General features: G+C 41.5%; 2 protein-coding genes across 2 annotated transcripts; one reads left to right on the top strand and one right to left on the bottom strand.

Moving 5' to 3' along the window:
* Positions 1–37,271: 37,271 nt before the first annotated feature.
* On the bottom strand, positions 37,272–79,070 carry LOC149289493 (tyrosine-protein kinase JAK3-like). Its single transcript, XM_089490545.1, has 23 exons — positions 78,878–79,070; positions 77,189–77,312; positions 70,066–70,183; positions 62,113–62,258; positions 61,619–61,904; positions 60,962–61,084; positions 60,593–60,750; positions 59,947–60,058; positions 55,759–55,942; positions 52,966–53,087; positions 52,726–52,857; positions 52,330–52,414; positions 51,982–52,115; positions 51,683–51,815; positions 49,639–49,790; positions 48,145–48,295; positions 47,775–47,908; positions 47,056–47,245; positions 46,511–46,635; positions 42,814–42,986; positions 42,575–42,692; positions 41,556–41,666; positions 37,272–37,427 (listed from the first exon to the last, which is right to left on the bottom strand). The coding sequence occupies exons 1-23, from the start codon at positions 79,068–79,070 to the stop codon at positions 37,272–37,274; spliced, it is 3,360 nt and encodes a 1,119-aa protein (XP_089346671.1).
* Positions 79,071–124,831: 45,761 nt separating this feature from the next.
* Positions 124,832–135,819, top strand: LOC149289494 (sodium/iodide cotransporter-like). The gene is made up of 16 exons (XM_089490547.1): positions 124,832–124,857; positions 126,106–126,430; positions 126,564–126,629; positions 126,713–126,764; positions 126,846–126,913; positions 127,307–127,461; positions 128,110–128,250; positions 129,141–129,270; positions 130,827–130,915; positions 131,008–131,120; positions 132,476–132,546; positions 132,641–132,727; positions 134,189–134,382; positions 134,611–134,714; positions 134,805–134,917; positions 135,628–135,819. The coding sequence occupies exons 2-16, from the start codon at positions 126,140–126,142 to the stop codon at positions 135,817–135,819; spliced, it is 1,866 nt and encodes a 621-aa protein (XP_089346673.1). The 5' UTR covers positions 124,832–124,857; positions 126,106–126,139.
* Positions 135,820–142,428: the final 6,609 nt, after the last annotated feature.

The following is a 142,428-nucleotide window of genomic DNA, read 5'->3' on the forward strand; positions in this document are numbered from 1 at the left end:
GTTGTCCCACCACGTCGTTTTGGGCTTATAGTATGCTCATGGTGGGCAACACTCGGAGGTGGTTACGGAGAGGGAGCTCGTTTGGGAACCCTGGTTTTATTATCTTTAGGACCACGATTTACCCAGTGGTGTGTGAGCGGAGGGAGTGATTGCATGCTGGGGAGCGTGGAGCGGGGTCCAAGGAAATGCTTGCCTAGGGTCCCATTTTTTGCAATATTTAAAAAAAAAATTTATTATAAAGATTGCACTTTTTTACTATATTTAGTGTATTTTGTGTACATTATGGTTACCAGTGTTTCCAGTTATATATTATTGTACTTATTTGGACTTTCGCATAGATAATCTATAACTTAAACTGGTTGTTTGTTACAAGATGTTTTTCCTTAGTTTTTTGTTGGGGGGGGCACCAGCAGAGTAGTCCTCACATCGTTGAGTTGCGCAAGAGTGATTTAAAAACAAATCAATAAAAATTTACCTATTTAACATTTTGAAATGTTGGGAGGTATGCAGTAGCCTAGTTGGATTTCTGGAGTCTCTGGTCTAAATTTAGGTCTAAAATGTGGTGAAAGAGTGCAGTTTGTTTTCTTTTTGCCTTATCGTATTTAGGTCGAATTCATTACAGTTCATTTCAAGATGAACCAAGACATCTGTGCAGCAACCATGCCCCTTGAGACCTCAACAGCTGAGTGCCAGTTGTATGGTGACAGACGCCCCCGGTCATGTCCCCGGATGCAGGGCTGGATTAAAGTAGCGGTTGATGGAGCTTCAGCTCCAGGCCCCTACTTGAAAATAGGCCCAACCAGGGAAGTAGCTGATACGGCCACATGACTGCCAGAGCCGTCTTTAATGTGGGGCAAAAGCCTGCAGCGACCACGATCGTTTTGCACAGGCCTGCTGCTTACCTGTGCGTCGCTCACACACACTGTGCGACTTACATCTCTTGTACCACCCAGGGGAAGCACCAACCCAGCAGAGTCATATCAATTTACGTCACGTTATATGACCCTGCTGTGGTCCTGCTTCCCCTGGGCAGTACAAGAGAAGTTGCTTGCACAGAGTACAAGGAACACAGAGGGAAGCAGCCACCCCTGCGGATGTCTGTAAGCGGCACAGAGAGATCTGCATTTCGGGTAAGGGTGTATGAAGTTGTAGCTGTGAATAAGTGAATGAATGAGTATTTGTAATGAATGAGTGAATGAACCTTTGTGAATGAGTAAATGAATTAATATGTGTGTGATAGCATGGATGTGTAAGTAGGGGAGCAGGGCACTGGGAGGCTATGTGTGGCTAGGATGCCACATGGAGGCTCTTTGTGGCTAGGATGCCACATGGAGGCTGCTTGAGGGGAAAGATGGTGTCATGGAAAGGGATATCGGCCGAGCTGTGACGTGAGAGTGTGGGTGTAACAAGGGTTAAATGCCAACCAGACTTCCGTTGTGTTTGGTCACTTTCCCCACAGGGCACAAAGCAGATACCACCAACGCCAGCCAGTCACTCCAAAACTCCCAGTGTAAAACAAGCTGCCACCACCAAGAACTTTAAAACACAATCCTCTAACTGATATCTATATAGTAAACCCATTGGTAACGTGATATATATATGTATATAAAAGGCTATCTCTGTTTAATCTAAATATACATTAAGTCACAGTGCTGTTACACAAAAAAATGCATATAAAAAGAGACAGACATAGTTGGTACAAGCAGTAGTGTACCTAAAGTGGGGTGGTCCGCCCTGGGTGTCACTCATTAGGGGGGTGCCCGGGCAGCCGCTTTACACGGGCCAGCAGGTTACTGCTGTGGTGCTCGTTCGTTGTATGAGGGAACTCAGCAGTAAGCTGCGGGCCCGCGTTAGGCGGCCATTGGGCTGCATATACGTCTGCACGGCCGCCCCCCGGACCAGGGAAATCAGCAAGAGAGGTAAGGGGGTGCGAGAGAGTAAATGTGTGAGTGGATCAATGAGTGAATGAAGGTAGTAAGTGTTTAAGGGGGCAGAAATGGCACAAGCAGGCTGATTGGGGCAGAGGTGGCACAGGCAGGCTGATTAGAGGGGCGCCCGCTGATCAGGGCTAGTTGGGGAGATCACGATCTTGCACCGACCTCGGCGCGGCCCTGAAGACCGGCCCAGGGGAGGCGGCTTCTCCGCTTGCCCCTCCCCTAGAGATACGTGGCTTCGTGGGAAATCGTGATTCTCCGGCTCGGTAAGTACCCGGCGTATTATACGACCCCCGACTTTTGAGAAGATTTTCACGGGTTAAAAAGTTGTCTTATACGCCGGAAAATACGGTACATTTAACCCCCCCAGTAATTTTCATTTTTAGAAAACTTACTATGCATCCATGCTGCCTTCTCCTACTGCTGGATTCCCAACACAGGCTGTCCAAACAGCAGTTCTGACAACCTGTGAGAGAAAGCCAGAGAATGATTTGTTTTAGCATTGACTGGTTAATGTGCATTGTTACTACTGGTATTAGGAGGATACCTATGTAGGTTGTTGCGCTGCCAGTCTCTCTGGTGTTGTGAAGTAGAATTTTACATATAATTTCTTTAAAATTAGAGTTAATACTGGACAATGAGTCACACTGCCAGAAGACAAGGAATCAGTGCATGATTTGGTGTCTGACAAGGATGTACCACACTCCATTTCTCAACACATTGGCAATCTATACACAAACCATAAACATTTGTGTTAATAAGTATTGTGATTGACAATGGCTGAATTATAGGACTTAGGATATAGGATATATATATATATATATATATATATATATATATATATATATCCTATCAGCTTTTACTGATAAAAAGCGTAAGCCAATGTGTTACCCTACTCCCTCTGCTTTTGTATCAAGTGAACAATAATCACAATGATTTGAAGTATCTATTACAGTACCTGTTATGAACATGCTTGCTAATCTATGGCCCTACAAATTTATGCTGGGCTACAATTTATAGGTCATAGTGTCAAACTATAGGGAGTAGTGTTGATGGGTGGATCTATGGAGGGGGAGTCAGCAGAATCCTTTGGTTGTAGGCATAAAGAAGAGGATGTGGAGTTGAGCGAGGTGAGGTCGATTTGCATGACTATGTGGCACCAAAAGCTGAGGCTTCACGATGGTAAGTATGACGGGACGCCCTGTGCCTGGACTGGGTACACCCACCAAACATTGCTTCCTTCTGCCCATAGTTACCAGGAATACAAGACTTGGATAATCAGCTGGAAATAGCGTTAAAGAAAGCAGGAAACACAGCCTCTTTGGTACCTCGGTGGCACTGTCACTGACAAAGACAACACTGAGGCTTACCCCAATAACAAGATAGAACTCGCATTGAGGTAAAAGAGGAATTGACTTTATTGGAAACAGCACAGGTATTTATACAGACAACATAATTGGATCAAGACTATAATCTAGAGATGCACCGGTATATCGGATGCAGAAATATATCGGCCGAATAGGGCATTATCGGCAAAATGCTGAAAACAATCGTCCGCGGGGGCTGGGCTGCTTATCTGCGCGTTGTGCGAGCAGCATCTCGTCCAGGAAAAGTAGGAACCCAGCGGATTCACGTGAATGCACATCACGTGACTCTGCTCCGTTCCTTCTTACCCTGGGGGCGTGGCCAGAGAAGTTGTTCGAGAGGAAGCAGCAGGGTCCCTGCAAGTCTGCCCAACCTCTGAGTACTTTCCTTAGTACCTGCCCTTATCCTATATCTAGCTTGGCCTTATGCCTATGCCATGCCCATGCTTGCTTTAATGTCTTTACTGTATTAACATCTACTACTTCTGCTGGAAGGCTATTCCATGTGTCCACTACCCTTTCCATGAAGTAATATTTCCTGATGTTACCATTAAACCTTTGCCCCTCAAGCTTATGACTATGTCCTCTTGCTGTGGTAGTATTTGTCCTTTTAAATAAACTCTCTTCCTTTATCTTGTTGATTCAAGTATTTAAATGTTTCTATCACGTCACGTCTTTCTTCCAGACTATATATATGTTAAGATCCTTTATTTATTTTAGTAGCCCTTCTCTGAACTTTCTCCAACATATCTATATCCTTCTCCAGTACTGTACATAATACTCCAAGTGAGGTCTCACCAGTGATCTGTACAACAACATGAGCACTTCCCTCTTTCTACTGCCTCTCACTATACAACCAAGCATTCTGCTAGTGTTACCTGCTGTTCTACTGCATTGTCTACCTACCTATCAAAATATTCTATTCTCTGTCCTTGGGTTTTTATGCCCTAGATCAGTGATGGCGACCCCGTGGCACGCGTGCCGCTGTTGGCACGCCGAGCCGTCTCTGTGGGCACGCCGTGACTACAGTAATATACTATAGTCACGGCGTCCCCCGGACTACATCTCCCACAGTTCTCAGTGCTGAGCGCCGGGCGACTGGATATGACGCTTATATCCAGCCCCGGCGCCCAGCATAAACAGCTGTGCGCGGCTGCACTGCACAGTTAGAACGGAAGAAGCAGAAAGGAAAAAGCAGAAAGGAGGAAAAGGAAGCAGAAAGGAGGAAAAGGAAGCAGAAAGGAGGAAAAGGAAGCAGAAAGGAGGAAGAAAAAGCAGAAAGGATTAAGAAAAGGTAAGATTTGTGGAGAACCAAGGTGGGTGGGTGGTTGATTATTGGGGGGGTCTGATGTGGAGAACGAAGGTGGGTTAGGGGGGTCTGATGTGGAGAATGAAGGTGGGTGGGGGCATCTGATGTGGAGAATGAAGGTGGGTTAGGGGGGTCTGATGTGGAGAATGAAGGTGGGTTAGGGGGGTCTGATGTGGAGAATGAAGGTGGGTTAGGGGGGTCTGATGTGGAGAATGAAGGTGGGTGGGAGGGGGTCTGATGTGGAGAACAAAGGTTGTGGGGGGGTCTGATGTGGAGAACAAAGGTGGGTTGGGGGGGGTCTGATGTGGAGAATGAAGGTGGGTGGGGGGGTCTGATGGTGGAGAATGATGTGTGTGCATATACATATGGTAAGGCATATGTATGGGCACTTGGGCAGGCATATGTGTGTGTGTATAGGGCAGCTGTGTATATGTGCGTGTATGTGCATACGTTTATGGGCAGTGTATATGTGCCCACAAAAGGTGTCTTTAAAAAAATACATGCACGTGTACAGTTGTTTTTTTTTTGTTTTTTTTCAATACAAAAAATGTTTAATGGAAAGCTCTGTTATTGTGTTTTTCTTTTTAAACAAAAGCTGTTAATTAGTTTGAAAAACTGTACGAATTGTTTTTTCTAAACTAAAACCTCGTTATTCAGGTTTAATGGCAGTGTTGGCACTTTGAAAAAAATAAGTCGTTTTGGTTTGCAGTTTGGGCACTTGGGCTCAAAAAGGTTTGCCATCACTGCCCTAGATGCATTACTTTGCATTTATCCACATTAAATGCCAGTTGCCACAGCTCTGACCATTTTTCCAGTTTACTTAAATCATTTGCCATTGGCTTCTCCCTCCAGGAATATCAACCCTGCTGCAAATTTTTGTGTTGTCAGCAGAAAGTTTCCTTTCCATCAAGACATTCTGCAATATCACTTATAAAAATATTAAAGAGAATGGGTCCAAGTACAGATCCCTGAGGTACCCCACTGGTAACAAGACCTTGCTCTGAATATAAACCATCGACTATAACCCTCTGTTTTCTGTCACTCAGCCACTGCCTAATCAATTTAACAGCATTGGGATCTAAACTCAAAGATTGCAGTTTATTTATAATTCTTCTACGTGGCACAGTGTCAAAGGCCTTACTGAAATCCAGATACGCAATGTCTACTGCACCACCTTGATCGATTACTTTAGTCACCCAATCAGAAAAATCAATAAGATTTGTTTGGCATGATCTTCCTGAAGTAAACCCATGTTTTTCTCTTGAAACCCATGTGACTTCACATGTTCAACAATCCTGTCCTTTAACATAGTTTCCATTAATTTCCCCACTACAGATGTAAGGCTTACTGGCCTAGTTGCCAGAAATATTCATTGAGGCAGTCAGCTAGACCTTTATCCTCTTCTACATACATTCCTTCATTTGTTTGTAATCTAACTAATCCTTGTTTTAATTTCCTTTTCTCATTTATATATCTAAAAAATGTTTTATCTCCCTTTTTTATTAACAGGGCAATTGTCTCTTCTGCGTGTGATTTGGCAGCTCTTATAACTTTCTTTGCTTCTTTCTGCCTATCTTCCTCACTTTGGGTATTTTTAAATTTACTAAAGGCTACCTTCTTCTCTTTTACAATTTTTACCACTTCTGCAGAGTACCACAGCGGTTTCTTTAATTTTTTACTCTTACTGACCAGCCTAATACAATTTTCTGTTATCTTCAATAATACAACCCCAAGCATCAGGCAACACTCATGTTGAGGTGAAAACAGGACTTCTTTATTTAAAGCAGATACAGAGCTTCACAAGTAAGAAAAGGGTCAAGACAAATATCACAGGATCTAATTACTAGACTTGGGCACCAGGGGGCTCTTCGTGTTCGTCTTCGTGCTCGTCTTCGTCAAAAAAAAAATCTTCGTATTCCGCGAATATTCGCCCGTTCCTGTCTTCTCTTCGGGCGAATATTCGTTTTTTCTTCGTTTTTTCCGGTTAAGGGGTTAATACAGGGTTAACGCGTACCGCAGCAGCTCTGGCGCCAGTAGTTTAAATGTGCGTATCAGCAACTCTATTGGTCGCCAGCAGGGGGCCTCCTGCTGGGGACCAATGAGCTCAGTACCATATATATAGCTAATATATTCTCGGGCAGAATATTATGCTACTCAGTGTAAAACCAACAGAGGGCAGCATTCTGTCCGAAGATATACTAGCCATATGTGGCAGTGTGTTTATTTTCATTTATTAATTATTTAAATAAAATATATCCCCATGATCCGCTGGTCTCCCCGCTGCAACAGTTAAATGTCCGCACTCGCAGACATTAATTCTGTCGAACTTGCAAACTCTTTTTTTCTATTTATTTTGGGGGTTTTTTTGTATTAAACCATTACACGAAAGGATCATGGGAATATATTTAATTTGAATAAATGCAAATGAGCACACTGCCACATATGGCTAATATATGTTCGGACAGAATGCTGCCCTCTGTTGGTTTTATATTAAGTAGCCTAATAACTGGATTTCTTTCAAGCATATGGAACAATGCTACTTAATGTAAAACCAACAGAGGGCAGCATTCTGTCCGAACATATATTAGCCATATATGTTCGGACAGAATGCTGCCCTCTGTTTGTTTTACATTAAGTAGCATTGTTCCATATGCTTGAAATCCAGTTATTTATTATGCTACTTAATGTAAAACCAACAGAGGGCAGCATTCTGTCCGAAGACATATGGCTAATATATGTTCGGACAGAATGCTCCATATGCTTGAAAGAAATCCAAAGTTATTATGCTACTTAATGTAAAACCAACAGAGGGCAGCATTCTGTCCGAACATATATTAGCCATATATGCTAGTATGCTGTTGCAGAGGGGAGACCAGCGGATCATGGGGATATATTTTATTTAAATAATTAATAAATGAAAATGAACACACTGCCACATATGGCTAATATATCTTCGGACAGAATGCTGCCCTCTGTTGGTTTTACATTAAGTAGCATAATAACTGGATTTCTTTCAAGCATATGGAACAATGCTACTTAATGTAAAACCAACAGAGGGCAGCATTCTGTCCGAACATATATTAGCCATATGTCTTCGGACAGAATGCTGCCCTCTGTTGGTTTTACATTAAGTAGCATAATAAATAACTGGATTTCAAGCATATGGAACAATGCTACTTAATGTAAAACCAACAGAGGGCAGCATTCTGTCCGAACATATATTAGCCATATGTCTTCGGACAGAATGCTGCCCTCTGTTGGTTTTACATTAAGTAGCATACTAAATAACTGGATTTCAAGCATATGGAACAATGCTACTTAATGTAAAACCAACAGAGGGCAGCATTCTGTCCGAACATATATTAGCCATATGTGGTAGTGTGCTCATTTGCATTTATTCAAATAAAATATATTCCCATGATCCTTTCGTGTAATGGTTTAATACAAAAAAACCCCAAAAGAAATAGAAAAAAAGAGTTTGCAAGTTCGACAGAATTAATGTCCGTGAGTGCGGACATTTAACTGTTGCAGCCGGGAGACCAGCGGATCATGGGGATATATTTTATTTAAATAATTAATAAATGAAAATGAACACACTGCCACATATGGCTAATATATCTTCGGATTGAATGCTGCCCTCTGTTGGTTTTACACTGAGTAGCATAATAACTTTGGATTTCAAGCATATGCTACTTAATGTAAAACCAACAGAGGGCAGCATTGTGTCCAGAGTTATAGTAAGTTATTTATGCTAAGTTAAATGTCCGTACCGGCGACTTTGTTGGTCGCTGGCACCGACATTTAACTGACACAGCGGGGAGACCACTGGTGTCCCTGCTGTGTCAGTTAAATGTCCGTACCGGCGACTTTGTTGGTGGCTGGCACGGACTTTTAACTGTTGCAGCAGGGTCCCAGGTTGATTTTTTTTTTCTGCCTAGCAACTAGTGGTAAGGGGCCGTGCGAGTGAGCCTATTGGTCGCTTGCACAGCCCTTTACCCTACGGATTTCTGCTCCCGTTATCCAACGCAGCATCGCAGGGGTTAACGGGAGCGGAAATCAGGAGTTAAAAAGGCAGTGCAAGTGAGCCCTATTGGTCACCTGCAGGGTCTTCCTCTGGCATCAACCAATTGGTTGATCCCAGAGGAAGACCCTGCAGGTGACCAATAGGCTCACTCACACTGCCCTGTAACCCCTGACGACGAACCTGCGGATTTCCACTTCAGTCAACTCCCGCGATGCTGTGAAGATAAGGTAAGTTAGATGGGGAAGGGACCGGGGAGAATAGTAGACGAAGGCGAAGATTCTTTGTGTGTGAGTCTTCGTCTTCACCTACGTTTTACCGGCACTGTCTTCTCTTCTTCATGTCTTCGGAACGAACACGAAAACGCACTCTTCGTGTTCGTTTTCATGTTCGCCCGAAGACGAATGCACAAGTCTACTAATTACCATGTCAGGAAGGAAGTAATTAGAGACATAAATAAATACATAAATACATTAGTGGGGGACGTAGACATGATAGACATAATTGGCTTGAGACAGACAATGGCTAGGACACAGAGATAACAGAAGCTCACAGGATTAACAGCTACCTGTTGTGTAATTGATAATTAGGTATGCAGCAGTGACACCTAGTCATACCTACAAGGGGTCTTAAGACAAGGGCTAACTCACACAATAACAGGGGACTGAGTAGTAAAACATGGGGAAAATCAGTAGAAACCGACCCCCTGTGTCCACACACAGAAGTCTCTACAAGGCCTGGGCCCATAGTCTGTAAGGAGGAGGCTGGCTCTCAGGCCTCTCCAGGGGCCCCAGTGATGGAGGGTTCTGTCACAGTTTAGGGATCTTATTCCTTAAACTGCGAGCATTTGTAGACATGACCTTTAGCTTGTCATTTAACACTAAAGTTGCAATCACTTTCTGTCCTTATTTTGGGGGGCAAAATATATGCTTCTCCCTATTATCTGTATAGACCAAGCCCCCAGATCCACCCACCTGGTTACTAAGTAAATCGCCTTCACTTTCTATACTGTCTAGCCCGGTATTTGCCCCCTCCCATTCCTAGTTTAAAATCTCCTCCAACAATCCAACCATTCTCTCCCCAAGCACATTGGACCCTCTTGCATTTAGGTGTAATCCATCATGACTATAGAGATCGTACCCCAAAGCAAAATCAGCCCAGTGCTCTCAAAACCCAAATCCCTCCTTACACCAAGACTTCAGCCATGCATTTAGCTGCCTAATCTCCAGCTGCCTTTCTAGTGTAGCGCATGGCACAAGTAGTATGTCTGAGACACTGATACTACCTTGGAGGTCCTTTTTTAATATTACTCCCTAAATCCCTAAAATTACCTTTTAGGACACTCCATCTTCCTTTTATTATGTCATTGGTGCCAATGTGCACCAAGACAGCTGGATCCTCACCAGCCCCTCCCAATAATCTATCCACTCTGTCTGCAACATGCCGAACCCGGGAGACAGCAAACCTGTTTTCCTAGTTATAGAATCCCCTACTACCACAATCTGCCTGGGCTTCCTTTCCTTCCGGATTCCCTACACACTGGATGAGCTGCTCTCCCGGCTCTGAGTCTGCCTCCCCAACATTCTCACTTAAATGGGCAAATTTGTTGAGATGGAGAAACTCTGGCCTGGCTTCCTTCTTCCTCTTCCCTCTCCCACTGTCACCTAGCTATGTGCCTGACTTCCTTCTGACTGATCTCCTCCCTCATTGTTTGGGGCCCCATCTAAACTCTGCTCAGTGAGCAAGAGACTCCTCTCAAGATTGCCAAGCTATCTCAGTGTTTTAATGTGCCTCTTCAGAGCACCGACCTCAGCTTCCAGAGAGACCAATTGTTCACACTTGCCACAGCGATATGGACCCAAGAACTGATGTTCCAAGCATGCATACATCTGGCAGGAGATCTCCAAGCATCCTCTTACTCTAGGGAGGGACTTACAGAATTTAAACATTATCTAGCTTACCTTACTTTCTCTTTACAACTCCTTTGTTGCACTAACTGCTGCGGTGCACAAACTGGCCACTTACAGAAAGCAAGTCACTTGGAGAAATGCAAGTCCCTTACTCTGAGCGTTAACAGACAATGACTTCACCAAAACCAACCTAGCTTGCCAGGTTATCCATGTACCATACCACACACCAATTTTGGCAGGATGCCCCAACCCAGATCTGAGGTTCCAAGCACCACTCCCTGCAAGGAACCTCCCACCAGTTATGACCACCAATGATCATATCACCACATTAACCCCTTGGATACCTGGCAAGCTACCGCCCGTGACTGTGACTAATGCAGTAACACCACTCCACAAACTCAACCATATAAGGGATGGGACACACAACACGAGGTAAGGTTAAACAAAATAGATCCTTACCCCTGCAATCACCAAACTTAAATATCCTCCTACCAAAACTCCTCCCCTAAATTCCGCAATTCCTGCCTTAGCCTAGCCCTGCTCAGCACTCTTGCCCACTCTAGTCCATTCTGGCCCCCGTGGGCTTCAGGATTCTGGGGCAAATCCTCTGGCTGCAATCTGGGTGCTGGGGCATATCCTGTATATGCAATGTGGGAGCTGGGACAAGTTTATATGTACATATTACAAAGTTGAAATGGGATGTCCAAAGCAGATAGACTTGGTTGCATATTTCACAGGTTGTCATTAATGTTTTGCAAATATTTTTCCTTATGTATGTACAGTACTGTATATATAGTTTCTGTCCCTGTCCCCTCATGTGTCCCCCTAAATATGATTGCTGGAGATGCCACATGGTAGGCCTGCATTGCAAAAGCTAGTCTGTATGTCTTTCTAAGACCTATGATACTGCTGTAACGGAAAGTTAAATCTAGAAGGTACCAAGTCTAATGCCCAAGTCTAAGATTTAACAATACAACGTAGGGATGCACCGTTATAGGGGTGGCTGAAATATATCGGCCGAAAAGGGCATTATCGCCAAAATGCCGAAAAAAAACGGCTGAAAATAATCGTCTGCAGGGGCTGGGCTGCTTACCTGCACGTTGGTCGCACAGTGTGCGAGCAGCATCTCGACCAGGAAAAGCAGGAACCCAGCGGATTCATGTGAATGCATATCACGTGACTCTGCTCCGTTCCTTCTTCCACTGGGGGCGTGGCCAGAGAAGTTATTAGAGAGGAAGCAGCAGGGCCCCTGCGAGTGAGATCTGCAGTTCAGGTAAGGCATAGGTGGCATAAGGTAAGGTGGCATAGGGAGCCTGTAATAACACTCCTATCATGCCCAGGTTCTAGCATGCGCTGGCTGTCTGGGCATGATAGGAGTGTGATTGCTGTTAGACATTATATATATAATATTGTTATAGATTTTTTTGTGTGTTAGCCATTTTTAATAAAACCAGATGTTAACCATTTTTAATAAAAGTAAGTAACACACCCAAATTGGACAAAAAAATGTAGTGCGTCAGAATGATTCAACTATTCAACAGCAAGAATAGAGGACTCTATGCCGATTTGGGTTTCCTGTCCCACTACACAGGTTTTACATAACCCCCCCACCTGCTATATGTACTGTATTTTTAAGTGCACCGTGTTCATCTATATTTACCTGTATATATGACAACATGTGAAGACATATACATTCCCATCGCTATATTCATCACTGCATTCCTGTTCCCTGTATGAGCACTAGCATCTTAATTTTTCTTTTTGTCAATTTATCTTCAGCAGTGCTAAACCCCCCCTCAAAATTCCCTACTCAGAACATTTATGACCCTCTGGAGGGACACATACTTTTACAAAGTCTCACCCTCCCTTATCAGATCTGGGTAGTAAGCCCCATCTCCTCCCCCTGCCACACAACATTGAATTCTATGTGTCATTTTGCTCAGAAATGTTTTAGACTTGAGAAAGGGAGAAGAGCTCCCGAGAGCTTTTCATTCCAAAATTCTGTTAGTCCAATAAAAAAGGTATTATCACAAGATACTTATTCCTTTTGGTATTTGAGATATATATATATATATATATGATTGTTAACGGCAATCACACTCCTATCATGCCCAGGCATATGTAGATTCCAGCATGTACTGGCTGACTTTGCATAATAGGAGTGTGATTGCTGCTAACAATCATATAAGTAAAATTGTTATTGAAATCACACTCCTATCATGCCCATGTTCCAGCATGTTATAGGTTATAGGTATATTAAACAAAGCAAAGCAGACATCTCACCGTAAGCAGCAGAGTAGGATGCATATCATGCATACAGACTGCTGGGGAGTATGAAGGTAGAAAAGTTCAGGTATCCAAAAGAGTCTTGGACAGGTAGCAAGCAAAAGGGGAAATCCAGTAGGCAGTCCAGGTCAAACAGGCAACAGGCTGGCAAAAGGGTAAATCCATAAGGTCAAAAAGGAGGCAGGAAGGCAGGAAGGCAGGCAAATCCAATAGACAGATCCAGAGTCTGGCATGAACTGTAGCTCCAAAGAACTTAATGAACTCACAACGTTATTAGTGGGAGGCAGGGATATAAAGCCTGTTCATTAGGTCAGGTGTGAGTGATCTAGGCTTCAGGTGAGGGAGGCAGCTGAACAGAAATACACAGCTGAACAGAAATACACAGCACATTCATTATAGCAAACAAAGGGTAAAACTTTAACAATCCTGCAGTCAGGATAGAATCCTGACAGCATCATAGCAGTATGATTGCTGTTAACAATATATATATATTTTGATGTAACACATTTTGGTGTGTTACATACTTTTAATAAAAGTGTGTTTTTTGGGGTGGGGGTTTAAAGGAGGGGAGGGTCATTTTCAGTTTCGGCCAAGTGAATTTGATCCCATCCTGTCGACGGCCGAACCGCCAGACGCTGGCGGAACTGCTCGTCATACTTCCACCAGCCCAGACCCCCATACGTTCTACAAGCGCTCCAGATGAGATCCTGATACGCAAAAAGCGCCGTACACTTTTCAGGGCACTTTTCGCCTATCACACTCGCTAGGATGGAAAAAGCGCGAATCCAGTTACCAAAAGTCTTCGGAATCCGCCGGTACCGGTACTTCTCCTTATCCTTATCCTTTTCCTTATCTGACCCTTCCTTCGCCGAAGGAGGAGCCTCCTCCAGCAGCAGGAGGGAGAAAATCTCCAGAAACTCGCCTTTCCGGATTTTTTCTTTCGTCTCCTGCTTTAAATGCAGGCCCAGCGGACCCGACCAACACATGCAAGCAGCCCGGCGGGCAACATCAGCTACCCCCAACGCCGCATCAACAACCGCCGCAGACTCAGCCGTTGACCCGCCAGCCAACGGGGACACCACCCCCGGCACTACAGAACCCGCCGACACCGCCACAGCAGCCCCAACAGAACCCGTTACGGCCGGCGCCGGAGGGGAAACAGGAACCGCAGACCCCGCAAGCCCCCAGACTGCTCTCACACCAATCTAACCTGTCCGTCTAAACCTGCCCCAGCCGACACAACACTCCCACCGCACTCCCACTTCCGACAAAAAATCCCCCACAATAGCACCCGGGCGACCCCCCATACCGGACCCCAGAAACCTGAGAAGGGAACTCACCACCAAGCGACTGACAGACCTCCTGCGGCGCCGTACTTGCAGCCATGTTGCTTGCAGCACCTTGTCTCAGATGTCCAGATGGCCTAGAAGGATCCTCTTGTGACCGTCCAGCACCAGCCTGCACAGGAGAAAGGGGTGAGAGAAGATGGCCCCGGACCCCAGAGAGACCCGGGACCGCCAGCAGGGACTCAGTTACAGGTAAGCCACCAACAGGTACCGTAGAAAATTGGGGGAGGGGAGTGGAAAAAGCCTCCTCACCAGAGGAGCCGTACCCCAGGGGGGAAGACCCCCAGACTTCCGTGCCTAAAGGAGGTAAACGGGCCGAAGGGTTGTTTTTTTAACATATTACTTTCATAGCCAAGTGTTCCCTGATATGATAAAATTCCTTCCTACATACTGTGTATGCACAGGCAATACCACAGCTAAAGACTTAATTATGTTATATATACATATTGCTTCTTATTTTACAAAACAATTTCTGTAGAATCCTGCATCAGATGAGCAAGAGTAGATTATTTAACATTACTGACTGTGAGATATGCCTGAGATTCTCAAATCTTACTCTGCCAGAACCTACTATCTCCCACCCTTACCTTCCTGAAGGAGGTCGTTAAAGCAGTGGTTGCCTTGTAAAGCAGTGCTTGTACATGTAAGAGAGAAGAAAACCCAGCTCTGTATAATACTGATGGGCAGTTTAATGAATATGCCCAGCAGGTGAAATCCTAATCATCATGGTGACCAAACATCTGGGGTTTCTTGTAAAGAGTGACTGTGGAATATACTGTAAATATTACTAATCTCAGCCTGCAATTTAGGAATTTCACTTTGTTACATATGTGACCATCACAACAATTCTTGAGGGCATCACTAAACCCAACAGCAAAGCACCCAGTCTGCTACACAAACCCAGCCTTGGTGACTTGCTGGGAACTAAAAAATGGAGGCTTTTACCTTTTCAAGACTCTTGTTTCTCCTAACTTGATGGTTGCAAACGCGTGAGTTTGAAAACCATATTTGTTTTTTACGCTTCCTTTGTCAACACATTGTTTACGGGAAGTTTATATAAAATATTTTATACCTTTCTACGATGTTTTTTCTATGGTCACTGAATGCAGTTTAAAGAGCCAGTAGCTTAATTGATCTGGCAGAAACTGTGTTGAACGGCTGTGCCGAGTCCCGGCAGCTCCAGAAGCCCGGGCAGGCTCAGCAGCCTGTGCCGCGGGCTCACGCGATGACGCGCCAGGTCTCGCGAGCCGTGCAGAAGCCTCACGAGACCTCCGCGCAGCCTCGCGCCGCCGCCATCTTGGCGACGACGGCGCAGTGGAAGGCTGCCCGCCACGAGGAGACGCCTCCCGGGGCGCGCGCGGCCCATGATCCGGACTCCTGCTCCGGTAACGAGCCCCGGCACCCGACTCGGGGCTAGATGAAGCCTCCGCGGCCCCACCAGACCGGGCAGGCAACTCAGGCACCGCAGCCTGAGGCAACAAGTGAGCAAACTGCTCACGAAGCGCCCTGCCACCGCCCTTGTCCGCACCAGCCCTGAGAGCAGCGAGGATCAAATCAATATCCATACTCCAGGCCGTAGAGCAGGGGTGTCCAAGTTTTTTCTGCAGTGGGCCACTTCATCAGAATTTGATACGTGCGAGGGCCGCACTCATTTTTCACTGTGTGAAAATATGGCCTTTAATAAGATATGCAGATTAAAATAAAGTAAATGACACAAAACCTTTACTTTTCCTCTCACTGATTTCTGGGCCTAGAAAGTTTTGTGACTACAAATTCAGGATTCTGGATAAGTTAAAATGAAATAGTTCTATTTATTTTAGGGATACACTGAAATGAAAATTCTGGACCAAAACCGAAAATTCAGGTTTCACTTAGCCAAAACCGAAAATTACCCCCCCACATACTTTTAATAAAAGTAAGTTGCACACCAAAATTGTACAAAAAAATTATATATTATGATTGTTAACAGCAATCTCAGGCATACCCAGATTCCAGTATGTACTGGTTGGCTGGGCATTGTACCAGTAATTTTTGTCCAATTTTAGTGTGTAACCACACTTTTATTAAAAGTAACACACCACAATTGGACAAAAAAATCAACAATATGACTTGGCATGATAGGAGTGTGATTGCTAACAGCAAACACACTCTTCCAATACCCAGGCAAACAGTAAATGCTGGAACCTAGGCATGATGGGACTGTGATTGCTGTTAGCAGATTGCTGTTAGCAATCACACTCCTATCATGCCAAGTCAGCCAGTACATGCTGGTACACGGTGCAGACCCCATACTGCTGGCAGTTTCAGCATGTACTGGCTGACTTGGTGTGATAGGAGTGTGATTACTAACAGCAAACACACTCTTTTTATACCCAGGCAACCAGTAAATGCTGGAACCTGATGATGGGACTGTGATTGCTGTTAGCAGATTGCTGTTAGCTGTTAGCAATCACACTCCTATCATGCCAAGTCAGCCAGTACATGCTGGTACAGGGTGGCTGTAAGTGTAGACCCCATACTGCTGGCAGCATCAATACACAAGGGGGGCAGCTAGCCAGGTTTCAGCATGTACTGGTTGACTTAGCATGATAGGAGTGTGATTGCTAACAGCAATCACAGTCCCATCATGCCTAGGTTCCAGCACTTACACATCCATGCTATCACACACACTAATTCATTCATATACTCATTCATTCACACATTCATTCCCTCACAGGCATACTCATTCAAACAACCTCCCCCACCCCCTTACCTACTACAGCTCTCGATGCCGCTCACAGACTTCAGTAGGGGGCCTCCCTCGTTCTCCACACAGAGGATGCAGGACTGGAGCAGAGAATAGACCCTCCCACAAGTAAGTGTCAGGGCTTGTGATCTTGGCTGCCGATCTCACGCGGGCCGCACCTCGAAGTCACGCGGGCCGCATTTGGCCCGCGGGCCGCATGTTGGACACCCCTGCCCTAGGGTCTCCCGCCCCTACATTTACATGCCCCAATCAAAAACACACATGCCCCAAGCATGCACTCACCCACACACATACATGCTTCCTGTCCATTTAGCTACGCTGATTCCCAGGGGCCTGAAATACACAGCACATTCATTATAGCAAACCAAGGGTAAAACTTTAACTATCCTGCAGTCAGGATAGAATCCTGACAGCATCATAGCAGTATGATTGCTGTTAACAATATATATATATATATTTTGATGTAACACATTTTGGTGTGTTACATACTTTTAATAAAAGTGTGTTTTTTGGGGGGGGGTTTAAAGGAGTGGAGGGTCATTTTCGGTTTCGGCCAAGTGAATTCTGAATTTTCGGTTTCGGTCCAGAATTTTCATTTTGGTGCGTCCCTACAACATAGATCCTTACTATCCTTACTATACATAGTACATAGTCCTTACTATCAGGCCAGGCCTGTTAACAGTATGATGTAGATTTATATCTGTTAATAAAATGGACCCTAATTGCATGCTTTCTGTTAGGAATGATTGCTTATGTGCAAAGTAAGCTTTGTGTATTTGAAAGTTGCTGAAGGGAAATTAATATTGCATTGTCGGGCGACAGTGTATGAAATTTAGTAACATCAGACAAGCATAAGTGGCAGGGTGGAAAAGCTGTGACCACTGTGTGGGCAGTTCATTGTAGGTTTGCAAAAAAAAAGACAATCTCAAAATTCATGGTAGAGATATAATGAGAATGCAATATAAATTATGTTGCAGGGACATCACTCACAGCCTTACACCTGCAGCCAGTGTACAACTTGTGAGTACAGGGTTACAACCATGACCTGCAGCTAATAGTAAGCTTTTGCTTCCGATAAGATAACTGAAGTCCATGACCATCTAATACTTATCTCAGTGATAGCTGCTCATGGGATATGCTCATACTTTGTAATTTGTGTGACAGTAAAAAGAGAAATAAAAGTGGCATTTTGGAGTACTTCCCAAGTGCATTTATTGTAACAAAAATGGATATGGCCAAACAAAAATAGACATGGCCTGGGGCAAATGGGGCCCCATAAATTTACCCTTTTCCATACTTGATGTACCCACATAAATCAGACATTGTTTTGTTCAAGAAAAGTAGTGCCTTCATTTAACCCCTTAAAGACCAGGCTGTTTTTTTATTTTGTGTACCTTTTGTGATTGAGAAAAATATTTTGTTTTTATTTCCTTTTATTTTCCAACCTGCCCCACCAGTTATGCACATCTGCCCCAGAAATGCCTTATACCCCCTATATGCCACTGTGCCCCATGATATGCCTTTTAACCCTCTAAATGCCACTGTGCCCCATGATATGCCTTTTAACCCTCTATATGACACTGTGCCCCATGATATGCCTTTTGACCCCCTATGTGCCACTCTGGCATTTAGGGGGTTAAAAGGCATATTATGGGGCAGAGTGACATATAGGGAGGTATAAGGCATTTCAGGCGGCAGAGTGGCATTAAGGGGGTTAAAAGGCATTTCATAGAGCACTCTGCCTACAGAAATGCCTTATGTCCCCCATTTAACACTCCCCCACCCCCCAAACTCACCGGTGCTTCTGACTCCCCGGTGTGTTGTCCAGGCAGCGGGTAGATGGCTACGCGATTCGTGTAGGCAATTTCTGCTGCAGCCGGAAGGAGGTGGTGTTAGCAGCGGGGGTTGTCTGCGCACCGGTGGGGGGAACTCTGCTCTCTGACAGCCGGGGAAGGTCTGCGCGATGGACGCAGACAACCCCGCTGCTAACCGCACCTCCTTCCGGCTGCAGCGGAAGTTGTCTACACGAATCGCGTAGACGTCTACACGCTGCCCCAGCTACATGGCCGGGGAGTCAGAAGCGCTGGTAAGTTTGGGGGGGTAATAAATGGGGGGCAAAAGACAGGAGGAGCCAGGTCCCCTGCAGCGCTGCGGGGGATCTGGATCTTAGTCTCATAGTCAGACCTATTTGAGGTCTGATTGTAAGACGACCCCGATTATAAGGCGAGGGGTATTTTTCAGAGCATTTGCTCTGAAAAAAACCTCGTCTTTTAATCGAGCAAATACGGTATATTTTTTTTCAGGACAAAAATGGTTTTCTTCAGTGTCGCAGAATGCGACTACAATAGAGATGAAAACCATTTTTTTGCAATTTTGCTTAGGATTTCTTCTGGTAGTAGCTGGGGAGACACAGGGAAAAGTTATGACATACAATAAATAATTGCAAAACATCATCTGTGTTGGCAAAGAACAGGTCCAATCCCAAATCAATATCAGCGCTCCACAGTCCTCACAGCTTCTAATATTTAGGAAATATGGAAAAACCTGTAACAGGGGAAAATCAGTAGCCTACACACAGAGGTCTTTACAAGGCCGGGGCTCTCAGGCCTCTCCAGGGGCCCCAGTGATGGAGGGTTCCTTCACAATACTTAAAAGGAGTTTACTGTCTAGAGTACTGTGCCAAACAATATTCAGTCATGCTTTTTTCCTATATCAGGAAGGTAATGCCCAGTTGTATGATCAGACATTCCTATTGTAGGACTGTACTGGCGCTCACACCAAGCACCATTATACTCAATCTGTCTAATAGAAGAGAGCCCAATCTGTCATTAGGCAGATGTTCTTTGCAACGGCAGGGAGATGTCCCTTTATCATGAACTTAATTAACATGCTTATTAAAGAAACATATAAAAATACTAACTACACCTATCTTAACATAAATATGTTTATTAAAAATGTTTTTTTAGATTATTATTTAGTATATTAAATAGGAATGCACAAACACACAGGATCTTTCAGAAGTCACATTATTTATGATTTATCCCAGCCAGGTAGACAGACAGCTATGAAGACAGGTGCTCTAGTCCATACTTATGAGCCAAGGTCATTGCTAGATGCCTCCTCCCTAAAAGCAAATACAAAGGAAAAACATTTCTTGTTCTCTAACAGTTATTGAGAAAATATAAAATTGTTTAATTACTCATGCAGTTAAATAGTGATTTGCATGTCTAAACCCTGGGCACTAAACAGGAGTGGGTATTTTTTTAATTCCCAAAACTTTATAATTTCTACCACCAAAGTCAGATGCACAGAGTGATGCTTCGTTAGTTAGTTGACTATTGGTTGGCCATTATATTTGTTTCATAAGCAATTTTCTTTACAAAAACAGATAGCACTTATCTGACACAGGTAAGGCTGCTCCACTGAGCAAATGCCCTCCTTCTCCATCTGACTAGAGCTCCTCTTGAAATCACAAGGCGCATGCCGTGGTCAGGCTAGCCGATATCATACAAAGGAGGGGGCAGTACGCAGTACAGAATGAAGACCACGGGGGTCAGTATGGACTAGAGTGGGTCCTGGCAGAGTGCTAAGCAGAGCTAGGCTAAGATGGAAATTGTGGAATTTCAGGGAGGAGTTTTTGTTTGGAGGTTATTTAAGGTTGGTGGTCACAGGGGTAAGGAGCCATTTTGTTTAACCTTACCTGGTGTTGTTTGCGCCACCCTTCCTCCCCTTGTGTTGCTGCATTAGTCACAGTTGTGGGCTGTAGCTTGCCTGTTATCCAAGGGGTTTATGTCATGCTATGGTCATTGGTGGTCATAACTGGTTGGAGGTTCCTTGGAGGGAGTGGTGCTTTGAACCTCAGGTCTGGGTTGGGGCTTCCAGATATGTGCCTTCCCAAAATTGGTGTGTGGTATGGTACCAGGATAACTTGGTCATTGTCTCTGTTAACACATCTATGTTTATGTTTTCAGGTTTTACGCAACAATGACTGTGTTAAATAAAAACAGCTGTGGCCTTTCCTATATTGTGTGTTGGTGTTTTATTTAATTAGTAACTGGGCCAATTGCTAACAAATAATCAAGACTGTATTCCAGATGGTCAAAATCAAAGTATCAAAAAGGCAAGACAAGATCATAGTCAAGTGGGTCTAATCTGAAGCATCTGTGGTCCAGCAAGGGCAACTGGGAGTAGCCCAACGTACAAAGGCCCCTGATGAGCTACACGTATGTCAGATATCCAAAAAGACACTAGACAGGGGACATGGGGGAGACCACAGAGCCTCTTGGTGGCAAAAACGGATTAAGGTGCATTTGCCCCAAGCAGTTTAGGGAAATCCTAACCCCCAAACAGCTTATCGGTACCGCATTTGTCCCCAAACAGCTTGTCTGTGCCATCATTGCACCTCGCCCTCCAACATACACTCTAGCAAAAATAACATACTTACACAAGTTTACACATGCTTACTCATGCTCCCTAATACACACTTACACACTGATGCCAACACACATTTCATCTTATACTACTTACACATAAATGCTTACACACAAACATGTACACATACATGCTCACACTCAAACACTGACACATACACGTATTCATGCTTACATACAGTTATAGAGATATTCATAATCACACACACTAATAGATATTCATGATCCCATACACTTACTCATAGACATCCATGCACACATACACTTATACATAGACATCCATGCCCACACACACTTATACATAGACATCCATGCTCACATACACCTATACATAGACATTGTGACCACCTGCCTAATATTGTGTAGGTCCCCCTTTTGCCGCCAAAACATCCCTGTCGAGACCTCTGAAGGTGTGCTGCAATATATGGCACCAAGACATTAGAAGCAGATCCTTTAAGTCCTGTAAGTTGCAAGGTGGGTGCGCCATAGAATGCATCTTGGTGCCATGTGTTCTCCAGGTAGTAGACACACAAGCAACCAGCCATCCATGTGATGTAAAGAAATTGTGATTCATTAGGCCAGGTCAACTTCTTCTATTGCTCCGTGGTCCAGTTCTAATGCTCACAAGCCCATTATAGGAGCTTTCGACAGTTGACAGGGGTCAGCATGGGCACCCTGACTGGTCTGCTACACAGCCCCATATGCAACAAACTGCCATGTACTGTGTGTTGTACCAGCTTTCTATCAGAACTAGCATTTTCAGTAATTTGAGTTACAGTAGCTCATCTGTTGGATTTGACCACACAGGCCAGCCTTCACCCCCGCCTGCATCAATGAGCCTTGGCTGCTCATGACCAAGTCGCTGGTTCACCACACTCAAATACAGTGCCTTGGACCACTTTTGATAGGTCTTGACCACTGCAGACCAGGAACACCCCACAAGGGCTGCACTTTTGGAGATGATCTGACCCAGTCATCTAACCATCACAATTTGGTCCTAGTCACAGTTGCTCCGATCCTTATGCTTGCCCGTTTTTCCTGCTTCTAACACAAATGTTAATTTGCTGCCTAAAATATCCCACCTATTAATAGGTTCCATGTTAACAACATTATCAGTGTTACTCACTTCATCTGCCAGTGGTCATAATGCTATGGCTGATTGGTGTATATACATATAGATACACATATATACAAATACAGTGCCTTGCATAAGTATTCACCCCCTTGCCATTTTTCCTATTTTGTTGCATTAGAAAACCTGGAATTAAAATGGATTTTTATTTGGATTTTATGTAATGGACATACACAAAATAGTCCAAATTGTTAAAGTGAAATGAAGAAAATAACTTTTCCAAAAAAAAATGGAAAAGCGCATATGTATTCACACCCTTTTCTATGAAGCCCTAAATTAAATCTGGTGCAACCAATTACCCTCAGAAGTCACACAATTAGTTAGATTCCACACAGGTGGACTTTATTTAAGTGTCACATGATCTGTCATGATCTCAGTATATGTACACCTGTTCTCAAAGGGCCCAGAGTTTGCAACACCACTGAGCAAGGGCACCACCAAGTGAGCAGAACCATTAAGACCAAGGAGCTCTCCAAACAGGTTAGGGACAAAGTTGTGGAAAAGTACAGATCAGGGTTGGGTTATAAAAAAATATCCAAAACTTTGAACATCACACGTTCTTATTTGTTAAATTTAACATTAAATTTGTTATTAAGAAATGGAAAGAATACGGCACCACAACCAACCTGTCAAGAAAGGGCTACCCTCCAAAATTCACAGACCAGACAAGGAGGGCATTACTCAGGGAGGCAACAAAGAAAACAAAGATAACTCCAAAAGCTCCACAGTTGAAATTGGAGTATCTGTCCATAGGCCCACTTTAAGTCGTACACTCCACAGAGCTGGGCCAAAAAAACACTGCTTAAAGAAAAACATAAGCAAACACATTTGCTGTTTGTCAAAAGGCATATGGGAGACTCCCCAATCATATAGATGAAGGTGCTCTGGTCAGATGAGACTAAAATTTTATTTTTTGGAAAAGCGCTATGTCTGGCGCAAACGCAACATGTCTCATCACCCCAAGAACACCACCACAGTGAAGCATTGTGGTGGCATCATCATGCTGTGAGGATGTTTTTCATCAGCAGAGACTGGAAAACTGGTCAGGATTGAAGGTATGAGGGATGGCCCTAAATACAGGGAAAATCTTGAGGAAAACTTTAGGAAACCTGTTTCAGTCTTCCAGAGATTTGGGACAGGGACAGGGGTTTACCTTCCAGCAACAGCTAAATCAACACTCTAGTGGTTTAAGAGGAATTATTTAAATGTCTCTACACAAGGGACTGATGGACTGATGATGATGATGAATAAATAAAGTAGTACAAGTAATTTGGGGGCAAAATTATTTGTTCAGGTCATGATCTAAATTGAGATAGAAAAAGGCTCCAGGCACTCAAGGGTTCCATCAGACAGATTTATTAAAGGAAACGGACAACAACGTTTCGACCTCACAATGAGGTCTTTATCAAGTAGTACCTACTTGATAAAGACCTCATTGTGAGGTCGAAACGTTGTTGTCCGTTTCCTTCAATAAATCTGTCTGATGGAACCCTTGAGTGCCTGGAGCCTTTTTCTATTTTGATTTACTGGGGAGCTGGCCCTTCCCGGCACAGCTAAGCACCTGAGTTCCTGTGGGGAGTGAGTGCTGATTCCTGATTCTGGTAACATGATCTAAATTGAGGTCATCTTTTCTTGCAAATGTATACAAAAGAAAAAGACAAGTGATCATTTATTTTTATGTTTTCCACCTGGTATGACTATCACACCTTTCACCTGAACCCCTCATTTCCTGCTGTTACCCCTGTTTTCCACCTGGTATGTCTTTATCCTGCATGTCTCCATACCCTGCTGCTCTCAAAGGGTTAAATTTGGTGCCCTCTAGTCTAGCTTAATTGCATGTGTTAGCCAAGGTGTGAAACATCTGCCTCCTGTATGCAATCACCTTATCTGACCACTTGTGATGCAGCCTTATACATTTCTAGGCCTCACTTGGAAATGTAGCTGCTATGGCCTTACCCCAAGTAAACAGTTAAGAGTTACACTGGAGTTAAACTGGAGGGAAGGACATACCAAGTACCACTGCAGAAAGCAGGATTTCACCCGTGCCGCACCCCTCCTGTGGAATTCCCTTCCCCGTTCCGTTCAGACTTTCTCCCTCATACGCAACTTTCAAAACCTCTCTGAAAACCTACCTGTTCGGGGAAGCGTACAACATTCCTTCCCAGTACTCCCAACCATCATAATCAAGCCATCAGAACAATCAACAGCTTCAACGCATCATTGGAACCAGATCAACTCATCCCCATCCAAGCAGTCCTTTCCTATTGTCTCACTTCCCCCTCAACCACCGACTAGATTGTAAGCTCTCAAGAGCATTGCGCTCCTCTCCTTTGCACCAGTTTGTAATTGTATGTGTTTTTGTATGTGACATTATTCTACTGACTGTAACAGTGCTGTGCAATCTGCCGCTGCTTTATAAATAAATGTAATGTAATATGACTGAACTTGACCTAACAATAAAAATCACAGTAATTTGCAAAGCATATTCATATGTATTCTTAACAGTTATTTAAGTGGTTATGTCCAATTAAATAATAGATAAATACAATCTGTACGCCCACCACTTTATATGGAACAATAAATTATTTCTGGGACAGTAATACACACTTAATATTTTAAGTGTTTTTAAAACTTACATTTTACTTAACTGGAACTTTAACACAAATACTCCCATACCCATGACTTCTAAAGCCTCTTCCATTGTGGCTTGGAAGCCTCCTGGAGCTTAGAACACTGCAGCAATGACATTAAACACTATCTAGCACCCAACATCATTATGTAAGTGCACATTGTGGCCTTATGTATGTGGAGGCTGCCTTATTGTGGCAATACGCGGTTTCATACTAGTGCGTCTGATGTCATGAGAGCCATAGTTTGGCTGAGAGAGTTAATGCTGAAGTGCTGTGAAGACTGAAGAAATGACAGCTTGGGCACATGGAGGGAGCCAGAAAGCAACAATACCCATGTAACACTTGGGTACCCTATTCACTACACAGTTATGCCATCAGCAACAAAAAACACAATTGGCAATTTCCCTTTAATATGTTATTGAAGGCAAAATCACTTTGAGTAGGACAGTTCATTCAAGGCAAAATCACTTTGCGTAGGACAGTTCATTATCCTTTTTTATGACATTGTGCCTCTAAAAGGGTAAGTTAGATGAGGTGGCTAACTTGATGGGGTGTCTCTTCCTGCAGCTGTTAATTTTCAAGGATAAACGAGAAGGACATGTATGTTCTTATCCCAAGGATTTTTTAGCTCAGAATTTCAGTTGGACCTTGGATAGATAATGTCTCATCTCTCAAATATAAAGAGTCTAGTGCTTAGATCAATACAGCAAGCAGGTTAGACATCATACAGCCTCTTTTTGCACAGCATGTCTCTGCGCATTTGCCTTCTCACCCTACTAATTGCTGTCATGATGCCCCATTGCTGCCAGGGCATGGAGCGAGATGAACTTGGGATGAAACTTTGTGGGAGAGAGTTCATCCGAACTGTTGTTATGTCCTGTGGTGGATCCCGATGGAAGAGATACTCCCCAGAGCCTGGACAGGAAAGGCCTAACCCGTACAGTGAGTAACTTTTCTTTGTTGTTTTTAGGGTAAGTGTTTCAAGGGGTTATTACCAGATGTATGTGGAAGGGATGGATAACAAAGAAAATTTGAGATAAGAACTATCAATACAAAAGTACTTACCTCAAGCTAAAGGGCTAAAAGAGGTATGTTTCTATCTCAGAAGTGATTGTTCCCTATTAGTTGATTAACACAAAATAATTTTATGGTGTATGTTTTTTCAACTGTATTTTTATGGAGTATTTCATGAACGAGTTATATATTTTGACAAAACAACATGGTTATTAGCTCTGTGAGCTCATCTGAATAAGACATGGTTAGATGAACTGGTTATCAGTAATTGTACTTTCTTTTTTTAAAATACACATATATTTGAGATTTAAATAGATCATTTGTCTTTTAGATGAGGATACTGATAACCCAATTGTAGCTTTATGGGCTTATAAAAACCATAATGTCTTATTTTAACAGACAAACCAGATTACAAAACTGCCCATTAAAGCTGTGGAATAGCAGACAAATATTTTTCCTGGTATGTCTTAAAAATATACATTACAGCAGTGAAATATTCACACAAAAACACTGGTTTTATTTACAAATGTCTGAATATGTAAAAATGTATCATCCACATTAAACATTAGTTTGACTATTTTTCTAATTTAGCTTAATCATTTGCCGTTTGTAAATATATACATTAGATGAAGAGCTGACTCTAACATCAGATCAGGTTTTTTTTAAAATTTATAATAAGAAAACACACGTGATAGGTCTCACATATCTTTAGTTTGTGCACATGACACATGGCTATGATTAATAATTATATAATTATTCGTGCAATGGTCTGTCAATAAAATATTTTTTTTACTGTAAGACAAAATTCACTATGTATTCCCCCCCAACTGCAGGAGATATTATCGACTGGCTCAACAGAGATTTCCAGGAAGATCCTGAAGGCCTGAACTCAGTGTATGGAGAAGGAGCGCGTGATCCCCCATCTCCATCCTTACATCAAAGAGATCCAACCATGGAGCAGTTGCGTAGTTCCCTGTATGATACACTAGTTGGAGAGGAGCAACAAGATGTCAGCCTCCGTATGAAGAGAAGTGCAGGACCTGCTGGATCGTGCTGTCAGCGGGGATGCACTAAGACTGACCTAATGAAGTTTTGTTAAAGACAACAATGCTATTCTGTAGTGTTATCATCTTCCCAAACTTTGCCTAGCCTGTCATGCTGGTGATGGCCACCCATATACATCCCCTAAAAACATTAAATAGCATTATTATAATCAAAATGGCTTTTTTCCTAATTCTTTGTGTTATTGATGTTGTGGTACATGTTAGGGGTTTCTAAATAAAACCTGGTTTAACGTAAAGATTAATGGTAACATTAAAACATGTAGCAGACACTGACCTTCTTAATAGGACAGTCACCATCTGGGGGCACCCACCTGCCATCTACCATCAGATTGTTGTGTAAGTGTGACTACACACACCATACAGCCTGGACACAAACATCATACATTAAAGTCTCAAGACACCAGTGCCATACACAATGTCCTGTGTGCTTGTCCCCAATAAAACCGCCTAATGGAGGTGACTGTCAAGCTCTACCCAGGCTGCGGAGCTGCATGTCTTTTGTTTCCCTGTCTTGCTGTGGTCCATTTCTGGATTTCTGTATGTTCTGTCCTGAACCTCTGATTCCTTGATTCCAGTCTTGCTCTTTGCTTCAGCTCTGTTTCCTTTATAAGGTATGCCCCACCCGTGTGTTCTGTTTGTCTCAGTCTGCAGTCTACAGGTATGTCTCTCTGATCTGTGTATAGATTCAATGTTCAGTTTATTTCGTACCTCTGTAAGCAGGCTTTAGCGTTAGGACCCACCGTCATTGGAGTACTTTGGCGTAGTGGTGGGATAAGCATACTATGGCCATAAGATGTGACGGAATCTCCAATAGTTATCATACAGTCCTAGGCTAGTTCCTGTATTTATGTGTGTCAGTCTGTGATGTAACCTGTGGGGTGTCCTGTCCTGTCTTGAATCCCCGGTAGAGGGGTGTCCTGTTCATGTCGGATCTTGAGTATTCCTTGTCTTGTTCCCTGTTGTGCCCTGTATTATGTATATCTTGTCTGGTTATGTTTCTAGATTGGTCTCTCTGTCTCTTGCTCGCTCTGTCCCCCTTGCTTGTTATGTTTCTGCTATATCCTTCCATACTCCCAGCCTGCAGCATCCTGCACGTGATTCTAGTGATATGTTTCATGCCTGCTCCAGGGTGCCTGCAGGATATCACTTCGTTTCATTTTGGACTACATCTGCTGCTATGTCAGGGCGCTGGTATGTGGCTGCACAACCCTAGGTGCTCAACACCCAGGTGAGTGCAGTCGCCCTGCACCAGGCCCTGTCCAACTCCGCTACTGCACTGTGACTCCTGCGCACATTGTTTGGGCGCGCTGGGTCAATGCAGTCATCTGGATGGACCCGGTTCTTGACAGTGACTGATTGTTCAAATGTCTATCGAAATAGATGTGATATGTGTGTTGTGATGTTTGGCTTGTTTTCTGGATACTGATAATTTGGTGACCCTGATTTCAACCTGCTCTGATTGCTAAATACTTTCTATGGAGCTGCTTCCCTGATATTATGATTTGTAGACATTCGTTTTCAGGCGAACATGAAAACTAACACGAATAGTGCATTTTCGTCCTTCAAACCGAGAAAAGAAGAAACGACGTTGGCGGCACTGGGGTGCCCTTGCCCCGTCTTCCCTTAGTCTATTACATTTTGTAATTTCAGGACAGTCAGTCAGTCAATAATATAGTTATTTAAGATGAACTGTTTGAATTATGAATTAAATATAATTTATAAATTTAATAGTACTACTACTACAATATAATATATAATAATAATAATATCGTCATATAGTATACTAGTGTAGACGACTACTAGTGTGTAATATAAAATCATTAATATTTAATAATAATATTATAATTCATTTTAGCTAGCTAAATTAGCTATATTATATTAGCTTATTTGGCTTGAGACATTCTGTTAATTTATCCCACATAAAGATTAACCAGTCCACTACTACCCTTAAGCTTAAACTTTAATTAGTTGATAATTAATTTTATTATTAATTATATTAATATAAGAAATCCCTAATAATTTATTACTTCGTTAATAATTTAGTTAATACATTTTAATTTTAAAGTTAAGCTAATCTTACTGGTACTGGTGCTGCAGTGCTTTAGATTGTGCTTTGTGTTAGCAACAGCAAGAGACAAAGTCAATTTTTCTTCTTAATATTATTAATTAATGATTTTATTAATTTTAATTATTTTTAATTTCATGTGTTTTGCTCACCTCAGTCCATCAGTGAAGTGAACATGTTGGGCTAGTGAGTCTAGCTGCATAGGTGCTGTGTGTGTTTTTGTTCAGCAAGCAGTGAATCTGTTTTGCTGTTAAATTTTATTTTCTAATTTCTTTTCAAGAAAGAATGACTGTGTGACGACAACTGTACTAAGCAAAGCTTCAAGGTAGCTGTAGTACTAGTAAAAAAGAAAATAATTTAGCAAATTTCGGTAGATTTAGCAGAAGTAGTACAACTATATCTGTCTGTCTTCTGTCTATCTGTTTTTAAAGTAAAAGTTGTTTAACCCCATAATATAATAATTAGAATTTATAATCTATTAATATTATATAAATTAATAATATTAATTAATAATTAATATGATATACTGCGATAACCTCTCTTTAGCTTAGTGGGCTTGAGAGTGTCTGCCCTTGCCTAGAGGTAGACTTAGAATAGGAAGGAAATATAGCTTTAGCATACTAGTAGGCTCTTAGGCCCATGTAAATTTTAAAAAATAAATAAAATACTGCTTTACAAAACAAAATTAGTGTATTATACCGTATTTGCTCGATTATAAGACAAGGTTTTTTCCAGAGCAAATGCTCTGGAAAATACCCCTCGTCTTATAATCAGGGTCGTCTTATAATCAGACCTCAAATAGGTCTGATTATGAGACTAAGATCCAGATCCCCCGCAGCGATGCAGGGGACCTGGATCCTCCTGTGTTAACCCCCCCCCAACTAACCGGTGCTTCTGAGTCCCCGGTGCTTAGTCCGGGCTGCGTGTAGAGCTCTACGCGATTCAATCGCGTAGAGCTCTACACGCTTCCCGGACTAAGCACTGGGGACCCAGATGCAGGGGACCTGGATCCTCCTGTGTTATGCCCCCTCCAACTTACCGGTGCTTACCGGTGCTTCTGAGTCCCCGGTGCTTAGTCCGGGCTGCGTGTAGAGCTCTACGCAATATAAGTTGTAGGGGGGGGGGGCATAACACAGGAGGATGCAGGGGACCTGGATCCTCCTGTGTTATGCCCCCCCTCCAACTTACCGGTGCTTCTGAGTCCCCGGTGCTTAGTCCGGGCAGCATGTAGAGCTCTACGCGATTCGCGTGGAGCTCTACATGCTGCCCGGACTAAGCACCGGGGGCTCAGATGCAGGGGACCTGGATCCTCCTGTGTTATGCGCCCCCCCCAACTCAGAAGCACCGGTAAGTTTGGAGGAGGGAGGGGGAGTGTTAAATGGGGGGTGTAAGGCATTTCTGGAGGCAGAGTGCTCTGTGAAATGCCTTTTAACCCTTTTAATGCCACTCTGCCTCCTGAAATGCCTTTTACCTCCCTATATGCCACTCTGCCCCATAATATGCCTTTTAACCCCCTAAATGCCAGAGTGGCATATAGGGGTATAAGGCATTTCTGGAGGCAGAGTGGCACATAGGGGGTCAAAAGGCATATCATGGGGCACAGTGGCATATAGAGGGTTAACAGGCGTATCATGGGGCACAGTGGCATTTAGAGGGTTAAAAGGCATATCATGGGGCACAGTGGCATATATTGGGGTATAAGGCATTTCTGGGGCAGCCTGGGGGCAGATGTGCATAACTGGGGGGGCAGGTTGAAAAAAAGGAAATAAAAACAAAATATTTTTCTCAATCATAGCTTTTATTAACAAACAATTGTTCACATAGTTTACATGAACTAACATTTACTGGTAAAACTTTTTTCCTACAGGGTCGTCTTATATTCAGGATTTTTCTTTTTTTCATAAGTTAATATTCAGATTTTGGGGGGTCCTCTTATAATCAGGGTCATCTTATAATCGAGCAAATACTGTAGTTAAACTTGAGTTAATAACACCATTTAGTGGCTTTAGTTAACCAATTTTTTAAATAACTTGAGCACTTTGGCAGGCTGCCAGTGCAGTTGTGCATAGTTTTTCAGCAGTAGCACTGAAGAGAAACTTCCTCTAATTTCTTTGTGTTTACATTTTTTTAAAATCCTATTTTTCTTTATAAAGCTATTTTCCCTGTCCCCCTAGTTTTAAACACTACACACATAACAAAACATTTGAAATGGATCCTCCCTTTGTGACTAAGAAAAGGAGGGCGGGACAGGCTCCATCTACCACCACCACCAGTTCTTCTACGATGCAGCCTTTGCGTCAGTCTAGTCAGACAAGTAGGCCAAGCTCTCGGTTGTTATTTGGGGAATCATTGCTTGAAGGATCTATGTCATCAAGTAAAGGAAAGGCACCAATAGCAGGCGGTAGTAGTGCTGCTAGGCCTACCAGCTCTATGTTTTTTTACTGAAAGCCTAAAGCACCAGAAGCACGATCAAAGTTTAAGGGTAGCACAACTAGTACTACTACTAGCCCAGTGAGTAAAAAGAAGTGCCTTTTGCCCCCAGCAGCATCTTCCTCGTCCACAAGCAGCATGCAATGTACCAAGCAGAGCACATTAAGACAGAGTGGTGTTCCCAATCCAAAGCAATCTTGTTGTTTCTCATTGAGGCTTTTTGTAGAAAATCCGCCTCCCAAGACCACCACCTATACCACCACTAGTGCTACGCCTGCTGTTCCCACCGGTACCGCACACCATTTCCTCCTAGCACCACCTCTAGCAAGCCACCAAGTCCTTACAATATTTTTGTAAAGACCGTTAGAGAGAGGGCTACACATGGAACTCCATCTAGCAAGGTACCAGAGGAGAGTGAGACTGAGAGGCCAAGTACAGAGTTAGGCTCTGTTCTTCCTTCTCACACTACTACTAGTCATGATGTCTTAGCTCCAGCCTAGCATGAATTCCATTTGATCTGGCTAATGAAGAACTTGACTATGAGCCAGAAGTGGAGGAGAGTATAGAGGAGATGAGTGGTCAGGAATCAGATTCCTCAGGGAGCAGTGTACGAATGACTAGTGCACAATTTTCCCCTGAGCCTCCACCTTCTCCGCTACTATAATTATCACCACGTACAGCAAAACCTACCAAATCTGGTAGAATAAAAAAAAAATAGCAGTCCCACTAGCATTTCTATGGCCAGTACTCCTGTTTGCACTGGCACAGTTACCAGTGCAACCACCAGTGCTGTAATTGTGCCAATAAGAAGAACAACCACTGTTAGTAGCAGTGTAGAGAGTCTAGAGACAGAGAGTGTGCCATCTCCCAGTGTTTGCAGAACTAGTCCTGCTGCTCATCCACCCAGAGCAGTAGAAGCAGTAACCAAAGGTGTACTGTCCAAGACTCTCCGTGCTCCAGTTTGGGAGCCCTATGAAAGTGTAGAAGAAGGGCAGAGGGAAAGTGTCTGGGCATTTCACCAGTGCTGGCATGAAGCATCACCTCAGCACTCAACACAACACTGTGTTATTGGGGAAAGATGCAGAAAAACATAGGGCAGGCAGCATAGCTGGTGGCTGTGGTATTAAAACAACAACTAGTACCATCTCCAGAGAGAGTGGAAAAACCACAACAGCTGCTTCTGAGCCTATAGCAGCTACAGCTAGTGATGGCAGCCAAAGACCAAGGCAGGTTGGAACACTGCAACATGTCCAGCCCACCCTGGAAGAATTTGGGGCATTCCACTCCAGGAGGTCAATGTCCAAACAGCAGGCCAATAAAATAACCACTTATGACTTGTTGGTCAGTTCATTGCTGTTGGAAGGGCATCCTTCTCCATGATTGAAGGGGAGCCTTTCAAACAATTGATGGAGGCTGTGGCTCCACAACACAGAGTTCCCTCACGTTCCACTTTCAGCAGGAATATTTTCCCCTCACTGTGTTGGTCCTGTGTTTCAGCAGTGAGAAAGGAGCTTTCCAAGGCTGCTGGTCAGTGTGTACATATCACAACAGATTTGTGGATTGCACCTAGCAGGTAGCATGCCTTTCTTTCCTTGACAGAAAGTGATGGATGAAAAGCACGCTTCTGAAAATATTTTGGGTGGGAGCAGAGGCGGGCACCAATGTTGAAGTTGGGTTTGTGGTAACTGACGGAGGTGCAAACATGGTGAAAGCGCTGCAAGATGGTCATATTGTTGGTGTGCGCTGGGCAGCCCACATCATCCATCTTATAGTAAAGGCAGCAATGTCAGAAGGAGCAAGTAATTTTGCAGCAGTAGTTCTGTCACGCTGAAGAAAGATTGCTGGGCATTTCCACCACAGTGTTAAGGCTAGCCAACTTTTGAGGGAAGAGCAAGAGAGGGCGGGTCTTCCCATACACTGTCTATGTCAAGATGTGAGTACGCGGTGGAACTCCACTTTAGATATGCTGGAGAGGATTTTGGCCCAGCAGAGAGCAATCCATAATCTTGCCTCAGAGCACAATATTAGGATTACATCTCCAATGAATAGGGAGGATTGGACAGTGATCGCCCAGCTAGTGGCAGTCCTTAAACCATTCAGGAATGCCACAGAAAATGTAAGATCAAACACTGCCAGTCTGGCCCAGGTAATCCCAGTGTTCTCCCATCTAGGCAGTAAGATGGATATGTTCATTGAAAACCGTGAGGCTGTTCAAGGTGGCACTCTACATCCTGACGTAGCAGCCATAGTCAGGAAGCTGAAGGATCTGCTAAAAGTACGCCTTCACAAACGCATGGAATAAAGTCCAAAAATGATGCTAGCGTGCCTTTGCGATCCAAGGATTAAGGGAAAGCTAGCAATCAAATGTAATGTTCTTAGCAGCTACCGGGAGCAATTGGTTCAAAAGGTGCATGACTGGCAGAATAAAAGGGGAATGCTGTCTGAAGAGGGAGAGGTGCAGGAAGAGATGATGATGTCTGCTACTCCTAGCAGCAGCATCAGCAGCAGTGCCACAAGCAGCACAACACAGCTGAGTGGAGCAGCTGCGTTTTGGGAAGAGGCACTTGGGAGTATAGCAGCAAAAAAGAGAGTAGTGCTGTTGAAATTGTCAAACTTTACCTATGTGAAGTTCCTGCTGCGTCTAATGTTGATCCTCTTAGCTACTGGGATGAAAAGAAGAGTGTGTGGCCTGCACTCTCCTGGATTGCGCAGCAGCTAATATCATGTCCGCCAACCACTGTTCAAAGTGAGAGCGTGTTTTCTATGACTGGAAATATACAGTCCAGTCATGGCGCCTCATCTGATGGAGCAGATTGCCTTTCTTAAATTCAATCTGCCCGAGTTGGGGTACCCAGCTCTTAGCTTAGAAAGTTAATTTTCCCAAATGGTCAAGGTAGTTTCTCCCCCCTGGTTGCGTCTGTTTGTGCTGTGGCAACGCCTACTACCTCCACCGGTGTAGCCAGCTTACGCTTGGGCCAAGTGTTTGCGCTCTGGAAGTCCGCTCCCAAACGACATTGTTTGGATGATTTTCTCTGGGGTGAAACAGGTGAGGGGGTCGTCAATTGCCTACTCATTCCCTTTTCCGTTTCTAATGCTACTTCTTCTGGTGGTGGTGCCAGCGTCTTTTGCCAGTCCTGTCCCGTCAGATTCGGGTAAACTAGGTATGCAAATGTAGGTAGGTAGAATAAATAAATATAATAAATTAAATAACTTTAATTTAATTAACCCCCTTATTTTTAACACCCATTAAATTTAAAATTAGATATTATTTATTAATAGATCTTTAACCAAACCAGTGCACTACTACTATTCTATTTTTCCCATATTCTTCAATCCGCATACCTGCCAATAGCCCCTACTTTTCCGGGACAGTCCTGTTTTTTTCCAGTTCTGTCCTGGCAAATTCGGGTTGTTGGTAAGCTGCAAATGTTAGCATTCTATGTTAAACTTCTATGGATGTTACACGATAAATAAATAATCCCGCTTGTCTAAGTCTCAGAAAACTGCTCTGAGCAACTTGGCCTGGGAGGAATGGGGATTTCATTTTAGGGCAAAGTACACTTCGGAGCACCTCAGATCGCCCCATGATTTAAAGGTCCCTGTGTGCGACTCTATTGGTCGCCGGCAGGGGGCTCGCCTGGCATCAACCAATGAAGTGCAGATGTTAACCCCGTTTTAACCTCTGCTAGGAAACCGGGAGAAAACAAAGATAAAAACGAACATGAATAATGTACACGAATATTTACACGAAACGAACACAGGAACGGGTGAATATTTGCAGAAACGAAGAATTTTTATCCCGAAGACGAACACAAAGACTATGCCGCCGCCCAAGTGTAATGATTTGTTTACTTCACTACAAATAACATGACTGCACTTTTACATCACAGGACATAGCTACATCAACCTTACTAAGTATTTGATTTATTAGCGCTCAATAATTAAAACAGAAAGAGTACATAATAAACTGGAATGCACATTTCACTGCTTCGACTTACGCTCTCTATAAACAGATATTTATCCTAATATAAATGATGCCAAATACTTTATATGTACTCTACTGATTATTACAAAAAACTAAATACTGTCTGTATTTTGTTTGTATACATTGTACAGCCAACACACTGTATTTGCAGCATGCTCACACTGTTTGGTAGGCCTCATATTATACATTTGTATTATTTGAGCCTGAGACTAGCTTAGCGCACCGACATTTTTTCTTTTCTCTACTGATTATTATCATGAAATGCTGGACAATTATGGTATGTTCCATGTATAGTGCTCTAAACAGCCTTCACAGAATTCAGAATACCTTTGATGTGGATCAACATAAACAACAAGAATTGCTGAGAGATTGTAATGGTCCAAACTGTTCAGACCAATCAGAGTTAGAACTGCATTACACCAGATACTATATAGATTACTATAGATTTAAAATTAGAAGTTATATAAATGATAAATTTGATGCAATTAGGTATTTACTGTATATTGGTGTTAATTATCTTTAAGTAATATAAAATGACCTATTAATTTCTATAGTTGTTACTGCTTAAATCAAACCACAACAATGTAACTATATCAGTGTAAGCAAATAATCACATATTCTGTCTCAAATATAATTAAAGGGAGCAAGCCCTTATATTTTGATAAAATCGCCATTTCAGCGGGGATCTCCTCCTTTGATAAATGTTTTAGCAAACTGAAAAAAATGCTTGAATAAGGAAAGAGGTAAATTATGGAAGATCCAGCATTATTACTTTATTAAATAACAGGAGAACATTCCATCAAACATGCAACAGATCACCAAGTCCAAGCCACAAACCCAGGTGGTGAATATGTTAATATGCACACATAATGGCCCAATTAATTGCAAGAGACACTGCTTTGAGAGCAATAGACACCTCAGTCAAGGTGGCTCCCTTCATTGCTAATTGTGTTCTTTCTAATTTCACCTTGCAACCTAAACCTACCCTCTCTGGTCAGTGATGGAATGCCCTGTATTTTTGTCAATATGCTGCGTTACAGAATATACCAAAACACAATTGTCTGATGCATGAAAAGTGTATCTTAATCTATTTGTGGATAGTTTTATATTGTGTGCATTGTGTGTCTGTGTACATACATTATCTGCTGTGGTACCCGCCTTAAAATCCCTAAATTACAACCTGAATTTAGATTAGGTTGCCTAAACAGTGGTAGCTTGTTTGCATCACAGGGACTTTCAATTCAGTGTAAATTTGGCATTATTTTGTCAACTAAACTGCTATTAAGCTGATTTGCATTGCACCTGCACGTGGATGTCCTATCTTAAAGTGGATAACACCTGCATGTTAACACACTGGAAAGTTCAAAAAAGTTCCACAGCAATATGGGAAGATATGGGTAGCTTCATAGAAAGTTTGACTTGAAGATCATCAAAAAGTACCCCTGAAGTAATATGTTCCCCTCAAAGACCTAATAATCATTTGTTTCAGCCCTGATATCTTTACATCTGATGGCACCATGTCTGTGTTTGCCTGCACTGTGTGGCTATTAGATAAGCTTGTACAATGGTTAAAAATTATCAGAAACATATTAGGAGGTTTAACTTTTACAGGTTAAACTTAACATGATCTGGAACTTCACATCGTTGAAATCCAACATTAATGCAGGTTTCTCGAAACTGATCAACTTCAAGCTCCAGGTCTCTAAAAGATGGCCGTTCAGAGGGGAAGGAAGACCAACAAGAAAGCATCAACTTGTATACCTACAATAATGACACAAACATTTCATAGAGCCAAACAATTCAGTTTAAGGTGAGATCAAATACAGTGATAAATACAGTTACACAAAGGGTGATACAGAAATGTAGAAGCAAAGAATTTTACATCAGATAAGAAACATTTGGGCCTGAATTACAGACTCACATCTTAATCAGTCATAGATCTTATCTTCGATTAAGGATAGATTTATACGTATTCCATGAATGTTTACATTTTCTTGCTGTATTAGCCTCTACCACTACTGCTGGGAGGCTGTTCCACTTATTTAACCAGCCTTTCAGTAAAATAAAACGTCCTTGCATTGCCTAAACATATGACCCTCCAGTTTTAGGGTCAGAAATTCAAAGGTCTAACATTTGTCCTCTGAAATAAATTTCCTGTACTTTGTTAAATCTCTCTCTTCTTCCCGTCAAGCTACACATTTTAAGACCCTTGGCTTTTCTTATCCTACAAACTTGGAATTTTGTCCTATTTGAGACATCAATTCAATTTACTGCATCAATAAATATATTTTTTTAAAATAGACAACCCAAGGTATTTCAAATTCTACTATTTTAACTTTTTCAATGCACACATTTAACCATTAGACTTTGTCAAAGTTTGCAGTAGTATTTTTTGTGTGATTTTTTTTTCCACACACATTCTATTTTAGGTATGAAGTTACAGCTTCTGGTATGTATCACTGCTAAACAACACCCCGATATGTGTTCAGCAACATCTCTCGAGTACAGTGATACCCCCCATGGGTTTGTGGAGGGTAAAAGGCCACTTTGTGAGGTGTGCATTTTTGGGAATTTGGACATCTGGTGAGTCTGTGCCCATGTCCAATTTTTGAATCTGGCCAATTTGATTTAACCAAACAAATTATACATCATAGACACTTTATGGGCATTTAAAATCCCAGTATTTTAACTCTTTCCATGCAGAAATTTTTGTGAAGATATAGTGGTAATTTTAGGACTTGCTCATAAGAACTTTTTCTTTCTTTCTTTCTATTTATAGTTGGTGACATCAGTGGGCAATTATTATTATTATCTTTTATTTATATAGCGCCAACAATTTACGCAGCGCTTAATACAATACATAAATTCAAGGGATATGACAAGACAAGAATTGACAGACTAAGACAAACCGATACATTTGGTGGAGAGAGCCCTGCTCACAAGCTTACAATCTAGAGGGAAATGGGGTGATAAACATAAGGCATAGAGAAAGGGTGAGAGGTAGTGAGGTGGTTGTATCGATGACAAGGAAGTTCTAGCAGCTAAGATGGTATGCTTCTCTGAAGAAGTGGGTTTTTAGATCTTTCTTGAATGTCGGGAGGGTGAATGGTGAAGGTTCCTTGGGAGTAGATTCCAGAGATATGGGGCAGCTCAAATGAAATCTTGTAGACGGGAAAGGGAAGAGGTGATACGTGAGGAGGAGAGCCTTAGCCCATGGGAAGAACGTAGGGATCATATAGATGATACTGGAGGCCAAATGAGTTGATTAGTTTGCCAAGAGAGGAAGTATAAAGAGAGAACAGCAGAGGGCAAAGGACTGAACCTTGGGGGATACCAACCGAAAGTGGAAGGGGCGATGATGTCTTGCCAGAGACGTTGACAGAGAAGGAACGGTTAGACAGATAGAGGAGATCCAGGAGAGAGCTGTATCTCAAATGCCTATAGAAGCAAGTGAGTCTAGAAGAAGGTGGTGATCAACAGTATTGAAAGCAGCAGAGAGATCAAGTAGTATTAGAATAGAGAAGTGACCTTTTGCTTTGGCAGAGAGCAAGTCATTGGAGACTTTTTTTTCAGTAGAGTTAAGGGGTTTGAAACCAGACTGTAGAGGGTCAAGGAGGGAACTAGAGGAGAGGAAGTTAGTAAGGCCATTGTACACAATCCGTTCAAGTAGCTTAGAGGTAAAAGGAAGCAAAGAGATAGGGTGGTAGTTAGTCAAACAGACGGGATCTGAAGACGGATTCTTTAGAATGGGTGTGATTAGCGCATGCTTGAAGGCAGATGGTACAGTTCCAGATGATAGAGAAAGATTAAATAGGTGGGTAAGTGAAGGACCAAGGGATGGACATAGAGACTTTGTGACGTGTGAAGGGATGGGGTCAAGGGGACAGGTTGTTGGGTGAGAGGAAGAAAGAAGAGTGGCTATCTCTTCTTCGGTTGTAGGGGAAACATCAGTTAGTATAGGAGGAGTGGAGAGAGTGGTGGTGAGTGGTGTAGGAGGGAGTTGTAAGGAAGAGAGGTCTTTTCTAATAGTCTCAATCTTCTCTTTGAAGTGTGTAGCAAGATCTTGGGCAGTGAGAGAGGTTTGTGGTGTGGGTGTGGAGGGACAGAGAAGGGAGTTGAAAGTAGAAAAAAGGCGTCGTGGGTTGGAAGAAAGGGAGGATATGAGAGTGGAGAAGTAGAGCTGTTTGGCGAGAGAGAGGGCAAGCTCAAGAGTTCTGGATAGACCCTTGTGAACTTGTTCGCTTTTCAGTTGGTCTCACTATCTTGTAAGTGGCAGCAATGTCAGTCAATGATGGCACTTGTGGTTGCTCTTCGGAGGAAACACAAGGTATTCGGGGTAGGGGGTTGTATTGCTGAATGCCTTGATATTGAGGCATGGCAGCAACACCAATTACGAGTAACAGCTCTGTTTTAGCAGGCTGCCATTTTTTGGGGGGGCTTTACTTCCTTTGTTGTGAAGGGGTTAAACAAATCCGCCAACTGTTTTGCAAGGACACTCCAAGGCTCTTGAAATACCGTATTTGCTCGATTATAAGACGAGGTTTTTTCCAGAGTAAATGCTCTGAAAAATACCACTCGTCTTATAATCAAGGTCGTCTTCTAATCAGACCTCTTTCTGCTGGGGCCATGCTACCGGGCTTTGGTCACGAGCAGCGTCTCTGCTTCTAGCAGCAGGAGAACAGGAAGCTAGCAGCTTCCTCACATAACTCTACCTCCCCCCTCCTTCCTCTGGGGGTGGGGCCAGAGAAGTTGCTCGCACAGCCGGGCCCCTGCAGAAGTCTGCGAGTGAGAGATCTGCAGTTCAGGTAAGGAGGTGGGGGAGGGTTTTTGTGATTAATGTGTGAAGTATGTGTGATTAATGGAATTAATGAGTATTTAAATGTTTGTGAATGAGTGTGTGTGTGATAGCATGGATGTGTAAGGGGGGTGGTGGTGGTAGCATGGCATAGGGAGTGTAATCCCACTACTATCATCCCCAGGTTCCAGCATGTATTAGGCTGCCTTGGCTTGATAGGAGTGTGATTGCTGTTAGCAGTAATATATATATATATATATATATATACCTCCAGAAATGCATTTTAACCCCCTATATGCCACTCAGCCCCATGATATGCCTTTTAACCCCTATATGCCAGAGTGGCATATAGGGGTATAAGGCATATCATGGAACAGAGGGGCATATAGGGGGTTAAAAGGCATATCATGGGGCAAAGTGGCATATAGGAGGGTATAAGACATTTCTGGAGGCATAGTGGCATATAGAGGGTTAAAAGGCACATCATGGGACAGAGTGGCAAATAGGGGGGTATAAGGCATTTCTGGGGGCAGAGCGGCAAGCCTGGGGGCAGATTTGCATAACTGGGGGGGCAGGTTGACAAATAAAAGGAAATTAAAAAAATATATATTTTTCTCAATCATAGCTTTTATTAAATATGAAAAAATAGTTTACATGAATTAATATTTACTAGTAAAACTTTTCCTATAGGGTAGTCTTATATTCAGGCTTTTTGTTTTTTTTCCTAAATTAATATTTTGATTTTGGGGGGTCGTCTTATAATCGAGCAAATACGGTAATTTTGGATGCATCCCATCTGGCCGCATGGATTTGTCTGTTTTTAAATTGTTGTTCTATAAAAACACAAGCCTTACATGTCTCATTGTTTTTCTAAAAAAGTCCCTTCCCTCAACCTTCCTCTGTAAAAACTGAACAAATATATTAATTTAGGCAGTCAGCTAAATCAACATTTCAATAACTTCCTTAATTTGTCTTAAATGCTATTGTTTTCACATTTCACTTATATTTCTAAAAAAGGTTTTTAACGCCCCTTTTTTGTTGTCAAGTCACCATTTCTAAATACAGGGTAGTTAAAGGTGTTGGTAGTAATTCACCTCAGCAGGACAGGAGGAGGGGGCCCGTAGTCTCTTTCCAGCACGTAATATTTCCACAAGGCAGCACACAGTTTGCAGAGAATTATGAAATCCCATCATTCGTAGATACTCCTATGGGAAGCAGAGAGGAGACTACAGGTACAGTACATGTAATATCACCAGATCAGTGTCTAAATGGTGAAATTCTCATTGGGTTCTTAGACGTGAAGGTGAATTTCTAGAGAATCCATAAACTTACAGGGTTACAACATCTTCTTTAATATTAATAAAATGAATACACACTCGGCTTGTCTTTGGAGCACTGAACAGCCATTTATAAATTAGATTTAATTTAATTAGATCTACTGAAGATGCAATGGAAAAGACTCTACCTTATGGTTATGTGTTACTAATAATTCCTCTAGGTTTACTGATAAGCCCACATTTCAAACTCTGCATAAAGTCTCTCTCCATACACTCCAAACCAAGTGGACTATGCAAATAGAATAAATCCTCATCAAAACTCATCCCCCCCAAAAGTGATACTACATGTGTCTAAACTGTACTTTTTTGTTTGTCATATTGGAAACAAAAGGAATGGTGATTAATGGTAGCTCTGTCTAATTTCCAGTTTATACCAATGCCCAATATAATAAGTTTTTTTTCCTTTCTTTGGGCATGGGACTACAGTAGTTTTGGGCCTTGGAGTGCCTGGTATTTAAAGTCAGCCATGGAGCCGACTGATAGCAATATAACCAAATATTGGATGAAAGAAAAATATGAATACAATAATATCCACATTATCATATCTGACATGGACGTGGGTCATCTCAATCCTTCAACTGAGAAACAGAACATGTGAGTGAGGAAACAGAAAGGCTACTTACAATGTTTGTGCTACAGTCTTACCACAATCATTTGGCTTACACATGTTTTAAGACTACTGTCAGAAGAATGCCAGAAACCAGCCTATTAAAAACAGAAACTTCTTCAGCTGGTAGGTCAGGTACAGGGGTGGGAACATTTAAAATGTGACTCACAGCAGGAGGACTGCAGATCCTGTCACTGTAGGTGAAAAGTTCATACAAAAGGACTCCAAAACTCCAAATGTCAGACTCACGGGAATACATACTGTCAGAAAGAGACTCTGGAGCATGCCTGAGAAACATAGAACATGTGAGCATGGGCACTTAATTAAGAAATTAAGAAAAACCTGTAGATGTTTACAGAACATTAATCAAGAAACAATTTTATGTAGCTTTGTTTTTCTTTTGCATACCAAAATATGGGACTCTCCCCTCTTTCTCTGACAACATAATACTCCTTGTCCTGAGGAAGGATCTTGGCTAGACCAAAGTCTCCAATCTTCACATGATTCTGATTTTCTACCAGAATATTCCGACTTGCCAGATCTCTGTGTACATATCGCTGAAATCCCAAGTATTGCATACCCTGTGAAACAAGTGTAGTTAAATATTATGCAGAGATTCAGTGGTTCGGTGATTCAATAATATGGACAAATACTTCTATGAAGGGCTTGTATGGAGTGGAGGAGCCACTGGGAGAGTCTCAAACAATGTTATATAGAGTATAATTTTGCAATGTGACTTTTCATGGAGCCTGGGAATAACCATATTTTGTGAAATAAATGTAAGGATACATGTAGGATAAACTACTAAAATTAAAATACATTAATAGTTGTTGATTGTGGCACTTGGTAGGAAAACAGAAGTTAAGAAAGACAGATATAAAATAATAGTATAATGTTCTTTTGAGACATTTGAATTATCAGGTAAAGCTTAAAGGAGGATTGCTTAAATAAGGTAAATTATGGGCTCACCTTTACTTCACACTTTTCTCGATCTACCTATTCAGCCATTTCTATCATTCCCATTCCTCCCTATACCTCCAGCAATTTCCCCCATCTCACTTCCACTTGTATTTTATTCATCATCCTTCTCAAGCTTTTGCATATTACCAAGCACTATATTCTACCCCCTTCACCCAGCAAAAAAATTTCCACAAGAATCCCAACTTGCCTACCTTTCAGTATGTTTTGTTCTAGGGGAAGGAGCAAGATGAACTCAATGATCTATGTCACACTGCTCCTTGCAATATGTAATCTGCCTCAAGACAAAGGCCACAGAGATATGGTGCTTTTATACCTATACTCACAGTGTCACAGAGATCAATGACAGAATCAGGATAACTCTTCTTACTTCTTGAATCAATGTAGAGGGAAGAACTGAAAATAATTTTGCAAATCTTTTAATGCAGCTAACGGCATTCCTTTAACTAATGAACCATGGTGCAACCCATTCCTGGGTCCAGTTGCAACCAGTTAGGGCTCTTATTGCTCCTAAACTTCGTATTGGCAATAATTTAAGTGAATTATGCAACTATCACAGGCAATACTGTTATATAGGAAGATGAGATCTTCTTGTATACAATGAAGATACACACCCTAAGAGGGTCCACAGTTTATAAGGTTTAGAAGAAAGAGGAAGTGGCATATTACATTTTGTCCTCCATTGCACAATTTAGCAGCTGCGGACATCAACAGAGTTTGGCCATATAAATATAAAAAGAGAAAGGCTTAAACAATATAGCTTCTTTACACTACACCACCACTTGATGATGTGCAGAGCTGTTGGGCCCTTTGGGATATGGTGATAGCACAACAGCCTTTTTTTCATGTCATTTGAAAGTTTAAAGTGGCATAGATAAATATATAGATAGGCAAAGTTATGTGAAGTGTTAGGTGGAGCAGTAGAAGGACTTTAGGGGGATATTAGCAATAGGATAATACACACCGCACCAAAAAAAGTAACTGAGAAACAATACTATATATTCAGCAGTTCAAGGGTTCCATCTAAAGGAAAATCTTCACTTGAATACATGTTCAGTTAACAATATAATTCATTTATGAAGGTAAATCTATAATAGACTGTTAATATTTTGAAAGGTCTCAAGCCGTGGCATCTCCAGCTTTCATATTTGGGGGGGGGGCAGGGACCAAAGTAGGGGGGGCAGGGATCAAAGTAAGGGGGCAATTATAAAACGCTACATATACACTATATATGTATATATGCATTAGACATGCATTTTTAACTACATAATATGTACTTATCTCTTTGATTTAAAAACAGCTGAACTGGCAGTTATTTTTCATTCTTTAATATTAGACCCTGCTTCCGATATATATATTAATATTAGACCCTGCTGCCGATATATATATTAATATTATACCCTGTTGCCAATTTATTTTATAGTGAAAAAATTGGACCCTTCCCAAGCATTTCCTTGGGCCCCGCTCCACGCTCCCTAGCACGCAATCACTTCCTCCGCTACCACACCAAAAAAAAATATTTGCCATACTGACTGCAGATCAGAGGAAGACTGTGAGAGTCAGTACAGTCTTCCCTCCTTCTGACTGTGCCGTGACATTGAGAGGTCCTCTCCCTCATAATGATCCCCAGAGTCCCTTTGCCCCCTCATTCACTAAACCACACCTCTCTTTAACTTACTCCTTGTAATTCAGGTATAGATCAAATAAACACATAGAAACAGCACGTGCAACTGAATTAGACCCTGTATTTTCAGGTATACATAAATAATGTATGGAAACATAGCATTGCAGGTATAGATCAACAGGACACACAAACCCAGCGTTGCAGGTATAGATCAACCGGAAATCACATGTAAACTCAGCACTGAAGGTATATATCAAGTAAACAACACATGGAAACAGCACTCCAGGTATTTATCAGCTGAATAAGAAATACAAATCCTGTATTTGCAGGTAAACATATATAATGTATGGAAACATAGCATAGCAGATATAGATCAACAGAATAACACAAAAACCCAGCTTTGCAGGTATAGATGAATTGGAATTCACATACAAACTCAGCATTAAAGGTATAGAAAAAAACCCCTAAATTACAGGCACAGATAACAAGTTGCACACCCCAAAGCTAGCCCTGGCATCCACATTGCCCACATAGAACCTGACCAGCACCCAAATTACACACACATAGGATGTGCCATCTTTGTCCCCACACAGCCCAGCATGAGTCAACATTGTCCCCAAACAGCTGAGCGTACGCCCTCTTTGTCCCATAAACACGATACCTGTGCCATCTTTGTCCCATAATGACAAATCAATTATACACCTATGATTCACACAAACACTTTTACAGTCACTCATTAATTCACTTTCATTTACACAATTCATTCACACAATCATTTATTCTTTCACAAATAATTCACACATTCATGAATGCATTCTCACTCATTCACACAATTCATCCACACATTAATCCATTCATTCTCTCATTTTGACTCTTTATTTCAATATTCTTGCTACCCTCCCTTCTCCCTATCGACCCCCTCTCCCTTTTTTCTCCCTATCTAACCCTTCTAACTCCCTTCTGTCCTATCTACCCCTTCTCATTCCCTTCTCCCTATTTACTCCCTTCTCCCTATCTACCCCCTCCTAACTATCTACCCCCTCTCCCCGTCTCACTCCCTTCTCCCTATCTACCCTCCCTCCCCCGACTCACTATCTACCCTCTCCCCCCTTTGCAGTTCACTTACGGTGGGAGCACGAGGCCTCTGTCTCCGCGGTGCACGCTGCTTCACTGCTGAGCGCCGGAATATGATGTCATGTTCCGGGGCTCAGTATGAAATGCCGGCACTGCGACCAAGACAGAGGCCTCACGGAGGGAAGTGAGAGGCGCCGAAAGGTTGCTGAAAACGTATTCCTGAGCGACCGCTCGGCGCCTTTCTATCTCCTCCACGTCTATCATGGCTGCACACAAAAAAAGACGGCGTTTCAAATAGGGGGGCACATGGGGGGGAACATGGCCCCCCCTGCCGACGCCACTAGTCTCAAGGTTAGCCTTTTAAGGTGTTCCCAGTTATGGACATAATTTGACGTAATGCATGATGTCCCTCAGTTTGTAATGACAAACCTTGCAGATCTGGGAGGCATAGAGGAGTAGATGATAGGTACCCAGTCTATCTCGGTTATTGGGGAGATATTCACGGAGACTCCTATTTGGAAGATATTCCATGACCAGCTGGAAACTGCGGCGACCTTAGGAGGAAAATAGTTTTAAATATCAACTCAAGTGGAAAGAAATTTTATATGGAAAGCATGAGATTAAAGGAATTATGAGTAGATACTAAAAAATAAATGAGCATTAAAATATGAGCAAAAATAAAAAAATAAAAGCATGAAATTATTTGTAGAATTGACCAACTAGAATCTCTTTTAGTACGTCTGTCTTTCTCTTGGGTCTCCCGCTTTCCCTTTTGAAGCCATGCTTTTTTACCTTAAATGGGTACAGAAGAAGGCCTATATGGAAAAATATTATGCTTTATGAGTAAAGGGCACAGTCCTATGGTATTTGGTGATATAAAAGGAGTTTCTTGGACAGATTTTGTTGAAGATCAGTGCAAGAAGATACCTGGAACAGAGATACCTGCATATTTTGCATGCTCCCATTTCACTCACCCACACTATAGCATATCCCCTTGTATTTGACAATATAGTCATTGTGAAGGGAGCGCAGAATCAGACTCTCTCTCTGGAAGTCACGGACATGTTCAGCGGTACTATGCTGCAGCTTCTTTACTGCAACCAACTCGCCTGTGTTATCATCCAGGGGATCGTAACGGCACAACTCGACACTTCCAAAATTTCCCTAAACATAGAGAAGGCAAGATCAACAGCTCATAATTAATTTTACCTTCTTATGAAAACAGGAAAGAAGTATCAGAGTAGATTAATATACTTTGAGTCAGTAAGTAAGCCCAATCAAAAAAACAGATCATTCGACTAGACTTCACAAAAATGCACAATGGCCATGCCTATCCTACATCCACTTACACTCACCAACCAGAGCTGCATAGATGGAAATCCACTCAAATTGTATGGGGTTGAATGGACTACATCCTATTATTAACAGATATTAAAGCTAAAGCTTTATATTTTTCTGCGCTTGGTATTGTCATTTTAGCATATTCTGAATGAAGAGTAAACATGGGAGGGCCCATCTTGTGCACATACAGAGAACCTTGCGAATATACAGTCACTGAAGGCACCGCATGAAAATCATACACACAGGTACAAGAGGGTGGATGTCAAAATGAAGACTGATGAAAAACTTAAGGAGGGAAATGTGAGTTAATTGAATACAACAGAGGGAGAACACATTGCAGTGCCCTTCCCACCTTGCCCAGAAATGTAATATGCTTAAGATGTCTTTCCTCGTAAACACTAGGATCTTGATACTTCCATGCAGGGTAAGACATTTTGAATCCTTCACTTGTCTGCTGTCCTCTGGAATCCACCAACAACTCATAATCTGTGGGCAAAAATGAAATAGATATTTAGGCAATGATCACTTCTATGAAAGGCATGTGTTTGTAAAGTGATTTCTATAATGTCATTAAAAGAGGAAAAAGAGCAGGCATTTAGCAACCTTCTCCTTCTCACATCCAACACATTTGTAACCCCCAGCTACAAAGCCTGTTGCATTTCTGTTTTAATTTACAGGTTTGATCTATTGCTTATATTGTACCCTTTTAAGTAACATCTTACCAAATGTAATAAGATTGTTGAGCTCTCGTATAACAGAGCGAAAGGAGGGCCTCAAAAGTGGGTTGTAAGACATGCACTGTTGCTCCAAGCTAGCCAATTCTATCCAATGCGAAGCTGGAAGCTGTTGCTGTTCCTTATAAAACTGCAGTTTCTGAAAAATGAGAACTCAAATATATCATAGACAACAGTAGAATGATTAAAAATAAAGATCTATCAAAGGAACCTCCCACACACGTTAAAACAATGCTAAACAAGTAGAGAAAAGAGAAAATAAAGGTTTATTCACTAAAGTTGGGGAGTTTTGCACTTTACTATGCAATTCGAAGGGCTATCCCAAAGATATCTCATTGATTTAACTGTGTGTTATCCATGGCTGCCTTTAATATTGATTGGACCCTGGGCAAGCATTTGCTAGGGCCCCACCTGCGCTGCATGTGTGGCTGGAGGGTGCTGTACATGTGGTTGGGGAGCGCTCAATGGAGGGGTCACGTGTACTTGCAGCACTGACTTGAAAATCACACAAGAGGAAGATAAGTCAATAAAATAGATGCAAAAATCGATATAGCAAAATAAACGAAAATCTCTCTTTTTCTGTCTCTTTGATTCCAGTATAAAAGCAAAACAGAAATAAGAGGATGGCAAGAGAGAAAAAGGAACAAAGTAGGAAGAGAAGTCATTAAAAGAGGTGCAAAAAAAAGAAATTATTTTGCTTTATCTCTTCTTTGCATCTCTTTTCCTGACTTATCTTCCTCTTTTTATGTGTTTTTCAAGTTCCTTTTTTCTTGTCAGCCCTTGGCAGCTGTTTTGGGCCCCCAGGAATGATTAGACCTGGGCAGCTCCCCCTTTCGCCCTGTGTCATAGAGGGCCATCCAAGAGCTTTCCTCAGAAGAAGCTCACAGGGGTTGAACCTTCCTATTGTCCCCCATCTCCTGCTTGCCACTGCACACAAGCGGTATACTCTCTAGCGAAAGTGATGGTTTCTGTGAGAGTTCCGGGAGGTCTAATACGAACCCTTACATATATGCCCAGAAAACATTGCCATTTTTTTCAAGAAGCCAAATTGGCACAAATAAAAGACAAAGGAGCTGGCTGTGCACTACAGCTCTGGAGAAGCAGCTTCTCTTAAAGGTGAGTGGCTTTTTTAAATGAAATTTTGGGATGCATATCAAGGTACATATATTTTACTTTATGCTAAGTATTTTAACGGAAGGTTACACCTTCCCTTTAAATGAATTTCCTACAGCTTCACATTCAGTTGGTGAACATTCTTCTGCTCCGATCACTACCATCTGCTGGGAAGTTGTTTCTTACATCTTTTGGTAAAAGCAGTACTTTTTTATTGTATTTAAGCAGCTCATTTTGGCAGTTTTGGTAAAATAGTTATAATTGACTGAAAGTGGAAAGGAGCAGACAGTGGAATTAATTATGAAGAAAAACGTTTAAGAAGGACTGTTTTACAACCACTCGCCACAAAGACACTGAGGCCAAATTCACCATAGATGGATCCTCCATACTTAAAGGCACAATGCCATCATTGAAGATCTCCCATAGTGTGACCCCAAAACTCCAGCAGTCAGATTCCAGTGTCAGGCTATTAGGATCACATACACATTCTGGACACAACCATGGTATCCTTTCTACAAGCACTGCAAATGTAAAAGAGGAACATTGCATCAGAAATATGGAACCACCACTGACCACCAGTTTTTAAAAGGCATTTCTTCAGTGTGCTAATATAATGAGTAGGGATGACAGTACAGGCTGAAGGCCACAGTATGACAATTTTGTTTTGAAATCCATTGGTTGCATGTGACTGTGTTCCATCAGAATCTGTTACATTACTACTCCATTGATTTACATTATTTCAGTTTGGCCCTGACATCTCTTATTTAGTCACTCAGTACCAGAGGTCCAGCTCCTTGGGCGATATGCATTGCTAAGAAGATCAAAGGAAAGACATGGACGGTCTAAACAATTTTAACTATCATACAAACATTAAGTACAATACCTTTTATAAAAACATATCTATAAGCTTAACTCCGGAGCTGGCTCTGGTGACTGGTTATTAATTGCAGCAGACGATGCATACAGAGTATGTTTGGTTCATTTCTTCCATAAAGGAAAACATTTCATTGATAACTGTGAGTTAGCAAAAGATGTGGACATTTCAGCTTGCTGATATCTCTTTATATTATGAAGGTGTCAACTTCATTGAAATACCTGGGAACTTGTTGAGTCTGGCTTCCTGGAGCCTACACTTGTGAGATGCTTCCAGGACTGCCCACTGACATCAGTGGGCGGTCCAGCTAACGTTGGGGCGTTCCCACTGACGTCAGGGGCTTCTCCGCCGACATCATCAGGAAACACCCCCATTTAAAGGAGAAATGGGCAGGGAGTGGGGAATGTCAGGACCCCGCTCCTGCGCCCTGGAGGATTCAGGTGTTGACCCAAACCAGTAGATATGTTCATTGAGCCTCTTGAAAAAGACGATACTATTTTGTTGTGCATAATGCACAGATTTGTTAGCAAGTGTTTAAGAACTCTCCATATATTAACTAGACACTAAGCAGGACCTGATAAGCCCTTTCAGTAGGAATATCTAGCTTCATAACCCATGATGAATTTGCAAGATTATTTCTCCTGGAAACAAACAGGTTAGTGAGCTATAGCTTGAAAAGAAAAACATTGTAAAAGAGTAGCATAAGAAAACTTTGGGATGGAGCGCATAATAAACATTATATTCCGGTGCAGAGAATAGTGTTTTTACTATAACTGGACAAAGATAGAAGACGGAAGAACAAGAAGATGCAAGAGAAGAATCAGAGAAGGAGATAGGGGCAAGGAAGCATTCAGAGGAGAAGGTAAGGAAGACATTGAGCGTTGGCCCTGACTGATGCTACAAGCCCAAAAGAGAAGTAGGATGGAAATAGGTTATAGAGCTGGATAAAAAGGAATGTTGGCTATTTTCTATACAATAAAGCTTTGGTTCAAGAAAACGAGTATTTTGTAAGTTTTCACCTCACACAGCCACAAAGCTGCATAAAAGAAACAACGGCAGCAGAGTGAGTACAAAATGATGTAACATATTTTACAGTTTTAGATCAGCTCCTGAACACTAAAGCAGCACTATGATGATCCCCATTAAGAAAAAAAAATACAATTCTAAATTTCAACCTTGTGAATGGATTAACAATTGCGAATACATCTGCCTACTGAATCATGAACAATTAAACCCAAAACATTACTATATTGCAGGAAAGAAGTGCAATAGTGCATTGCTATTTGTGCACAGGAAAGATATATGCGCCTTCTGCCTTAATGGTTTGATCAACATGATGTGTTGACCAGTGTTTTATATATGGCTATGAATAGGTTTATTATAAAGTATATGTATATAGATTGTGGTGGAAAATAGATAACAACTAGCTTAGGCTGCTCTTCTTCTTGATTTACTAAAATACAATACAGACAGTAATGGGTAACGTGCTGTGGCTGTGGTCATGAAATGATTGCTCCATTTTGCCCATTATCAACTCACTTTCTTTTTCCAGGACTCTGATGCTCACACCCCTGTCACTTAGTTTTATAAATGGTGGTGTCTCCTTGTCTCCTACACGGCTTAGGAGGATTTTCTTAGCTGAAATGTTACCATGAACCAGATGCTTATCCTCCTGTGAGAGCCAAATCAGATATTGGAAAATGAAAAATAAGAGGAAATATCACAATGTTGGCATATCACCAACAGATCAGAAAATGCTCACATATATTAATAGCTGAACTTTTGGGATTCAGCATAAATCTATGTCTCATTTTTACATATTGAGAAACAAAACATACCATGTAGCAGAGAGCATACGCCAATTGTTTGACAACTTCAAGCTTCCAGCTAATGGCAACTGGACCTCTCTGCTTCTGCCTCTTCAGATATAGGTCTAGAGCTCCCAGGCATACAAACTCTTGCACCATTATAACTAGGTTATATTTAATACAAGACCAGTTAGTTGATGAATGCTGATTCCACAAATCTCACTGTAAGCACACTGTAACATAATCACAATCACAGTGTGTGTGATGTAAATTACAATGTGGAACTAATAAAATAGCACAAACAAAATATTACACAATACAATGTAATCAGACAACGTGGCCCACAGCATGATGTAACAAACTTGACCATACACTTACTCTGTTCCCGTACACACACTCCATGCAGTAAGACTTGGTGTTTGTGCGAGAGCTGGTTCATTATACTGGCTGCTTCTAGGAAGGACTGAAGTGGGAAAATTGAATGAAACAAAATGATGAAAACATAGCTATATCTTAGAAAAGGTGTGTGAAGTAGAAAGGCATGGTACACCATTGCATACGTTTATTGGTCAGGAGCAATAAGACAAAAAACTGAAGAGAGAAACATAAGATATTGTTGGATTTTAAATGCAAAATGTCTCCCAAGAAAGTGGGGGCATGTATGTTACACCATAATCTACTATTGAAAGATTGTGTGGTTGGTATATTTGACAGTAATGCGGTGGTTGGGCAAAATAACTGATTTAAGTTGCAGGTGCAAGGGACTTCTTTTACCTCTTGGTAATGCTGGTAAGAAGGATCCAGGATCTTAAGCATGACTTTAACTTCTCGCTCTACTTCATCATCTGCACATCTAAGTACACCTTGGATAATTTTGGTGAAGGAACCTTTTGCCTTGGTCATCCCCTGAGGAAAACTGGAAATCAATCTTTATAGCTCACTTCAGGCATGCTTTTATCCACCCATTATTCTAATTACATCATACTACCACTTTGTACTACTGCTGAAACTTACAAAACTGATGTCTTTAAAGTGAATCTTTTGAAATGTCAGAGGTTGAATGTTCCTCCTCTGTCTTCCTGGTGACAGAACCTTTTGAGGACAGCTCTCACGCAGTATTATGAGGTTAGATTTTTCTGATGGAGAAAATTGTGTTGTTTGATTAGACTTCCTTTAGAGGATTGAAACTAAATAAATATTAAGTTACAGAACTTTGATTAGCTTTTTTACGCTATCTGCATTCTTCTTAATACATTTCGTCATCTCTCTTTCTGTACAAATTCTGTTTTCTTTATAATAAATGACTAAAAATAAGCTCAGAGGAATGAAGCCTGGCAACAATACCCTTACTTTTAAATAGGGTTTAATTTACATGACAAAATGAGTCATTTAATCTTACTTCCTTAACTATGCATCATACACTACCAACTTGCCACTTCTTGTGGGAGATATTTGTCATCCTTAGTCCTTCACAACATATAGGTAAATGGTTTTTTTTATCTGGCCTACAGCTCATAGTTTTGTGAATAAACCGTTACCCAACTGTATTGATTAATTCTAATTTATATTGTGTTCCATGTCACACACACTATAAAGTTGAATGCACCAGATGCAGGTCACCACAAGAGGGCCTTAAGGAGTTAATGATGATGTCATGATGCCTGTTGTCAGGAGTTCCACTTGAGTGCATGTTCATTTGTATCCTGACCTTAAGAGTAAGCTGCTGATATCAACATCCAGAGCTAAGTACCTCAGTGTGCCTTTGATTAAGACACTGGCGCAACCACGGAGGTCACTGGTGCAACCCCTGTGACTCCTTCTTCCTGTTTCCTTGTACTGGTATAAAATTTATTAGAAAGGGCCATTTTGACATGGGCCGCAATGAATCAGGTGGGAAGAGTACTTTCTAAACAATTATGAACCGGCACGGGGAGATGGAGTGTGTGTAATTTGTGTGTAAATATGTTGTATGTTGGAAGGGGGGGCAAAGAAGGCACAGACCATTTGTTTGGGGGGCAAAGATGGCACAGACTAGCTGTTGAAGTTGGGGTGCCCGGAGCAATTTTTTTGCAACACGGCCCGGTGGTTTCTAGTAAAGCGCCTGGATTGAGATTATGTTTTGTTTATAGTCTGTTGTATATGTATTGGGTTCATGTTTTAAGTAGCAGTTTTACTGCTTATGCCTTTAAATATTTTTTTTTAACCCTTTTCATTATATTGCCTAGATCTGGGGCGTCCAACCTGTGGACCTCCAGCTGCTGCAGGACTACATGAATTCTTTAATAATAAAATAGTTTAAATAACCAACTGAGATACACTATATGGACAAAAGCATTGGGACACCTGACCATTACACCAACAGGGATTTATGACATTGCATTCTAAATACATAGATGTTAATATGTAGTTGGTCTCCAATTTTGCAGCTATAACAGCTTTCTCTTCTGGGAAGGCTTTTCACAGGATTTTGGTGTGTTTAAGTGGGAATGTTTGCTCATTCGTCCAGTAGAGCATTTGTAAGGTCAGGCACTGATGTTGGACGTGAAGGCCTGGCTTGCAATCTCTATTGCAGTTCTTCCACACCAAGCTCATCCAACCATGTCTTTACTGACTTTGCCTAGTGCACTGGGGTACAGTCATGCTTTAATAGAAAAGGGCCTTCCCAAAACTGTTCCAACAAAGTTCGAAGCATAGCATTGTCCAAAATGTCTTGGTATGTCCTTTCAGCATACCGACACATTTTAGACAATGCTATGCTTCCAACTTTGCACATATGTGAGCCCATTTGTGGTCATGCAGACGGCACCTAGAGCATAGTCTGCAGCCAGGAGATGGCCGGTCGGGAGAGCAAATGAATGGTGGAGAACTCATCCTGCAGCTTTCTAACTGTACAGGTGCCTCATTGACGATGTCCAGAGAAGGTTAAAATGCAGTTCAGTCCCATTGTTCCTTGGTATGCAATATAGCCATGAAAAAGTAGACTTGCCAAACTTGGGGTACTTTAACATGGTAACGGGCTAAGCAATAGTGTGATGGAATCCACAATATTTATGCCTTAGATGAATTCTTACTTTGTTCCAGTTACTTTGTTCCAGTGCAGAAGTGTCTTGTAAACACAGGGGAACCTGAAACTCATTCCTTAGCCCTACACCTGTGCTTGAAGATGCAGACAGATGGCAAGGGTAAGAACAGGTGCAAGATAGACTTTTGCATTCAGATTCACCCGATCTGCAAATTTTCAATATTTTGTTAAATTTGGCATTTTGTACAAAGCACTGAAAACAAGGCCAGACACCCTCACGAATTGGACAAAAATGATGCAAAAATGCATAGCTGTCAAATTAGGGTACAACCCTGGCCATAGACGGGTCGGGCTGCAGATGTGGTGGCGGAAAGGTCCCCTGGCCAGAGCGAAGTTGTAGCACAAAGAAGCCAAGTAAATGGGCTTGATGAGACGTGCCCAGCAGGTACTAGAACTCTTGTTCAAAGTGTGGAAAGAACGGCCTGTCAGGTCCTAAGGCTTAGCAGCTGGAAGAATGTTTACAGTTGTTTGTTAAGTGTTGTTACTGGGTTGGGAGTGAAGTAATAAATAATAATAAAGCTGTGGCCTAACCTCTACCTACAACAATTGGTGCCTGGTGTCATAATAGGAAAAGGTGGGCATTAGGGTATGAGATATTGGCCTAAGCAGCCATGCAAATGTGTACATCAAGACAAAAACTGACAATGCTAAGAGATTATATATATATATATATATATATATATATATATATATATATATATAGTGATATAACATATTATAATTACCTTTGGGTCTTGGAACACAACAAGAGGTGAACTGAGTACAAATCCCACCAAGGCGTAGGCTGCATTGCTGGTAATGCTCCAGAAGACCCCTCACGCTGGAGAAGTAACGGGAAACTGCAGCCAGGGAAAATGTATCGTCGACACACAGGATGAGACAACCCTTGTAATCTTTTCCCAGAGGATTCTGAAGAGTGTTTGAAAGAAAAAAAACGTGTTTCAACTAAGTTCTGCTGCCTATAAGCAGTAAGTAAAGTGCCAGGAAACAGACAACCAAATACACACCAGGACAGGCACTGCCACACCGACACCCAAACATACAGACACCAGAACAGACTCTGCCACCAGAACAGACTCTGCCACCCAAACACACACACACCAGGACAGGCTCTGCAACACCGACACTCAAACACACACACACCAGGACATGTTCACACCAAACACACACACCAGGACAGGCTCTGCCACACTGACACCCAAACACATACACCAGGACGGGCTCAGTCACACCGACACTCCAAATATGCTGGTATTTTAACCACTTCCATGCATTTGGAAGTGCAATTTGTATTTTTTTCACACACGTTGTACTCCAGGTATAAATTCACCGCTCCTGGTATATGTCACTGCCAAACAACACCCAAACAGCACACACACCAGGACAGGCTCTGCCACACTGATCCCCAAACACACACACCAGGACAGCCTCTGCCACACTGATACCCAAACACATGCACCAGGACAGGCTCTGCCACACCGACACCCAAACACACACACCAGGACAGGCTCTGCCACACCGACACCCAAACCCGCACACACACCAGGACAGGCTCTGCCACACCGACACCCCAACACACACACCAGGGCAGGCTCTGCCGCACCGACTGTGAAGAACCATGTCTGATCTTCACTGTTATTATTATTATATTTATTTGTAACCTGTTTGAATGTGGCTGCAGCTCCGGCCTTCAAGGAGACAATCCTGTAACTTGGCTGGGGCTCTTAATCAGCCAGCACAGCCCTGTCTGCCCAGATGGCACCCGCACTACAGGGGGGGATAACACAGGTGGGGGAAACCCATTGTATCCCTTAATCTCCTCACCTGATACATCCTCTGTATACTGATGGGATTTGTGATGGGATGTGGTTGATGGGATTGGGGGATGGGTTCGGTGCACATTGAATTGAGATTATATATAAATTCTGTGTGTTTGTAATAAAGAGAGTTCTGTTTTAGCCTCAAAGCATGAAGTCCTTTCTCATGATTGAGGGAAGTGCTGGTCTGTGACTGCTTTCTTCGGACAGCCACAGCGTGTCTGCTTACTGGAAGAGGGAAGGAGCTGACGGGTGGATGTGTCCAGTCTGGGGCACAGGTAGATCCGTCACACCGACACCCCAATAATGCAGGTATTTTAACCATTTCCATGCACTAGTTCTACCATCAGCTTTTGTCAAACGTTATGGTAGTAAAAAAATTTTGTATTTTTTTCACACACATTGTACTCCAGGTATAAAATCACCGCTCCTGGTATATATCACTGCCAAACAACACCCCGATAAGTGTTCAGCAACATCTCCTGAGTGCAGTGATACCCCACATGCATGGGTTTGTTAGGTTGTTCGGGGACTTTTTGAGAGGTGTGCATTTTTCAAATTGGAATTTTGACATGTCAAAAAGTCTGCCCACATATCCTATTTCGGGTATCTTTGAAGCCGGCCAATACAATTTACCCCATCAAACTAAATATTTTTGAAAACTAGACACCCCAAGTTATTTGAAATGCTGGTATTTTAACCCTTTCCATGCACTAATTTTACCACCAGCCTTTGTCAACCTTTATGGTAGTACTTTTTTTTTTCCCCCCACACACGTACTTCAGGTATAAATGTACCGCTCCTGGTTATGTCCCTGTCAAACAACACCCCAATATGTGTGTGTGTTTTTTATGAGCAAGTCCTACAATTCACGCTATATCTTCACAAAAATTCCGGCATGGAAAGAGTTAAAATATTGGCATTATAAATGCCCATAAGGTGCCTAGTTTTAAAAAATTTATGATTTGATGGGGTAAATTGAATTGGCTGATTTAATGGGGTACATGTCTGATGAAGTGGCCCACTGCAGAAAAAACTTGGAAACTCCTGTTCTAAGATAAGAGTTGTCAGAAGTTTTGTTGTAATATTGCTTTTGTATAGTAATGTTTTTGTCTCATTGAGCTGCTGTGTGCTCATATGCAAAACACTATGGCAGAAGTTTCTTTGTAGAATTGGGCACTGTGGTTCTCAGTGCTCTGCCCATAAGTAGCTGTGCCTAGATGATTGTGCTTTCATTATGCCTACATATTTTTCAGCCAGACTGTTCGCCTGTGGGAGATATGGACTAAAGGGTTTATGCCCTATTCCCGCATGGAACGGATTGAAACTCAGCACTTGAATATTGTGGACCACTGTCTGAGATGAGTTCTTCACACACACCATGATTGGCGAGTATTGATTTGAAGGCCAGTATGATAGTGGATGATTTCAGATCCTTTAGTTGTACTATTTCAAAGTATTTGCTATAACAGTCAATGATCGGGTAATTGTTCTCTTCATTATTGAAAATATCTGTGGCTAGTCTTTGCTACGCACAAGAAGAGATAGTTCAAGGGATGAGTGGTTCTTTTGTGTTCTGTCTTTGAAATTCACTGCAGGTATCACAAACTTTCACAAACCTCTCAATGTCAGAGTCTCAATTGTACAGAGCAATGCCTAAGTTTCTCTTGCCAGCCATTGCACATGAATGGACACAGTTTTTCTAGTTGTTTGTCTTGTATTGTCTCTTGTCTTATTTTTTTCCAGTCTGACATCTGATGGACTAAAACTGTGTGCATGGACTGAAACTGTGTGCACTTCTTCCTCCAGATCAGGTTTTTTCTTTGCTTCATGTCCTGCTGGAAACACTCTGGATACTGTGTCTGCCATTAGCATTTCCTTCCCTGGCTTGTACTTTACAGTAAGATCATACGGTTGCAGTTTCATTATCATTCTTTATAAGCATGGAGGGACTGAGTTTAGTGGTTTCATAATTATTTGTTCTAAAGGCTTGCGGTCAGTTTCCACCAATAGTGGACGCCCATAGATATATTGATGACATTTTTTCACACCTGTTTACATTGGCAAGCATTTCCTTTTCAATTTGGGCATAGCTGGCTTGAGCTGTTGTGAGTGCCCATGAGGCATAGGCCACTGGGTGGCCTTTTTGTATCAGCACTGCACTCAACCTTGATTCAGATGCATTTACTTAAAGGACGCAATTCATATGAAAAAAATCTCAAGATTTTGCATATGTGTATCCCAAGACCAGCAAACATTCTTCTGTAGCAGAGCTCATAGGAGTGCTGTTTGCTGAGCTAAGCTCTAAATACCCAGTGCTATTTTTAGCTCTTTCCTCGATCGTGGTGCTTGCATTTTAATAATTGCTTGTATTTTGTTGGGATGAGGTTTCAAACCTTCTTTACTGATGATGTGACCAAAGTAGCTTACCTCCTCAACACCAATCTGAAGTTTGCTTGGGTTTAGTTTCAGATTTTTCTCATGACATCTCTCAAATGATGCAATTAGGTTTTTGTCATGTTCAACACGGTCTTTGCCAACGACCAACAAATCATCAATTATAAATTTCACATCCCACCGATCTGAAATGAGCTCATATGATTTTATTGTTGAATATTTCTTGAGCAGATGCTACCCCGAAAACAAATTCTTGTAAATCGCCTTCTTGCAACAGGGGAAATAAAAGTTGAGAGCTTTTGGTTTGCCATGAAATCAATCACTTGTACACCTCACTACTGAGTAAGAATAGAAAAAACTCAGTATAAAGCATTTTATTCTCATGTGCCGTTGAATGAGGAAATGTCCTATAAATAGAAGTGCCTAGTGGATCCTTATGTAGTTATTTATTGAACAGGAAAAAGTCCAGGTCACAATAAATGATGAAGCCCTTGCAACAGAAAAAGGACACAACGCAGAACGAACTGAATATGCTTGTCCATGGGATTCCTAAAAGAAGCAGAATCTGTGGCCGGAAGAGTAGGGAGGTAGGACATGAGTTCAATAATATAAATACAACAGTTAATGAATAAAATTAAAACAAGCTAGTAAAAATGCACATTCTAGCCTACTACATAAAAAAATGCCCGGATACCCTACCTCCACACACACTGTCAGCAAAAACTTGTCAAACTCTTGAGGTGAGCGGCGTAGGACAAAACTGCCAGCCACACTACCATTTCTCTTCAGTTTATCCACTGCAAATTCTGAGCTATGGGAGAAATTTGGAGCAAAAGGGAGAAAGTCAGGAATATAAGGGTAATTAGAAACTGAAAGTATTTTCATAAAAAAATTAAATTGTAAAAGGTGGTCTTGCTGGGCTTCAGGTAATGACATCAGGAAATAAAAATAGGTTTAAGCAAGAGGGAGCATGAGTGAGCACATAGGGAGGTGATAAAGAAGAAAACAGCTAAAGGTGCTGTTTTAACTTGTCAAGTCACTGTGAGCTCTACCATGTTTACATAAGAAACGTAAGCAGGGTTTTCATTTTATTATTTTCCTAGTATTTTAAACATGGAAAAATGACAAAAAAGCCAACATTTTTTTTCTACTGCTAGAACAGCAAAGCTTTTCAATCTATGGGCACCATTTGTTTTAGACATATTACTAAAATAGGTGAAACAGTAATAGGGATGACCTTTCTAGTGTCACATTGAATGTAAAAATGTTTTAAGTGTAAGGATATGTTGTGTCTAACTGACAAAACCTCAATAAGAGGTTTAAAAGGGGAGCACTTGTGACTCACGTGATAGGTCCATGGCAATGGTTCTCCAAGTTCCACTTCAGGCTAGGAGGTGCCACCTCTTCACAGAAGTAATGCTGGTTGTCTGTGGTTAAGCGGTAATAGCCATCAACCAGAGACACAAATGACAGTGCTTCCTGCAGGACTGGGAACTGGAACTCCTTAAGGAACAGGGATTAGAGTCATAAGCTGTGAAAGATTTAGGGTAGGTGCTAGTGAGAAAAAGGGGCAGAAGAAGGGTTGGTAAAACATCCACTATTCTGAAGTAGCATAAATTGTAGCTCTGGGTATCATTTGATCAGTCATGTTTTTTTCTGTTTATCTCCATACCTGTTTACATATCTAAATTCCTGTTCATATACCCAAACTCACCAAGACATTGTTATCATGTTTGGAGATCGTCACTACACGTCCTTCTGCCACTGCTGAGTCAAAGCGGGCCTGTGTTATGCGTATATCTACTATGTCTGGAAAGTCACAAAATGTCTGCCACAACTGTGAAAGAAGTAATGTAAAAACGGTATTGTCATTCCACATAAGAGAGCAAACATAATACAATGAGTAATTTGTGTATCTAGAATTTGTAAGGGCGGTGAAGATCTGTGGGTGGTGGTGTTGTTTCCTATTTTGCTGGTGGATTAAATGGCAGGAGGCCTTTTACAAGTTTTAAACTGAATTCAGTGGCATAACAGTGTGAAATACAAAGTGAGAGTATAACAAAAATGAATGTAGATTGAATTATGTTGCTTTATATTATGTTATACATGTATCTTACTGCTATCTAGCAAATGTTTATCAAAAAAGTGCATTTAACAACTTTACCTCTCCCTCAGCTAATGGCTTGGTAAAACCACAAAAGACATAGAAAGCTAAAAGCTCATGGGTCAAAACATGTAAAAAAAAAATTTCATTGTAAAAAAGGAGATAAGCAATTAACTGTAGAGATTTCTTGCGCTGGAAAAACAGCTTAGTGTGTCTCTTCCTTCAGCATGTTCTTTCCACTGCTTGTTGATCTCACAATCTTCTTACCTCAGTCTCTATATTCCTCCATGAGATGCCTGCGCCTCCAGACACCCTGAGGAACAGGTGGTTTCCTCCATCTTGCGGACTCCAGACAGAGAAAGTCTCCACACCAAAGTCTTTGTTCATTTTCTCCAGATCCACCAGATATTTGAGTTTGATGAGAGGAAGGCTAAGGGTGCAGGCCCAGATCTTCCTCAGGGACACTGTCACTCTTCTGCGAAGCCTTTTGCGTGACAAGAACCTTAGCTTCAAAATGCTCTGACGCAGTTTCTGTGGGATGCAGTGCTTGTAGCTGGTTTAGAGAGATATAGGAGTGATGGGATACCCAGATTTGAAATGCATACCTCTTTGTACAAAAATAAAAATATTTATAAATGTAACCATGCTTCAGGATTGCTTCCAATATTGTTTATAAGCATATTGTACTTGTCTGAGGTACTACTCTTGTTTATTATGTTTCCCACTAGTGTCGATCCTGCCTCATCATTATGAACACTCACCTCATGCTGCTGAGGATCTGCTTTGGAGTCCTGTTACTTTCCTGTGCAAGTCTTATCATATCAAGAACTGCTAAACCAAGGCACTGCTCCTGTACATCAAGGCTGGAGGGCAGGTTAATTTGTCCATTTAGAAAATCACTGCGACACTATAAGGACGAGGAGGGAGACAGAGTACAACTAACTTAAGTTTTGTCACTGAAACACTGAATATGGTCATAGAAGAAACTAACATATATACCATTCATGTCTGTTTTGTAATCCATCTATAGAGGAAGTATGCAAGATTATTGTGGATTTATAGCAACTTTTAACAATTCCTCCCCAGTTGTGGCCAGTTTGTTCTAATAGTATCTTTAGTTAATATGAATGAAGCCCATAGAGCAGTGTAGCTTAGGTGGAGTGGGCCTTGACAGAGCTAGGTGGTGTGCATAAGGAGTGATTTAATTTAATTGGTTCAAGTTTGTTATGGGTGGGGTTGATATCAAGGGTATATAAGTGGGAACCATTTTGTAAATGGTCACTTAACTGCTTTTCCAAATCTTGGTTGTTCATTTATTTGGGCGATTCTGGTTTGGAGAAGCATTTGCTTTATTTTGCAGGTATGGAGAAGGAAATTGAGGAGCTTCTAGAAGGAATTTGGAATGGCTATGCAGGAATGCGGTACCAGATGGCTGAGGGAGTGTAACGATTGGATGAGGAGGAACCCAGATTGCGGAGTGAGCCAGGCAAACAGGAACCAGGAGTAGCCAGGAGAGCTGGAACCGAGAATCAGGTCCGGTAACCAGTAAAGCAGGAAGCTGAATCAAATCCAGAAGAGTAGTCAAACAAGCCGAGTCAATCCCAACGATCAGAGAACAGGAGCCAAATCAGAAAACAGGAGCGAAGTCAGCAAGCCGGGTCAAACGAATAAATAGTCGCAGTAACTTGCACAGGAAAACAGCAGAATACACCAACCAAGGGTGACCCACAAGATGAAGTCCAGGTTTAAATAGAGAAAGGTGGAGGTGTGTCCTGCATTAAGAGGTCACCCGAGGTTATAAGAACACATTACAGATGTAAAATGTAATATTATGTTTTGACCACACAGTGGCGCCGTGAAGATGCCGACCGGTGGTACTTGCTGCCCGGGAAGCCATCTGAGGAGGAAGCGTCGCGGGACCAGCCACGGAGCGGGACCGGAGAGGCAGGTAAGTCCATACAGGGAGCAGCTGGCGCTCGTGCTGGATGTCGGGGTGATCCCTTCTGCGGGTCGGCCTGTACGACTCAAGAGACCTCCGGAACGATTGAGCCCAGAAGTGTTGATGGGAGGACGGCGTGTGCGGAGTCGCTCTGGGGAACGACGCAACGAGAGTGGAGGAGGCTGCAGCGGAGCTGGTGTTCAAGGTGCAGCGAGGGCGCCGCGTGGTCTGCAGCGAGTGTTGGTTGAGTGGAGCATTGTGGAGGATGACCTGGATGGTATCGGACGCGGCTATGACAGTAGGTATGGCGGAATGTGCGCGGGGGGCCCCGTGAGGTCTAGGGCTGCTGTCAGGTCTGCGGGGGGCGAGACAGAGGGTAGCATGGTTGACGGTACATCGGGCCCGACGCCCAGAGTGGGGAGACTCCACCAGTGTGTCCCTCAAGGAAGGTAGGAGTGGCCGATGCAGTGAAGAGGGTTATTTGCAACCCCAGGGCGTTGTCAACAGGCCTTCAGACCGGGGAGGGCACTTTTTCTGCAACGGCACAGCTGACCGAAGAAGATGGGAGTTACACGATGGGCCACTGGCGACCTTGTGGTGCTGTCACCGCGTTGGCGGCCGTATCATTGGGTCGGGCAGCGTCGCGAACAGGATGCCAGGACATTTGAGGCAACTAGTGGGAGGCAGGTGGGCCGCACTTCGGATTTTGGAGGCCAGACTCAGGATATTGTTTTTTTCAGGGAGGATGAAGGGGTTCTCGACTGGTCGGTGGGGTTAGGTAGGGTTTTAGGTCGGGCTTTTATTAGGTCCAGATCTCCTAGCAGGAGCCCTGTGGGGGAGGGTGGGGGGTAATAGTCATTTTAGATCGAGGATTCCTGTCAGGCAGAGTTTTTATCTTGTGGGGATTCTCTTGTTGTGTCTCGGCTTTCCTCTCCTTCAAGGTCCAGTAGTCTGAGAAGAGCCACTCAAGCTACAGCCGGAGGTTCCGGTGGTGAGTTACAAACAGGTTAATACTCAAATTTTGATGGATGGTTTCAAGAATTTGTTGGGGTCTCTGCAGCAGGGGTCCCATAGTGGGTTAGGTTATGGTCAGGTTTGGTCTTCGGTGGGCTCCGGGCAGGGAGCAGTTAGTTCTGTGGTGGTTCCAGAAGCTGAGGGTGGAAAGGTGTCAGCAGTTGGTGTCAGCTCTTCAAAGGTTAGTGTCGAGAGGGCAGTTAGTAGGTGGAATTCCTAATTCGGCTAGGCAAAATGCCTATTTTTCCTTTGCTGGGGGTCCATCTTAAGCAGGAAGTTAAAGATAAGATTTTGAAGGGTGAGTTTGTAGAAATTTTCTCTCTGTTGCAGTTAGAGGAGTTTCTTGATTTGAAGGAGGAGGATAAGAAAGATGCTAAAAAAGAGAAGGAAGAAAAGAAACGGTATAAGAAGATTCCCGAGTCGTTTGGAATTTGGTTGAGGGGGTTCTATATTTTGGCTAGTGTTCTTGGGGAGAAGCCGCCTAACTTATGCTCTCCTCTTTTCTTTTACTTGGATGGTATTTGGGAAGCCTATAGAACTTATGGGGGTTTAGCATGGTGGAAATATGATGAGCAGTTTAGGCAGCGGTTGTCAGCTAATCCAGGTATGCGGTAGGACCAAATGGACCTACCATTATGGATGAAGCTTATGATGGTGCAGAAGGCGCAGCCCTTTCAGCCAGGGGCCGGCGTGGGAGGACACGTTTCCACGGCGGCTAGTAACAAGAAAGGTTTCTGCTGGCTGGTTAATGACAGCCAATGCAAATGGGGGTCAGCTTGTAAATTCATGCAAGAATGCGCCAGTTGTGGGGGTTCCCATAGTCTCGCCAGATGTTTTAAGAAGGGTAAATCAGTTGGAATAGCAGGATCTGCTGCGTCTGGGTCAGGGGCCGCTTCCTCTGGGGCTAACCCCAGTGAGGTTAAATGTGATGGTCCCCTGGCTAAGCCGCTACTGTGATTGTGAGGTGGCTAGGTTGTTGATTGAGGGTTTTCATTGGGGTTTTTATATTCCGTTTTGTGTTCGACAGTTTCCAAGTTGTAGTCATAATTTAAAATCAGTTTCAGAGTTTCCAGAGGTGGTGAGGGAAAAGTTAGCTAAAGAGGTCTCTTTGGGTAGGATGGCAGGACCTTTTGTCCTTCCCAATTTACAGTTGTCACCATTGGGAAGTATAGGTTGATTCATCACCTATTGTACCCGAGGGGCTTATCGGTAAATTACGATATTGATGGGGTGTTGTGTTCTGTCTCCTATGCATCATTTGACCAGGCTGTTGAGTTGGTTAGGAGAACGGGCCCAAATGCTCTTATGGCTAAAGCGGATTTCGAATCTGCTTTTCATTTGTTACCAATTCACCCTGATTGTCATCATTTACTAGGTTGTTCTTTTGAGGGCCAGTATTTTGTTGACCTGTGTCTCACTATGGGTTGCTCCATTTCTTGTTCTTATTTTGAGATGTTTAGTTCGTCAAGGTAGAGACAGGGAGTCGGTTTTTGGTGCACTGGATGACTTTCTTTGTGTAGGTCCTCAAGGCTCTGGGGAATGTGGTTATTTGCTGTGGATGCTGGAATGGGCAACGGGGTTGTTTGGTGTACTGCTGGCCGCAGATAAGACCAAAGGTCCCACTACCTGTTTGAGTTTCTTGGGTTTGGAGATCGATTCGGTTGTGGGTGAGTGCAGGCTTCCGCAGGATAAGTTGGTGGCGCTGTGGGATGTGGTTTGTGAATTTCGAGGTGCCCGTAAAGTGACTCTGCAGCGGTTGCAATCTTTGATTGGTCGTTTAAATTCAATACATATGGGCAGGATTTTCATTAGGAGTTTGTCTAGGGCAATTTCAGGCGTGAAGGTTGCGCATCATTTTCTATGGATTTTATCAGCTATGAAAGCTGATTTGGAGGTTTGGGATGTATTTTTGGAGCATTGTAACGGGAAAGTGTTTTTTTGTAGGGATTCAATTTCCGCCGAGGACCTGGGACTTTATACAGATGCTTCTGGGAGCATAGGCTTTGGGGCGTATTTTCAGGGACAGTGGTGCGCGGAACGTTGGCCTGATTCTTGGAAGGGCAGTTCGCTCATGCGTAACTTAGCATTTTTGGAATTCTTTCCTTTGGTGGGAGCTTTGTTCCTATGGGGGGATTTCTTTTGGGATAAAAAGTGGTCTTTTTCTCGGATAACATGGTGGTGGTTCATGCAGTGAATCTGCTGTTGGCCTCGTCAATGGCGGTGGTTCGGTTGTTACGGAAATTTGTGCTGCTCTGTATGTCTGTTAACGTGGTGTTTCGAGCTGAGCATGTTCTTGGTTTCTTGAACGTTATAGTGGACTCCTTATCTCGTTTTCAGTGGGATCGGTTCTGTGAAGTGACGCCGGGGGCTCGGGACTCTGGTCTTGGTTTCCCGGACAAGATGTGCCAATTAGGGACCGGTTGCTTGCTGGAGGCATAAGGGCATCGTTGGCACCGGTAACGTGGTCTGCATATGGTAAGGTCTGGGAGGAATGGGATAGGCTGCTTTGATGTGCTAGTTCTGTTAGTACTGCTGTGGAGCAGTTGGATGTGTTGCTATGGATCTTGTTTGATTTGGTTTCCAAAGGGGCTTCGTCTGCAGCGCTGGGGGTAATATGTCGGCTTTGGTGTTTTTGCTCAAACTTAATGGTTGGAAGGATCACACTAAGGAATTTTTGGTACGCCAGGCTTTGAAAGGAAGGTTGGTCTGGGGGATGCTAGGCGTCCGGTATCGGTTCAGATTATGAGTCGACATTATTCGGTCTGGCATTCCTTTTGGTGTTTTTTGGGGCTTTCCAGATTGGGGAGCTGGTTAGTGGCAGTAGCGCAGGTGGTGGCGGACTTCAACGGTTTAATGTGATGGTCAGTGAGGAAATGGTTTCTATCCGTTTGCGGCGGTCCAAAACGGGTGCGCTTGGTAAAGGATGTGATGTGGTGCTGTATCCATGGCATAGGTCAGTGGTGTGTCCGGTTCGGGTTTGCCTGGAATTTTTGAGATGGCGGCCTGATGTGGTTGGGCCTCTGTTGCTACATGAGGACGGGTCGGCGTTGTCTCGTTTTCAGTTTATACGGATTTTTCATATCAGTTTGGAGTCTTTGGGGCTGGATCCACAGCAATTTGGGACTCATTCTTTTAGGATTGGGGCTGCTACGGAAGCAGCCCAGTTGGGTTTCAGTGATGATCTGGTTTAAAAATTTAGTTGTTGGGAGTCGGTGAGGTTCCGGTCGTATATTCGCCCGGAAAGCTTGTTATGACAGGTGGTTTACTGGTTTGGGTCATTTATTGGTTTTGTTTTTCGGGTTTGGCGGCATGGATCCTGGGGCATTCTTACATCTTCTGGGCTGGTCGGAGAGCCGCAGTTCGTACGATGGGACAACATCTGGGCATTCTGGAGGATCGTCTGTTACTGCGGTGGTTTGGTACTCGGGGTGCAGGATGGAATGAAGTGTGTGCGGAACTGTGGCGGCTCTTACAGGTGGAGCGGGTTCCGGACATTGTTTTGTTTCATGCGGGGTCCAATGATTTAGGAGTGGTTCCCCAGCGTGATTTAGTTAGGGGAATGAAGACGGTTGTGGAGAGGTTGCGGGAGTTGGTTCTGGGAGTTTTAGTGTTGTGGTCTGAGATTGTTCCGAGGTTAAACTGGCGGCATGCTCGGGATGCGGTTGCCCTCGCTCGCTGTAAAGGTGAAGTGAATAAGCTCATAGCGAGCTTTATTAGGCGATGCGGGGGACTGTTAATAAGGCATTGAGAGCTTGAGCAATTGTTGCCTGGTTATTTTCTTGAAGAAGGGGTCCAACTAACGGACGTGGGCCTGGATTTTTTGAATTTGGGTTTTCAGGACGCGTTAACCCAAGCTCTGCTTTTGGGTGTGGCGGAGCTCAGACGGCTTGAGGGGGTCAAGGTCTGGCCTGTGGTGGGGATAGTTTGGGATTATTGTTTGGTGCAGTGGATTTCAGGTTTGGTTTTACTAATTTCACTTGGTTCAAGTTAGTTTGGTAGGTTTCCAGCTGGCCTGTGGCTCAGAACCTGGGGTGGTGTAGGGGTGTCTCGGTATGCCCCTGCATTGGTTATTTGGTTAAGTTGGTGGTGTAGGGGTGTCTCGGTATGCCCCTACATGGTTTATTATTTGGTTAAATGGTCTGGTAGGGGTGTCTTGGTATGCCCCTACTGTGGTCAATGTGTTAATGTGGAGGCACCTGGTATGTGTTGGTGCCATTGTTATACGGTTAATGTGTTTATTATGGGGGCTCATTGTTAATAAAAGGGAAATCTGTTATCTATGTTTTAACTGTGTTTGTCTGTTTTGACAATGACCTTTAAATATTGTAAATGTTAATAAAGCTGTGGAAATTATATTTGCACCTAATAAAGTGTGTGCGTCTTTACTGGGTATGGGTACGGTCATCCTGGGGCACAATTCAACTATGCGCCTGTCATAGCTTAACAGGATACAAACATAGATTTTAGTAACAGATTTTAGTGGGATTTGCATTTACTAAAGCAGGAGTTGGCAGAAGGATTTTAACTCCTTGAATTCACTATGCACTTTAGTGCCATCTCTCCTTATAAATAGTCTCACTGTAGGCTCTAAATATCAATATGTAAAGAGAAGAGTAATAATACATGGCGGACAGAGAAATCAATTTGATAATATTAATGGTTCATAAAGCACTGCGAACCATTAGCCTCAAGCATGTCATGACAACATAAGGGACATTGTGGTGGGGAGAAAGCCAATATAACATTTCCCTTTTTTGTGCACAAAGTCACCCTCAACCTATCACATCCACTCACTTATTATAATGTAAAATGTGAGGTAATAAACATCCCCCTCCCATACCAACTGAAAAAGCTTTTACAATTAAATTTAAATGGCTACTGGCCTTTTTAGGGTCCCTAGAATTAATCTTACTAAATACTACTGAGGCTTATACAAAGCAAATTACTCCACCTTCATTAAATATCTGCATCAAAATTATATTTCAGATCGTGTAACGAAATATGATTGTGGATCCCTAGGTGGCTTTAACAAAACAATGCAAGGTCTCTGTAAATACTCCAATAAGTTTGTTTAGCAAATCTGTTTGGCAGCCAAAATATGCATTGCTAAGGGCTAGAAGAGTACCAAATGTGGGAGAGGTTTGCACCAAAGTGGATTTTTTTTTTCAAATGGAGAAGTTAGCAAGGGATGGATACCCAGGAAACCTTTTGGAAGATGTGGACACTCTGGTAACTTTGGGGCATGGCTCTTCCATTTCTTTTCTTCCCATTTGTTTCTAGGGCTGCTGGAGCAGTAAAGCAGAGATCAGTACACAGAAAGATGTCTATTGCTATGAAGCATTTGGGATGCTATAAGGTGGAGCTCCATGATTAACCACAACATGAGGACCATACAACAGTTCTATGATAAGTTTTTTGAACTGTTGACATTTATCTATGATTAAATGAGATAGGACACCATTCCTTACAAAGTAATTTTTAAACAATTGTTGACTTGAATTATCGTAAATTGTTGCTTGGCATCTTGATTTCTTCCTTTTTTGTTTTTGTTTTTCTTTATGTCGGACTAATTTTTTTTTTGTATGACAGCAACACATATTTATAGGTGGTGCCACTCTAAGTGATTGGAAAGACTGATGTACGAAGACAGATGTTTAAATATTTTTATACAAGATGCTTTTGTGCATTTTGGCATATCTCACCCAGATGTATTGTATTACTCTGAACAATATCCACACGGTATAAAATTCTGAATGCTCACCTGGGCAAAAAGATAGTTGATGACCTCATAGCTAAGCAAGGGGTCCGGGTGTAGATTAAAAAGGCTGCAGCGTAGAGATTTCTTTCCATCTGACTCAATCCAGTGGGGGAAGAAGAACCTTTAGAAAGGGAAACACACTGTTGAAACATCTTACTACAAAGAACTACAAACAAGCACAAATGGTACAAATAAATCAATTTGCAAGCAGTGGCATCAGGTAGATTTCAAAATGTGAAAGAGGGAGACTTTTTTTTTTTTTTTTTTAATCTCACGGAACCCACCAATACAAGCAATTGCAAGCAATTCATAATGCACCTTACTTATAGATATGCCCCTCTGCCCCCCAGATATGCTTTATAACCCCTGAAATGCCACTCAGCCCCTAATATGCTTTATAATCCCTGATATGCCGCTCTGCCCCCCCAGATATGCCACTCTGCCCCTAATATGCTTTATAACCTCTGATATGCTTTATGTCCCGAATATGCCACTCTGACCACCCATATATGCTTTATGCCCCCTAGAAGTGCCACTCTGCCCCCCTGATATCCCACTCTGCTTTCTAGAAGTGCCACCCCCCCGGACTTACCAATGCACCCTCAGACTCCCTGGTGTTTAGCGGGGCCGAACAGTTAACATCTGTGCGATACGCGTAGATAAGCTTCGCTTCTATGGTGGAGCAGCGGAAGGTTATGTCACGCCGGTGCTCCACCATAGAAGCAGGCGTCCACGACTGCTGGAGAGGAGGATCCAGGTCCCCTGCAGCGCCCCGGGGGATCTGGATCCTAACCCTGCTGCTTGCCCTCAGCAGGACTGAATGAAAAAGAAAAAAAAGCCACGTGCCCGGAACTGCATGTCCCGGGCGTCGGGCGATACGAACTGCGCATCCCTGCGCTAAACCCCGAATATAGGCCGCACCCCCACTTTAAAGACCTAAAGTAAGGGGGAAAGTGTTATGTTTTTTTGCTTTTTTCTGCAAAGCTTTTTTCCAAAGCTGGTCATTCTGCCCCATGTGTTATTTCGGGTATCTTTGAAGCCGGCCGATGCAATTTACCCCATCAAACCATATATTTTTGAAAACTAGACACCTCAAGGTATTTCGAATGCTGGTATTTTAACCCTTTCTGTGCACTAATTCTACAATTACCCTTTGTGGCAGTAATATATTTTGTGTTTTTTATCACTAAAATTGCACATCAGGTATGGATTTACAGCTCCTGATGTATGTCACTTTCAAACAAGACCCCAATATGTGTTCAGAAACATTTTTTAAAGGCTTCACATGATTAGCCAGAATTTTAGCAAACAGTTTCAAATCAAAAGAGTTGAGCAGAGATATGGGATGGTAACTACAGTATTGCTCAGGATCCTTGCCCTCCTTGGCAACCGTATTTCCAGGATCAAGGCCCATGGAGACCCAAGCTGCAATCTTCATGTCAGGTATTCCAAGAGTGTGCAGAATATCTTGAAGCTCATGGTGGTGTTTGAGAGTGATGGACCTGTTGTCGTGCCTAATTGTCAAGGCAAAGGGGTGTCCCCAGCAATAGGGAATCCTCAGCCTCTGCAGCTCAAATGTTAATGGCCGCAGGGTGCGCCTTGAATGCAATATTAGGTCAGACAGGTCATGGAAAAAGGATATTGGGTGGCCATTCAGTGGCCAGGTGCCCACCTCTCTGGCACGAGCAATTATGGTTTCTTTCAGACAATAGTCTGTAGGGGGCAAACAATGTCCCTAGGTGGAGTCCCCAGGCCACCTCTCGGTCGAAGGGCTCGGTGTACCCTATCGACGAGCACAGGAGCATCAGGTGGTCGATCATGAGGTCCTCAGGGGCGTCCAATTCAGGTACCATGCATATGTTCAGCAGACTACCACTGTTGTGCAGATCTTCGATATGGCGTCAGTGGTCTCCCAGGTAGCACAGGTGTCGTTCACCCGTCTGCTGTATGTGTGAGTTGGTGTGGTGTTGTCGGGCCGCTGTATCTTGCACTGCCAGTACCTTTTGTTCCAGTGAGGTCAAATCTGCGCAAAGCGCGGAGACCTCATCTCTGACAACCTGCTTGAGCTCTGTAATGAGCGTGGAGAAATCCGTCTTCCGCAGTGCCAAAGACAATGGTTGGAGCACCTCCGGTGGATGAGGTGGTTGTGGCGGGTGTGTAACCGGAGCATTGTCATCCATGGAGGAATAGCTAGCTGGAGATGCAGCCTTGTGGTCGTCAGGGGCTTGAGAGGCCAGGTCCGAAAAGATTCCCAGAGTGAGGCCGAAGTCGACTATGGGCGACCACTCAGTGTAAGGTGTTCCGTAGTGGGTATTTTTATTGCGTCTAAGGTGTAAGCGGCGGCGGAGTAGTTAGCTGATACGGCCATCCCGAGCCCAGCTTTCTAATCATAATGTGATTAGTAAAATATTTAAAAAAATAGAAAAAATAAAAATAGTTAAAAATAAGTAAATAAAAATGTGGTAACATGTAAAAATAAATATCCAGAGACGTCACCATCAGGAAAACCATCCAGTTCCAACAAAATGTGAATATATAAAAATTAAAAAGTACAAAATCCTGGCATGGAAAGAGTTTGATGGGCTAAATTGAATTGGTCAGATTCAAATATGTCCCAAATAGGACATGTTCGCAGACTGACCAGATGTCAAAATGAAAAAAAAAAGTGTACCTCCCAAATGTGGCATTTTAGCACCCAAATAACCTGACAAACCCATGCATGGGTGGTATCACTTTACTCAGATATTACTAACATATTGGGGTGTTAGGCAGTGACATATACCAGGAACTGTCAATTCATACTTAAAATACAATGTATGGCAAAAAAAAAATACCGTATTTGCTCGATTATAAGACGAGGTTTTTTTCAGAGCAAATGCTCTGAAAAATACCCCTCGTCTTCTAATCGGGGTCGTCTTCTAATCAGACCTCAAATAGAGGTCTGATTATGAGACTAAGATCCAGATCCCCCGCACCGCTGCAGGGGACCTGGATCCTCCTGTCTCCCCCTCACACACACTTACCGGTGCTTCCTGCTGTATTGCCGGGGCAGCGGGTTGACGTCTACGCAATCCGCTTAGACAACGTCCGCTGCAGCCAGAAGGAGGTGTGGCTAGCAGCAGGGGTTGTCTGCGTCCGTCGCGGATACCTTCCCCGACTGTCAGAGATCAGAGTTCCCCGCACTGGTGCCGCACGGAAGGAGACGTCAACCCGCTGCCCCAGCAATACAGCAGGAAATTGGAAGCACCGGTAAGTGTGTGTGTGTGTGTGTGTGTGCGTGTGTGTGTGTTGTGGACATGGATTGCATCGTCCATTATTAGTGATTCACGTCACAGACGCAATATCTGTATCTCCCTTTGGATAAACCACTCCCCTAACTGTGGCATACATCACAATACCAATTAGTTCTATTGTTTAAGAAGTGCCTTACCTCTACCACCAGGTAGCACTAGAGAGTGAGTGATGTGTACATCTATTGTTTATCTAAGACCATAGATAATGGCTACCTAGATGAAAGGCCATGTGGGCTATACCAAGAACAATGGGATATCAGGAACACCAGGAAGAAGGGGGAGGGGCAGAGGAGACTGGAAGGACAGGAAGGAAGCAGCATGGCAGAAGCTAAGGGAGCTGTAAAAGTTTGCCAGAGAAAAAGTATGAAATAGAAAGCTGCTCTTCCATCTTGGGCTAGTTAAGTGCCAAGAAGCTAGGACTAGTTAAGTGCCTAGTATTGTAACTAAGAATTAGAAAACAACTACTGAAAGAATCCTTTAAAGTCTTCTATATGATCCTGGTATCTAGAGCCATTTTGGAAACTGAACACCAAAGGAGTCATTTGATATGCTGATACTCTCTGAAGTTAAGTACATATGTTATTACAATGTTATTAGAATATAATTGTTGACTGTCTGTAACTTTGTTATGGTAACCTTTTTCGATATATTGTTTGTACCGCTAGAGGTATTAATAAAGTATATCATTATATATCATAACATCTGTTGGTATTCGTCTTTACATAATTTAACTGTATTCCTGAATCAAATTTATTGTTGTATTGTTAGATGTGTTTTGTCTAAATTGTGTATTTAAATATTAGCATAATTTTGCATAAAACAGGCCACGACCACATTTCTGGAATGCCTTATACCCCTATATGCCACTCTACAGAGTGCTCTATTAAATGCCCCCTTAACGCCACTCTGCCTCCTGGAATGCCTTATACCTCCCTATATGCCACTCTGCCCCATAATATGCATTTTAACCCCCTAAATGCCAGAATGGGATATAGGGGTATAAGGCATTTCTGGAGGCAGAGTGGCACATAGGGGGTTAAAAGGCATACCATGGGGCACAGTGGCATATAGAGGGTTAAAAGGCATATCATGGGCCACAGTGCCATATTGGTGTGGCAAGCCTGGGGGCAGATGTGCGTAACTGGGGGACAGGTTGGAAAATACAAGGAAATAAAAACAAAAAAAATATTTTTATTTAAAAAAATAGTTTACATGAATTAACATTTACTGGTAAAACTTTTTTCCTTTAGGGTCGTCTTATATTCAGGCTTTTTCTTTTTTTCCTAAGTTAATATTCAGATTTTGGGGGGGTCGTCTTATAATCAGGGTCGTCTTATAATCGAGCAAATACGGTACATACAAAAAATGAATACAACAAACTTTGACAAAGGCTGGTAATAGAATTAGTTCTTGGAAAGAGTTACAATACCATCATACACTGAAATACACTGGCATGTCTAGTTTACAAAAATATATGGGTTGACTGGGGTAAATTGAATAGGCTGGATTCAAAGATGTCCCAAATAGGACATGGAGCAGTAGTCAAAATGTTTTGTTTCAAGTTGAAAAACTGAATTGCGCATGTACCATATGTGTTCTTTTAGCCTACTCACTCCTTTTTATGTCATGCCAAATCCACTTTGACATTTCTCAGATCCACCCCTTTTTAAAAAAGGCACTGCCAAAACCTTAATTCATGATCATATCAGTTATAATCTTAACATCATCAACTCCCTTTTATCTTCCCTATACGCGCTTAATTTGTCATTCTTCAAAGAAGCATATTTCTTACTTGTCAGTCATCCAATACCAACTGGCAGTCCCTAAGTTGGTTGCTAACATCTGCCAAGATCAAATCTGTCAGTATTGGGTTTGGAGAGTAAGAGCAGAGGATAGTTCAAAACCATGTCAGGAACAGTCCAAGTCCAAGTCGGGCCGGCGGCAATCAGAGAAAACGGTAGTTCCAGCTGGGGTCAGAAAACAGACAAGCAGGGTAGTCCAATAGGAGAGCCAAAGGTCAAATAACGTAGAATCCAAAAAAGGGTCTGTAGCAAGGCGAGCAGGGAAGAACAGGAATCTGGAGTCCAAGGACAAACAGGAACAAACGTTCTGGAAGACTGGAGTAAAGTGGCCACAGTCTGAAGGGTTTTTATAGTGCTGCAGGTATCTACTCCCCCCCCTGTGTTGAGCAAGCCCCTCACTGGATTGGTTGCTAGAGAGGAGTGATTCCACACCACCTGGTTCACTGTTTATGTGTGGAAACATTATTGGTGGATAGTTGATGGTGGAGGCAGGCTTCACCTCCCCTCCACAGGTGTGCAATATTATGCTGATGTCTGGGCAATACCTGGAAGTCCTCCCTGGGGTTTGCTGGAACTTTAGGCCACGGTTTTGGCCTACCGGGCTACCGTGATCGCGGGTAGATGCTGCTACTACAGACCGCGGATTCGGCTTACTCCACGATCGCAGAGCTTTTGGATGGCCTGCAGTGAGTGAGGACAGCTAGGGAGTGCAGCTAAGGGTGAGAGGGGCATGACAAAAGCTCTCTTTGTGCCAGACCAGTAGTCTAGCCCTTCCCTGGTGCAGGTAATTGAGATTGCTGAGTTTAAAACTGATTAGAAGGTGGGTGGAACTAGCATGTTGCCTGAAAAACCAGACCTTGGGAGAGGTGCAGAAGAACAATCTGCTGCTCAGAGATGTCAATGAAGCAGTCCAGAAGCTGGGTGAATGTGGCTGTAACACAACAGTAAGATAGCCCAGCTATATTCCAGAAAGAGAACTAAAATGCTGCAAACAATGTCGAGAGAAAAGCAGAACCTCGTCAGCTGGAAGAGTACAACAGACATTTTGCAGAGAGCACCATAACCCACGTATGAACTTGTCTTGCACAAAATACATGTGTTCTACAAGTTGCAAAGGAGCCTGTAGCGCCACACTACCGGGACTGAAATATCTGCAAAGTCAATTATCATGGATGAATGTGGAATGAGACATTAAGCAGAACCTTACCTACTCCCAAGGAAGCAGTGAGCAGTCACGGGTGAACAAGCATTTCAACATGGAAAGATTGAAGAACTTAAGGCATCATAAAGCTAGCAGTAGAGTGGCCAGAAAATGACATATACAAGTAGCCTGTAAGCTGAAGTCTGCACGGTGGTGTATGTATTATGTCTAAACAGTGATGTATGTGTACATATCCAGTGCTTCTTTAACTGGCAATAACAGATTAGTGAGCCAATCTGGATCACTACCACCAGTAAACGTGTAGTCTGGATCCCACCACATTAACTTCCAAAGCCTTTACTAAATATTACTACTGCCTATATCTCTTAAAGCTTTAATAATGACTAATACATTACAACAACATTTTAGTTATGCTGTACCCAGGAGGGCTGGCAAGAGAGTAAGATGGACTATTGTCCTCTGGATCATGCCCTTAAGGTGTTCATTGCTATTCTACACAAAGCAATCAAAGACTTCCAGAGCTAGAAGGACTATGAGAAGCATTTGTGCCAACATGGATCCCTTCTGCACTTCTTTTATGGGATTTATATGCAACGCGTGCAGTACAGGGCTAGGTGCGCACTGCATGTTGTCTGCCTTGTCTGAGACACTATTAATGGGCGACTGTACTTGATTTGTGGACTCAATTGTAAATGTTCAAAAAGAGGTCACTAGGCTCCAACCCATTGGAAAAGTCCAGGATAATGTGTGGTGAGGGCCAATGAGTGGCACGTAACAGATGCCCTATTTGCCTGGGTTGTGAAAATCCCACATCACATATTAAGGTAGCTTTGTATCACACATTCATCAGTAAGATGAGAGCAAAATACCTGATTCGATAAAGCACAACATAAGAGGAGCAGTTGTCCACATTAAAGATGTAGTTTGGATTATACCATGTCTTGAGGTCTGGTGATGCCAGAGCAAATAAGGAATGGTAGACAGGCAGGATCCCTGATGACACAGACAAAGGAGACATTTGTCTACAAATAATTACATTAAATTAACTTTTGTGGTAACATACATTATCATTAAGATGTAAATACAGATTTACTCCTATTGATTTTGGTAATATTGATATAGGGCTTCTAACGTTACATTTAATAAAACTACTTACATTTAATGAACAACTTGTTTTCTGCCATCATCACCTATGCAGAACATATCATAGGACTATTCATATATGTAAAAAAAACACAGAAAACTAAAGCCAATCCAGCCCCTGAATTGTGGGGAGGGCCCTGTCTAATGCCCCCCAATAGCAAAACCACCAAGCCCCCCCTTGAGCTTGTTATATGTCTGTGGGTCACATTTCTTCACTCCAGGACACTGACTGAGTCTGAGGGCCAATATATGGCATCATTTCACAAAGTGTGAAGATCACAAGGGAGTGCAACATCTGCTGGCAGCTGGACTTCCCTCTCCACAGCCAGCAAGTATGTTACTGTGTGTTTCAGTATCTAACGGTGTGTGCACGTGTTACTGTGTGTGTGTGTATGTAAGTATGTAACTCTGTGAGGGTATTTGTTTGTAAGTATTTTACTGTGTGTGAGTATGTATGTGTGTAGGTATGTTACTGTGAGTGTTACTTGCATGGGTATGTGTGCAAGTATGTTACTGTGTATGTGTAAGTATGTTACAGTGCGTGTTAGTGTGTCTAAATTTCTAACTATGTGTATGTTAGTGTGTGAGTATATGTTAATAGTCTACTGTGAGTGTGAGTATATGTGTGTAGGCATGTTGCTATGTATATGTCTGTAAGTATGTTATTGTGTGTGCCTGTGTAAGTATGTTACAATGCATATAATTATGTTACTGCGTGTATGTATATGTGTATATGTTACTGTGTAATGTGTATGTGTGTAAGCATGCCACTGCTACTGGACTCCCTCTTCTCAGCCAAGGTAGAGGTGTTTTTACGTATGGTTGTGTGCGTTGGTATCCTAGTGTTTGTGAAAGTATGTCAGAGTATATGTAGGTATGTTACTGTGCGTAAGTATATGTATGTGTGTAAGTATGTTACTGTGTGTGAGTATATGTGTGTAACTATATTAATGCATGTATGTATGTGTAAGAATGTTACAGTGTGTGTGACTATTTGTGTAAATATGTTACTATGCATGAGTATGTGTGCGTGTAAATAGGCTACTATGATTGTGGGTATGTGTCTGTAAATATGTTACTGTGTGTGCTTGAAAGTATGTTACTGTGTGTATGTGTGTGTTAGTATCTGTGTGTAAGTATGTTACTTTTACTTAACCCACTCCTTCTTAGCCAACAATGGTAGAGGTGTGTCTGTAAGTATGTCAGTGCTTGTGTAAGCATGTGAGAGTGTGTAAGTATGTCACTGTGTGTTATAGTGTGTACGTATGTTATTGTGTGTGTGTGCATGAGGAGCTTGGGGGGAAATGGTAAGCCTCGCAGGGGGCCGTGGAATTTTGTGTTATGCTACTCTCACAAACAACTGAGCTGATGTAGGATTTGCTTTCAGATACTATTATAAAGTGTTGTCTTCTTACCACAATTTTTGGCTGCAGTGATGCACAATTCCTCTGCAGAATATTGTCCCCCAGGAAATGTAATTTGTGTCTCTGAGTGGGGATCAGAGGACAAGGAAGGAAGATGTAAGAGTAACTGGAGTGAGCCTGTGGTAGTGGATGAAGTGCTGCATGATCGGGACCCCCACAAGAGTGGTGTATCCTCACCAGACATCTGCAGAAAGAAAGAAAGGCATCAAGCAAGACAGTAGCTTATCTCAGAAGCCCTCACACACCTAAGCAAATGTTATTCTTTCACAATAACATTTTCAAGTACAGCTCTTTCAGACCTTTGTTGAGTTTTATGAAGATGTTTGAAAAAGGACATTAACATTGTTCACATGAGTTTAAGCATTAATTAATAAGGATTAATTTTGCTGATTTTTGCTGAGAGATGAGTGTTTCCACCCACTAACTTAAATCTGTCTTATGAAGAACAAAAACCTTTGTGTTTTTTTTTAGAAGATAAGTTAAGCTACCCTTAAATAATGTATAGTTCGATCAGTAACTATACAGGTCATAAAGGCCTAGGGATGGCCCTTCATGAAGCAATGTAAAGTAAGTAGGTTGAATCGGCAACTCTCCTGCAAATTCACAGTTTACTGAATAAAATTACTTTTCATGGCTGACATATATATATATATGAATTTTGGATATATTTTCTGAAATATTACCTGTACCATGTGCCAAACCAAGGAGACAGCAGTAATTTAGGAATACAAATGCGTGGCTGTAGGAAGGAGGGATTTGGGTTTTTAGAAAACTGAGCACACTTTGCGGTCAGCTACAGACTCTTTAGCAGGGATGAGCTGCACCTCAATGATCAGGGGGCTCCTGTACTGGGACAGAAGGTGATATTAAACTAGAGTGTTGAGGTGAAGATAGCAGGGCAGTGCTTAGCTTTGGGAATGTTGTGTTTTCTGTGGTTCTTGCGGAATGATTAATGCTGACACTCCCTTCAGATGAACAGCTTTTCTTTTTTCAGTAACAATATCCTTGCTCAACTAACATCAACATGTGCTCACATAAACCCCTCCTACTCAGGGAATCCCCTGCCTATTAAAGCAACACAGCCCTTTAATATGCAAATATCACTACAGGGAAGAAGCGAAAAGAATGGTCTCATGTGATCATAACAGATACAGTATCTCACAAAAGTGAGTACACCCCTCACATTTTTGTAAATATTTTATCATATCTTTTCATGTGACAACACTGAAGAAATGACACTCTGCTACAATGTAAAGTAGTGAGTGTACAGCCTGTATAACAGTGTAAATTTGCTGTCCCCTCAAATATAACTCAACACACAGCCATTAATGTCTAAATCTTGGTTAAAAAAAAGTGAGTACAACCCTAAGTGGTAATGTCCAAATTGGGCCCAATTAGCCATTTCCCCTCCCCGGTGTCATATGACTCATTAGTGGTACAAGGTCTCAGATGTGAATGGGGAGCAGATGTGTTAAATTTAGTGTTATCGCTCTCATACTCTCTCATACTGGTCACTGGAAGTTCAACATGGCATTTCATGGCAAATAACTCTCTGAGGACCTGAAAAAAAGAGTTGTTACTCTACATAAAGATGGCCTAGTCTATAAGAAAACCCTGAAACTGAGCTGCAGCATGGTGGGCAAGACCATACAGCGGTTTCACAGGACAGGTTCCACTCAGAACAGGCCTCGCCATGATCGACCAAAGAAGTTGAGTGCACGTGCTCAGCGTCATATCCAGAGGTTGTCTTTGGAAAATAGACGTATGAGTGCTGCCAGCATTGTTGCAGAGGTTGAAGGGGTGGGGGGTCAGCCTGTGCTCAGACCAGACACCGCATGCTGCACCAAATTGGTCTCCATGCCTGTTGTCCCAGAAGGAAGCCTCTTCTAAAGATGATGCACAAGAAAGCCCACCAACAGTTTGCTGAAGACAAGCAAACTAAGGACATGGATTACTGGAACCATGTCCTGTGGTCCGATGAGACCAAGAAAAACTTATTTGGTTCAGATGATGTCAAGTGTGTCTGGCAGCAACCAGGTGAGGAATACAAAGACAAGTGTAACTTGCCTACAGTCAAGCATGGTGGTGGGAATGTCATGGTCTGGGCCTGCATGAGTGCTGCCGGCACTGGGGAGCTACAGTTCATTGAGGGAACCATGAATGCCAACATGTACTGTGACATACTGAAGCAGAGCATGATCCCCTCCTTTCGGATTGTGGTCCACAGGGCAGTATTTCAACATGATAACAACCCCAAACACACCTCCAAGAAGACCACTGCCTTGCTAAAGAAGCTGAGGGTAAAGGTGATGGACTGGCCAAGCATGTCTCCAGACTTAAACCCTATGGAGCTTCTGTGGGGCATCCTCAAACGGAAGGTGGGGGAGCACAAGGTCTCTAACATCCACCAGCTCTGTGATGTTGTCATGGAGGAGTGGAAGAGGACTCCAGTGGCAACCTGTGAAGCTCTGTGAACTCCATGCCCAAGAGGGTTAAGGCAGCGCTGGAAAATAATGGTGGCCACACAAAATATTGACACTTTGGGCCCAATTTGGACATCACTTTTGTTGCCAAGGCTTAGACATTAATGGCTGCTTGTTGAGTTATTTTGAGGGGACAGCAAATTTACAATGTTATACAGGCTGAACACTCACTACTTTACATTGCAGCAGAGTGTCGTTTCTTCAGTGTTGTCACATGAAAAGATATAATAAAATATTTACAAAAATCTAACGGGTGTACTCGCTTTTGTGAGATACTGTATATAAATAGCTAAACCACAACATGTGCTGACACATAGGTTGAAAAATAGTGCACAAATGCCCGCATTTTGGGGAATACAATCCCTGCTTTTACTGCTTTGGTACAAACAGAAAACTGTCCATTTTAAGGTCTCCCCCTTAATTCATAATGCACCTTACTTATAGATATTCTCCTCTGCCCCCAGATATGCCACTCTGCCCCTAATATGCTTTATGCCCCCTAGATATGACACTCTCACCCCCCAGATATGCTTTAACTGGAGAAGCACCGGCAGAAGTCCTGGCAGCGGAGGTTGTCTACGGACATCGATGCAGCCGATGATCGTCTGCAAGGTACGAGTAGACAACCTCCGCTGCCGGCAGTTCCACTGGGGCTTCTATGGTGGAGCACTGGTTGGTTAGGTCACGCCGGTGCTCCACCATAGAAGCCCCGGCGGAAGCGCCGGCAGCGGAGTTGTCTACGCGCATCGCGCAGACGAACACGGCTGGCAGAGAGTAGGATCCAGGTCCCCTGCGGGAGATCTGGATATTCCCCTGGCTTCTTGCCTGCAACAGGGATATATGAAAATAGCAAAAACTGCATGTCCCGGGCGTCGGGCGATATGAACTGTGCATCCCTGCGCTAAACCGCAGGAAAAAAGTGCAACCTATATTGGGGCCAATACGGTAAATTAAAATGTTGATTTAGTGGCGGTTACTGAGACCTTATACAATGAGTTAATTGACTTGGATGTTGCCAAACCAGGATACATGTTAGACAGAAAGGATAGAGATTGCAGAAAAGGAGGGGGGGGTTGCCCTTTATGTTAGAAATAGCTAAAAGGTTAACCTTATACAAGGTAAGGAGGAGAACCCAGAGACCTGGGTATCTTTAGAATTTGATAACAAAGTGATTGTTCACATTGGTGTAATATACTGTACACAGTAGACTCCCTGGACATGCAGAGGAGCTTAATCATCTGCTAGTTGAAAAAATGACAGTAAAAGGTGAAGTTATTGTTATGGGGGACATTAATCTCCCTGATGTTGTCTGGAAAAAACAAACATTCTTTATAAGGATTGGATCTGAGGCAATTGGTAACTACAAATTTAACTAAATGTGTTTTCAGGCACTATAAGTTAAACAAAATATCAGCAGCTCAACATTAAGTGTCAAAAGAAATAATAAAACAAAAATATATTTTATTCTTTCGTATTTATTAAAGCACTCCAATGTTTTGTTGTATTTTTAGTATTTACAAATGGAGACTTCATTTCGGATGTCACTGTAGGAGAATATTTGGGCTCCAGTAATCATAAATCAGTCCAGCCTAATATAAGGACAGAGGTTGCATTGAACCACACTATAACTATGGGTTTTATTTTAGAAAGTATTTTTCCAAAATGGAAAGATTTGTAGGTGAGGCTATGATCGTCCAGGAGAAATTGAACTATTTAAGAGATGTTCTGCTAACGGCAGCAGACCATTTTATTAAACTAGGCAGCTTTGGAGACATATAGGTGCAGGGGCAGCATGACTGGTCTGGGTAGACCGAGCAAGGTGTTAATGTTTCTAGTGAGGTGAGGGCTACAGGAAGGGAGGAGGGTCAAGGAATGGACACATGATCTGACTAGGGGATATATGTAAGTCATCTGAGATGTACTGCCTGCCTGTTGCAAGATGATCACTGAAGACGCATGACCGCCCAACCACCCTAGGTAGAAGTCCTGTATGGTACTTGGGAATGACGGGTTACATCACGGGATTAGTTAGCTAGAAGGTGAGGTCATAGGTCAAAGGTGGGGGCCCTCTGGGCTTGTGACTGGCGGCTAGAGGGTTAATCATGGTCTGGCCAGCTTAGTGGAGTTTCAGCTAGATCTTCAAGGGTTAAATGTTATCCGTACCCAGTTAGTTATGAGCGGTTACGGTTTAAGTTAATACGTTAAATATGTTTTCTATCCACGCAGCTACATGCATTATTTAACTCTTTGTTTCCTAGTAATAAAGTCGTGACCTTCTCTATCCAACTCAGATGTCTTGTGTCTTATTTAGGGGTATGTAAAGGGGGAGGTTACTTGGCGTAGTGATATTTGTAAGAAAAAATGAAAACCACTGTGGTACTTTGCAGATGTGGCAAATATATTGAAGATGAAGAAGCTAGCTTTGAGGAACTATAAACAGACTGAAAATGAGTAAGATGGGAGCAAATATAATGCAAATATAAAGCTTGGGGAGGCAATGCACATTATTACATGGCCCAAAACAAACACGGTTTGCCAGGTTACCAAAAAAAGGGTGAAAAAAACTTTTTTTTTTTTGAAAGTGAAAGAAGAACATAAATCAGGAATAATTAAAATAAAGGTAAATGAAGGAGGTTACAGAAATGAGAATAAAGATCTAGCTGACTACTGTAAAACAAGTATGTTTACAGAGGAAGTTCTACTTGATCTATCCAAAGTAAAAACACACAAATCTAATAATAATATTATTATTTTTTTTTTAAGTTTAATTAGCTTTTATTTGCATGGTCAGATACATTACTTCTCAGTGTTAGAATGAATAGTGTGGCTAAGGGATATAACCTAAGAGTGAGAATTTGCTAAATATTTAGATAGAATGTATCTTTAGACACTACTGCAGCCCCTCAGACATGAGGGAGTATGAAGCTATTGATACTATCTTAGTGATACTGAATTACACTACTTAAGGTTTTTGCCTTTCCACATGGCTTATGTGGAAAGGCAAAAAACTTAAGTAGTGTAATTCAGTATCACTAAGATAACAGAAACTATTGGTAACGTGTGCACAAGGATCTCCCTAAACTGAAAAGAAGAACGGATAATGTGGCAAGAGGTGTATATATACATCAATTCCACACTAGAACCAGGAACTTTGGAGGACACTTTTAAGGTGCATATATGCACTTTCCTACACCTGATTGATCATGTTAATCTGAAAACCTCTTAAACAAGTATGTGTCCTAAATAATAAAACGCAGCGTGCAAATAACACACAGAGAGGTGTTTGTGGCTAGAAAGGTCACTTTTACTTAAACATAATACATGGCGTACCCTTCTTAATGTGTCATTCCCGGGGGCCAACTTCTGAGTCAAGCATGCGCTGAGCAGAGACCACGGATCCAGGCTGCACCTGCATCTAGGCGTCACGTACCTTGGGGTAGGGGGCAAACTAGGGTGTCTCCTAGCCTTCCATTCCCCCCAACCTTGATAGCGGGCTCCTCCAACTCAGCTGCTATCGTGGGCATTACCTGGTGTATCAAGGCGCTTAATGCCCATCTCCCCTGGTGAGCTAATTGAGAAAATATGGTTTGGTAGGGGCTGGTTAGGACAGGGGGTTACTCAAATATCCACGTAATTACCCTAGTAAATTTGCCTAATATCCCTGCCATTTTTCCATGACTAGTTGGATACTATTTTGGGGACCTGGGAGCATGGCACCTTAATGGCCTTTGCCTCATACAGTCCCTCACTATTCTTCAGCTTCTTTAAAAATCACAAAATACATTTTAAAGACATGGGTAACACCTGTGAGTTTTAGATTACAGGTAAGACACCTTTTGAGTTTTTGGCATGCAAAGCTTACTATAACACTCTTTGTGTGATTTGAGATGCCAATCTGTGATTACACAGGTTATCCTAGGACCAACTCACTGGTTTCTGCAGGGCTGACACTCTGAACTTGATGCAACTCCTGATAAGCTACAATAAGATTGTTTATGCAAGAGTTCACCTGAGTGTGTTCTGACGTTCTATCACGTTAAAAGAGCTTGTCTTTTGTACCAAATTAAATATGGTTTTGTGATTTAATTTTAAGATGTATAAGGAAGTATATTTTCCTTCTCATGTCACCAAGCCTGCATATTTGCATGTCACACAAAAATGTTGAATATAATTTTTAAATGCAACTCTTTTGTTTATTAGCACGCTGATTACATTTCAGCTTTCTCTAAAATGTAAATATTAATGCAATATTAGTGCAATAACACATTAGCTACACCAACTAGCATTCAATCAACCCATTCTTGAGGCTGTTTTTTTATAATATAAAAGTATGCTTCTCATGATCTTACATGCCCCATGTAAAACAACGTTGCTTCCCGTTCTTGTATAATTTTGCATATTATACTACTACAATTTTTGCTGTTTATTATTTACTTATACATAACATATTATTTGCAAAAATGATCCTGAAGAACACCATTTGTGCATAGTATAAATGTTTTTAAAAAATAATTTAAAAAACAATCATAGCAAGTAAATATCTTACCTTCAAGAAGTTCCTATGCTGACTTTTAGCTTCTATATGTTAAAAATATACCTAGTATAAATGTTTATGAATGTGTCTGTGTGTTGTAAACGTATCTGTCTGAATGTTTGTTTTTGTTGAGTTGTGTGTAAATTTTCTGTAATATATTAATGTATACATATGTGCTCATTTTATCTTGAGTTGTCCATGCAAAGATATATATGTGTTGATATGTATGTTGGTTATCACTTATGTATGTATGTATGTCATTGTCTGTGGATGTGCAAATAAACACAAGCTGCAGCTTGATGCATGGGTTGCTTTGAATTCAATGAAGAAAAATAGATGTTTCCTGTCACAGTGTGTACCTGACCACATGTAACTTCCTGTATAAAAGTATTAGTCTCAGAAATGTATCTCTTTTCATTGAATAACCATATCAAAGTGTTTAAATACTTACACTTACACACTATGCTTCACAACCCAGGACCTTTACAAGCCCAGGGGCCAGAAGTTTTGTGGCGTTGTCAACATTAGTTAAAAATCTCCCACTGATGGATTACTATGTTAAGTTTAACCAACCTCTTACGAAAAATTACTGCAGTTTTTTCTGAAGTAAAACTGCAGTTTTTTGGACATGAAAAAACTGCAATACTGCACTTTTACTGCATTTGTACTTCACTGTACTGCAGTTTTACTGCACTTTTTTTTATATTGCAAACCTACAGTTGTGCTTCAATGTACCGCAGCTTTATTGCATTTGTACTTCCGTACAAAAATAACTGCAGTAAAACTGCAGTACAGTGAAGTACAAATGCAGTAAAACTGCAGTAAATGTGCAGTAATACTGCAGTAAAAGTGCAGTATTGCAGTTTTTTCATGTCCAAAAAACTGCAGTATTACTTCAGAAAAACTGCAGTAATTTTTTCGTAAGGGACAGTATAGGTTTTTTTACCCTCACTCGTTCAAATCTGAGACGCAGAACAGTATGTCCGGGATTATTTGAAGCCACCTTGCAAAACAGCGGTTTATATTATGCCGATTGGTCCTACTGTTCCAACTAATTTCATCGTTGTTCTTAAAGCTCACACTCTTAGACGAGAGCCTCTTAATTTGAATGTTTACCTGGTAATTGAAATGTGAAAGAACACAAAATGAAGTAATAACGTTGTTATTTATTGTTTTATATAGCGCCATCAAATTCCGTAGCGCTGTAAAATGGGTAGAGATGACATAACAAGAAGTATATAGCATAACAATTTGATTTACAGAAACAACAGGTGAGGAGGGCCCTGCTCAAACTAGTTTAGAATCTAGAGATACAACATTTTACTAAATATCACGATTAGCAAGGTTAATTAAGTGCTAAACATATCGGATGCAATAATGATTTTTTATGTTTCATTCTGTTCAGTTATAATGAGATCAGATAGGCTCATGACTATTTTTTTAAGAATAGTATTTCATATGCAATTAGTGATATAGGACAACCTTTGTTGTCTCCCAAATGTGCTGGACCTATGTTTCCTGAGCTTGCTTCTAGGACTAAGTTACTAATGATTAGTTTATATTGTATTTGTGGTTTGTTTTTCTGAATACAGTTTTAAAACTGTAGCTTATGTGTGATAAAAGATAATCCAATACTTGCAATGTGGTTAACCATTATTTATGAAATACTGAAGGGATTATGTATTTTTATGAATAAAAAAGGGGTTCTGGTTAAAAGCCTTAAAATGTGATTTTACAAATAAAAAACCAGGGGACTCAGGATTATTAACCAAGGGGGGGTGTCAATGATTACTCCCCTTCTTCCCTAACTCTGTTTAAAGAACTATGGCATATATTACCGTATATGCTCCTGGGGACGATCAGGGGCAGTCTTAGTACCAAGCAGCCAAAGCAGCCGTCTGCTGGAGGAGCAGGACCGGGTAGGGAGATCTTCTCTAACTGGCCCTGAATAAATGGAGCATAAGGTCTATTCATACAGACTTCTGCTGTAGTGGTCCCTTCCACTGTTTTCCGGCGATTGATGCTGACGACTGGGTTATGATGTCATACTCTCGTGCTTAGCACTGAAGTCAGGGGTAACCGTGAAAGAACACCAAGAGAGGTCTGTAGGAGCAAACCTTGCACTTAGGGGCACAAAGGGGAGAGAGGATATTGAGAAAGAAGAGAGATAATGAGCAGAGATGGTGGGAGATAATGAGAACGGGGAGAGATGGGGAGAAAATGTTAAATAAGTGAGATAGGGAGAGATAAAGTGGAGAATAGATAAGGAGAAATAAGAGAGAGATAAAGAAAAAGGTGAGAGAAAATAAGAAAGGGGAGAGTGAGTGTGTTCGTGTTTTTAAAACAAGTGTGCCTAAGACCAAGTGAGCATGTGGCTGCAAAGGGAAGTGTAAGCCAGAATATTTGTGTGTTAGGGTAAGTGTTACTGTACATATGTATGTATGTATGTATGCGTGTGTGTGTGTATACTGTATGTATGCATTAAGTCTTGGGCCGGCCCTGCGTGTGTCATTTTTACAGGGACTGTCAGTGTATGATGTTTGCATGAGGGAAGTACCAGTGTACAGTGTTATAAAATGAAGAGTATGTGGAGTGTTAATGTATGATTTTAAAATGGGCATGTATGGGGCGTGTCAAACTGTGTGTCAGTGTACAGTTTACGAGTGTGTGTGTTTTTGGGGGTGTCAGTGTAAAGTGTTAGACTGCGTTAGTAAGTATATGAGTGTATGAGCCAGGAAATCTGCCCCTGCAAAAAACCTAATTGCTATGCACCCTTCTCTGTACATTTTTTTTTATTTCACTGCTCATTGAGGGGAGAGGGCTTATAAATAGATAATTTATATAGTGATCAAGCGCTAAAGTATACAAGTATATATAGCTCCAAAAAAATGTAAATACTACTCAAAAGAATAAGTGGATGCTGCGAGCACTAGAGGTATACCCCCTATACCCAAAAAATAAATAAATATATAAAGTGTCGCGCAAAAAGAAAAAAAAAAACAAAAAAAACCACAATTTAAAGATATAAAATTCACCAAAGTTGTGACACACACAGTGTATAATCCACCAGAAATATAATTGAAAACAATACTTATATCCTCAATTAAGTGGAATTGGCATCCAACCGTTTTCAAATGGAGGCTTGTTGACATATGAAAATCAAAAACAAATAATAATCATAGTGCTTTCTATATTATATCAGTGAAAGACTTCCCCCCCCAGGATAATATTGCACTCACGTAAGGTTGAGCAAAACAGCTTGCTCAAACTAGACAAGCGTTGTGGGATTTCTCTCCCAAGTTGTATCTCCTCCGTTGTTTACGTTTGAACCGTTTTCTGATCCATACAAATAGCGAAATGCAGATGGGGAGACAGGATATGTATTGCAAAAAGATTTATTTGCAGCAATAAAGTGCAATGTGCTCTTGAATTAAAGTCTCAAAGTATCGGAGTCCTCTTTGTAGCTCCAACCGGCGAGAAACAGCTCCCGGGTATAACGTCAAACACCTAAACGCGTTTCGCCCTATCAGCAGGCTTCTTCAGTAGTGTGACACTCCATTTGAAAACGGTTGGATGCCAATTCCACTTAATTGAGGATATAAGTATTGTTTTCAATTATATTTCTGGTGGATTATACACTGTGTGTGTCACAACTTTGGTGAATTTTATATCTTTAAATTGTGGTGTTTTTTTTTTGTTTTTTTTTTCTTTTTGCGCGACACTTTATATATTTACTTATAAATAGATAAAATAACTTTTGGATGAGCATTGACATCAACATGTGCCCCCATTACAGGATTATTAAGTAGCACAGAGGTAAATTAACTTAAAAAACTACTTACTCCTGCTAAAGGGGATGAGGTCCATCTAAGCACCCTTTCGATGCCATGAGATTGGAACCCCAAGGGTACAACCTGTAGGGAACAGAAGGAACATTTACTTTTTAAGGGCAAATATAATTACATTATATTGTGCTAGTTGGTGTATTTCATTTCAATTAAGGTTTATTATCATTTTAAAATCTTATATCAAAGGTATATAAGGTTTCATCATCTCACAGAAAGCATTCCATGCAGTTTAGTTAAGATGTGATCCATAATTAGACATATTAGACTTCCAGCATTGTATTTTGAATGAACAAAAAAAGAGAAACAAGTAAATAAATAAAAAAATGCAATAGTGACTCAGAAACACATTTCAAAGCGATACATTGGGTTTTGGCATTCCAGCATACTAGATGACTTCTCAACCAGTTGTCTCACTGGCAAACTGAATGACCTGGTGTGACCTCCTTGTCACGGAGCTGGCTAGTCCGACCGACTGCCTCCGCTGTCTTGTGCTCCCTTAGCCTGGGACAACACACTTTCCCCGGTTCCCCAGTCACTAGCCGAGACTCAGTGTAGGGTAAAACCAAATGAAGACTCATTTATTTTAGACACACAGAGCTGGATATATCCAGCCAAACACACATTAACATAAAACAAGATATTGGGACACAAACCGCCCCCTTAATCTCCCTCTCAGAGACAACAGGGGCAGTAACGGGATTAACAATACAATAGGTGGGGGGAGACTGATTTATACAACATTAAACATCAAAGAATGGTGGTCACTCCCTGGTGGCAGATCCTGGCTGTCTGCTGGAGATAATCCCCTCAGCCAGTGATGAGAGGATACTGCTGGGGGTAGCCACAGAAGCCTTTACAAACCCAGGGCCCATAGTCAATAGGGAGGAGGCTGGCAGTCAGGCTTCTCCAGTGGCCCCAGTGATGGAGGCTTCCGTCACACTCCTCTTCTACCCTTCCACCAAGGACATAATAATAACAGCAGCTCTTCTGTGCTACCCCTGGGTGGTTTACAGTAAGGCTAATTCCTTGTTTGCTAACCAAGGGCCCCAAATTTTATTGTATCTAGCTAGGGTGTGTGTGATATTGAATGGGACATAAGTCCCATACCTCTTTTGTTTTCTACAGTTGCTGAGGTGTCATAGATTTCCAAGTGTCGGCTATCACACGTCTTCTCATTAGGAGCAAATGTGTAGCTGATTTTCTGGTATGCAATTGCAGTTCATTAGGGAACGTGTAGAAGAGCGCCGTATCTGACTAGAAGCATTGAGTTCAGGAATTTGAAGAAATTCAGCAATAAGGGCTGGAGTTTTAGGCATTGCTACCATATATATAGCATGGAACCTTCTTGCCTGCTAGATGTCAACACTTTGAGCGGGATTTTCTTCCCCCCCCCATAATGAGTGGGTTACCCCCTCCCATAATTTTTATAGCAAATTTAGTAATTGGGAGCATATTAGTGAGCTTTAGTCTTTTTGACCATTTAAGCCTTTAAAAATGTGGCCACAGTGTGGGATCCCAGTACTGAATTTTCCTGTTGAACCCACAGTGGGATCATCTCACATGTATGAAAAAGGATCACCTGAGAGAGGGTAGTGATCAGCTAATACAAATTCCATGTTTGCTATTCCCAGCCTTACCTTCAACCTTGGGACATATAAAGTGTTACTCGCTATTCTGGGTCTGCCTCTAACATTAAGAAAATCAACAAAGATGTCTTGGATGGAGGTTAACAGCCCAGGTGGTATTTCTAGTGAAATTCAAATTACTTGATGCTATATCATTTCAAGATTTAAGGCATTCAGTGTGTGTCTGATTCAGTGTGTGACAGCTTCTAGGGTACTTCCATTATCATGAAATTATATTAATGCCCAATGCTTGGGACTTGGACATGATGCTCTTTTGGTAGGAAACTTTAGCGTATTGTTTAAATAACAAGGTGCAGTTAGAGGTAAAGGGGAATGTAAATCCTGGGGGCAGTGATTATTAATGTATTTATTTGTAAGATCCGGATCCCTGTAAGATCCGGATACTTGTACGATTCGAATCATTTGAATCATATGAATCATTGAATCATTCGAATCTTTGAATGACTCTCTGACTCTATGAGTCATCGTTCCTCTGTGAATTAATGAGCTGTAACCTGATCCCAGAGTCTGTGTCTGAGTGCTCTGCAGATGACTCGCTCTAGGATCGTTACAACTGCATGATTCACAGACTGAACTGCTACAAATGAATCGTCTACTGAACCGATTCATCCGGATCACTAAAAAGATTCAGATCAAATGAACGATTCGTTCATGATCCGGACATCACTACTGGGACACCTGGAGCTAAAGTTGCAAGTATGCAAAACATATAAACCCGTCCCCCCCTTCCCCCTAACAAGGCACCAAGTGGTTATAGCCTCAAAACAAAAGAAGTCAGACCTTTCAAATTATGTCTGCGTTGCACAGGCAGGGCTGCACAGGTGGATCACAGAGGCTAATTACTTGGGTTAAAAAGTGCAGTTTTGAACCTGAGGGAGAGGTCGGTGTTGAGAAGTCTCTAAGTTAAGACTGGATGCTACCAAGTGGGTTCCCAATAGAATAGAATAGTTTTTCTCATAGTCACAGTGACTTCTGGTACATGGTGCTATTTAAACTGCTAACCCTCGGTGATACAGAAGATCCTTTAGTTTAGACACTTGCATCAACAATAAAAAAAATGCAAAACTGAATAAACAAAAAAGAAAACCAACAACCCTCTCCCAAAATCCTACTGGCTCCCTGTTGTGGGAGCTCTGGGCATTTTGCATTATTTTTTTACTTTATGTCATAAAAATGGATGTGAATAAGTACATCCCTGGGCAGATTCCCTTTAAGGTTATGAGGCCTAGCCACTTTGTGTACTCAGCCCTTACACTATGCAACTAGTTCTGATGCCATGCAAGTAGATCTAGTAGATTTATATTAAATCAAGCTTTAACATTAAAAACTGCACCACAAACTTGGTACTATATTATACAAATAAATGTTAGTAATCTGAAATGTACTGTGTAAGAATGTTCCAGACCAGGAAGTTAGTTTAGAAGTTAAACATTTTACTGCAATGATTATTGTATGCTTGTTTGACATAATTATAGTTATGTCTTCTCTATTTAGTTTCTGCTATGACATGATGTATGTCAAAACGTGCCAGTTTCATGCGGAAAAGGGAATTTCCTTGAGAATGATCATACTCTTTTGGCTGGGTTTTTCCCTGGTATTTTCTTACGCATGAAATTTCTCTTTATATACAAGGAGATGGACTCAATTGGTGACACTCAAAGATCCAGGGGCAACTAGAGTGAGGCCAGTCCAATCAGGGCTTAATACTTTTGGTTAGAGAACTATAAGAGATTAAACCACAGTGTAATAAATAACAAAAATATTAACTTGGGACCATTGGGACTTTCCAACTACAGTTTTTGTGTTTTAAACATTTAGTGCTGTGAAAATGTATTTACCCTTTACTAATTTCTTCTATTTTTGCTTTCAGGTCAAAAATGTTTGAGATAATCCATCAATTTTAACTTTTAAATGTTCATTTCTTTTATTGAAGGTAAGGAGTTAATCAAAACTTATATCATCCATGTGAAAAAGCAATTGCCCCTAAACATAATGATTGGTTGTGTCACACTTGCTGGCAACAACTGCATCGAAAGGTTTGCGATAACATGACATTTTAAGGTCATGCCACAGTATCTCGATCAGATTCAAGTGAGGACTTTGCCTAGGCCACTCCAAAACCTTCATTTTGTTTCATTTGAGCCATTCAGAGCTGGACTTGCTTGTGGGCTTCATATGAGTTTTGTGCTGCATTCTGCGTTTCAGTACACAAACTGATGACTAGACATTCTCCTTCAGGATTTTCTGGTAGGGAGCAGAATTCAGGTTTCATCAATTATGGCAAGTCACTCAGATGCTGAAGCCGCAAAGCAGCCCCAGACTGCCACCACTGTGTTTAACCGTTGGTATGATGTTCTTATCGTCGAATGATGTGTTAGCTTTATGCCAGATCTAACGGAACCCATGTGATTCATTGAATTCCATACTTCTATTTTAACCCTTCCCTATTCAACACCTGAATATCACTGCTGGGTCTAAATTAGTAGGTAAAATTTTTGACCCTATCAATCTCTGTTAAGGTGTGTGGTCCTGATCACCCTTTTATTCATCCACATGACTGCCTGATCTAACACCTGGTCCCACCCTGGCAAGGTATGCGTCATCGTCAATTTTGCTCATTTGTTCTTTTAGCAAACCATTCATTCTCTCTGTAAGTCCGGCTGCTTGTGGGGGAATATGGTACATGCATGCATGCACCCCTTTACTCTACCCATTTCTCATAATTGTTCTAGTAAAATGTGTGCTATTATACAATTACATTTCCTGGGGCAAAACATACTATTTGGTGAGCAACTACAGCAGTTTGAGAGTAGTGGTTTTAACAGCCTACTTTATTGGACACAACACCAATTCCTCATCTAAGGGGTAACGGTCCCAAATGATCTACTTGCCATACTTGCCAGAGTTGACCCTTTAACTTTTTCGAGACATTCGTGCAGTCTTTCCCTACTAGAGGAGTCCTCTTCCTGCTCCTGGGGGTGCACGCACTCCATTACCGTGGCCTATGGGCCGCACATCTCCGTTGTAGGCTGCATCCCCGGTCTGGAGTGAAACACACCTTGCATACAGCAAGCATGTGTTGTCCTGAAAAGAGAGAGCTAAAGTGGAATGAAAGGATATATAAACATAAATGGGAGAGATGAGATAAAGAAAAGGGAGAGCTAATGAGAAAGGACAATCAAAGAAAATGGGGAGGTAGGGAGAAAAGAGATAGAAAAAGGAGTAGGGATAAAAACAATGAACAGGAGAGATAAACAGAAAATGGAGGATATATAAACTGAAAAATGGAGGATGAAAGGGAAGAGACAGGGAAAAGGGTGAGGTAAACAGAAAGAGGAGGAAAAAGAGAGAAAGGAGAGAAAAAGTGAAAGAGAAGAGGAGATAAAGAGGAGAATATATAATAAGAAGTGGTCAAAGAGAAAGGAGTAAATAAAGAGAAATAGGGGAGAGGAAGAAAAAAGAGAGATAAAGCATAAATAAAGAATAAATAGAAACATAGAAAGTGACGGCAGATAAGAACCATTCAGTCCATCCAGTCTGCCCAACAGATAACGAGAGAGAAGAGAGATGAATAGAAAATTAGGAGACATAAAGAGAAAAGGGAGAGATGAGATTAAGAGAAATTGGAGAGATAATGAGCAAGAGGAGGCCCAAAGAGAAGATGAGCGATTAAGGGAAAGCAGAGAGATAAAGGGGATAATGAGAAAGCAGAGAGATGGACAGAAAGGGGAGAGATAATGAGATAGGTGAGAAATTATGAGAAAGGGGAGAGAGAATGTGTTTGTGCTTTGAAATGGTATGTTAGGGCAAGTATGTCTAAGGGCATGCAAGTGTGTGGATGTATGGTCATGTGTAAGCTAGGAAGTTTATGTGTAGGTAGGCGCAATTGTAAATGTGCATGTGTGTATGGGCAGGCGTGTGTTTATGGTCAGTCATTTATAAAGATAGGTTATATGTGTGCATCTTGACAGTCTATCCAATACATTTATCTAAAGTGTATAGAATGAATAATGGGTGCATGTGAGCCAGACTGAGAGAAGCCTTGACTGACACGAGCCCTTAGTGAGAGGAGACTACTGTTGATGCAATATGAGTGCTGGGTAAATCCTGTGTCTGTGTGCAACTTGGTTGCTGGAATAAGTCCTTATGTGTGCAACCTGGGTGATAGGCAACTCCTTTGGATGCAGCCTAGGGGCTGGGTAAACCCTGTTGATGTTATCTGAGGGTGCTGGGCAGTTCTGTGGATGCAATCTTGGTGCTGGGGAAAGTCCTATGTGTGCAATCTGTGTGCTGGCAAGTCCTATGTGTGCAATATGGGTGCCAGGGTTGGTCTTGTGATCTACGCCTTTCTGTTCTGCAAAATTTTTCCCAGAGCCAAAATTTTGTGCGCACAATATGCTTCTACAGTCCATATAAAGTTGGTGGAGCTGAAAAAAAAATCACATTGCAAGGGGGTGGAGCTATATATTTCCAACCCTTTTGACTCCATGGTCTATTCTAAAGGTGAAATTCTCACCGCAAAAATTAATTATGAGCGAATCATGAGCGGGGGCTCCGGGCTGCATAAAGGATCAATATATATATATATTATTTTTTTTTTTATTGGGAAAAACTGCATACCATTGACAGGGGTACAGCATAACACCTATCACTATATACTGAGGCACACATTGACTGGGGTACAGCATATCACTATATACTGAGGCACACATTGACTGGGGTACAGCATAACACCTATCACTATATACTGAGGCAGACATTGACAGTGGTACAGCATAACACCTATCACTATATACTGAGGCACACATTGACTGGGGTACAGCATAACACCTATCACTATATACTGAGGCAGACATTGACGGTGGTACAGCATAACACCTATCACTATACATTGAGCCAGACATTGCCAATAATGTAGCATAACCCCTATCACTATATACTAAGCCAAACATTGATGTGGTGTAGGCCTACTGCTTCAGTGTCTGGCTTAGTATATAGGGATGCACCGAAATGAAAATCACTTGACCGAAACTGAAAATGACCCCTCCTTTAAAAAACCCCCCCACTTTATTAAAAATAACACACCAAAATTGGACAAAAACCCCCAACAACAATATTATATATATATATATATATATATATATATATACACACACACACACATATACATACATATATACACACATATATATATATACATATATATACACACATATATATACATATATACACACATATATATACATATATACACACACATATATATATACATATATACACACACATATATATATATACATATATACACACATATATATATATACACACATATATATATATATATACATATATACACACGTATATATATATATATACATATATACACACGTATATATATATATACATATATACACACGTATATATATATATACATATATACACACGTATATATATATATACATATATACACACGTATATATATATATACATATATACACACGTATATATATATATATACATATATACACACGTATATATATATATATACATATATACACACGTATATATATATATACATATATATACACGTATATATATATACATATATATACACACGTATATATATATACATATATATACACACGTATATATATATACATATATATACACACGTATATATATATACATATATATACACACGTATATATATACATATATATACACACGTATATATATATGTATATATATATATATATACACACATATATATATATAATTGCTAACAGCAATCACACTCCTATCATGCCCAGGCAGCCAGTACATGCTGGAACCTGGGCATCATATTAATGTGATTACAGCCTCCCTATGCCACGCTATCCCCCCCCCTTACACATCCATGCTATCACACACACACACACACACTCATTCACAAACATACAGCATAAACTACAGCATAACACCCATCACTGTCACACACTTACTAATCCACTCTCACTTAATGTTTTCCTACCTTTCCTCTGTTAGTTACTTTTCCTCCTCCTCTTCGTTCTTCCTCTTGACTCTTCTTCTTCTTCTGTGTCCTGTCCTTCCGGTGCAGTAAAGAAGGTGGGCGTGGCTTCAGTGCTGTGTGCCAGGATCTGACATCAAATCCCGACGCACAGCATCAGTTGCCGCGCGCATAGCAAGGGAGCAGGATCGGAGGTCTGTATTAACAGACCTCCCATTCCCTTGATTGATTTTAAGCCGGTTGGGGTGAGATTTTTGATCTCCCCAAAGCTTGCTCCTCCAGCGGGGACTGCTCGCCCCCCCCAGCTCCCCGTTAGGTACTGTGCGCACAATGTTAGAACGTGTGCGCTCCCTCGAAAAGTTATATGCGCGCGCACAAGTGCACAGCTTAGAGGGAACACTGGTCATGTTTATGATGTGCTCACATCAGTATACAAGGGCTGGACCCAAGGGATGGAAAAATTATGTTTAGCTTAAAGTGACAAAAATCCTTGCACCAGCCCTGTTCTTTCAACTTATCTATTACCCAAAACAGGCTGAAGTATGGTTTTCAAAAATTTTGTTCACAAGTTTAGGACATATTCTTAGTTGTTATTGAATATATTGAACATAGAACATAAAGGTTTTAATGACAGATTCAGAGCAGGCCGATAGGCCAATATTTGTTCAGTTCCATATTTAAAACATTCATAACTCTTAATTATTATTGTATATTTAAAGTACTTATATACAGACAATGATCTTCAAGCCTAGCCCGATAAGAAAAAGAAGATGGATTAAAGTATAAAGCGTAAGTATGGCAGACAAGTGCCAGTCACATAACATCACAAACCATTCATACATGAAGTATGGTTTTCTGAGGTCCATGCCATACCATGTCTAGAAATTTCACTTGTTGTTCAAGCCCTTGTATATTGTTTTCATTTACGGTCCACCAGTTCCTCAGGAGTGTAGTTGCTTGTCTCTGCAGCATATTGATTTTCTGCTGTTATTCTCCACCCTAAATGATAAATTACCAAATCTCAATTTTACACATGTGGATAGGTCTCACATTCAATAAATGAAATTGTGAGCACAATGATAAGAAAGGACTGAGAATTCAATATAGTAATTACTTATTTATTAAAAATAATAAAAATTACAGAAATCCAAAATTAAACAGAGCATAACATAGATGCCTATTAAAGCTTATATGCATAAAAAATAAACATACCAGTCAGTCTCGATATGAAGTCTAGCCAGGGCCGGCCCGACAATGGAGCCGAGTGGGGCAACCGCTCCAGGCGGCACTCTTGAAGGGGCGGCACTTCGCCGCCCCAAGCCCTGTTTTGTTTTTTTTTAAAGCGAAAGAGAGAGAAAGGGGCGCCGCTGTCAGTACCCGCTCGGAGCCCCTCGCTCTCTCCTCTGCGGCGAGTCTCCCTGTTCGGTCTCGGTGCTGGCTTGTAATGCTGAGTGGCGGAAGATTTCCGGCGCTCAGCATTACAAGCCGGCACCGAGACCGAACAGGGAGACTCGCCGCAGGACTCCTGAAAGGTAAGTACAAGAAGGGGGGGCGGCAGGGACGGAGGGAGATGAAGGGTAGATAAGGGGGGGGAGGTAGATGAAGGGTAGATAAGGGGGGGGCGGCATTTTAAAATTCGCCCCAGGCGGCATTTTGCCTTGGGCCGGTCCTGAGTCTAGCTTCAATCTCTCGGTCTGCCCCAGATTATAAACAAAAATCTGCATATATATAAGATTTTATAACCAGACCTGCGTATCACTACCTCAAAAATAGTACTAACTGTCAGAAAAAAATCAGGAGAAGAAAATTACCAAGGCCAAGCTGTTCATTTTTTTTTTTTTACAGAATAGCAAAATCATTCTAATCTTAAAACACAAAAAAATCTTATGTAACAGAATCAACTAGTTCTGCGTAGTTAAATCCTTAACCTCAACTTCTACTGAGACCTGTAACAGTCCTTAACCTGTAACAGTAAACTAAACTGGGGGTCCAGTAACCAGCTTTGATCTCTGGAGCCTTCAGGTATGAAACAGTATATGCAACACATATAAAAAGTGACAAAGAAGAGAGATGGCATTTTGTAGATGCACAAGCCATGCATGTGTTTCAAAACAGAGCAAAACTAAATAATATTTCCTGCTGACTATACCCAATAGCATAGAATTATTTGTGAAAACATTATGTACTTTGAGCCCAGCCAATAGGCGTCAGTGTAATCATACTTCAAAATGCTTACATGGGGATCCACAAATATTTTTTTCACAGACAGGATAAGGTAGAGCATGGGTGGGCTAATATTTCCCACCTATTCCAATGGGGTGTGGTATCAGAATTATATAGAGAATTGGCAGGAATAACATTTTGTCATGTTCATAAAAAATGCCACCTGAGGTGGCTGCCTAGTGGAGTTTATAGGAAATAAAACCCAGATAGACAAAGACCCAGGTCTGAACAGTTTAAGAGGTTCAAAGTAAGAGGCAGCCTGCACACACACTCCATCTAACCCCACTTACACAATTACATGTCCATGCTCACACATACAAGTACACATCCATGCTCTCACACACACACACACAAGTACACATCCATCCTTTCTAATCCATTTTGGAACCGGTACGAGGAGACAGGAAGAAGGGGCCCCCTAGAGGTGCGGCTGCGACCACTGGGGCCCCTGTAGTTACACCAGTGAATCCAGCATTACTTGGTGATCTCCTCGAGAAGGACATGCAACTGCAAGATCCTGAAAATGTGGTTCTGCGGACCTGGTTTTTAAATGTAACTAGACGCAGGAGAGCTTGAGATATCTTTATTCCGGTCATTGTGCGGAACCCTCCCTGCTTAGGATAGACAGTTAAATTATTGAAAATACTGCTGTTTTTTTACAATTGATAATTGAAATAGAAACTATTTATTATTATTATCTTTTATTTATATAGCGCCAACAATTTACGCGGCGCTTAATACAATACATAAATTCAAGGGATATGACAAGACAAGAATTGACAGACTAAGACAAACCGATACATTTGGTGGAGAGAGCCCTGCTCGCAAGCTTACAATCTAGAGGGAAATGGGGCGACAAACATAAGGCACAGAGAAAGGGTGAGAGGTAGTGTGGTGGTTGTATCGATGACAAGGAAGTTCTAGCAGCTAAGATGGTATGCTTCTCTGAAGAAGTGGGTTTTTAGATGTTTCTTGAATGTCGCGAGGGAGGGAGAATGCTGAAGGTTCCTTGGGATTAGATTCCAGAGATATGGGGCAGCTCGAGTGAAATCTTGTAGACGGGAAAAGGAAGAGGTGATGAGTGAGGAGGAGAGCCTCAGAACATTTTAAGGAGAGGTAAGTACCCCCTCTTGCAGCCCTCCCCCCACCAAGGTGTAGTACTATTTGTTTACTCTCTTATGGAATCTCAACGGAAGTATTTATTTAACCTGTTCATCCTTTGATAATGTTCCATGCCATTGTGAAATAGGTAGGATTTAAATCGTATTGTGACTATATGAAATGCTTTGTCTTCAGTAGTGGTGGGTGCATTTTGGGCACTGCTGCCATATAGTTCAAAATGCAGGTTACTGATGATGTTCAAAATCATATTTTACTGCATTATTCATACTAAACATTGTACTGTAAATCTTAAAGTAGTAACAAAAGAAAGTCCTACATAAAAACGAATATATAATTTTTGTATGCTAAAGGTAAAAAGGAGACGTATTGTTACCTGAACAAAAAAGGCTCAATGTTATAGGGTACAAAATTCCTTAATAAAGAAAGGGTTAAAAGACCCTAGATAACTGGCTGCCGGCTAATTTTTGGTAGGAGGAACAACAATGGTGTTAAAAATTAAGTGAAACAAAGTGGAAAGGGTATGTGAGTGAGTGTGGGTTCTGTTTCTCAGATATGTGCGATATAGACATTTACCTTATGTATGGATTGTTTATCTTTGAGTTATATTGGTATCACAAAATATAGATTTGAGGACTATTTCACTTTATTTAACTTTAACTACTAAGTGTTCTACAGTATTCTTGACAAATACTACCAAGGAAAATCACAGGTAATAAACATGTGTATCTTATGCCATACTAAAGTGATATGAATTGGAAACTGAAATAAAGGCTGGTGTTTTTTTGTTTTTCTAAAAATGTGGCAATCCAAGTCCAAGCCCATTTCTTGCTCAATATTTTCTGTTCACTAAGCATCAAAATAATATTTTTTTGAACTTCCAGGAAGTACAGCACAGATTAATTGGATGTTAAATATAAATAAAACAGTGACGTTAACACAGATTTTTCTTCTAAATACATAATGTGCAGACTGGTAAGGAATTCAAGGCGTGCTATTTTGTATGTATAAAAATTTTTTTGCATATATGATTTGAATGTGAAATGCTTAAGAAAGAAATTGATATACATTAACAGAATAACACTAAGGCAGAAGACCACATCCCACAAGAGTGTCAGGAAAAAGCTTACGTTGTGTTTTTACCTTCAGTGTCAACAAAAAACCCCACAAATGTTGTATTTCTCTAAAAGACATAGACATCATAAATTGTTCAATGTGCTAAGAGTTTTAAAATATAGATGTTTTCACCTTTTTATAATTCGTTGTATGTCTAGACCGTCAGCAGATTCCATATTGCAATAAACCCCTTATGGACCAGAGCAATTTTTGCTATTTTGCTATTTCTCCCTTTAACAATGTTCTATTTTTTTCTTCAATACAAGGGGGGCTTCATGCTGAAACCATATGTATAATGCATGACATTATTTTGTATAAACTACATTTGAAAAAGTATACAGAAAATTGTAAAAAATCTCTAGTTTTATATGTGTTTAAATTATTGAGCCAATGAGAATAAGTAGCCAAAATACACTCATTGGCCACTTTATTAAGTACACCTGTTCAATTGCTTATTAACAAAAATAGCTAATCAGCCAATCACATGGCAGCAACTAAATGCATTTAGGCATGTAGATGTGGTCAAGACAACTTGCTGAAATTCATCAGCAATGGGGAAGAAAGGGGATTTAAGTGACTTTGACTGGGGCATGGTTGTTGGTGTCTGACGGGCTGGTCTGAGTATTTCAGAAAACTGCTGATCTACACAACTATCTCTAGGGTTTACAGATAAATATCCAATGAGCGGCAGTTGTGTGGACGAATATGCCTTGTTGATGTCAGAGGTCAGAGGAGAATGGGCAGACTGGTTTGAGGTGACAGAAAGGCAACAGCAACTCAAATAACCACTCATTATAACCAAGAATACCATATCTGAATGCACAACACATTGAACCTGGAAGCAGATGGGCTAGAGCAGCAGAAGCCCACACCGGGTGCCACTCATGTCAGCTAGCAACAGGAAACTGAGGCTACAATTCGCACAAGCATATAAACATTGGACAATTAAAGACTGGAAGAACATTGCCTGGTCTGATCAGTCTCAATTCTAGTTGCAACATTCAGATGGCAGGGTCAGACTTTGGCATAAACAACATGAAAACATGGATCCATCCTGCCTTGTATCAACGGTTCAGGCTGGGGGTGGTGGTATAATGGTGTGTTGAGTGGACTTCTGCATTCGTATTCGGGCAAACATGAAAATGAACACTAAGGGTGCGTTTTTGTTGTTCAGCCCGAATACCAAAGAAGCAAACATAGCGGCAGCAAAACGTACACGAAGACAAAGACATACAACAGAAAGAATCTTTGTGTTCGTCTTCTTTAATATCTCCAACTAACTCTCGTACGGTCTTTGAACTCCTGGAGCAGTTCTGCCGTCAGGAGTTAAAGGTCTGTACGAGTGACTCTATTGGTCGCTGGCAGGGAGGTCCTTCATTGGTTGATGCCAGAAAATAGCTCCCTGCCTGCGACCAATAGAGCCGCTCGCACGGACCTTTAACTCCTGGAACCTCCCAAGGCTGAGTTTCGCTGTCAGGAGTTAAAGGTCTGTACGAGCAACTCACACTTCATTGGTTGATGGCAGTGGAGGCCCCTGCCGGTGACCAATAGAGTTGCTCGTACGGACCTTTAAAATTCTGGCCAAAGCTGTTGCCTACCACTTTAACCCCGTATTAACGCCTTAAAAAAAAAAAAAAGAAGAAGAAAAAAAAAACAACTACGAACAATGTACACGTATATTCCCCCGAACCAAACACAGGAACGGGCAAATTATTTTCTCCCCACGAAGAGTATGTTGCTGACCATGTCCATCCCTTTATGACCACAGCGTACCCATCTTCTGATGGCTACTCTCAGCAGGATAATACACCATGTCACAAAGCTCACATCACCTCAAACTGGTTTCTTGAAGATGACCATGAGTTCACTGTACCCCAATGGCCTCCACAGTCACCAGATCTCAATCCAATAGAGAACCTTTGGGATGTGGTGAAAATGGGAGCTTCACATCATCAGGGCCGGCGCCACCTATAGGCAAAGCTTCGCCAGCAGCCGTGCACCCTACAGCTGCGAACTTGATGGGAGACAGGCAGCTGTGCAGGCAGTGCAGGCTGCAGCCGCGAGCCACCGGCCACGGTCATTCATTAAGCGTGGCCACAGCTCGCGGTCACTATGGGGAGGAGTGGGTAACAAGCCTTGTTAACTGTAACGATTGGATGAGGAGGACCCCGGATGGCGGAGTGAGCCAGGCAAACAGGAACCAGGAGTAGCCAGGAGAGCTGGAACCGAGAATCAGGTCTGGTAACCAGTAAAGCAGGAAGCCAAATCAAATCCAGAAGAGTAGCCAAACAAGCCGAGTCAATATCAACGATCAGGGAACAGGAGCCAAATCAGAAAACAGGAGTGAAGTCAGCAAGCCGGGTCAAACGAAGAAATAGTCACAGTAACTCGCACAGGAAAACAGCAGAAAACAGGTCACCCGAGGTTATAAGAACACGTTATAGATGTAACGTGTAATATTATGTTTTGACGCTGTGGTACTCGCTGCCCGGGAAGCCGTCTGAAGAGGAAGCGTCCCGGGACCGGCCACAGAGCGGGACCGGAGAGGCAGGTAAGTCCTTACATTAACAAGAGGTGGGGTATAAGTGGGTGTGGCAAAAAGGGGATGGGCTTGTGAGGGTGGAGCCAGGGGGCTGCAAAATTATGTTTTGCCTAGGGTGGCAAAAATCCTTGCACCCGCAATGTGCAGCTGACAAATCTGCAGCAACTGTGTGATGTCATCATGTCCATATGGACCAAAATCTCTGAGGAATGTTTCCAGCACCCTGTAGAAAGTATGCCACAAAGAATAAAGGCAGGGATCCAAGCCAGTACCAGCAAGGTGTACTTAATAAAATTTTTCCTGATTTGGAAACCAACCTAAGACAACCATGTCTAGGATTTTCGTTTACTTAGGCGGTTATACGGCAACTATTACATTTTTCAACCTCCAGGTTTTACAAATTTGCCATTGTAAACCCACAGCAAAAATATGTCAGTAAACTAGTCCAGATCCCAAAATAACATAACACCAGACACATGTTCATGCAATTAACCCCGTAGGGACAGAGCTGTGCTAGTGTTTAGCTGTAATTCTCATTTACTAAACCCACACAAGTTATATATTGTTTTTTCAGGACAAGAAGTTAAATAGATTGTAATATTTGTCCTAACTTAGAAATACCCAAGGTTTTTATGTTTTCTTTTTTGGGGGGAATTTTGACACATATCCTATTTGGGATATTTTTAAGGCTAGGTTTCCACTTGTTTTTTTTTTTGCTAAAAACGCCCATAAAAACGCCAATTCAGCCAGATGTTAGCTGTTCTTCAATAGGAAATCGCACAATGCCATATCCACTTGGCGTTTTTCTGTTTGGCGTTTTTTCAGTCCTCTTTGGCGTTTTTTCTGCTTTTTTGGGCTCTGTGGCAGTTTTTCAAAATCGCAGCATGTTGACACTCTGGTGTTTTTTGCAAGGAAATCTTGGCATTTTTCTCCAATAGAAAAAACTCCATGAAAAGGCCATGTGGGTTTTTTGCCTTGGCGTTTTTTTAGGGCATTTTTTTCCATGTTACAATGCAGAGGATGGACCCAGTATCTGTCCTACGAGAAATAGGCTGGAAACAGCTTCACACAAAACAAAGTTCATATTGAATTTTACACCATTTAGAACAAACATGCCATTACAAACAAACATACCCAACTGGATCCTGCGTGCCAAAAGCAACAGCAAACAATTTGCACCATCATTTGGGGCCAATCTTCCTAGAGGAGCAGACATTCGGAATAAAGCATGCCTTACAAACCACAGAAAAGAGACAAAAGGGTCCGCCGGGGCGTTTAAGTAGAACTGTACCAAATAAATGACATCAGGAGAGGGCAGATACTTGCCGTTTATCCTAATCCCTTTTAGCTGGGTGAAACTTCTAACTTGTAAAGGCTGGAAAAACTGCCTTAGGTCAAAAAAAGCAATTTCCACAGGAAGGCTAAAACGCCAGAAAAAAACTCCAGAAAAAACACCAAAACGCAGGAAAATGCTGTGGCAGTTTTCTTGCCGTTTTTCATCAAGAAAATAAACGCAGGACAAAAACCCAAGTGGAAACCTAGCCTGAAGCCGGTCAGTTTCATTGACCCCATTAAATCATATATTTTTGAAAACTAGACACCCCAAATGTCTCAAAGATGTTCCAAATAGGACATGGAGGGTAGTATGACCAGATTTGAACAAAAATGGTTTTGAAGTAGCTACTTATTGCCCTATAATAATATTGGGTATTTCTAAACTCAGAACAAATATTAGAATCTATTTTGCAGGTTTTTTCATTAGCTTTTGTAGATGAGCAAAATATTTTCAAGTAAAGACAGAAAAGTCCTTTTTTTCTCCATTTTTTCACCATATTGTATACTTTTTTATAGTAAATTATATGATCCCATCAAAATAATGATATCCAAAGAAAGCCCTTCTTGTCTCTAAAAAAACAATGTTTAACTTTTGTGAGTACAGTAAATGAAAAAGAATGAAAAAGAAAATTACAGCTAAAGACAAACACCACAGATGTTAAAATTGCAAAGGGTACAAAAAATAAAACAGCTCTGTTCTTAAAGGGTTAAAAAGAAAAGTCCAAGTAAATTGAGCCTGCTGTGATTGTGTTTATGACTGGGAACTGGGTTAGCTGACCAATTGGACAGTTAAAATATATTGTTTAGTTAGTCTCTGCAATGGAGTAGAATTTGTTTTCTTTTTGTTTTTATTATTTATTATATTCTGACACAGCATTGTTTGTAACGAGGAAACCATTAATAAATTACATTAAACTTTTCTCCTGACGACTACCATTTCTGTTTAATAATTATTTAGATAGTTACACCCTCCTCTCCCTAAAGAAATCTATCTTTAAACTGTTAGGATTATTGAGCAATATAAAGAGAATGAATTGGCAAGTAATTGTTAAGATTGACATTTCTATAAGGAACTGGCAACTAGTTCTAATTGGTATAGTAAATGCACATGACTGCTTTGTGATTCCCCTTTCACATCTTCAATTTATGAGAGCTAAATTAAACAATCATATAATCATATAATTATTACTTTGTTCTTGTATGATAATTCTGACAGCATATTGGTCAATGGCCTCTGGGATTCTTGAAAACCCATTAATTTTAGCAAGGCAGAGAGAATTTGTTTTTACGACCACACCCCTTTGATGAAGCAATGGAGATGAGTAATGTTTATAGTGATTGCCTGATTAACCACTGAAACAGGTTTGTCAGAAATGATGCATTAAAATCTATGACTACAGTGCTACCAAATAGTTTACCCAACATCACCTTAGTTAAAAGTACAAGAGTTCCAAAATGTGACTAATAAAGTTATGGTAAGTATCTAGAACTCAAAAGGTAATCAAAATAAATTCTACTTACATAAAAAATAAACCAATCATATATTTTAGTTATTTCTGTGGTTTTGCTATATATATAATTTTTTTTTTGGGGGGGGGGTCCAGAATTACTGTATTGTTCCCTAGATAAAAATGGAATACTTTAAAATGTATTCTTTAAATTATTCTGTAAAATAGTGGCTCACAAGACAGGCACACGAACAATACTTGACTTAGTTACCACAATCTTTTTCAATAAAGAGATTTATAAAACCTTATCTTGCTCACTAGCATGGGCCCGAAATAGATGTTACAAACACAGTATAAGCACACAAAGTGTATAATAGCATGTTACTGAAATATCTACATTTTGTTTATAGTAATATTCCCAAAACATCACTGCTTAGGTCCACAGCCAGAGAACCCAACCACCAACTAGTTACCTTACCAAATTACGACAGACATGATTGGGCCCCAGGATTATTGAAATTTTACATAACCAGTGCAGCTCTAAATCATAACCTGCAAGCTCTTTTATCTCCCCAAACATTATGCTTTGAACAGCCATCAAACTATTAACATCATCAAAGAGCACTGGCCATGCAAACGGTTTCCCCGTGAGAGAATGAAAAACATACATGCAAAACAAGGACGAGAAAAAAAACATCTAAAGAAGTTGCGAGGATGGTAAAGCTGCACAGAGTTACAACTGTGACTGTCTGCTAATGGCAATGGGTAGTTAAGTGCCAAAGGTACTGTTGAGCATTTTTTTTACTTTATAAAATATTAAAGCCCCTAAGCCCAGAGCCGTAGCTAGCTCCTATTGTGCCCGATGCAAAAACGGAAAATTGTGCCCCCAGCTATTTTTGTACAGAGGTTATTTTATTTACACAGCTCTTACACACTGCCTTACACACACCTGTCCATAAACACATTTATACACATACACTGCCCTTACACACGCATGCCCATAAACACACATATCCATAAACTGCCCTTACACATGACTGCCCTTACACACACCAGCCCATTAATACGCATATGCACACCCACTTTCCTTATGCAACCCTGCCTTTACACACATATACACACACACCAGCTTACAAACATACAAATACACACATATTTATACACGTATATACACATACCCCTACATATGACTGTCCATAGACACTGCCTTTACACACACGTATACAAATACACTGCCTTCACACAAGCCTGTCCATACACACGTGTATATACATACACTGCCCTCAAACTCCCCTGCCTTTACACACACATTAACACGCATACACCAGCTGACAAACACACAAATACCTACACTGCTCTTACACACACACTGCCCATACACACACACTGCCCTTACACACACACCAGCTTACAAACACACACACACACATATACACAGCCCTTACACCCCTTTTTCTCATCTTTCATTACTTTTCTCATCTTCCATCATCTTCAATCTTCCATCCTGTAGTGGGAGCACGAGGTCTGTTACTCCAGGCCTCTGCTTTAGTGCTCCCGAATCACTAGGCGCTGGCTATTGATGCAGAGCGCCGGAGTGATGTCATATCCCGGCATTCTGCATCATTTTCCGGCGCGTAGTGATTAGGGAGCATGGAAGCCGAGGTCAGAAGTGGCAGACCTCGCGCTCCCTAATGTTGGGCTGGTTAGAGGGGATTGGGATCTCCCCAACCAGCCCTGCTCATCAGACAACTCCTCCCCAAACCAGCGCTGATGGTGCCTGGGTGCACACTGCCCACAGGGGCGCCTGATGAGCAGGTCTGGTTGGGGAGAGCACAATTTTGCAACTGCCTCAGCAGTCCCCTGATGACCGGCCCAGGGGAGGTGTCCGCTCTGCTCACCCCCTGCCCTGTAGATACGCTAATGTTTTTTAGGGTCTTTGTGGTGAATGCCCCCCCCCCCTCTTTCTGACTTGGTTAGAGAGAATATTATTATTATCTTTTATTTATATAGCGCCAACAATTTACGCAGTGCTTAATACAATACATATATTCCAGGAGAATTGACAGACTAAGACAAACCGATACATTAGGTGGAGCTTACAATCTTGGTGATCTCCCCAACCAGTCCTGGAGGCTGCAGCTGCTGATCGGGCAGCTGTGCGCCCCCTCGCAGCTGTGCTTAAGCCCTCTCTCACCCTTCCTATGGCCCTGCCTAAGCCATTTCACAGCACAATGTTTTTCTTCATCACTCTTGATTATTTCATAGGCTTCCATGTATAAGATGGCTTATTTGCTGAACCCAGCCACAAGGGGAAAAGGCACAAATGAATGCTCCTTACTGAATGGGTTCATTCACTGAACCTTTGATTTCAGGGAGCAGCGTTTCATACATAACACTGCTCAGAGAACAGTAACAGTAAAGAAATTATCCTGAAAAAATGTGTGTTCGAGATTAAGTGAAATTTAAATCCGTTAAGTAGTGCTGGGAAAACAAGGACTGATAACATCACCATATCCACAATTATAAAAAATAGTCCTGTAAGTTTACATTCCTGTGTGCACAAAAAAGGGAGGTGTGTAATATGCGTTTCCTGGATGCCATCAGGGTAATACACAGTTCAGGATGATTCCGTTGCCCATTACACATTTTCCTGGATGTTTATTTGGATTGTTAACCACTTTTCAGCACACAATCATCAACTTTTGTTGTACCAACTTCTTTTAAGAGTTACAAGTGCCCATCATCCTTATCATTATTCTGGCTGACGGTAATTGTAGTCCACAGGAGCTCATCAGTATTATTAAAAAAGATTTAAAGAAATGTGTGTCCCTATTTGTTTTTATTTAATTTTTTTAATGGGAGGGTAGAGTCGGGCAATACCTGTGACCAGTGGTGTATTTAGGCTGGGATCCACCCTAGAACCAAACCCCAGCTATCCCAGCACTCACCTCCTTGCGGCAGCCATGGGTATAGTGTCATATCCTGGAGTCCCCTAAATGAATTTGCCTCTTTCTCCACTCTTTACCATGCACATGATACACTTAGCAGCATTCAGCTACAGTGCTTGCTCTGGAATGCTGGGGGCTGGGGTCTAATTAGATGTGTCAGTAAAGTGTCCCTTTAAGGATGCAAATCTTAGGTATAATCACTAAACACAGCTCATTTTTGTAAATGGGGAGGGAGAGATAGATATGTATTCAAATCCTGTGTATAAAATCCTGTCAATTAGCGCAGACAACCGCTGCTGCTATCCGAAGTCCCGGCACCAGCGGAGGTTGCCTGCACGCATCGTGCAGACGTCCACAGGCAGACCCCACTTGCCACCAGGGAGTCTGTAGCACGGGGAGGGGGTATAAGGCATATCAGGGGGGCAGATTGGCAAATAGGGAGGAATAAGGCATATCTGAGAGCAGGGCCGGCCCAAGGCAAAAATTTTAAAATGCCCCCCCCTTATCTACCCTTCCTCTCCCTCCGTCCCTGCCGCCTCCCTCCCTTGTACTTACCTTTCCGCAGTCCTGCGGCGAGTCTCCCTGTTCGGTTTCGGTGCCGGCTTGTAATGCTGAGCGCCGGAAATCTTCCGGCACTCAGCATTACAAGCCGGCACCGAGACCGAACAGGAAGACTCGCCGCAGAGGAGAGAGAGGGGCGCCGAGCGGGTACTGACAGCTTGGTAAGCGAAAACCACTCGGCGCCCCTTTCTCTCTCTTTCGCTTTTAAAAAAAAAAAGGGCTTGGGGCGGCAAAGTGCCACCCCTTCAAAAGTGCCGCCTGGAGCGGTTGCCCCACTCGGCTCCATTGTCGGGCCGGCCCTGTCTGAGAGGCAGAGTGTCATACAGGGGGGCAAAGTGGCATATCCTGGAGGCAGAGTGGTATATAGGGGGTAAAGGGATATTAGGGGCCAGAGTGGCATTTAGGGGGTATAAGGCATATCAGGAGAGGGCAGAGTGGCATATAGGGGGTATAAGGAATATCAGAGAAGCAGAGTAGCATATAGGGGAGTGTAAGGCATATGTGTATTACATGAAAATACTGGTTCACCTGAAATTGATTTTTTTGTCTTTGAAGACTTTTAGTAGATAGCTCAAGACAAAAAGTATTCACGTTTCCTAAATGTGTTCCCTTTAGCTCATAAGAAATGAGCTGCTTAAGGCAATATTTCATACTTTTCTCTGTCAGCAAGAAGAGTACCACACATTTAGATATTGGTTCTTGACCATAAAGTTTAAGTCTACACTCATGTGAGATGGTGTCAAGTTGACAATATGTACACAGAACAGAAATTTCTTTCACTTCTTTATGTTTATGAGGGTAATGAGACACTTGACGAGACAAAAAAAATTGCAATTTAGTAGAAGGTCAATTACATAAAGAATTGATTAGAATTAGAAACAAAAACAGAGAAATGGTATCCCAAATATATATAAAATGTAACTTTTAATAAAGTCTGGTTAAAAAACAAGCCTATATATACAATGTAAGAACAGAATTGATTTAAAGCAAAGCAGCCAGATACTCAAATAGCTAAGTAGACATCTAGAGGAAATAAAGAGCATTACTACTCTACCTGGTATATTTTCAGGTAGGTGTAAAGTATACAAAATAAAAATTTAAACAAAACAACTTTGCTATATTGTATATAGACCTATTTTCTGTTTTAACCAGACTTAATTAACCCCTTCATGACAATGGCTGATGTTATTTTTTGTATCTCTCGTGTTTTTTTATTTTCTCAATTACTGAACTCACACAAGTTATATATTGTTATTTTCAGTGCTTTTACTTTTGCTCTTTAGATATCATTATTTTGATTGTATCATATCATTTACCATAAAAAAAAGTATAAACTATGGTGAAAAATTGAGAAACAATTACTTGAAAACTTGAAAAATCTTATGCTCATCTATAAAAGCTACTGAAAAAAACTGCTAAATAGATTCTACTTGTTTGTCCTGAGTTTAGAAATACCCAATGTTTTTATGGGGTGTTTTGTTTTTTTTTGCACATTATGGGGCAATAAATACAAATAAGTGCAAACTATTTTAAAACCATTTTTTCCAAATCTGGTAATCCTGTCCCCATGTACTATTTGGAACATCGTTGAAGCTGGCCAATTCAATATACCCCATCAAACCATATATTTTAAAAGTCTAGACACCCCAGGGGATTTCATATGCTAGTATTTTAACTCTTTCCAAGCACTAATTCTACTACCAGTCTTTGTGGTAGCATTTTTTACAGACATTTTACTTCAGCTCCTGATATATATATGTCACTGTCAAACAACACCCCAATATGTGTTCATCAAAATTTGCAGTAGTATTGTTTGTGTGTTTTTTTTTCCCCCACATACATTCTACTTCAGGTATGAATTTATACCTCCTGATATATGTCACTGTCAAACAACAACTCAATATGTGTTCAGGAGCATGTACTGAGTACAGTGATACTGTACACATTTGGGACGTGTGCAATTTTCAAACTGGAAATTTGACATGTGGTCATCCTGCCCCCTGTGTTAACATTGACATTGTTGAACACGGCCAATTTAATTTACCCCATTAAACCATACAACTAGACATCCCATGGGCATTTAACATGCCAGAATTGTAACTCTTTCCATGTGAGAATTGTTTAAAGATAATTTTAGGACTCATAAAAATAAACTTATCACATTGTGATTAAAAAGCTGGACTCCATAGACTTGCATGGTTGAATACAGAACCTGTTCTGGAGAGACCCACTTGGAAACTTTCAAAACGTATTTTTTTAAAGAACGTCGCCATCTTGCGAGTGGCATGAGCTACAGCTGTTCCTGCCCTGAAGAGATTGCACTGAAATTGTCTGCAGGTAGAACACGTATATCCTTATAACCTTATAATGTGCTTAAAAGGCTATGTCTAAAAATATAAGCAAATGAGGGATCCCAGGTAACAATGGTTAAATAATCAAAAGGTGACATACTTTGTGCTTTTTGTGTGTTTCATAGACATGTCCATGGTGACATAAGTCTATTTAAGTTTGCTTGGTGTCCTGTATAAGGCTTAGGCATAAGGCTCCCTTTCATCTCTTGGTCCAATAATGGTCTTTCCTAATTTAAAGCCTATCCATAAGTATGAAGGCATTATAAAGTATTTCCTTTACAGTGTATGGTTACATTATTCTTAGTATGTAATGGTCTGATATGCATTTGCAGGTGGTATTACTGTGTATAAAATATTTTTTATGATCCTGCACTACCTTTCAACTAAAAACTGCCCCCAGCATGTCAAGACAGAGCATGTATGTCACAATGGTAAGTAGGGGAATTCTAGGTACAATGGACATTGATGGCAGAATAAAACAAACAACAGTGTTTCCTCATCCAAATGAACAGCAAATTATTTCTATGTTCATGAGTAATCCATTTACTACCTGAACAATGATGGGTCCTACCATCTTAATTTCAAAATTAGTTAAAAACACTTGCTAGCATTTCTACTTGAGGACAAAAGTGCTGATGACTGGCATACTAGATTAAATTCCACCAATTATTTTAATTCAAATCACCTTGGCAATTAAGCTCTAAAAATCTACTTATAGTCACCCTGACAGCTGCGTTGGTAATTTTCCCTGGGCAGGCAGTTAATCATGAGAGGTTTGTACAAAAAAAGTAAATCTATTGCCAAGGCCAGATTAAGGCATTTATACAAAAAGGGCCCCTCCTTTTTTTTCCCCTCAACAATTTTTCCACATCAACAAAAAATAATGAACCCCTATGTGACTGGGCTGTTTTTTACATTTTTGTACCCTTCAATAACATGTTGTAAACAGTGTTTGCATTAAGCTGTAATTTTCTCATTTACTGTACCCACACAATTTACCGTATTAGCGCAATTATTTGCTTGACCCTGATTAAAGGACGACCACCGTGAAATTTGAATATAAATTTAGGGGGGGGGAGCCTGAACATAAGACTACACTATAGGAAAAAAGTTTTACTAGTAAATATTCATTCACGTAAACTTCATTCATTCATGTAAACTATTTTTTTATATTTAATAAAAACTATAATTGAGAAAAATGATTTTTTTGTTTTTATTTCCTTTTATTTGCCAACTTGCTCCCATGTTATGCACATCTGCCCACAGTTATGCACATCTGCCCTTAGGCTTGCCACTCCTATATGCCACTCTGCCTCCCAGATGAGCCTTATACCCCCTATATGCCACTTTTTGTCCAGACTTTATAAATACCCAATTTTTTTTTTTTGCAAGGCAATAAGTACATGTACCGTATTGTTATTTCAAAACCATTTTTTCCGAATATGTTCATCCGGTGTCCATGTCCTATTTGGGACATCTTTAAAGCTGGCCAATTCAATTTACCCCCATCAAACCTTTTTTTTTTCGTCAAAAATTGTGGTAGTAATTTTTTGAGGTTTTTTTTCAAACACATTGTACTTTAAGTATGAATCTTTAGCTCTTTGCATATTTTACTGCCAAACAATATCCCAATATGTGTTCAGCAACATCTCATGAGTACAGTGATACCAGCTAGGCATAGGTTTGTTGGGTTGTTTGGAAAATGAAAAGCACACACTTCCCAAATGAGGCATTTTACCCCAAAAGGCCACATTTAGGATGTGTGCATTTCCTAATTTGGAAATTTCATAACTGGTCATCCAGTGCTCATGTCCTATTTGTGACATCTTTGAAGCCTGTCAGTTCAATTTACCCTCATTAAACCATATATTATTGAAAACTTGACACCCCAGCGTGTTTCAAATGGTAATGTTTTACGTGTGCTGTTCTTACATATAGTACTGCAAGCTAATGTAGCAAAACAACACAGTAGCTTGAGGACAGTGAAGCTTGTTTAGAAGTTATCTACATAGGAGTGGTATCCCTTGTTCATAAGGGGGAATATTAGGTCCCAAACAATCTGGGTATTGGTCCCCAGATGTTCTGGGCAACTTTAAAAGGTCCAGATGTCCTTGTACTTCTTCTGTATCGTCTGGGGTCTTCTAGTGTTCATGTGTCTATGTCCTTCTCTATTCCTTATTTTTTATTTATGTATGTTGACATGCAATGTGAATAATGTTGGACTTTTATTTCGCATACCCTGTTTGTTTGTTTTTTCGTTTCTCTGTATTTCTGTATTTTTCTTGTTTTGTAAACCCAATAAACTTTAAGTGTTAAAAGGTCCAGATGGCTATCTTTTACCTCATATACACCTTCACTCCATACCTTGAGCGCTTGAAAAGAATAACGCTTGAGGCCAAGAAAGCACAAGCCTCCTCAGTGCTATCCCTGCGCTACATCATACTAAAAAAAATATGAGAAGACTTAACCACTAGTGGGTAAAAAAAATAGTGTAGTAAGTAAAGTTATAACAGACAGAACAGAGCATACAATGCAAATCCAAAACATACCCCCTTCCCCCCAGTCTCACACAAGATAGAATTAAGTACAATAAGATGATCAATCCAATTCTTGAAACATCGAGGAGTTTTACTCTTTTTTTAGGCATATCAATTGTCACTAACTGTTTGCATTTCTGTGTTATACCTGGCACGTCAATTGTCAAGAAGGGCTTAATGTGAAATAATATAGAATCCTCTACATTCCTTCATGATATCACACCCTGTTCATATTGATGTAAGACTGTGGGGTGCAGTCCTCTCACCAGCAGAGTACCAGCACATGCATAACCTGTGACTAGACACACAGGCCCATGTAGCATGCATGGAAAGTGATGGCAGTGAAGCAAAGCAAGGAGAAGGAGGTTAAACAACCAGTCACAGGACATTATGTGACCTAAAGCCGTCCCACTTTTCTTGCCTGGGGTCAGATGGAGACATGGGGTACAAACAGAGTGTTAGGATCGGTGACTCCCACCTACGTCACAGAGAGGATCTTCACCCGGGGGGGGCTTGTTTTTTTTTTCTCTCCCATTTTCTAGAGTGTAATTAGTTAAGGGTGGGGTTTATAATCAATTAACTGTGTTGCTCTGTATATAAGGAAGTGGTTAAACTCACAGAGCTTGCTCATTGTAAGGGGCTTGCATTCTCTAAGTGACTTGCTTTCTGTAAGTGACCAGTTTGTGCACCACAGCAGTTAGTGCAACAGAAAGGAGGGTAAGTGACATAAAGCAATTGTTTAAATTCTGTAAGTGCTCACGTCCCTTTATAAAGTATGAGCAAGCTTGGAGATTTCACTCAGTGCACATCATGCCATATGTATGCATGCTTGGAACAGCAGTTCCTGGGTCCATATCGCTGTGGTAAGTGTGATCAATTGGTCTCTCTGGAAGCTGAGGTTGGTGCTCTGAAGAGGCACATTGAAACACTGAGAGAGATTGACAACCTTGAGAGGAGTCTGTTTAGATGGGGCCCCTAGCAATGAGGGAGGAGATCAGTCAGAAGGGAGTCAGGCACATAGCTGGGTAACAGTAAGACGTGGTTGCAGTGGGGAAGGGAAGAGGAAGAGGCAAGCCAGCCCAGAGTCTCTCCCTCCCTTTTAAGTGAGCACGTTGGGGAGGCAAACTCAGAGGTAGGCTTTCCGGAAAAAGCTGTTCTCTCTTACAGCCGGGAGAGCCGCTCATCCAATGTGCAGGGGATCCGAAAGGAAGGAAAGCCCAGGCAGGTTGTGGTGGTAGGGGATTCAATAATCAGGAAAACAGACAGGGTAATCTGTAGCTCTGATCGCAGCAACCGAATGGTTTGCTGTCTCCCGGGTTCGGCATGTTGCGGACAGAGTGGATAGATTATTGGGAGGGGCTGGTGAGGATCCAGCTGTCTTGGTGCACATTGGCACCAATGACATAGTAAGAGGAAGATGGAGTGTCCTAAAAGGTAGTATTCTCAGAGATACTACCTGTGCCATGCGCTACACCAGAAAGGCAGCGGGAGATTAGGCAGCTAAATGCATGGCTGAAGTCTTGGTGTAAGGAGGGCTTTGGGTTTTTAGAGCACTGGGCTGATTTTGCTTTGGGGTACAATCTCTATAGTCGTGATGGATTGTACCTAAATGCAAGAGGGTCCAATGTGCTTGGGGAGAGAACGGCTAGACGGTTGGAGGAGATTTTAAACTAGGAATGGGGGGGGAGGGAATAAATACCGGGCTAGACAGTATAGAAAGGGAAGGCGATTTACCTAGTGACCAGGTGGGTGGATCTGGGGGCTTGGTCTATACAGATAATAGGGAGAAGCATATATTTTGCCCCCCAAAGCAAGGACAGAAAGCGATTGCAGCATCGGTGTTAAATGACAAACTAAAGGTCATGTCTACAAATGCTCGCAGTTTAGGGAATAAGATCCATGAACTTGTAACAGCTGTGGCAACTGAGAATGTTGATATAGTGGCTGTTACTGAGACATGGTATAATGAAAAAAATGACTGGGACATATCAATACCGGGGTACTCTTTATATAGAAAAGACAGAAAGGGCAAGAAAGGGGGAGGGGTGGCCCTATATGTGAAAAATAACATAAAATCTAACTTAGTTGGTGAGGAGAACTTAGAGTCGGTTTGGGTTACAGTACAATTTGGCAAAAGTAAAGTAACTCGCATAGGTGTGATTTATAGACCCCCAGGACAAGTAGAAGAACTAGATAATCTACTAGTGGAGGAAATAGCTAGAATGACAGTGAAAGGGATGTTATAATCATGGGTGACTTTAATCTCCCTGATTTAAACTGGAAAACGAAAGTAGCTGGTTGTACCAGGAGTGCGGATATTCTAAACTCCTTACTGGGATTATCTTTAAAACAGGTAGTTGAGGAACCAACTCGTAAGGAGGCCATATTGGATTTAGTGTTCAAAAATGGAGATTTGTTAACAGATATTTCTGTAGGTGAAAGTTTGGGATCTAGTGATCATCAGTCTGTGTGGTTTAATATACGAACAGTGACTGAGTCACACCACACAAAAACAAAAGTTTTAGATTTTAGAAAAGCTGACTTTTCTAAAATGAGAAAATGTATAGAGGAGTCATTATCAGACTGGCACAATTTAAATGGCGTTCAGGAGAAATGGGATTTTGTAAAAGCTGTTTTATTGAAGATAACAGAAAATTGTATTAGGCTGGTCAGTAAGAGTAAAAAATTAAGGAAACCGCTGTGGTACTCTGCAGAAGTGGCCAAAATCGTGAAAGTTAGCCTTTAGTAGATACAAAAATACCCAAAGTGAGGAAGATAGACAGATCTATAAAATTAGGCAGAAAGAGGCAAAGAAAGTTATAAGATCTGCCAAATCACATGCAGAAGAACGAATTGTCCTCTCAGTAAAAAATGGAGATAAAACATTTTTTAGATATATAAATGAGAAAAGGAAAGTTAAACAATGATTAGTTAGACTAAAAACAAAAGGAATATATGTAGAAGAGGATAAAGGTTTAGCTGACTGCCTCAATGAATATTTCTGTTCAGTTTTTACAGATGAAAATGATGGAATGGGACCTCAGCTGAGAAAAAAGACTGAATCATTTGAAATATGTGAGTTTATCGAGGCGGAGGTTCTACTTCAGTTGTCTAAGGTAAAGACAAATAAGTCGATGGGGCCTGATGGAATACACCCCAAGTTATTAAAAGAGCTTGGGGTGTACTAGAAAAACCGTTAACTGATATATTTAACGAATCATTGGTAACGGGAGTTGTCCCTGGGGATTGGAAAGTAGCGAATGTTGTGCCCATTCACAAAAAAGGCAGTAGGGAGGAGTCGGGCAACTACAGGCCAGTTAGTCTTACATCTGTAGTGGAGAAATTAATGGAAACAATGTTAAAGGAAAGGATTGTTGAACATCTGAAGTCACATGGGTTTCAAGATCAAAAACAACATGGGTTTTCCTCAGGAAGATCTTGCCAAACAAATCTTATTGATTTTTTGGATTGGGTGACTAAAGTAATTGATCAAGGTGGTGCAGTAGACATTGCGTATCTGGATTTCAGTAAGGCCTTTGACACTGTCCCACATAGAAGACTTATAAATAAACTGCAATCTCTGGGTTTAGATCCCAATGTTGTTGAATGGATTAAGGAGTGGCTGAGTGACAGACAACAGAGGGTTGTAGTGAATGGCGTATATTCAGAACAAGGTCTTGTTACCAGTGGGATACCTCAGAGATCTGTACTTGGACCCACTCTGTTTAATATTTTTATTAGTGATATTGCAGATGGTCTTGATGGAAAGGTATGTTTATTTGCTGACGAAAATTTGCAACAGGGTTGATGTTCCTGGAGGAAGACGTAAAATGGCAAACGATCTAGGAAAACTGGAAAAATGGTCAGAGCTGTGGCAATTGGCATTTAATGTAGATAAATGCAAAGTAATGCACCTGGGGCATAAAAACCCAAGGGCAGAGTGTAGAATATTTGGTACTGTCCTAACCTCAACGTGTGAGGAAAGGGATTTAGGGGTAATTATTTCTGAGGATTTAAAGGTAGGCAGACAATGCAGTAGAGCAGCAGGTAATGCTAGCAGAATGCTTGGTTGTATAGCGAGAGGTATTAGCAGTAGAAAGAGGGAAGTGCTCATGCCGTTGTACAGATCACTGGTGAGACCTCACTTGGAGTATTGTGTACAGTACTTGAGACCATATCTCCAGAAGGATATAGAAATGTTGGAGAAAGTGCAGAGAAGGGCTACTAAAATGGTTTATGGATTACAAGATAAACCTTACCAGGACAGGTTAAAGGATCTTAACCTATATAGCCTGGAAAAAAGACGGGACAGGGGGATATGATAGAAACATTTAAATACTTAAAGGGAATCAACAAGGTAAAGGAAGAGAGTTTATTTAAAAGGAGAAATACTACCACAACATAAACAAGCATAAACTAGAGGGGCAAAGGTTTAATGGTAACATCAGAAAATATTACTTTACGGAAAGGGTAATGGACGCATGGAATAGCCTCCCAGCAGAAGTGGTAGATGTTAATACAGTAAAGTCATTTAAGCAAGCATGGGATAGGCATAAGGCCAAGCTAGATATAGGATAAGGGCAAGTACTAAAGGAAAGTACTCAGAGGTTGGGCAGACTGGATGGGCCTACTGGTTCTTATCTGCCGTCACTTTCTATGTTTCTATAATTGTCCCATTGTTTGGGCATATATTGGGAGATATAACGTATTGACATCTGACTACTACGGTCATAATTTCTTACATAATTATTCACAATGCATATTAAGTGTTTGTGCGTTAGCATGGATGTGTATGGTTGCATAATTCCTATTACTTAATGGTCTGAGTTGCATTTGTAGGTGGTATCACTGTGTATAAAATATAATTTTTATGACCTTGCTCTACAGTACTATGTTGGGGGGCAAAGGGATGATGGGGACACTTGGCCTTACTTGCCTCCTGGGCCAGAAGCTGCCAGCCCTCCACTGAATTGAAAACTACATAATGCAAAAAAAATAATCAAAATATTTGCACATTTTCAAGTTACACAATACACAACACTTTGTAACCTAAGTAAGGTTGTGAAGTAAACTTGTTTTTTTAAAATCACATATATATATATATATATATATATATATATAAAGTACTGCAGAGAAGAAAAGAAGAGAGGATGGACTTATTAAACATGACTAAAAAGTGTTAAAAGGATATATTTTTTATGAGTCCATCCTCTCTTCATTTCTTTTTAATGATTTATTGTTTAGTTGTATGACCATACTCATTCCCCCAGTTTATTTTAAAGATCTATCTGTACTCATTCCATTTCAGGTGACAATTTTATACCCAACTTACACTTTAATTTGGGAAAACTATAAATCATTTTATTCAAGACATGTTAAGCTATTCCTAGATAAACCGTGCATCTTTTCATGTAATATATTGGAAAACTATGAAAAAAGCAAATTTTTCTGAATTATTTATTTCTTTATAAATTAGATGTGGTTGTACATACATGTAAATTACACACGCAACCCATAAAGGTCACAGTAAACAATACAGCACATGGTAGGCACATATAAGAAGGGGTTAGCTTCTGTAATTACACTAAACAGTAGTATACCTAAGGGGGAGGGCAGTCTGCCCCAGGTGCCACTCATGGGTGGGCAGGGGGCTGGCCCACCGGCTGCCTAACGCGGGCCTGCTGCTCAGCCGCCCTCCAGACCAGTGAAATCTACAAGAGAGCTAAGAGGTTGCAGGAGAGTGAATGGGTGAATTAATTAGTGTGTAGGGGAAGAAATGGGACTGCCTGTGCCGCCTCTGCCCCTTTAGCAGTCTGTCTGTGCCACCTCTTTCCCCTAAACAACCTGTTTAGGGGTAAGTGGTGGCACAGACAGACTGTTAAAGGGGTAGAGAAAAAAACCTGCTAAATAGATTCTACTATTGCTTTTTTCTGCATCTTATGGGGCAATAAGTACAGGTAGCGTTTTGCTATTTCAAAGCCATTTTTTCCAAATCTGGTAATTCTTCCACCCATGTGCCATTTCAGGTATCTTTGAAGCCGGCCAATGCAATTTACCCCATCAAATCATATATTTTTGAAAACTAGACACCACAGGGTATTTCAAATGCTAGTATTTTAACTCTTTCCATGCAGTATATCTACCACCAGTCTTTGTCAAACTTTGTAATAGTAATTTTTTGCATTTTTTTTTCCACACACATTTTACTTCAGGTATGAATTAACAGGTTCTGGTATATGTCAATATGTGTTCAGCAACATCTCCTGAGTACAGCGATACCTCACATGAATGATTTTGCCTGGCTGTTTTGGGGCAAAAGGGCCACATTTGGGGCATGCGCATTTTTCAATGTTGAACTTTGCCATTTGGTGATCCACTGCCCATGCCCTGTTTGGTACATCTTTGAGCCAGGCCATTTCAGTGTGCACTATAAAACCATATATTTTTGAAAACTAGACACTGCAGGGTATTTTCATTGCTGGTATTTTAACTATTTGCATGCACACATTTTACCATCAGCATTTTGCAGTAGTATTTTTGTGTGTATTTTCCCACACACACCTATATTATGTATGAATTTATAGCTCCTGGTATATGCCGCTGTCACACGACACCCCAATATGTGTTCAGCAACATCTCCTGAGTACAGCGATACCCCACATGCATAGGTTTGTCATTTTTTGGGGGAACTAAAAGGCCACATTTGGGACGTGTGCATTTTTCTAATTGGAAATTAGATGTGTGGCCATCCTTTCCCCAGTGTTAATTGGGACATTGTTGAACCGGGCCAATTCAGTTTACCCCATCAAATCATAATTTTTTTTAAAAGTAGACACCCCATGGGCATTTAATATGGCAGACACTGGCAGATGAAAGGCACATATAGCCCTGTAGAGCAGGACTGAATTTCCACCACAATATTAAAGAAATTTAAAAAAAGGATCCCCTAGAGTAAGAACAGTCAAAGAGGTGCAGCAGAAGCAGTAGTAGTAGAGCACTGGGCCTGGGTAGGCAGACACTGGCAGATGATAGGAAGATGCAGCCGCATGGAGTAGGACTGAATTTCCCCAATATTATATATTGTACATAATAAATTGTCACCAATATTTATTTATCAATGAAGAATATTAGATGATATGATATGAATCAATATTAATCAACTAAACTCTACCCAGGGAAACATGTCTGATGTAGTCCCTGTAAGCGGTTCTATAAATTAAATACATACACTACAGTAGCCACTATAGCTTCTCCAATCCATCCTACAACAGTAAATGTAAACTACCATATTTGCCCGATTATAAGACGACCCTGATTATAAGACGACCCCCCAAATCTGAATATTAATTTAGGAAAAAAAGAAAAAGAATGAATATAAGACGACTCTATAGGAAAAAAGTTTTACCAGTAAATGTTAATTCATGTAAACTATTTTTTTTAATAAAAGCTATGATTGAGAAAAATATTTTGGTTTTATTTCCTTCTATTTTCCAACCTGCCCCCCCAGTTATGCACATCTGCCCCAGAAATGCCTTATACCCCCTATATGCCACTGTGTCCCATGATATGCCTTTTAACCCTATATGCCACTCTGCCCCATGATATGCTTTTTGACCCCCTATGTGCCACTCTGCCTCCAGAAATGCCTTATACCCCTATATGTCACTCTGGCATTAAGGGGGTTAAAAGGCATATTATGGGGCATATAGGGAAGTTTAAGGCATTTCAAGAGGCAGAGTGGCGTATAGAGAGTTAAAAAGGCATTTCTGGAGGCAGAGTGGCATTAAGGGGGTTAAAAGGCATCTCATAGAACACTCTGCCTCCAGAAATGCCTTAAGCCCCCCATTTAACACTCCCCCACCCCCCTCCCCCAAACTTACCGGTGCTTCTGACTCCCCTGTGATGCAGCCGGGGAAGCGTGTAGATGTCTACGCGATTCGCGCAGACAACTTACGCTGCAGCCGGAAGGAGGTGTGGCTAGCAGCGGGGGTTGTCTGCGTCCATAGCGCAGACCTTCCCCGACTGTCAGAGAGAATTCCCTGCACCGGTGCCGGGAAAGGTCTAACCTAACTGTCACTGTCTCACACTCAAACTCTTATCAGTCTGTAACTGCTGCTACTGAGAAGTTAAAATGGTGTCACCACACATATATTGAATGCTTATCCCTTCCCTTGTAAATGCTGATTGGTTATTGGACCCATCAATCACGGTCTTTTACATAAATGAGCCCACCTCTCGTTTTTTGGCTACTTCTATCAGTCATCGGTATGTACCCTCCTATTCACAGTCCCTCCCACTTTACCTCATCAATGAGCGATAAAAGGGTTTGTTATGGCGCCAAAACAGCTTGTATTTGAGAATTTTTGGAAATTTTGCAGTTGACTTTCATGAATTTCTTCAGGGGATCTCCCTTGTTTTTGGTGATTTGTACAAATGCACAAAACAAGCAATTTTTGTTAAAAATAAAGTCAGTATGAAAACAATCTGCAACTTTCTGTTTTTGTTTGACCGAACGCATCTCATGCTGCCTGTGTTCACATGCTATACTCACGTCCAGTCAGGGGCAGCACTGGCTCAAGTGGGGCAGAGGACATATGGAGGTATGTTTGAGTTTGAGAGGGGCACTGATTGATTCCTGGGGGGGAATCCTTATCTGCCTGCCCAGTCGACTCTTATGTCTAACTCACCCTGTGCTCAGGGGGCACAGGGCGAATGGGAAAGCCCTAACCAGACTGCCATGAACTAGCCAGCTATGGGGGCTCTAAATGCACGGAAACGCTCGATGCCCAGTGACAGTTGGAACTGTGTCACTACAGTGAAACCAGTGTGCTTGTGGTAGACAAAACTAGGAGGTAGTTACAGAGAGGGAGCAAATTTGGGAACCCTGGCTTTATTACCAATATTTAGGACCAGGGTTTACCCAGCCACCGCTATGGAACTTTGGCCAGGCTACAGCGTGGACAATTCTCGGGGATGTTTCTGGCGCTGGCGCTCAGGGTCCTGATGTTGGATCAAGTTGCTTTTTGGAATATAACATCTTTGAACCCTGAGCGCTGCAGTGGTTCCCCCGGGATTGACACCACTCCCTCACCTTTTTTGATAGGTAAAGAATGCATATTAAAGTACTTACAAAGAGTAAACGGATGACCTCCTCCATATCAAAGCTCATTTTTTGTGTGGCCTAACACTCATATGCATGTACTCAGCAAAAGTATGTCACCCATATATCAAGGAAACTGGTATATGAAGGTATGTACCACCAACGGTACAGAATATTGTTCCCTTATTTTCATTGTGGATCGATCAATATCTCTCAACTGACCATGCTCTACTTTCAGTGGCTTGAAAGCTCTTAGGTAGGGCCCTAGCATGCATAAATATCCCTCTGCTCTGTTTAATATCTTTTTTATTAATCTGGCACATATTTCCATTTTTCTTACCTATGCAGAAATGGTATACCTTACCGGGAAGTAGGTTGCCTATAATTACAACAAGCTGAGCTCCTGGGATTGCAACGATACTTACAATAGGAGATACCAGTCATGCTGATCAGTTGTCCAGGATTGCAGTAAGATATCCAGAACTCCTCCCATCATCCTACGCCTTCATAAATCACCTGTCTCCTCCCTTTCTTTCTGTTAACATAAAGGAATCAGTCCATCTCCGGCACATCTTTCCTGCAGATTGTCACAGGTGAGTGCCACTTTTCAAAGTGTTGTGTATGCTACTCAAATCGAAAATGTTCAAGTAGTATGATAAGTTTTTACAATAAGCTTTCCACTGGCAGCAACTGTTAAGCCTCTTGCATTTGTGCCTTTAACACTTTCAGTGTTAGTGATTGAAGAAGAAAAAATAATATTGTTCAAAAATGGGTGATAAGTAGCCTGAAAAATAGTTTAATTACAGATCTCTCAATCTGTCTCCATCCTTCCTTTGAAAAATGTTAATGTTATTTGATCCTGTTATCCTCTCTATTTATACCCGTCTTAAGTAATAAACTGCCTTTTACCACCTCTGCTTCCAGTATACTGAATTTATTTCTGAAACTTTGACTTTGCATTGTTTCATGTATTTCTTGCTGGCAGCCACAATTCTTTGCACGCTGAAACCATATGATGTCTAGTTCCACTGCGTCATCAAGCGCATCTAACTTGTGTTTAGCTGTACTAATGTAACCGTGGTAACCAAAAATCTCTAACTCAAAGGTAAATATAATAAATTATAGTATTGTGGCCACCTGCATTTATTATCAAACTCAAAAAATGCATAAATTGTCTAATCCAAAAAAAAGGTTTCATGGGTATAGAATTGGGTTACATCACATATTTATTTGAGTTTGAAATTTAATAAAAATACTAAGATTTATTTATGTTTAATTTTGTATTGGAGATTTTTGGTTATCATGATACAATTCTTACAGTTAACTACTAACCTAGAACACAAAAAACTACAAAGTTAATATTTTATGTTCACTGCAGGCTCCATGGACGATTACACAGTGTATGTTCCGGTGAAACTAACCTTCTCATTATGGGATTATGGGGTCTTTGCTGCAATGCTTCTGGGATCCACGGGCATTGGGCTGTTTTATGCACTTTGTCATGGGGGCCAGAGGACTTCAGAAGACTTTTTCACAGGGGGGAGGAATATGACTGCACTGCCCGTAGGGTTATCTCTGTCAGCCAGCTTCATGTCTGCGGTGCAAGTTCTAGGGGTCCCGGCTGAAGCTTATCGGTATGGTGCTAAGTTTCTGCAGATGTGCCTGGGTCAGACTCTAAACAGTCTACTCACTGCTTACTTCTTCTTGCCTGTGTTCTACAGACTGGGGATCACCAGTACCTATGAGGTAAGGGAGCTATAACCTACAATACTTGTTTATGCTATAGATTAAACCTTTTCAAGCATCCTTGATTCTTAAATTTACAGCCTTTTTCATTATTTCTGGATTCAGTAAAAAGGTATTTTGTTTCTACTCATAGTATTTGGAATTAAGGTTTTGCAGGAGTGTTCGACTCTGTGGCACCATACAGTTCCTGTTGGGCACTGTAAGTATTCCAGTCACAATGGAGGGAAAGTGTTGGCCAGACCGGAATTAAACGATGATCATTTCCATGCTTTGTCTCTACAGATGTTTTACACTGGGATTGTGATCTACGCACCAGCCTTAATACTTAATCAAGGTTATTATATCTTCAACATCTAATCTTTGCATGATGCTTGGTATCTGGCCTTGAGTACCCTTTGTCACTTTTATCTTACAGTTACCGGATTGGATATTTGGTCATCGTTATTCTCTACTGGAGTAATCTGCACATTTTATACTACTGTGGTGAGTAACGAGTACCGTAATCTTAGTGCTCAATTTACACTGGTGCACTTTCCATAAAAAATAGCCTCATCCTGGCATCACAAAGCTATAACACTAGTGACACTTGATTTAATCTAAGAATGTTAGCCTATTTTTACAAATACATATAGCTCAATAATATTAATACATATAAAGTTCACTGACTGTGATCTCTGAGTGTTGTTATTCTTAATGAATCTGATTGGATTCTAGTACATGTGTTATTACCCATAAGCAATAGAGGGTCCAATGGAAAAGTTCCCAATGTACATCGCTGCGGAATATGATGGTGTTATATAACACAATAAATAATAATAAAAGTACATACCATGTCAGAAAGGCTGTCAATGACTTTAATGTCCATGTCCTTTCTAGGGTGGTATGAAGGCTGTGATTTGGACAGATGTTTTCCAGGTGCTGGTAATGCTCTCTGGATTCTTTGCTGTTGCTATCCGTGGTACCATGTTGGCTGGTGGAGTCTCTGAAGTTTTGGACATTGCAAGGAATTACTCTCGAATCAACTTTGGAGAGTATGCACTATAGATACTGTGCCCTCTGTCAAAGTTGTGATAAAAAGGATAAATAAAGATCTACAATGGGACAAAGTAAAATTAGAGAATATTTTTTCTGACAATATATGTCTAACTTACTATACAGTGAAACCAATTATATAAAATTATGCTACAGTACGAATGTACTTCACATTCACCAGAACTGAAACAGTCATACCTGCCAATGTAGATAAGTATAGTAATATGGCAAATAGGAGTCATCTGATCTACAAAAAAAGTCCTCCCAATTCACATATTTATAATTCCTGTAAGACGGTGACCAATCGAGAAAAGCCTGTCCATATTATCACTTCATTACATCCCTAACAGGGCTGGACTGTAGATTAAAATTAGGCCAGGCACTTTAAGGTCAGTGGTGCCATAACAACATATGTGCTGTTACTGGCTGGATACACACGACTGCAGGCTGTGCTCATACACTCTTTTAGTGAGTGGCTGTGTGTATGCAGCTGGCAGGCACACACTAAAAGACAATAACTGCTGTGCAAGCATGGTATGTAGAAGGTGCCATGATGCACTGGCCCACAGGGCACTTGTCCATTTTGCCTAATGGCCATTACATGTGTGATCACTGAGAACTGTAGATAATATTTTTTTTCTCCACAGCTTTGACCCTGATCCCCGCCGACGCTACACTTTTTGGACCTTTGTTTTTGGGAGTACGTTCCTCTGGCTATCTATGTATGGGGTTAACCAGGCCCAGGTTCAGCGCTACATAGCATGTAAATCAGAATGTCAGGCAAAGATGTGAGTCATTTTAATATCTTATGTAGCACTAAATGTCACTATGATATGGACCTGTTTCTGAAAGCTTCTGAAAGCTATCAACCTTGAATTTTAACACCGTTAGGTGAAAACTGACTGGATATACAGTGAGCTCTGTCTCAATCTTTCTCACAAATATTTGACAGAGAGACGACAAAGCAGAGTGAACATAACTGTGACAGACTGTAAGGGTGGATTCACAAAACACTGAGAGCAATTGGTATTCATGAACTATGGAATATAAAGTGCCCACCAAACAAAAAAAAAGTGCCAAGTTGGCCCATCCAGAGCTTTAAAGGCTTTAAGAGAGTCAGAAACACAGAGCACATGGCACACATATAAGCATTGAGGGAGACACATGCAAACAGACATACATATAGATATAGACACAGTTTCAGTGTGTTTTCAGGTACTTCATAACGCTACACTTCTACCAACCAAATATTATGAGCTACTAATGAAGATGGACACCAGGTAAGAAAAAATAATGAATTTAGGTCCCAAAGAGCAAAGAAGTATGAAAGAGCTATATGATTAGTGCAATGTATAGGTTTTCACTTATCTACCGAAAGAATGATAGAACTTTGTGGTAACAAATAATTTAGGGTGTTGTAGAGCAAAATAAGGAGACATTTGATAAAATACAATAGTACAAATTTGGCTATAAACTTAGAAAAAAAACACTAAGTTCTCTCTTTTCTTCAACCATGGTTTTGTGGAAAAGTTGGGAATCATTGCTCTGCAACTATTACAAGCTAATTTTTTTTACAAAGTTACCAAAGAGTTAAGGGCCTGTCTCTCCCCCTTTCTTCTATTACTGTATTTCTATGGTCTTGGTTGATTTGAGTCTGAGTGTGTCTTTCCTTCCACAGTGCAATAATGGTGAATCAAGTGGCCCTCTACTTCATTGTGTCAAGTGCGGTCATCTGTGGCATTGTAATGTTTGTATATTACCTGAACTGTGACCCACTTCTGGCTGGATATGTTTCTGCACCTGACCAGGTATTGATTTAACTTGATGTTGATGTGAATTAATTTACTATCTGTCTACTACCAAAATGCATAATCATGTTTAATATGTTATATAATTATGACAATGTGCTGTCAAGCTAAATTAATATGTTAATTAGTGACTAATTTTATACTTGGACAAGGTGATGATGCTGTTCGTAAGCCTCATAATTTGTGGTATACCATTTTGAAAGACCGTGCACACAACCTCAATAATTAGTGACCTGGTTGCTATTTCCTTCCAAATAGAAAAAACGGAAAACGGCACACTGGGAATGCCATGTTTAATTTAATGTTATATACATACTTGGCTTCCATCATGAGGGTACAGCCAAGTTCTAAAGGGCCTGGCTGTCCTGGCAGTAAAATAAGTCTTTAAATCTTGGTTTAAATAGTCTTTCTATTATAAAAGGTTTTGTAGATATACAGCAGCAGACCACTTGCCAAGGATCCCTCTTCTTGGCTGGATAGTAGAACAGTAGTCACAGGGCAGTAGTGGTTGCGTTTCACACGGATAGTGGTTATTAAAAAGAAAGAAAAGCACAATGGTGTAGTATGTTTTATCAGATTGAAAAAAAAAGCCAAATTATGGTACTCACAAAATATGGGGGCTTAATAATTAGCCCCCAAATATGCGCTTGGGCGATATGATCCTCGCCTAGGGATATTCTTGTGTCGTACTCTTACGGTTCTTTTGATGACTTTTTAGAACTTGATGTACATGCGAGATTACGAAAAGAAGCACATATTTGGGGGCTAATCATTAAGTCCCCATAAATTGTGAGTACCATAATTTGGCTTTTTTTCAATCTGCTTGATAAGACATACTATACCATTGTGCTTTTCTTTCTTTTTAATAACCACTATCCGTGTGAAGTGCAACCACTACCCCACTGTGACCACTTATTAGAGGGAACTGGAGGAGGAGCCCTCATTAGGGTGAAGGAGGCCTTAGCCAATCAGGAAGTTCAGAAGCCTTTTGGTCCCTCCACACAGAGCTCAGTGTAAGCTGTAGCCAGCACCAGTACCATAAATTCCACTGATATGTGTGTGCATGTGACTGTGTTTGCCTGTTTGTGTGACTGTGTGTGCGAAATGTCAGATAATAGAGGGGGCAATTGTCAAACTTCTCATGTCTGGTAATGAAGGGGGTAATTGTCTGAAACATCTCATGTCTGGTAAGGGGTTAATTGTCGAGACTGCTCATGTCTGGTAATGGATTGGGTTTATTAAGACTCCTCCTGTCTGGTAATGGAGGCCATTAATTTTCTGAGACTGCTCATGTCTGGTAAAGAAGCAGGTTAATTGTCTAAGACTGCTCATGTCTGGTAATAGAGGGGGTAAATTTTATGAGACTGCTCATGTCTGGTAATGGAGGTGGTTAATTGTCTGAGTAATGACCATACCTTTGACGCGGCCAGGACTGCTCACTGACGTTAGTGGGTAGTCTTGCGGACGCCAGTGGGCGGTCCTGCTGATGACAGGGGTGCTCCCACCATCACTGTATGTTCACTTCTGAGATTATGGTCATGTTTAATCCCTTACAGTACATGCCTTACATGGTGCTGGAGATTTTTGATCAGTATCCAGGAGTCCCAGGCCTCTTCCTTGCCTGTGCTTATAGTGGGACCCTTAGGTGAGATTTTGTGAATGAACATATCAAAAGTACATTTAGCCATATTTCAACCTGCACCTTTTAACTATAATTTTCCAAATGTACACCTGCAGCACAGCATCTACAAGCATCAATGCAATGGCAGCTGTCACAGTTGAGGATCTCATAAAGCCAAGAATGCCACAAATGTCCATGAAGAAGCTGACCCTCATATCAAAGGGGCTTTGTGAGTTTCATTCACTTGACTGGAGGTGGATCATCTTTCTGTCATAGAAGAAGCTTCTGCTCCAGAGTAAAAGTGCCTATAGTCAAAGATATATTTTCCATATCTCTTATTTTCTTTCTTGTTATTGCTTTAAAACGTTGCCATGTTCTATTATATCAATTTAACTATGGCATAATACAAAAATACTATTCAAAGTGAATTAATCAGTGTAATGTATCTCTTGAGACACACACATGGAGAGCATGCTAGTGTGGGATATACTGGTATATACATGCAAACATTATGCCCTGATTCACTCTGACTGAATGTGGTCTGTTGACAAATTTGTGACACAAATCCACACGTTTCCCACATCATGTGACAGTGTGGTGACATCACATTCTGTCAAAATTACTAGGTATGATACTTATAATATAATGTCCTCCTCAAACAAAATTATAACATAATAAACAAGCATAGTTGATAATTATATAGATTTGTATATAGATAAAAACAGAAAGTAAATAGAAAGGGCAAGCTTTCCCATGCTCCATGGTGGCAAAGGAGGAGCTAATACAAGCAGTCTGTCCTAATACTTACTGATGACATAGGAACTATAGGATATCCAGTTTGTACTTGTGGATGATATTAACAGATTAGGAGTGGCATTTCATTTTCTTTTGTGATATGATGGTTTACACACCCAGCCCTCTCTCTCCCTATTTCATACCCTTGTGACCTTTGGAATACACACAAAGTTCATTAACATGTTTATAATCTCAAGGAAGTTTGTGTTCTTAAATGACTAATACATAGGTTAGTAAAACCCCTAAACACCTCTAAACAAGTCATGTCATCCTTTTTTGACTATTGAAATGTAGGTGATTGTACTTGTATGAATGCGTGTACAACAAGGTCTACTTCAAACAGATTCCATTTGTTGATTGGACTAGCCAAATCCAACACAAATGCACTGACAAATTATATCTTTACTTTTTACTTTTATCTTTACTTTTTTACATTATATTCCTGTTAGCATAGGCATATTAGCATAGGCTTGGCTGACTACGAATGGGGCTTGTGAATTGAGTATGCCCACCAATCACCTGATGCCTGAGCGTTCCCAGGTATATTGGTAATATACCCAATTGCTGAGCGGAAAGCAGACACTTTACCATCCTAGCTGTTTTTATTGATTTATGACATGTACTAAACTGAAAATGTTACATAAGTATTTGACTGCATAACATTTCAACTATTTGTCAATATATTGAGGAAAATGATCCTTCCCTCTAAAAAGCAATCTAATATTTTCATATGGGGTCAGTTTGATGTTTACTGCTTTACAGTGAATGTGTTTTGTGCTTCTCTTACAGCTTTTTTTTATGGATGTTCCTGTATCACAGTGGCTGCACTATCATCACTCCTTGGAGGTGGGGTACTTCAGGTATGGAAGAGGTGAACCTTTGGGTTTAGTTATACTTTTGGCTACCAATTTGCAGACAACTTCTAATGGTCTGTCTCTTCTCTATTTCGCATAGGGCTCCTTCACAGTAATGGGAGTGATCAGTGGACCACTACTTGGAGCATTTATTCTGGGAATGTTTACTGTTTCCTGCAACACAATAGTATGCAGTGTATTTCTTTATACTCATTACTAAAACGAAACTTGTGTGGGTGCATGTGCTGGTGCTCCTGACTTAATTTGCTTATTTACTGTATGAGTGATGGGAGAAAGCATCCATTAGGATAGTAAACAAGTATTGTTTCAGACAAAATGAATGATGAAAGTGACAATGAAAATGATCCAGGGAAAAAATGTTATTTCTACACTTAACGTGACTCCACCCCATAATGCAGTGCCAGCAATAAAGCTAGGCATGTTTTTTTTCTCAACTGAAGCAGTTACATTATTTTTCAGGAAAAAATGCCTTGTGTATTGGCTTTTAAAAGGTTCCAACAAGACACATTACTTTTTATTTATTGAGCACCAGCAGATTCTGCAGTGCAATTACAATTAGCATAAAAATAAAATTGACAATAACACATTATGACATACTGGTAGAGAAGGAGAAGAGGGACTTGCGCTAGCAATCTTAGGAACGAGACAGAAGGTAAGGGATTATTTTGGCTCATTTATTTTCGGACAACGAATTTCGTTTCTTGCTCTTTCGATTTGAATTAAACTCTGAGGATTTTTTTCATTTGGATGCCCCAAAACAAGTTTCTCTCTGTACACCCAGATCTCTCGGTTCCACATGTCCTTATCCCCCTTGTCCTGTCTTGCCCTCTCCTCCAGCACTGTGTGCCCCCTGCCCCCTGTACACCCACCTTCTCCAGCTGCTGTCTGGTCTCCTCTGATCTCTCTATGTAGCTGCAGAGAACACACGGACATGAGGGAGGGTGTGTGAGTGCACCTGCAGAGAAGAAACTGACAGGAGGGAGAGTAAGAGAGGGGAGGGAGCATGCGTAGTGTTCACAGTGCCTTCAATAGAAGCTGTCCTAAATTAAAATATAATCCTTGCATATATAAATACATATAAAATCTGTATTGTTCTTATCTGGTATCAAATTTTAAAAATAAACAAAAATTTTAAAAAATAAACAAAAAACAATAATTAAGACTTCCAGGGATACTTTACCCCCTGGTAGGCACGTGTCTTGGAAAACCAATTATATCCTGTTAAACTTTTAAATGTAACAGTAATGCTAATTAATATCAGGTAATGTGCCAATTCAGGTAATTCAGGTAATGTGGCAGAATTCTTTAAAATTAAAGTTTCTATGAATCTGAATGCACAAGTCTAATCTCCTTGAAGCATCAATTGAATCTATTTTAACTTTAGTAGCTATAATGCAGAATTTATCCGTGTTATTTTGTACCCTGCATTATTATTGTTTTCAGCTCTTCAGGCAAAGACAGATCGAGTTTTAAGGGGGCTCAGGCCACTGAGTTTAACTATTTGGGACTTTAAGACCAATATTGAGAACCTTTGCTAAATATATATTATGTGTAGATGAGGATGTTTGTTGTAGCTGCTTAAGGATCATGAATGCATATTCTATACACTTTTTTTCTCTTTTTGAAGGGAGTCTTTTCAGGCCTTTTAGTTGGATTTGTGCTAAGTATGTGGGTAGCAGTAGGAGGTACCCTTTATCCACCCACCCAAACAATGATGGGAGTCTTGTCTACCTATGCAGAGCATTGCCCCTTATACAACTTCAGTGAAGGAATCATCTATGGCCCAGCTCAAGCATTAAATATCTCTACATCATTAGACAGGTAAGGAAAGTAGAACTGTATATTATTTGAAAATTATATTTCTTAATCACTATACACCACCAGGTGTTAAAATGCAGGTAGCTCTCTGCTGCTTCTACCTCCAAATATATAGGTAGAAAAAAACTAAATGGTTTCCTTCCATCTTGGGAAAATTTAAGACGTTAATTAATAGCATTCACTGATCATTACGTATGGATTTCTATACTGATGCTGTCATTTCCCACACAGTTCTTCCATCACCGAACAATTTTATTCACTGTCCTATCTGTATTATGGAGCTTTGGGTACAGTGAGTACAATCTTGATGGGATCTCTTATTAGCTACCTGACAGGTAACATTTTATGCACATTAAGCATTTATTCTGTTGCACAAGAGGTTGACGTAAAGTGATAATCCTGTTATCTCTCCATTTATTATATAGGACCCACCAAGAGAGAGGATATTGCCCTAGGTCTGCTGTGGTGGGACCTTACTAAGTTTTCCTGCTTTAAATCAGTAGAGGTGAAAAAAGAAACTGAGAAAACATGTGATGAGGTGAGGATATGCTCAGTCTAACATCAGCCCAAGAAGGATAAAAAAATAAAGGAACAAGGATTATGAGTGAAATCATCACAAAGATATCAAACATGAGTTCAGAATATGAACATATGGACAGCAGAGAAAAGCATGATGTTTTGTAGACACTAGAATTATAGGAAATCTGAAAAAAATTTGCCAGTAGTGGGTTCCTCCTCTTATATGAAAATGCACCCACAGCAATTATAGTACAGTGACAAGGCTGTCTGAGTCATGGGGGGATCCAAGTAGGGCAATTGGGCAATTGTCCCCTGAGAACCAGGACTGTCACAGAATAAAGATTTAAGTCCCTGCCTTCAGGTCCCTAATTTCCATGAAGGAGGCAGGATTCAGCAAGGTCATGTAACATTTTGCGTAGTAGTTATTGTAGGGTGGCAGCTTGCACTATGTGAGAGACAGGGTAGTAGATACAGAGAGAGTAGGTTGCATGAGGGTGTGTAGCATCTATGTATGGTAGCATGTGTGTCTTGGTATGTTAGTGTGTGTGTGTGTCTAGGTATGTTTGTGAGTGGTATGTTGCTATGTGTTTGTGACTGTTAGTGTGAGTGCCTGGGTATGTTGAGAAAAAAAAACAGTCACTGCCGGACATGAAACTATTAGGAACTGTAGTGTGAACATCAATGACAATGTGGTCTGTACAGTGACATAGTCATATCTGATATTTTTAGGTCTCTTATCCAGTGAAGGAAGGCTCCAACCGCTGCTCTTTTTCACAACCTAACCACCTAACGCATTCTGACAAGAGAAGCTTCCTGCTGGCTCAGGAACACTCTAAAACCTCAGAAACGGACATTGAAGCAGAGAACACTCCAATCTCATTTGCAGCCATTAACAGTCTGGGAAGAGAGCCATGCATATAAGGCACTGACACAATAACTGAATCAAAAGGACAAAAGGCTGAATTTTGCTTAGTATAAACCAGTATGTAATGGTCCAAATGCACACAACATTCCATTTCTTAACAAGTCTATGGATTATTTAGTATTATTGTAGTATTTGTTCAAAGAAACAGTACATGTAAACCAAAAGAGTATGCTGTGAATGCACAGTATAAAACATTTAAGGACAATATATTTTATTTCATTTTTTTCCTTTAACGGAAAGGACAGGTGCAAGGCATATTGCAAGATAAGTGTCACCTAAGGTAGGCATAGAGCCACATTGAGAACAATATTATAAAAACAACTCTGTTGCACTGGGGAGGTCTATTATGGTGGAAGGAAACATTTTTCTAATGGGGCTTTGAGATCGAGTGGTAATAATTCTAAATATGAAAACATGTCCCATGATGGCTTTAAAACTGTATGTAAAGGCCTGTATTAAAAAAATAACAGTGAGACAGATAACCTTAAATAACTAAATGCATGGATCCAGAGAGAAAAAATGTTTGTTTCTTGAACATCAACCAAATGGCCTTCTTCGTGCCTGTTGATTAATCAGGGAGGACTTTGTATATTGTATTCATAACCAATGTTCCATCTAATTTTTCTTAGGTGGCGTGCGCAGAAAATTTCTCTTGTGCAAAAATTTTCCCAGAGCCAAAATTTTGTGCACACGATATCCGCGCCACATAAAGTATAAAAAAAAATAATATATATTTTTTTTATTGGGAAAAACTGTTGTGTGCACAATTTTTGGACATGTGCGCTCTCTAAAAATGCTATGTGCGCGCGCACAAGTGCACAGCTTAGAGGGAACACTGTTCATAACTAATATTAATACTTAAAAGAACGTATTACCCAATCACTAAACTTAGGAGAAAGCACTGGAGAAACTAATAGTCAATGGTCGTAATACTAGCAGAATATAATAAATAATAACATTTGCAGAAAGCAATGAAGAAGTTAACAATCACTATGCATAATAAAGACATAACAGTCAATTGTATTTTACACACCAGGTTATGTGAACACAAAGCATGCCAAAATGTAAAAGTGGGTCATACACATGCTTTATCATATAACAGATGTATGCTACATTTTTTTTGTGTTTGTGAAGCATTTAAGTGATTTTGCACAAAAAGTACACATTTGCAAAAACTACACCCCTTGGTGCATCAAATGAGGGGCTGCATGTGTTTCTAGTACAAACCTGGAGTGCGCAAGACACAAATGAACATGTCGCTATGGTTAGAAAAAAACATTTTCTAGCCAAAGCGACATATTCCATCATTATTTGTGCACTCAACTTTTGTCCTAGAAATACATGTAACCCCTCATTTGAAGCTCCAAGGGGTGTAGTTTCTTGAAATGTGTACTTTATGTGCCATAATTTAACTTCTTACGTGAGCAGTAATGCCACGTCAAGGCTTCACCCTAACTACTGACCATTCACACGCCTTTCATGTCTCCATTCACTCGCAGAAGCACACACCATACTATCCGTACATTCACTCACAGAAGCACACACCATTCTTTCCCCTTACAATCCCAAAGAAATGATGGTAAAGGGAGAAAAAAATCACTTTTACAGCAAAAATAAGTTTTGCAGTAAAAATGCAAGGCGCTCCAGTGATGAGATGGTTACTCACGTACCGCACAGGCTAAATGGCTGATTTTAATAATATTTACAGTTCATCATGATTTCAAAAGTTGCCTTCCTCTTCCTCTGGGGGTTAAAATTTAGTATCGGCCATTTTTAAAAAGGGAATGTGACTTTTTCATAGCTATATGTGTGCTGTCCTCTGGACTGTATTTATTTAATGTCCACCATATTGTCACTTCTTCCATCACCATGTTGTTTATATGTATTGTTGTTTTGCTGCCACCTGCTGGCCAGAATTCGTATGCTGCACGCCTCTGTTCTTGTTAATAAAGTTGGGCGTGTTTTCAGGAGCCTGGGTCCATGTCACTTCCTGCAACCCTTATGAGAGGGATCTGCTTTCTGTGTGACTGGACATTCATCTCTCGGGCACGTAAGGCATCAGTTTTTTGACCAGCAGATAGCTTTAGGAAAGATATTAACAGACAACACCAAGGTTTCAGTATCATTGTTTGTGTTTGACTTGGGTCAAATAAACCCACATTGATTCAAATCTCCGTGTCTACGTGTATCCGTCTAACCTGAGCTTTTGCCGGTCCTGTCTGCTCCACTGCTTGGACACGAAGGTAGGAAAGTCACACAGCCACTACCAGTTACACCTTCATTCGCCTTCATGTGGGGACAGAACAGTCAAAAAACTGCCTTAGTGACCAGTACCACACTCAGGAATCTCCCTAGCAACAGGCTCACGTGCAGCAAATCTGCCCAGCCACTGAACATGTCTGGACAAGCCTAGGGGAATCAACGTGCATCTGCAGTATCTACTCCCTCGCCTGGAAGTCCTCCACAACTCCAAAACCCCAGCAATTCACTCAAAACACCTTAGGAAGCTTATCAGGTGCCCTATAGGAACCGTGCAGCGATTTTCAGCCCCCAATTCAAAAGTTTATTTTCTTAAAGAGATAGCGCACCTTAAATCAAAATGGCCGAAAAGGACCTTGCTGAGTTCCCCAGTGATAAAACAAAACAAATGCAACCTGATAATGGTAATTATGAAGAGCAGGAAGCAGAGCCCACGCTTCCAGCAGATCAAGACGCACGACCGAAACGCTCTCTTAAACCGACGATAAAGGTCATTGAAAACTATCACACCATGAAAGATGAGCTATGTGATAACCTGGAAGAGCAATGGGAACGGGTTTCCTCCCTCATGTCAGGACTTAAATCCTCCTCAGGTGGTGCTGCCAGGTTACAAGTCGCCATTGGACGGCTGAACACAGCTTATGAAAGATACAAGGGACTATCTACAAGGTATATAACCTTTCTAAAAGACTCTAATATCGATGAAGCCTCATCAGAACTGAGCAAGGCAGAATCATTAGACAGAGAAAGAGACGCCATGGTGCAGGATGTTAAAGATAAAGCGGAACTCCATATCTCTCATATGCAAGAAACTAGATCACACAGATCAAATTCATCTAAACATTCCTCTCGGTCATACAGATCATCGCGCTCTAGAAGCTCAGCCATGAGTGACAGAATACTAGAGGCCCGCATAAATGCAGAACAATCCAAGGCGAGACGTACCTTCATTGAGAAAACAGCTCTTGCAAAGGCAGAAGCAGAGGCCAAGAGAGCTGGGGCAGAAGCAGAGGCCAAGAGGGTAGAAGCAGAAGCAGAGGCTCGGATAAAGATTTTTGAATCAGAGATGGATGAGGAAATTGCGTTAGCCGAAGTAAGAATACATGAGCAAGCATTGAGCCAAGGTCTTGATCCAGTCTGCTCACTACCACAGGAAATGGACGATCCAGTCGATCGCACCAGTGACTATGTGCTGAAACAGTTACCCGTGTCACCCCCTATTTCCAGTACTGTACAAGCCGACAACACTGAAACCTCCGAACCAGCTTTTCCTACGGTGCTAGTGCCACCCACAGCACCCGAGCAAGCTAATAACCGTCACCCGGATGTGCCCACTCAAGGACAGTTATTACAGCAAGATCAGGTGTTTTCTGGCCTACCTCCACAGCTCAAGCAGCAGTCATCAGAATCTACAGAGGCTAAACCACAGCTCAACCCTGCAGCAACATCATTTTACCCGGTAGCATCTCACCCTTTCACGCCAAGCAGCCCATACGCCCCAGGGGCATCACAAGTTGTCATGGCAACAAGCGGTGAGAAATCAGATATGTCTGAGTTCGCTAGGTTTATGGTGAGCAGAGAGCTAATCAACACCAGTCTTTCAAAGTTCGATGACCGTGCAGAGAGCTATAGAGCCTGGAAAGCAACCTTCAAAGCCGCCATTGCCAACCTCAACCTAACCGTAGAGCAAGAACTTGACCTCATGATCAGATGGTTGGGCCCAAGCTCTACAAATCGTATCAAGAGCCTCAGAACTGTCTATGTGGGACAAGCAGAAGCAGGTCTCGCTGCCGCCTGGCAGAGACTTGAACGTACCTTTGGTAGTGCAGAAGCGATAGAGAAGGCCCTATTCCAGAGACTGCAAAACATCCCAAAGATCAATCTCAAGGAAGTCCATAAGCTTCAGGACTTAAGTGATCTGCTCATGGAACTGGAGCTAGCCAAAAAAGACCCTCGTTTGACTGGGCTGTGCTACTTGGATACAGCGCATGGAGTGAACCCAATTGTTGTGAAGCTACCATACAGTCTGCAAGAGAAGTGGGCAGCGTCAGTCTCAAGGTACAAAAGAGCGCATGATGTCACCTTTCCCCCATTTATTCATTTCTGTAAGTTCATCGATGAACAGTCCCAAATGAGGAATGACCCCAGCCTTGACTTCCTGGAGTCCAACACTATAGCCTCAGCGACGTCATCATCAAGGTATGAAAGTGTCATGCATAAACACAGAGACTTTAAGAGCAGCGTGAGCGTTAGAAAGACTAACCTACCATCACCTGCAGTACCCATGGGAAAACAGTACACTACCTCATTAGGAGACAAGTCCTTCAATCGTGAATGTCCCATTCATAAAAAACCACACTCATTGAACAAATGCAGAGGGTTTAGATCCAAAACCATACAGGAGCGCAAGAAAGTCCTCACCGAGCTTGGGGTATGTTTCAGATGCTGCGCTTCAGTGGAGCACATGGCTAAGGACTGTAAATCTGCCATCAAGTGTGAAGAGTGTCATAGCGAAAGACATACCTCAGCTATGCATCCAACCCCACTCGCCAGAGACTCACCGGCTGCAGTCGCCATTAGTCCCGCTCCAAGTCATGGCGGGGAGCCCCAGAATCACGCCAACACCACCACAGCTGTTTCCTGCTCATGCTTGGAAGTATGTGGGGAGAGTCAGAGAGAGAAATGTTGTGCCCGACTATGCCTAATCAAGGTTTACCCAGATGGACAACCAGAAAAGGCAGTAAGAATGTATGCCATCATCGACGACCAAAGTAACCGGTCCCTAGCGGGACCTAAATTCTTTGAAGCCTTTGGAATCAAAGGACCATCAGAACCCTACACCTTAAACACCTGCTCGGGCCGCATAGAGACTAGCGGCAGAAGGGCACAAGGATTCATTGCTTCTCCTATCAATGGGGATACCGAAATACCCCTACCGACGCTGATCGAATGCGACCAAATACCCAACCATAGGGATGAGATTCCTACCCCAGAAGCTGCATTTCACCAACCACACCTAAGGCACATAGCCAGCCTTATCCCACCTATGGACATCAACGCCGAGATTCTACTCCTGCTCGGCAGAGACAATCTAAGGGTACACAAGGTACGTCAACAATGTAATGGTCCCGACTATGCGCCATACGCCCAGAGACTGGACTTGGGATGGGTAGTCATAGGGAACGTATGCTTAGATCAACCAGGAATTGACTCCTTCAAGACTTATGTGCGTGTAGATGGACGCGCAACTAGCATTAAGCCGTGTCCTCATCACTATGAAGTTAAAGAGAAGTCTCCAGACCTCATACAGCAACCTGACATCATTTCTCCCTTCTTTGCCGACGACTTGGGGAGATCAGTTTTTCACACAACCAAGAACGACGATAAAGTAGCCTTGTCAGTAGAGGACAGAGAATTTGTCAAGATAATGGACAGCGAGTCCTTTAAAGACGAAACCAATCACTGGGTTTCTCCATTACCCTTCCGAGCTACCAGGCTAAGACTCCCTAACAATCTGGAACAAGCTCTGTCTAGATTTAACTCTCTTCAGCGTACCATGAACAGCAAGCCTGAAATGAGAAAACACATTGTCGCCTTTATGGATAAAATATTCCGTAACAACCACGCAGAAATAGCTCCATCCTTAAGGAAGAACGAAGAGTGCTGGTACTTGCCTTCATTCGGAGTGTATCATCCACGGAAACCTAATCAAATTAGGGTCGTTTTTGATTCAAGCGCCAAACATCAAGGTGTATCTCTAAATGATGTTCTTCTCACAGGTCCCAATCTGACAAATAACTTAGTAGGAGTGCTGATGAGGTTCAGGAAAGAGCCTGTTGCCATCACTGCCGACATTGAACAGATGTTCCACTGTTTCGTAGTCAGAGAGGATCACCGTAATTTCCTCAGGTTTCTGTGGTACAAGGACAACGACACCAACGCAAAGATGGTGGAGTATCGAATGAGGGTGCATGTATTTGGAAACAGCCCTTCACCTGCAGTAGCAACTTACGGCCTTCGGAGAACTGCGTTAGAAGGAGAGTCCGAGTATGGTGCAGACGCGAGAGACTTTGTAGAAAAGGACTTCTACGTAGATGACGGACTCAAATCACTACCGACTGAAGAAGCGGCTATCAGTCTGCTCAAGAGGACTCAAAAAATGTTGTACCAAGCTAAACTTAGACTACACAAAATTGCTTCAAACAGCCTGGCCGTAATGAGAGCCTTCGAGTCAGGTGATCATGCACCTGGATTCAAGGACATTAACCTGGGACTGGACAGTCCACCTGTGCAGAGGAGCTTGGGCCTCAGGTGGGATCTCTCGGCCGACTCCTTCGGTTTTCAAA

This window comes from Sceloporus occidentalis, unplaced genomic scaffold, assembly GCF_023333645.1.
Source record: "Sceloporus occidentalis isolate IW3139 unplaced genomic scaffold, rSceOcc1.0.p SCAF_45, whole genome shotgun sequence".
Taxonomy (NCBI): domain Eukaryota; kingdom Metazoa; phylum Chordata; class Lepidosauria; order Squamata; family Phrynosomatidae; genus Sceloporus; species Sceloporus occidentalis.

What these genes read in the sequence shown, in the direction of transcription:
- LOC149289493 (XM_089490545.1), bottom strand. Translation starts at nt 79,070, where the DNA reads ATGTCTGGTGAGGATACACCACTCTTGTGGGGGTCCCGATCATGCAGC. An exon ending in GTTGTGCTTTATCGAATCAG is followed by an intron (nt 70,184 to 77,188) that starts GTATTTTGCTCT and finishes CCCTTTCTAAAG; the next exon opens with GTTCTTCTTCCCCCACTGGA. An exon ending in TCAACTATCTTTTTGCCCAG is followed by an intron (nt 62,259 to 70,065) that starts GTGAGCATTCAG and finishes TCGTCCTTATAG; the next exon opens with TGTCGCAGTGATTTTCTAAA.
- LOC149289494 (XM_089490547.1), top strand. Translation starts at nt 126,140, where the DNA reads ATGCTTCTGGGATCCACGGGCATTGGGCTGTTTTATGCACTTTGTCAT. An exon ending in TCAGAATGTCAGGCAAAGAT is followed by an intron (nt 128,251 to 129,140) that starts GTGAGTCATTTT and finishes TTCCTTCCACAG; the next exon opens with TGCAATAATGGTGAATCAAG. An exon ending in GCTTATAGTGGGACCCTTAG is followed by an intron (nt 130,916 to 131,007) that starts GTGAGATTTTGT and finishes GTACACCTGCAG; the next exon opens with CACAGCATCTACAAGCATCA.